This window comes from Scyliorhinus torazame, chromosome 14 (assembly GCF_047496885.1).
Source record: "Scyliorhinus torazame isolate Kashiwa2021f chromosome 14, sScyTor2.1, whole genome shotgun sequence".
NCBI classification, from domain to species: Eukaryota; Metazoa; Chordata; class Chondrichthyes; order Carcharhiniformes; family Scyliorhinidae; genus Scyliorhinus; species Scyliorhinus torazame.
The window spans coordinates 155752314-155896492 of NC_092720.1; the positions used below are offsets into that span (position 1 = coordinate 155752314).

Sequence of the window (144179 nt, forward strand, 5' to 3'; positions counted from 1 at the left end):
CCACTTCCGGGGGCTAGGCCGGCGCTGGAGTGGTTGGCGCCGCGCCAATCAGCACCGAAGGGCCTCCGCCGCTGCCGTGATCCCTGCGCATGCACAGGGGGTTTCTTCACCGCTTTACACAGGCCGGCGCAGAGGGAAAGAGTGCCCCCATGGCACAGGCCCGTCCTGATTGTGGATCGGTGGGGCCCGATGGCGGGCCGGGCCACCGTGGGGGCGCCATCCGGGGCCGGATCCCCCCGCGCCCCCCAGAGGACTCCTCAGGCCACCCTCAGAGTCAGGTACCGTCGGTATGGACCTTGTCCATTTCACGCCAGCGGGACCGGCCGAAAACGAGCGGCCGTTCAGCCCATCGGGGCCCAGAGAATCACCGGGGGGCGCCGACCAGTGCGCCGCGATTCCCGCCCCCACCAAAACCCCGGAGCCAAAGAATTCGGCAGCCGGCGGGGGCGGGATTCACGCCGTCCCCGGCGATTCTCCGGTCCGGCGGGGGGTCAGAGAATCACGCCCAAGAAATCTCCAGTTTAATAATAAGGGGCGGGATTCTCTGATCCTGAGGCTAAGTGTTGACGCCAGTGGAAACAACCTCCCCGCACCTATCCGATCTATTCACTTCACAATTTTATATATTTCTACAAGATTCCCACGCATCCTTCTAAATTCCAACAAGTACAGTCCCAGTCTACTCAACCTCTCCTCGTAATCCAACCCCCTTAACTCTGGGATTGTCATCCAACTGTAAAATGTTTTCTCAATCAGGGCTGGAAGTTGCCAGAACAATGTCAGATTATTCTTATCTATTGGGGGGGAAAGAAACAATTACTCAACAACAGCAACAGAAACTGATACGAAAGTAATTAAAGACTTTATTTGAATACAGGAAGGTTACCCTAAACAACACTGCCAGTTATGGGCTAAAGTTCAGTGTACAGATTGATCAGCTCTCTGTTCTGAGGGAGGCATCAAAGCCCAAGAAATACCTCCTTACATTTTAAACTCTCACTTTGATGCTTTGTGCTGCAATCTTCTGAAATCATCATTATATTGTTCTTTTTTGCAAAGTCACAACCTTTCCTGTTATTTGTTTGCTCTCTGGGGCTTTTCAGAGCATTCGACAGTCTGTGGTTTGTTGCTATTGCAACGTTCACTTTGTTGCTGCAGTTTCCAAAGTCATAATCACTCTTTCGTTTTCTGTTTTGTGACCTTTTTCTTCACAGGGCCACAGTCTGTGGTCTGTGGTTAATGGGCAGCTGAACATTCATTAACGGAAAATTACATTTGACATTTAAATCACCCCAAATACTGCCCCCCCCCTCCCGCCCCGAGCTTGTGGCATTGATTATCCCCAGCACCCACCCAACACATCCTCACCCACACAACACACCCTCACCCACACCCACCCTCACCCACACCCAACACACCCTCACCCACAGCCACACCCACACCCAACACACCGTTACGCACACCCACCCTCACTGTGGGAGGGAAATGAATGAGTTACCAATTTAGAAGCATGCTGGGAATATTGACTATATTTTAACACTGCTTTTGAGCGAAAATAAGTAGGTCAAGTAATGTAAACTAAATACTGCTCAGTATGTTGTACTCGGCCTTATTGTGATAATAAGTTGTTCTTCCGAAAGACAACAAAATGCGTACTCGAAGTGTTTTTCAACTATGGGGCAAAACATTCATATTTCCTCTTGCGTATGTTCCCGAGCTTTATCTCTTCAAAGTTGTTTATTTCACACTATAAATATAATGCTTTTCGACTGTATAACTCAGAGTGCAGTGCACTGGCTTTTGCAGCTGGAACACTCTCTCTCCGCAAATATATTTGTGTCAATAAATTTCCTTAAATCAAACCTCGTGGAATTTGTCTTCATTATGATTTCCACGTCACTCACCCACCCTCATCCACAGCCAATACACTCTCACCCACACCCACCCTCAACCCAGCACACACTCTCACCCTCGGCCCCAGCACCCACACCCACCCTCCAGCACCCACATCCACCCTTACCCCCAACATCCAAACCCACCCTCATCCCAGTAACCACCCACCCTCACCCCCAGAACCCACCAGCAGCACCCACATCCACCTTACCCCAGCATCCACACCCCCACCCTCACCACCAGCACTCACAACCACCCAATCCCAGCACTCAAACCCACCTCCAGCACTTACACCAACCCTCACCCCAGCACCCATCCTCAACCCAGCACACACACCCACCCCAGCCCCACACCCACCCCAGCACCAACACCCGACTTCACCCCCAACCCCACACCCACTACACAGGCTGTAGCCATTGGGAATATAAAGTTTGTTCTGGAAAAAGAAAGGTCTGCAAAAAATGGTTTGGGATTGGGGGAAGTCTTTACCAATTACCACGCAGTGATCATCTTGAAGAAGAGAGGATCTAACTATTGCCCTTCGACATTCAATGGCATTACCATCACTGAATCCCCCACGATCAACATCCTGGGGGTTACCATTGATCAGAAACTGAATTGGCCAGAAACTGAATTGGCTACCAGGGCGGGTCAGAGAGTGGGAATCCTGCACTGGGCCTTCATCTTCTTCGTTAACAAGTGTGATTGTCCACCTAAGAAACTCCGTGTTACTGGTCATGGTTTCTGTTGTTTCTGCGTGGCTGTTGGGTCCGATCCTGGAGCGACATCTTTGACCGTGCACTGTGACAGGTGTTCCCAGAAGGTGGGATCAGTCCTTGGACTCGAGATCACTGGTATTCCTTTCTCAGGCTCCTTTTTCAGACCTCCTCTTACCATCCAGTGTCCTCAAAAAATTGTGTCCCTTTAATCAGGATGTTCCTCCAAGTAGGTCTCTTCTGAGCAGGGTATTCCCGGGCATTGACGCGTCCATGTTGCATTTCTTGACGTCATCCTTCAGGGCGGTTTTGAAGAGCTTCCTTTGTCCTCCTTTTGTTCGGACACCTTCCATGAGCTGGGCAAAGAAGATTTGTTTTGGCAGTCGGGTCTCTGGCATCCTAAGAACATAGCCTGCCCAGCATAACTCACCTCCTGGCTCCCCAAAAAAGCTGTCCACCATCTATAAGGCATAAGTCAGGAGTGTTATGGAACACTCTCCACTTGCCTGGATGAGTGCAGCTCCAACAACACTGAAGATGTTCAACACTATCCAGGACAAAGCAGCCCACTAGATTGCTCCCCCTTCCTCAAACATTCATTAACTGGCATCCATTATCATGAAGTGCTTTGACAGGGTTAGCCATGGCACAAATCAACTCCAGCCTCCCTGATTGCCTTGATCCACTACAGTTCGCCTACCGCTGCAACAGGTCCACAGCAGACGCCATCTCCATGGCCCTGCACTCTCCCCTGGAACACCTAGATAACAAAGACACCTATGTGAGACTTCTACTTATCGACTACAGCTCAGCCTTCAACACCATCATTCCTACGAAATTCACCTCCAAACTCCGTGGCCTTGGCATCGGCTCTTCCCTCTGCGACTGGATCCTGAACTTTCTAACCCACAGACCACAATCTGTAAAGATAGGCAACAACACCTCCTCCACGATCATCCTCAACACCGGTGCCCCACAAGGCTGTGTCCTCAGCGCCCTACTATACTCCTTGTACACCTATGACTGTGTGGCCAAATTCTCCTCCAAATCGATTTTCAAATTTGCTGATGACACCAGCGTAGTGGGTCGGATTTGAAACAATGACGAGACAGAGTACAGGAATGAGATAGAGAATCTGGTGAACTGGTGCGACGACAATAATCTCTCCCTCAATGTCAACAAAACGAAGGAGATTATCATCGACCTCAGGAAGCGTAGTGAAGAACATGCCCCTGTCTGCATCAATGGGAACGAAGTAAAAAGGGTCGAGAGCTTCAAATGTTTAGGTGTCCAGATCACCAACAGCCTGTCTTGGACCCCCCATGCCGACACTATAGTTAGGAAAGCCCACCAATGACTCCACTTTCTCAGAAGTCTGAGGAAATTTGGCATGTCAGCTACGACTCTCACCAACTTCTACAGATGCACCATAGAAAGCATTCTTTCTGGTTGTATCACAGCTTGCTATGGATCCTGCTCTGCCCAAGACCGCAGAAACTATAAAAGGTTGTGAATGTAGCCCAGTCCATCACGCAAACCAGCCTCCCATCCATTGACTCGATCTATAATTCCCGCTGCCTCGGAAAGGTAGCCAGCATAATTAAGGACCCCACGCACCCCGGACATACTCTCTTCCACCTCCTTCCGTCAGGAAAAAGATTCCAAAGTTTGAGGTCACGTACCAACCGACTCAAGAACAGCTTCTTCCCGACTGCCATCAGACTTTTGAATGGACCTATCTCGTATTAAGTTGATCTTTTCTCTACACCTTACTATAACTGTAACATTATATTCTGCAGTCTCTCCTTCCTTCCCTAGGTACGGTATGCATTGTTTGTACAGCATGCAAGAAACAATACTTTTCACTGTTTACTAATACATGTGACAATAATAAATCAAATCAAAAATTCAAACCCTCCTCCACCGATGCACAGTGTTAGCCGTGTGTATGATCTACAGGATGCACTGCAGGAACTCACCATGGCACCTTGCTGACTTGCAACCTGTGTCATCTAGAAGGGCAGCAGGAACCTAGGAACATTACCTGGAGGTTCCCCTTTAAGCCACACAACATCCTGACTTGGAAATATATCGCCGTTCCTTCACTGTCGCTGAGTCCAATTCCTGGAACCCGCTCCCTAACAGCAGTGTGGGTGTACCTACACCTCAGGGACTGCAGCGGTTCAAGCAGGCAACTCACCACCACCTTCTCAAGGACAATTAGGGATGGACAATACACACTGGCTTGGTCAGGAATGCTGGATATCACATAAACGAATGAAAAAAACTATTTTTGTGAACTTACCAAGGTTATGATGAACAAGGTGATTGTTGGGATACTGGGCAAGATACTGGAATGGCAGGCAGTGTTTAAAGTGGGGACAGTAAGAAGTCTTACAACACCAGGTTAAAGTCCAACAGGTTTGTTTCGATGTCACTAGCTTTCGGAGCGCTGCTCCTTCCTCAGGGGGTGGGGGGAAGGTGGGCTGCCTGCCCAGTGGTTGACTGAGCAATTGGTGGAATTCTTGAACAACAAGTTCCTGCACAAGAGGAAAGAGGCCTGGGGAAACCTGGCCCAGGTGATGGAACCGCTGAGATCTGGGATCGAGTGGGTTGAGCAGGGGCTGGAGTCCCAGGGCCTGCCGATCAGAACGTGGAGTAGGCGATGGGGGAGCACGAGAGGCAGTTACCTCGTTGGAACGAGGGTGATGTGGGAAAGCCAGAAAGGCTGAGGGAGAAGGTGGAGGGTCTGGAGAATCATTCCAGGAGGCAAAATGTAAGGATTGTCGGGATTTCTGAAGGCATTGAAGGTGCGAGGCCGTTGTGTATGTGGCGAGGATGCTGGAGAAATTGATGGGGGAGGGGGCCTTCGATCAGCCTTGGAGGTGGACCGAGCGCACATGGAGCTGAGCAGAAGGCCGCAGGCAGGCGAGCCGCCGAGAGTGATGGTGGGGCCGTGCACCGCTTTCTGGACAAGGAGAAGATCCTTCGATGGGCGAGGCAGACCAGGAAATGTACCTGGGAAGGGAACGAGCTGCGGGTGTAGCAGGACCTGGGTGTGGAGTTGGCAAAGAGGAGGGTCGGGTTGAACCTGATTAAGGCCGCCCTGTTTGAAAAGAGGGTGAAGTTTGGGGTATTATACTTGGCCCACCTGTGGTTGCCTTTCCAGAAATGGGAGCTTTATTTCGACACCCCAGAGGAGACGATAGAATTTATGAGGGACAATGGAATTGGTGGCCGTTTTGTGCCAGTTTTTCTGGCGTAAAACGCCACCGTTCCCATGCCGGCGTGGGGGACATAGCCCCAGAATCGGAGAATCCAGCCCCTGGGTTGAATTCCCACCTTGAGTGACTGTGTGGAGTTTGCACTTTGTCCCCGTGACTGCGTGGGTTTCTCCGGGTGCTCTGGTTTCTTCTCACAGTCCAAAAATGTGCAGGTGAGGTGGATTGGCCACACTAAATTGCCCCTTGGTGTCCAAAAGATTTCCAGGTTAGGTTACGGGGATAAAGAGCAGAAGTGGGCCTAGATAGGGTACTCTTTTGGAGGGTCGGTGCAGACTCGATGGGCCGAATGGCCTCCTTCTGCACTGTAGGGAATTCCATGATCTGTGATAGTCTGAAATCTGATTATTTTCAGACCTAAACTTCAAACTAATTGTAAACAATTAGCAAAATTAAACTTTCCTCCATTAACTAACTTGCTGGAGTTTTTTGAGGAGGTAACAGAGAGGGTCGATGAGGGTAATACTGTTGATGTGGTATATGTGGACCTTCAGAAGGTATTTGATACTGTGCCATACAACAGACTTGTGAGAAAAGTTCTAGCTCATGGAATTAAAGCGACAACAGTAACGTGGATACAAAATTAACTAATAGGAAACCTAGAGTAATAGTCAAGGGATATTTTTCAGGCAGGATGAAGGTTTGTAGTGATGTTCCCCAGGGATCGGTATTGGAATCCTTGCTTTTCCTAATAGATGTGAATCATCTAGATCTTGGTGTGCAGGAGACAATTTCAAAGTTTTCAGATGACACAAAATATGGAAGTATTGTAAACTGTGAGGAGGACAGTGTAGAACCTCAAAAGGACTTAGACAAGTTGGTGAAGTGGGCAGATAAGTTCAATGTGGAGAAGTGTGAGATGATGTATTTTGGTAAGAAGAACAGGGAGAGACAATATAAAATAAGGGATAAAATTCTTAAAGGGGGTGCAGGAGCAGAGGGGCCTGTGTGTATATCATTGAAGGCGGCTGGACTATGGAGAGAGCAGTTAGTACGTTTCAAAGAATACAGCACAGGAACTGGCCGTTGGGTCCTCGATGCCTGTACCAATCATATTGACCTTGGCCAAAACCCTCAGCACTTCCTTGTGTCGTATCCTTCTATACTCATCCTATTTGTTACGATATCTGGTTCATTGTTTGCAGCAAACTACCCAGTCTTCAGAACAGTGACCACGACACCACACAACCCTGTCATGGCAATCTCTGCAAGACGTGCCAGATCATCGACATGGATACCACTATTACACGTGAGAACACCACCCACCAGGTACGCGGTACATACTCGTGCGACTCGGCCAACGTTGTCTACCTCATACGCTGCAGGAAAGGATGTCCCGAAGCATGGTACATTGGCGAGACCATGCAGACGCTGCGACAACGAGTGAACGGACATCGCGCAACAATCACCAGGCAGGAATGTTCCCTTCCAGTCGGGGAACACTTCAGCAGTCAAGGGCATTCAGCCTCTGATCTCCGGGTAAGCGTTCTCCAAGGCGGCCTTCAGGACCCGCGACAACGCAGAATCGCCGAGCAGAAACTTATAGCCAAGTTCCGCACACATGAGTGCGGCCTCAACCAGGACCTGGGATTCATGTCACATTACATTCATCCCCCACCATCTGGCCTGCGAAATCCTACCAACTGTCCTGGCTTGGTACAATTCACACCTCTTTAACCTGGGGTTACCCCATCTCTGGATCTGTAAAGATTTAATCACCTGCTAATGCTCGCATTCCAAGCATTGTTTGGCATCTTTGAATTTGTCTCTATCTGTGTTTCTGGAACATACCTCTTCATTCACCTGAGGAAGTAGCAGCGCTCCGAAAGCTAGTGACATCGAAACAAACCTGTTGGACTTTAACCTGGTGTTGTAAGACTTCTTACTGTGCTCACCCCTGTCCAACGCCGGCATCACAACATCATTCTTAAAGATGAGATTGCAAAGTACTTGGAAGTGCATGGTAAAATAAGACTGAGTCAGCACGGCTTCGTCAAGGGGAGGTCATGTCTGACAAATATGTTAGAGTTCTTTGAGGAGGTAACAAGGCAGTTAGAGAAAGGAGAACCAGTGGGCGTGATCTACTTAGGTTTCCAGAAGACGTTTGACAAAGAGCCGTATAGGAGGCTGTTAAATAAGTTCAGAGCCCATGGTGTTAAGGGTAGGATACTGGCATGGATAGAGGATTGGTCGACTGGCAGAAGACAGAGAGTGGGGTTAAAGGGGTCTTTTTCAGGATGGCAGCCGGTGACTAGTGGTGTACCTCAAGGGTCGGTGTTGGGCCAACAACTTTCCACAATATACATTAATGATCTGGAAGAAGGAACTGAAGGCACTGTTGCTACGTTTACAGATGATACAAAAATATGCAGAGGGCCAGGTAGTATTGAGGAAGCAGGGGGCTGCAGAAGGATTTGGACAGGCTAGGAGAGTGGACAAAGAAGTGGCAAATGGAATACATTGTGGAAAAGTGTGAGGTTATGCACTTTAGTAGGAAGAATGGAGGCGCATGGACTATTTTCTAAATGGGAAAAGGCTTCGGACATCAGAAGCACAAAGGGACTTAGGAGTCCTAGTTCAAGATTCTCTTAAGGTTAACGTGCAGGTTTAGTTGGCAGTTAGGAAGATAAATGCACTATCAGCATTCATGTAAAGAGGTCTAGATTACAAGAGCATGGAGGCTGTATAATACTCTGGTCAGACCCCATTTGGAGTATTGTGAGCAGTTTTCAGTCTCATATCTAAGGAAGGATGTGCTGGCCTTGGAAAGGGTAGACAAGGTTCACAAGAATGATCTACAGAAGGGGGTGTTCAATGAGTAAATGGGGAGGGTACACGCCCAACATGCTCCCTCTAGGGTAATAGGAAAGAGTAACAAGCCCAGAGAACCATGGATGACCAGAGATATTCAGGATACAATGAGAAGGGAGAGAAAGGCTTTTAATAAATACAAGGGGAGCAAATCAACAGCGGCATTAGTGGAATACAGAAAGTGCAGGATGGCGCTTAAGAAAGCAATTAGGAGAGCAAAAGGGGAATATAGCTGATAAAAGTAGGGAAAATTCCAAGATATTTGCCAAGAATATCAATGGGATACTGTGGGAGGCCTGGATAGAGTGGAGGGGGAGAGGATGTTTCCACTTGTTGGAAAAACTAGAACTCGAGGCCACAACCTCAGGCTAAAGGGACGATCCTTTAAAACTGAGATGAGGAGGAACTTCTTCAGCCAGAGGGTGGTGAATCTGTGGAACACTTTGCCGCAGAAGGCTGTGGAGGCCAAATCACTGAGTGTCTTTAAGACAGAGACAGATAGGTTCTTGATTAATAAGGGGAACAGGGGTTATGGGGAGAAGGCAGGAGAATGGGGATGAGAAATATATCAGCCTTAATTGAACTGCGGAGCAGACTCGATGGGCCGAGTGGCCTAATTCTGCTCCTATGTCTTACGGCCTTATGTTCTCAATAAAGTAAATAGTATTCTGGGTTTATTAATAAGGGCATAGAGTACAAGACCATAAGACCATGAGACATAGGAGCGGAAGTAAGGCCATTCGGCCCATCGAGTCCACTCCACCATTCAATCATGGCTGATTTCAACTCCATTTACCCTCTCTCTCTCCATAGCCCTTAATTCCTCGAGAAATCAAGAATTTAGCAACTTCTGTCTTAAAGACACTCAACGTCCCGGCCTCCACCGCCCTCTGTGGCAATGAATTCCACAGACCCACCACTCTCTGGCTGAAGAAATTTCTCCTCATCTCTGTTCTAAAGTGACTCCCTTTTATTCTAAGGCTGTGCCCCCGGGTCCTAGTCTCCCCTGCTAATGGAAACAACTTCCCTACGTCCACCCTATCTAAGCCATTCATTATCTTGTAAGTTTCTATTAGATCTCCCCTCAACCTCCTAAACTCCAATGAATATAATCCCAAGATCCTCAGACGTTCATCGTATGTTAGGCCTACCATTCCTGGGATCATCCGTGTGTATCTCCGCTGGACCCGCTCCAGTGCCAGTATGTCCTTCCTGAGGTGTGGGGCCCAAAATTGCTCACAGTATTCTAAATGGGGCCTAACTAATGCTTTATAAAGCTTCAGAAGTACATCCCTGCTTTTATATTCCAAGCCTCTTGAGATAAATGACAACATTGCATTTGCTTTCTTAATTACGGACTCAACCTGCAATTTTACCTTTAGAGAATCCTGGACTAGGACTCCCAAGTCCCTTTGCACTTCAGCATTATGAATTTTGTCACCGTTTAGAAAATAGTCCATGCCTCTATTCTTTTTTCCAAAGTGCAAGACCTCGCACTTGCCCACGTTGAATTTCATCAGCCATTTCTTGGACCACTCTCCTAAACTGTCTAAATCTTTCTGCAGCCTCCCCACCTCCTCCAAACTACCTGCCCCTCCACCTATCTTTGTATCATCGGCAAACTTAGCCAGAATGCCCCCAGTCCCATCATCTAGATCATTAGTGTATAAAGAGAACAGCTGTGGCCCCAAAACTGAACCCTGCGGGACACCACTCGTCACCGGTTGCCATTCCGAAAAAGAACCTTTTATCCCAACTCTCTGCCTTCTGCCTGACAGCCAATCGTCAATCCATGTTAGTACCTTGCCTCGAATACCATGGGCCCTTATTTTACTCAGCAGTCTCCCATGAGGCACCTTATCAAAGGCCTTTTGGAAGTCAAGATAGATAACATCCATTGGCTCTCCTTGGTCTAACCTATTTGTTATCTCTTCAAAGAACTCTAACAGGTTTGTCAGGCACAACCTCCCCTTACCTAAATCCATGCTGACTTGTCCTAATCCGACCCTGCACTTCCAAGAATTTAGAAATCTCATCCTTAACAATGGATTCTAGAATCTTGCCAACAACCAAGGTTAGGCTAATTGGCCTATAATTTTCCATCTTTTTCCTTGTTCCCTTCTTGAACAAGGGGGTTACAACAGTGATTTTCCAATCCTCTGGGACTTTCCCTGACTCCAGTGACATTTGAAAGATCATAACTAACACCTCCACTATTTCTTCAGCTATCTCCTTTAGAACTCTAGGATGTAGCCCATCTGGGCCTGGAGATTTATCAATTTTTAGGCCTCTTAGTTTCTCTAGCACTTTCTCCTTTGTGATGGCTACCATATTCAACTCTGCCCCCTGACTCTCCTGAATTGTTGGGATATTACTCATGTCTTCTGCTGTGAAGACTGACGCAAAGTACTTATTTAGTTCCTCAGCTATTTCCTTGTCTCCCATTACTAGATTACCAGCGTCATTTTGGAACGGCCCAATGTCTACTTTTGCCTCCCGTTCATTTTTAATGTATTTAAAGAAACATTTACTATCATTCCTAATGTTACTGGCTAGCCTACCTTCATATTTGATCCTCTCTTTCTTATTTCTCTCTTTGTTATCCTCTGTTTGTTTTTGTAGCCTTCCCAATCTTCTGACTTCCCACTACTCTTTGCCACATTATAGGCTTTCTCTTTTGCTTTGATGCATTCCCTGACTTCCTTTGTCAGCCATGGCTGCCTAATCCCCCCTCTGATAACCTTTCTTTTCTTTGGGATGAACCTCTGTACTGTGTCCTCAATTACTCCCAGAAACTCCTGCCATTGCTGTTCTACTGTCTTTCCCACTAGGCTCTGCTCCCAGTCAATTTTCGTCAGTTCCTCCCTCATGCCCCTGTAGTTACCTTCATTTAACTGTAACACCTTTACATCTGATTCTACCTTCTTTCTTTCAAATTGGAGATTGAATTCGACCATATTATGATCACTGCCTCCTAAGTGTTCCCTTACTTTAAGATCTTTAATCAAGTCTGGCTCATTACATAACACTAAGTCCAGAATGGCCTGTTCCCTCGTGGGCTCCATCACAAGCTGTTCCAAAAAGCCCTCCTGTAAACATTCAATGAATTCCCTTTCCTTGGGTCCACTGGCAGCATTATTTACCCAGTCCATCTGCATATTGAAGTCCCCCATGATCACTGTGACCTTGCCTTTCTGACATGCACTTTCTATTTCGTGGTGCATTTTGTGCCCCCGGTCCTGACCAGTGTTAGGAGGCCTGTACATAACTCCCATTATGGTTTTTTTGCCTTTGTGGTTCCTCAACTCTACCCACACAGACTCCACATCATCTGACCCGAGGTCATTTAGTGCTATTGATTTAATTTCATTCCTAATTAACAAGGCAACCCCGCCCCCTCTGCCCACCTCTCTGTCTTTTCGATAGGTTGTGACTCCCTGGATGTTTAAATGCCAGTCCTGAACCCCCTGCAACCATGTCGCTGTGATGCCTATCACATCATACCTGCCAGTCACAATCTGGGTCACAAGCTCATCGACCTTGTTCCGTACACTGCGCGCATTTAAATATAGCACCTTTAATTCTCTATTGACCGTCCCTTTTTGTTTTCTTAGTGTGGTGGACCTTGGTTTACTGAGCCTTTCCATACACTGTGTCATATTTTGTGGGATGGGGACTGTCGTAACCTCTCCTGAGTTGTCTTTTCGTGCTTTTTTGTATTCCTAAGCAGCTACGCTTCCCACTGATTACTTCACCTCTTGGTTCCCTGACTTTCCCTTCCCCCCCAATCTCTAGTTTAAAGTTCTATTGACCACCCTATTTATTCTTTTCGCCACAACACTGGTCCCAGCTCGGTTCAAGTGGAGACCATCCCAACGGTATAGGTCCCCCCTGTCCCAAAACTGATGCCAGTGTCCCATGAAAAGGAGCCCCTCTGTCCCACACCACTCTTTCAGCCACGTGTTAACTTCCCTTATTCTTGCCTCCCTATGCCAATTTGCACGTGGCTCAGGCAGTAATCCGGAGATTATGACCCTTGAGGACCTGTTTTTTAATTTGAATCCTAGCTCTTTATAATCTCTAAACAGGTCCTCTTTTCTAGACTTGCCTATGTTGTTGGTACCGACATGGACCACAACAACTGGATCCTCCCACTCCCTCTCCAGTATCCTTTCAAGCCGGTCAGAGATGTCCCGCACCTTAGCACCGGGCAGGCAACATACCATGCGGGACTCTTTATCCTGCTCACAAAGGATAGTATCTATCCCCCTGATAATAGAATCCCCTACAACTACAACTTGCCTATTTACTCCCTCCCCTTGAATGGCCTGCTGAACCATGGTGCCTTGGTCAGCTGACTCATCCTTCCTGCAGCCCTGTTCGCCATCCACACAGGGAGCAAGTACCTCATACCTGTTGGACAGGGTCAAGGGCTGAGGCTCGTGAGTTCCTGACTGCTGGTTCCCTTTACCTGCCTGACTTGCAGTCACACCCTGCTGTCCCTGGCCACTGGCAGGATTTAAACTACTTACTCTGACAGGTGTGACTGTCTCCTGAAACACAGTGTCCAGGTAAGTCTCCCCCTCCTGGATGTGCCTCAGTGTTTGAAGCTCAGACTCCAGCTCATCAACTCTGAGCCGGAGCTCTTCGAGCAGCCAAGAGCAAGGAGATTATGTTGAACTTAACAAGACACTAGTTAGACCTCAGCTGTGTACAGTTCTGGGTGCCACAATGCACATTGGAGAGAGTGCAGGAGAGGTTCACAAAAATGATTCCAGAGATGAGCAATTTCAGTTATAAGGATTGGAGAGGTTTGGACTCTTCTCCTTGGAGAGAAGAAGACTGAGAGGAGATGTGATAGAAATGCTCAAAACTATGAGGGGTCTGGATAGAGTAGATAGGGAGAAACTGTTCCCGCTCGTAATAGGATCAAGAACGAAAGGGCACAGATTTAATGTGATTTGCAAAAGAAGCAAATGTGATGTGAGGATCAGTGTGAACCAGAGTGAGGGAGTGAGAATTTGATATTGAACAGGACGTTTTCTGGAGTGTTCACTTTCCTGAAGGTTTTCTCTTCATGGGATGTGTTTAATTATACAAATACTTTCAGAAATAATCTTTATTGAACAGTATCTACATGAATTACATCAGAAACATCAAATATGGAACAATAAATCATTGAACAAACTGTTTACAAAGCGCACTATTCAATTTGAAAGACTTGTACAATTCTCCGTTTGATCCATTTCTTCCTGTGTCAACATCTTCCCAAAGCCCTGGAAGTATTTGCGGAGCAGCCTCTGGTAACAGCCGCCGTTTTCTCGTAGCTGCTGGTGAGTTCCCTGCTCCACCACCATCCCATGCTCCAGCACCACGATCCGGTCAGCTCTCTCGATGGTACTGAGGCGGTGTGCTATCACCAGCACCGCACGCTCCTTATCTCCATTGTAAACAGACTGCAGGACCTGCAGGGGACATAAACAGTGACCCAGGAGTTAGACAAAGGGGAGCATGAGAGAGGAGGGGGAGTGTGTGTGCGTATGTGTGTATGAGAGAGAGAGAGAGAGAGCGAGAGACTCAGAGAGAGAGTGTGAGAAACAGACTGAGCGACTATGGCTGGGATTCTCCGAGAGTGTGAAAGAGATGGATTGAGAGACAGATATAGAACATAGAACATAGAACGATACAGCGCAGTACAGGCCCTTCGGCCCACGATGTTGCACCGAAACAAAAGCCATCTAACCTACACTATGCCATTATCATCCATATGTTTATCCAATACACTTTTAAATGCCCTCAATGTTGGCGAGTCCACTACTGTTGCAGGTAGGGCATTCCACGGCCTCACCACTCTTTGCGTAAAGAACCTACCTCTGACCTCTGTCCTATATCTATTACCCCTCAGTTTAAAGTTATGTCCCCTCGTGCCAGCCATATCCATCCGTGGGAGAAGGCTCTCACTGTCCACCCTATCTAACCCCCTGATCATTTTGTATGCCTCTATTACGTCTCCTCTTAACCTTCTTCTCTACAATGAAAACAACCTCAAGTCCATCAGCCTTTCCTCATAAGATTTTCCCTCCATACCAGGCAACATCCTGGTAAATCTCCTCTGCACCCGCTCCAAAGCCTCCACGTCCTTCCTATAATGCAGTGACCAGAACTGTACGCAATACTCCAAATGCGGCCGTACCAGAGTTTTGTACAGCTGCAACATGACCTCCTGACTCCGGAACTCAATCCCTCTACCAATAAAGGCCAACACTCCATAGGCCTTCTTCACAACCCTATCAACCTGGGTGGCAACTTTCAGGGATCTATGTCATGGACACCTAGATCCCTCTGCTCATCCACACTTCCAAGAACTTTACCATTAGCCAAATACCAGCCGTTCAACTGGTAGATGCCTTTTCCGGGATTTACCCGGCTCACATGGCTTGCATAATCTAACGGGATGTTACGAGACTTCGCAAATCTGTATCCCACCCATTGTGGGCGGAATTAGTATTTGGCAAATATGCATTTAAAGTGAGTAGCTTGTCTAATCTCACCCTTTTGCCTCAGAGGCTGTAGGCGAGCGCCGATCCAGGCGGAACAGCACTTCAGGGGTCTCCCGGGGATCGGAGGTCCCTGAGTGGCTGTCCTCTGGGCAGGATGGCATGCTGGCACTACCCAAGTACCTTGGCACTTCCAGCCTGGCATCCTGGCAGTGCCACCAGGTGGCATGACCAGGCTGGCAGAGACACTGCCAACATGCCAGGCTGACAGTGCGAGGCTGGCATTTTGCCCATGCCGGGTGCCATGGTGGGGTTGGGGGGGGGGGGGGGGGGGGAGGTTGGCCAAGGACTCCCTTATAGGTGATTTGGGGCTTTGGGGAGCGGGGGATCACGTCGGGAGGGCGGTGGTGGTGGTGGGGGTGAGGGGGTCGAGACATCGGAAACACCGGGCTAAATGCCCTCGACAAGGTTACATCGTGCCCAGAGTGTATGAGAGTCTGAGAGACTGAGAGAGAGACTGATTGTGAGAGAGACTGAGAGAGAGTGTGAGAGAAAATATGAGAGTGTAAGAGAGCAAGAGTGTAAGAGCAATACTGAGAGTGAGTGAGTTTGACAGAAAGTGTGAGTAGACAGTGTGTGAGAGAGCGTGTGTGAGAGAGAGAGAAAGAGAGAGAGACAGTATGAGATAATGTATGTGAGACAGAGGGTGAGATCTGCCGGCCACACTGCTCCTGAAAAGCAGCATGCCGCAGCGCAACATGAATGAAATTAAAATGAAAATCGCTTATTGTCACAAGTAGGCTTCAAATGAAGTTACTGTGAAAAGCCCCTAGTCGCCACATTCCGGCGCCTGTTCGGGGAGGCTGGTATGGGAATTGAACCGTGCTACTGGCCTGTCTTGGTCTACTTTCAAAGCCAGTGATTTAGCCCTGTGCTAAACCAGCCCCTCATGGTCAGCCAACATGGTCGGTATCCCCGCTCCCTGGATTTACTTGGCTCGCCACGTTTTGCGACATCTAACGTGATCTCGTGAGACTTTGCGATGTGAAGCCTGCACATTTGCAATTTTGGGAAAATCTGCATATTAGAGTGAGACAGCTAGTTTCACTCTAATGTGCATTTCCGAGATCTAACCAAGTCATTGGGATCTATTCCCTTTGCCTTGGAGACCTTGGGTGAATGCCATTCAGTGTGGGTCTCCACTAATGGGGACCAGATGGAACAGCACTTGTGGGGGTCTCCCAGGGGATCAGAAACCCCAGGTGTTTGCCCTCTGGGCATGGTTGTACCCTGGAACTGGCAACCTGGCTGTCCCAGCTGAGCATCTTGGCAGTTCCATCTGGGTGCCAGCATGGCACTGCCAAGGTGCCTCAGTGGCATTGGCAGGGTCAAAGGACGACCCCCTGAAAATAGTGTCCCTTCTTTCAAAAGACTGCCAGCCCATCAACTGTATGATGGTGTGGCCGATGTAATATTGTGGTTAACATCCCACCAAAGAAAAGCCTGGTGAGGACATTGATAATGCAGCCCCAGCCCCAGACAGGGACAGAGAGAAACAGAGACATACAGGGAGAGAGAAAAAGATGGAAAGTGAGAGAGAGAGGGTGCGTGTGGAAAGGAACAGAGAAAGTAATAGAGAGAGAGCAATAGAGAGAGAGCGAGGGAAAGCAATAGACCAGAGAGAGGGAGAACAATAGAGAGAAAGCAATAGAGCGAGAGAGAGGGAGAACAATAGAGAAAGCAATAGAGCGAGAGAGAGAGGGAGAACAATAGAGAGAGCAATAGAGAGAGAGCAATATAGAAAGAGAACAATAGAGAACGTAATAGAGAGAGAGAGAGCAATAGAGAGAGAGAGAAAAAGAAGGAAACAGATATAGAGAGGCACAGAGTGTATGAAAGACAGGAAGTGAGAGATGGGATTGAGAAGAGGTAGAAAGAGGTAAAGGAAAATTGTGAAAGTGATTGGGGAGTTGTTAATTTTATTGTGTAACTTTAATCCTTGAATTCGATCAATCTTGCTGTTCCATTATTATTATTGCTGGATAGCCCAGTACGCACCGTGTGTTCACTGTCTCCATCCAAGCAGCTGGTAGCATCATCGAGGATGAGTACCCGGGGGTCTCGGATCAGGGCTCGGGCTATAGCCACTCGCTGTTTCTGTCCCCCAGATAGCTGGCCCCCCTTCTCACCGGCATCTGTGATTCAGAGAGAGAGAGGTCAGAACACACAAGGGCAAGAGAAACCTTCCCAAAAACATGATGTGGAGATGCCGGCGTTGGACTGGGGTGAGCACAGTACGAAGTCTTACAACACCAGGTTAAAGTCCAACAGGTTTGTTTCGATGTCACTAGCTTTCGGAGCGCTGCTCCTTCCTCAGGTGAATGAAGAGGTCTGTTCCAGAAACACATATATAGACAAATTCAAAGATGCCAAACAATGCTTGGAATGCGAGCATTAGCAGGTGATTAAATCTTTACAGATCCAGAGATGGGGTAACCCCAGGTTAAAGAGGTGTGAATTGTGTCAAGCCAGGACAGTTGGTAGGATTTTGCAGGCCAGGTGGTGGGGGATGAATGTAATGCGACATGAACCCCAGGTCCCGGTTGAGGCCGCACTCATGTGTACGGAACTTGGCTATAAGTTTCTGCTCGGCGATTCTGCGTTGTCGCGCGTCCTGAAGGCCGCCTTGGAGAACGCTTACCCGGAGATCAGAGGCTGAATGCCCTTGACTGCAGAAATGTTCCCCGACTGGAAGGGAACATTCCTGCCTGGTGATTGTTGCGCGATGTCAGTTCATTCGTTGTCGCAGCGTCTGCATGGTCTCGCCAATGTACCACGCTTCGGGACATCCTTTCCTGCAGCGTATGAGGTCGACAACGTTGGCCGAGTCGCACGAGTATGTACCGCGTACCTGGTGGGTGGTGTTCTCATGTGTAATGGTGGTATCCATGTCGATGATCTGGCACGTCTTGCAGAGATTGCCATGGCAGGGTTGTGTGGTGTCGTGGTCACTGTTCTGAAAACTGGGTAGTTTGCTGCACACAATGGTTCGTTTGAGGTTGCGTGGTTGTTTGAAGGCAAGTAGTGGGGGTGTGGGGATGACCTTGGCAAGATGTTCATCGTCATCAATGACGTGTTGAAGGCTGTGAAGAAGATGACGTAGTTTCTCCGCTCCGGGGAAGTACTGGACGACGAAGGGTATTCTGTGTGACATCGAAACAAACCTGTTGGACTTTAACCTGGTGTTGTAAGACTTTGTACTGTTCCCAAAAACAGACTGCAGACAACAGCAGGGAGCACGGACACCACAACCCAGACACTCAGAACGGCAGACCAAGGGGAACGTTCACAATCATGGAAAAGATTCATCAACAACCTCACTCACTGTGTTTAATCCTCACTCACTGCGTTTAATCCTCACTCACCCTGTGTTTAATCCTCACTCACTGTGTTTAATCCTCACTCACTGCGTTTAATCCTCACTCACTGCGTTTAATCCTCACTCGCTCTGTGTTTAATCCTCACTCACTGTGTTTAATCCTCACTCACTGTGTTTAATCCTCACTCACTGTGTTTAATCCTCACTCACTGCGTTTAATCCTCACTCACTGCGTTTAATCCTCACTCACTGTGTTTAATCCTCACTCACTGTGTTTAATCCTCACTCACTGTGTTTAATCCTCACTCACTGTGTTTAATCCTCACTCACCCTGTGTTTAATCCTCACTCACTGTGTTTAATCCTCACTCACTGTGTTTAATCCCCACTCACTGCGTTTAATCCTCACTCACTGTGTTTAATCCTCACTCACTGTGTTTAATCCTCACTCACTGTGTTTAATCCTCACTCACTGCGTTTAATCCTCACTCACTGTGTTTAATCCTCACTCACTGCGTTTAATCCTCACTCACTGTGTTTAATCCTCACTCATTGTGTTTAATCCTCACTCACCCTGTGTTGCATCCTCATTCACTGTGTTTAATCCTCACTCACCCTGTGTTTAATCCTCACTCATTGTGTTTAATCCTCACTCACCCTGTGTTTAATCCTCACTCATTGTGTTTAATCCTCACTCACCCTGTGTTTAATCCTCATTCACCCTGTGTTTAATCCTCACTCATTGTGTTTAATCCTTACTCACCCTGTGTTTAATCCTCACTCACCCTGTGTTTAATCCTCACTCACCCTGTGTTTAATCCTCACTCATTGTGTTTAATCCTCACTCACCCTGTGTTTAATCCTCACTCATTGTGTTTAATCCTCACTCACCCTGTGTTTAATCCTCACTCATTGTGTTTAATCCTCACTCATTGTGTTTAATCCTCACTCATTGTGTTTAATCCTCACTCATTGTGTTTAATCCTCACTCACCCTGTGTTTAATCCTCACTCACCCTGTGTTTAATCCTCACTCATTGTGTTTAATCCTCACTCACCCTGTGTTTAATCCTCACTCATTGTGTTTAATCCTCACTCATTGTGTTTAATCCTCACTCACCCTGTGTTTAATCCTCACTCATTGTGTTTAATCCTCACTCACCCTGTGTTTAATCCTCACTCATTGTGTTTAATCCTCACTCATTGTGTTTAATCCTCACTCACCCTGTGTTGAATCCTCACTCACTCAGTGCTTAATCCTCACTCACTGTGTTTAATCCTTACTCACTGTCTAATCCTCACTCGCTCTGTGTTTAATCCTCACTCGCTCTGTGTTTAATCTTCACTCGCTCTGCGTTTAATCCTCACTCACTGTGTTTAATCCTCACTTGCTCTGTGTTTAATCCTCACTCACTCTGTGTTTAATCCTCACTCACTATGTTTAATCCTCACTCGCTCTGTGTTTAATCTTCACTCGCTCTGTGTTTAATCTTCACTCGCTCTGTGTTTAATCCTCACTCACTATGTTTAATCCTCATTCGCTCTGTGTTTAATCTTCACTCGCTCTGTGTTTAATCCTCACTCGCTCTGTGTTTAATCTTCACTCGCTCTGCGTTTAATCCTCACTCACTGTGTTTAATCCTCACTCACTCTGTGTTTAATCCTCACTCACTATGTTTAATCTTCACTCACTCTGTGTTTAATCTTCACTGGCTCTGTGTTTACTCCTCACTTACTCTGGGCATGTGTACTGGCCATGTCACGCCTGGCGTGGATAGGGGCAAACCGATTAGATTGCGGGAGAGCCCAAATTGGGATCCACGGCAGGCACCAATCGTTTTCCAATTTATCCAGCCTGCTCCCGTTGGCGTGATCCAGATCCCACCCTAGCGTGGTGAGAAACCAATCATCACCAATTAAGGCCAATCCCTATATCGTTATTGGGAAGGACCCCCAATCTAATGGCCTCCTCTGGGAATCCCCAGCTGGGCGCTATTTAGTACTGGCCCAAACTAATGGGGATCAGGCTGAACAGCACCTGGGGGGGTCTCCCAGACCATTGGAGGGCCCTGGGTGGTTACAGACAGTGCAGGACTGTGCCGGATATCCCCCTGAAATGTGGGCACTTTGGCATTGCCACCCTGGTACTTCCACCCTGGCATTGCGAAGGAATCTGCCAGGGTGCAAGTGCCAGGGTGCACGAGTGCCAGGGTGGCATGGCCAAGGGTCTGGGCCTGAGGAGGCCATGCCCATGTAAGGAGGGTGGTGGAAGGGTATGAATGGTGGGTGGCGCAGGGCGGGTATGAAGGGGCCTCTGGAAGGTTTGGGGGTGGAAAGGGCCCTGGGAAGGGGGCATGGGAAGGGGGCATGGGAAGGCCTGAAAAGGAGGGGCCTTCAGAGACCCCATAGCGGGTGTCATGAATTGGGAGGTATGTGGGGTAATGACCATGTGTGCGGGAGGTGACATTGCCCATGAGTGGGGGGCATGGGGGACCAATAAGCTTACTTAGAGAGATTGGGGCATCCTTTCAAAATGGCGACCTGATCTCTGAGGAGCCGGTCTGGTCAGCGAGTTCAGCTCCCCAGTGATGAAAATAATTCTGGGGGTGGGATGTATCGGCCGTGTCGTGCCAGGTTCGAAGACGAGCAGGCCGGTTAGATCGTGGGTGAGGCCGAAATCGCGAACTGCGTCGAGCGCCAATCGGTTTCCGATCTAACCAGCCTGCTCCTGTTGGCAAGATGTGAACGTGGCGAGAAACCAATAATCACTAATTAAGGCCAATCTCCATCTCATTAACGGGAAGGACCCCCTATTGAAGGCTACGCGCCTCCCCAGCGAGTGCTTAGTATACCCATTTAAAAACATCAATCTGGTGGTAATCCGAGGAGGTAAATAGTCATCTTTGAAGTCATTCCAGCAGCCTGGAGGCACTAGGGGCAGCTCCCTCCTAGACCCTCGGGGGAAGAGGACATCGCTCCTGGCATCCAGCAGTCTGCCCAGGTCGTTTGTCCGGATTGGGGTGCTGGTCTCCTCAGTGCCATGGTTGCGAGCGGTTCAAGTGCTGCTGTCACTTGTTAGCTGGAGTCCGCAAGCGCGGTCCCAGCGAATCAGCCAGTGAAGCATGATCTGCAGCATGAAGCCCGTGGGGCCTTGTTAAGTGGGCCAATTAATGTTCGATAGCGGTGACGGCCTCGCCGGGCCGAGGGTCAGGAAGTTGGTGGCAGTTCCCGTTCCCTGCCAAACTTTTTCATTAAATCGCGCTCTATGTGTTTAATCCTCACTCATTCGGTGTTAAAACCTGTCTCACTCTGTGTTTAATTCTGACTCACTCTATCTTTAACCCTCACTCGTTCTGTGTTTATCCCTCACTAGTTCTGTGTTTAATCGCACCCCCTCCCCCATCCCCGCCTGCCCCCTCTCCTCCCCGTGCAGCTCATACTCACCAGTTTTGTATTCGTCCTTCAATTTTCGGATGAACCGGTCCGCATCTGCTCGCTCCGCCGCTTGTTTGACTGTGGCGATGGGCTTCCCGTGAAGTCCATAGGCGATATTCGCCTCCACCGAACGAGCGAAGAGCACCGGCTCCTGGCTCACCAGGACCACCTGAGAAACATGAGAGAGCTGCTCAGAAAATGGCACTGTGGCCCAAGAGAAACTCCGTAAGGTCAACATTAATTTGGTATTGGAAAGGCTCTGATCAAAGTTCCACATGAAAGTATTTTGCCCAGGGTCAGGCTACAGGGATTAGAAGAGATCATAGATCATAGAATTTACAGTGCAGAAGGAGGCCATTCAGCCCATTGAGTCTGCACCGGCTCTTTGAAAGAGCACCCTACCCAAGCCCACACCTCCACCCTATCCCCATAACCCAGTAACCCCACCCAACACTAAGGGCAATTTTGGACACTAAGGGCAATTTAGCATGGCCAATCCACCTAACCTGCACATCTTTGGACTGTGGGAGGAAACCGGAGCACCCGGAGGAAACTCACGCACACACGGGGAGAACGTGCAGACTCCGCACAGACAGTGACCCAAGCCAGGAATCGAACCTGGGACCCTGGAGCTGTGAAGCAATTGTGCTAACCACTATGCTACCGTGCTGGGCAAAGGGTGAGATATATTTGTGGTATGTGAGTTGTCTGGATCAGAGAGGTGGATGGGATATTGTAGTATCCTGCTCCAGCTGGAATCCCACTTCCATATAATAAAAACAAAATACTGTGGATTCTGGAATCAGAAACATGAAGAGAGGATGTTGGAAAAACTCAGCAGAGCTGGCAAAAGCTGTCAGGAGAGATAACCGAGTTAACTATTCAAGTCCGTGTGGACCACCTGCGGAATAAAAGAGAGGGAAAATAAGTTGGATATCATACTGTGGGAGCTGGGGAGATGGCAGCAAAGATGTTAGAAACCTCAGAACAAGTAAGAGAAGGCCCAATAGGGAGAGGGTGCGAGGACTTCCGCATGGGAACAAAAGATTTTTGGGACAAAGAAAGGTTAAAATGAAGGAGAAAGTTCACAATCTAAAGTTATTGAACTCAGTGTTCAGTCCAGAAGGCTGTGACATGCCTAATTGGAAGATGTCTGTGTATGTTGCACCCTGTGTATATTACACTCTGTCTCTGTGTTTATTACACTCTGTCTCTGTCCTTGTGTATGTTACACTCTGTCTCTGTCCCTGTGTTTATTACACTCTGTCTCTGTCCCTGTGTTTATTACACTCTGTCTCTGTCCTTGTGTATGTTACACTCTGTCTCTGTCCCTGTGTTTATTACACTCTGTCTCTGTCCCTGTGTTTATTACACTCTGTCTCTGTCCCTGTGTTTATTACACTCTGTCTCTGTCCCTGTATATATTACACTCTGTCTCTGTGTTTATTATATTCTGTCTCTGTCCCTGTATACAATACACTCTGTCTCTGTCTCTGTGTAAATTACACTGTCATAGTCCCTGTGTGTATATTACACTCTGTCGCTACATATATTACACTCTGTCACAGTCCCTGTGTGTATATTACCCTCTGTCACTGTCTCTCTGTATATTACACTCTGTCACAGTCCATGTGTGCATATTACACTCTGTCGCTACGTATATTACACTCTGTCACAGTCCCTGTGTGTACATTACACTCTGTCTCTGTCCCTGTGTATATGACACTCTGTCACTGTCTCTGTGTAAATAACACTGTCATAGTCTCTGTGTGTATATTACAGTCTGTCACTGTCTCTGTGTTTATTACACTCTGTCTCTGTCCCTGTGTTTATTACACTCTGTCTCTGTCCTTGTATATGTTACACTCTGTCTCTGTCCCTGTGTTTATTACACTCTGTCTCTGTCCCTGTGTTTATTACACTCTGTCTCTGTCCCTGTGTTTATTACACTCTGTCTCTGTCCCTGTATATATTACACTCTGTCTCTGTGTTTATTATATTCTGTCTCTGTCCCTGTATACAATACACTCTGTCTCTGTCTCTGTGTAAATTACACTGTCATAATCCCTGTGTGTATATTACACTCTGTCGCTACATATATTACACTCTGTCACAGTCCCTGTGTGTATATTACCCTCTGTCACTGTCTCTCTGTATATTACACTGTGTCACAGTCCATGTGTGCATATTACACTCTGTCGCTACGTATATTACACTCTGTCACAGTCCCTGTGTGTACATTACACTCTGTCTCTGTCCCTGTGTATATGACACTCTGTCACTGTCTCTGTGTAAATAACACTGTCATAGCGTCTGTGTGTATATTACAGTCTGTCACTGTCTCTGTGTTTATTACACTCTGGGCACAATTCTCCCATCGGGAGACTAAGTCCCGACGCCGGAGTGAAAACCGGAGTGTTTCACTCCGGCGTCGCAGGCCACTCCCAGCCCCCTATTCTCCCGTCCCTGGGGGGCGCCACATCATTTACACGCGCCGGGCCTTGGCACCTCGCAAGAAGATGTCGGATGAATCTTTCGGGGCAGCAGAGGAAAGGAGGTCCTCCTCCACGCGCCTGCCGATTGGTGGGCACCGATCGCGGGCCAGATCCTTTTAGAGTTACAAACGGCAAGCGGCGATTCTCCGAGCGGGCAGCTGTGATTCTCGCCGCGCCGGTTTGGGGGGGGGAGAATCGCGTGCGGGTGCCGGGGTGGCGTGGTGGGACTCGTGCGGCACCCCGGCGATTCTCCCACCCGGCGTGGGGATGGAGAATTCCTGGACTTCCGGTGGTGGCCATGGAGTGAGTGGTTGCAAATTTGGCAGCTCCCGCTCAAAAGCGTTTTCTCCGGTCCTTATCCCGGTTGCTGGGCGGATGTTTTGGAGGAAAAAGGTGCAGAGGTGGTGGAGGAAAGTTATGCTCCACTGGTGAGGTCAGTGGATGGATTCGTGGACCAGAAGAGGGTTTAGAAAAAAAGAACTGCAAGAGGAAGAAATTCATCGTGACAGGGAAAGGTGGCGGAGAGCAAGCGGGCGGCCCGACCAGCCCAATTGTTGACGGAGCAGTTGGTGGACTTTCTGAATGAAAAGTTCAGTCAGCAGAGGAGGGAGGTTCAGGCGAGCCTGGCGAAGGTGGGCGAGCTGCTGAAAATGGGGATCGACCATGTGGAGCTGAGGCTGGAGACCCAGAGCCAGGTGATCCAGAAGGTGGAGGAGCCGGTGGGGGAGCACGAGGAGCAGCTTACCGCGCTGGTGGCCGGGATTGGGATGATGCGGGAGACCCAGAAGCGGCTCAAGGAGAAAGTGGAGGATTTGGAGAACTGCTCCCGAAGGCAAAATTTGAGAATTGTAGGGATACCAGAGGGCATCGAGGGGGCGAACGCTGGATCTTATGTAGCCAAAATGCTGGAGCAGCTAATGGGGGATGGGGCCTTCGACCAGCCCCTGGAGGTCGATCGGGCGCATAAGGCGCTGATGAGATAGTCGCTGAGGGTGGTGGTGATGAGGCTACATCGGTTCTTAGACAAAGAGGAAATCTTGCGGTGGGCCAGGCAGACAAGGAGATGTACCTAGGAGGGTAACGAACTTTGGGTATACCAGGACCTGGATGCAGAACTGGCTAAGAGGGGAACAAGATTTAACCGGGTATTTAAGAAGGGGGTGAAGTTCGGGATGTGTACCCAGCCCGTCTTTGGGTGACCCACAGCGGCCACGAGTATTATTTTGGAACACCGGAGGAGGCAACGGAGATTGCGAGAGACAATGGACTGGCAGGAGAGGGAGGACACTGAACTTCGGAGGTGGTGCGAAGAGATGTTGGCTCTCTCTGCCCCTTTTTGTTTTTTCGTTGCTTTGTTTCTTTTTGGATGGTGGTTAGGGGAGAACCCTTCTTCTTTGAAGGGTCGTTTTTCTTTTCTGTGGGGCTATTTGATAAGCTTGTATTTGGTAAGAGGATCGTGGAGGGTAAGTGCACCTTTTTTTCTCATTGTTATTGTTTGCACCATGGAAGTGTGCGACCGGTGGGGGGAGGGGAATCAGTGGGGGGTAGGATGCTTGGCAGTGGGGGGGGGTGAGCAAGTGATTAGAATGCTGGAGGGGGATGGGATTGTTGTTTTGTTTAGGGAGGGGGGGCTGCTGACAGGGGTGGGACTGTTGAAGTGCGAGAAGGAGGGGGTTGGTGACAGTGGATGTCAGAGAGCAGGCCTGGAGGGTCGCATGACAGGGGCTGGCCCAAGGAGGGCTATGGTTGATCGTCAGGGGAGGGGGGGTGGAGTGTCCCTCGACCAGTCTGGTTACATGGAATACGAGAGGGCTGAATGGGCCGGCCAAACGGTCGCACGTGTTCGCGCACTTGAGCAGCTCAAAGGCGGATGTTTCATTTTTACAGGAAATGCATTTGAAGATTGGGGACAGACTAGGTTAAGGAAAGGGTGGGTCGGGCAAGTCTTTCACTTTGAGGTGGGGAATGTAGTAGCAGATTCGGGCGGTTAGGTTCGTAATGGTGAGTGGGAAATTGGAGGGACTGCCAGTGGTCTTGTTGAACTTATATGCCCAAATTGGGACGATGTCGAATTCAGGAGGCGGGTGTTGGGAAAGATCCCGGACCTGGACTTGCACCAGCTGATTATGGGGGGAGGGGGAGGGATTTTAATGTGGTTATCGAGCCAAGATTGGGCCGGTGGAGTCCCCAATCGGGGAGGGTGTCGGCGGTGGCGAAGGAGCTGAAGGGGTTCATGGAGCACATGGGGAGGTGACATTTGGGAGGCCAATACTTCTCCAATGTGCACAGGGTGTACTGGTGGATCGATTACATTGTGGTGGATAAGGCTCTGCTGGCAGGGGTGGTTGACTCAGGGTATTAGGCGATTGTGGTCTCTGGCCACGTGTCACATTGGGTGGACTTGCAAGTGGACTGGGGAGGTGGAGGGGGGGACAGCGCCCGCAGTGGAGATTAGACATGGGGTTGCTAGCTGAAGAGATTGTGCAGGCATTGGTGGTGATCTTTCAGGAATCAATGGAGGCAGGAAGGGTCCCAGGGGACTGAAAAGTGGCTAATGTAACACCACTGTTTAAGAAGGGAGGAGGCAGAAGATGGGAAATTATAGGCCAGTTAGCCTGACTTCAGTCATTGGTAAGATTTTAGAGTCTGTTATTAAAGATATGATCACGGAGTACTTGGAAGTGCGTGATAAAATAGGACTGAGTCAGCATGGCTTTGTCAAGGGGAGGTCATGTCTGCCAAATCTGTTCGAGTTCTTTGAGGAGGTAACAAGGAAGTTAGATAAAGGAGAACCAGTGGAGTGATTTATTTACATTCCCAGAAGGCCTTTGACAAGGTGTTGCATAGGAGACTATGAAGTAAGTTAAGAGCCCATGGTGTTAAGGGTAAGATCCTGGCATGGATAGAGGATTGACTGACTGGCAGAAGGCAGAAAGTTGGAATAAAGGGGTCTTTTTCAGGATGGCAGCTGATGACGAGTGGTGTGCCTCAGGGGTGGGACTTTTCACAATATACATTAATCATCTGGAAGAAGGAACTGAAGGCACTGTTGCTAAGTTTGCAGATGATACAAAGGTCTGTAGAAGGGCAGGTAGTACTGAGGAAGCAGTCCAGTCAGTCCAGGAGAGTGGGCAAGGAAGTGGCAGATGAAATACAATGTGGAAAAGTGTGAGGTTATGCACTTTGGAAGGAGGAATCGAGGCATAAACTATTTTATAAATGGGGAAATGCTTAGGAAATCAGAAGCACAAAGGGACTTGGGAGTCCTTGTTCACGATTCTCTTAAGGTTAATGAGCAGGGGCAGTCGGCAGTTAGGAAGGTAAATGCAATGTAATGTACATTACACTCATACTCTATCACTGTACCTATTACATTCTGTCCTTCTGCATATTACACATTGTTAATGTCACTGTGTACATTACTCTCTGTCCCTGTGTATATTACACTCTGTCACTGTGTGTATTACAATCTGTCACCGTCTCTGTGTATATTACACTCATTCCCTGTGCATATTACATGTTGTTTCTCACCTTGTTGTGATAATATTTGTGTTCGTATTCCTCGATGGGTTTCCCGTCCAGCAGAATCTCCCCCGACTGGGGTTGATAAAATCTCTCCAGCAGGGCCACACAGGTCGTCTTCCCCCCGCCTGAGGGACCCACCAGGGCCGTGATCTCCCCACACTTCAGCTCAAAGGACACATTCTGAAAATAAGAAGCCTCAGTTCATGTTCCAAGCTGATGTCACTCTTGCATGTGTAATATGGGAACAGGAGGCCACCATTCAGCCTATCACATCTGTTTTATTGGTCCAGTAGGTGACAGCTGATCTTTAACTTCATTGCTGCACCTTTGCCTCACCCTGTTCTTCCCCTCGCCTCCGGGAAATCCGTGCATTCCAATTTTACATGTTTGATTAGACTCCTAGCGTTAATGCTTTTGCTGGTGGACTTCACCAGGGGGTGGGTGAGGGTAAGAGAGGACAACTTCTCCATTCGCCTTGGTGCGATTATACCATGAACCATTGAGCTCTACACTTAACATTCTGCCCCCTTGTTCCGAACAATCTGCCCACCAGAGGAAACATTTTCTCTCTATTGACCCTTCATTTTTGAAAATCCCTGCTCAGCATCTACATTTATACACAGTCTGTGCAACCAGTCCTTGAAATTTAACCCTTTTAGTCCCAGAAACATTCGCTGCACTCCGACCAAGATAATATATCCTTCCTGAGGTATGGTGCCCAGAACTGACCAGAGTTCTCCAGTTGGGATCTAAACAGAGCTCTGTACAGCTGGAACAGAACTTCAAGACCTCAGCGTTAGGAACATAGGAACAGGAGTCGGCCATTTAGCCCTTCGAACTTCAATGAGTTCATGGCTGATCTGTTTCTGAACTCCACATGTTTTTACCTGCCTTTGGCCCATATCTCTTCATATTCTTGCTCAACAAAAATCTATCTATGTCAGACTTAAAATTAACAACTGATCCAGCTTCAACTGCTGTTTGTGGGAGAGAGTTCCAAACTTCCTCTGGAGCTCGAGCCCTAATGTTTATACTATGCCCCCTAGGTTTAGAATCTCCAACCAGTGGAAATAGTTTATCTGCATCTGCATCTAAAAGAACACAGTCCTCTGATGAAGGATTCTACTCTTGTTGGTTGAGCGAGCCTCTTTCCCTGTCAATATCTTGAAGACTTAGATCAGATCACCCCTTAACCGTCTAAATTCCAGCGAAAACAGGTCCAATTTGAGTAATCTCTCCTCGTAACTCAATTCCTGTAGTCCAGGTATCATTTGTGTAAACCAATGTTGCACTCCCTCCAAGGCCAAAATATCCTTCCTAAGGTGTGGTGTCCAGAACTGCTCCCAGTACTCCAGTGGTGTCATAGAATCATAGAATCCATACAGTGCAGAAGGAGGCCATTCGCCCATCGAGTCTGCACCGCCCCTTTAAAGAGCAACCTCCTTAAGCCCACGTCTCCACCCTATCACCATAACCCAGTAAACCTACCTAACCCTTTGGACACTGAGGGCAATTTAGCATGGCCAATCCACCTAACCTGCAGATCTTTGGACTGTGGGAGGAAACCGGAGAACCCGGAGGAAACCCACGCAGACAGGAGGAGAAAGTGCAAACTCCACACGGTCACCCAAGGCCGGAATTGAACCCGGGTCCCTGGAGCTGTGAGGCAGCAGTGCTAACCACTGTGCCACCATGCTGTTCACCATGGTTTTGCATACCTGTAGCATAACTCCTGTGTCTTTAGATTCCAATCCTCTAGATATAAAAACTATCATTCCATTAGCCTTTTTTGATTATTTTCTGCACTTGTTCCTGGCATTTTAAGGATCAATGCACCTACACCCTCAAGTTTCTTTGGACATCCACTGTACCTAACCTCTTTCCATTTAGAAAGTAATCTGTAACCTCATACTTGCTTACATTGAATTTCATCGGCTACGATTTTGCCCATTCACCTAGTTTGTCAATATTTCCTTGCTTTCATCTTGGTTCTCTACAATGCCACCTAACTTTGTATCATCAGAAAATTTGGATATATGTCTTTCTATATCCAGGGGTAAGCCATGGGGTACAGGTCTCTGGCACAGAGTCTGTCCCTATTGCTCAGAAGGGCAGGGGGGAGAGGGGCAGAGCTTTAGTCATTGGAGACTCCATAGTTAGGGGGATAGATAGGAGATTCTGTGGGAACGAGAGAGACTCGCGGTTGGTGTGTTGCCTCCCAGGTGCCAGTGTCCGTGATGTCTCGGATCGTGTTTTCGGGATCCTTAAGGGGGAGGGGGAGCAGCCCCAAGTCGTGGTCCACATAGGTACCAACGACATAGGTAGGAAAAGGGATAGGGATGTAAGGCAGGAATTCAGGGAGCTAGGGTGGAAACTTAGATTAGGACAAACAGAGTTATTATCTCTGGGTTGTTACCCGTGCCATGTGCTAGCGAGACGAAGAATAGGGAGAGAGAGGAGTTGAACACGTGGCTACAGGGATGGTGCAGGAGGGAGGGTTTCAGATTTCTGGATAATTGGGGCTCATTCTGGGGTCGGTGGGACCTCTACAAACGTGATGGTTTACACCTGGACCAGAGGGGTACCAATATCCTGGGGGGGGGGGGGGGGGGGGAATTTGCTAATGCTCTTCGGGAGGATTTAAACTAGTTCAGCAGGGGCTTGGGAACCTGAATTGTAACTCCAGTATACAGGAGGTTGAGAGTAGTGAGGTCATGAGTAAGGTTTCAAAGTTGCAGGAGTGTACCGGCAGGCAGGAAGGTGGTTTAAAGTGTGTCTTCTTCAATGCCAGGAGCATCCGGAATAAGGTGGGTGAACTTGTGGCATGGGTTGGTACATGGGACTTCGATGTTGTGGCCATTTCGGAGACATGGATAGAGCAGGGACAGGAATGGTTGTTGCAGATGCCGGGGTTTAGATTTTTCAGTAAGCTCAGGGAAGGTGGTAAAAGAGGGGGAGGGGTAGCATTGTTAGTCAAGGACAGTATTACGGTGGCAGAAAGGACGTTTGATGAGGACTCGTCTACTGAGGTAGTATGGGCTAAGGTTAAAAACAGGAAAGGAGAGGTCGCCCTGTTAGGGGTTTTCTATAGGCCTCCGAAAAGTTCCAGAGATGTAGAGGAAAGGACTGCAAAGATGCTTCTGGATAGGAGCGAAACCAACAGGGTAGTTTTTATGGGGAACTTTAACTTTCCAAATATTAACTGGAAATGCTATAGTTCGAGTACTTTAGATGGGTCCGTTTTTGTCCAATGTGTGCAGGAGGATTTCCTGACACATATGTAGATAGGCCAACGAGAGGCGAGGCCATTTTGGATTTGGTACTGTGTAATGAACCAGGACAGGTGTTAGATTTGGAGGTAGGTGAGCACTTTGGTGATAGTGACCACAATTCGATTACGTTTACTTCAGTGATGGAAAGGAATAGGTATATACCGCAGGGCAAGAGTTATATCTGGGGGAAAGGCAATTATGATGCGATGAGGCAAGACTTGGGATGCATCGGATGGAGAGGAAAACTGCAGCGGATGGGCACAATGGAAATGTGGATCTTGTTCAAGGAACAGCTACTGCGTGTCCTTGATAAGTATGTATATGTAAGGCAGGTAGGAAGTGGTCGAGCAAGGGAACCGTGGTTTACTAAAGCAGTCGAAACGAAGAAGGAGGCTTATGTAAAGATGAGACATGAAGGTTCAGTTAGGGCGCTCGAGAGTTACAAGTTAGCTAGGAAGGACCTAAAGAGAGAGCTAAGAAGAGCCAGGAGGGGACATGAGAAGTCTTTGGCAGGTAGGATCAAGGATAACCCTGAAGCTTTCTATAGATATGTCAGGAATAAAAGAATGATTAGGGTAAGAGTAGGGCCAGTCAAGGACAGTAGCGGGAAGTTGTGCGTGGAGTCCGAGGAGATAGGAGAGGTGCTAAATGAATATTTTACGTCAGTATTCACATAGGAAAAAGATAATATTGTCAAGGAGAATACTGAGATTCAGGTCACTAGACTAGAAGGGCTTGAGGTTCATAAGGAAGAGGTGTTAGCAATTCTGGAAAGTGTGAAAATAGATAAATCCCCTGGGCCGGGTGGGATTTATCCTAGGATTCTCTGGGGAGCTAGGGAGGAGATTGCTGAGCCTTTGGCTTTGATCTTTAAGTCATCTTTGTCTACAGGAATAGTGCCAGAAGACTGGAGGATAGCAAATGTTGTCCCCTTGTTCAAGAAGGGAAGTAGAGACAACCCCGGTAACTATAGACCAGTGAGCCTTACTTCTGCTGTGGGCAAAATCTTGGAAAGGTTTACAAGAGATAGGATGTATAATCATCTGGAAAGGAATAATTTGATTAGACATAGTCAACACGGTTTTGTGAAGGGCAGGTCGTGCCTCACAAACATTATTGAGTTCTTTGAGAAGGTGACCAAACAGGTGGATGAGGGTAAAACAGTTGATGTGGTGTATACGGATTTCAGTAAAGCGTTTGATAAGGTTCCCCAAGGTAGGCTACTGCAGAAAATACAGAGGCATGGGATTCAGGGTGATTTAGCAGTTTGGATCAGAAATTGGCTAGCTGGAAGAAGACAAAGTGTGGTGGTTGATGGGAAATTTTCAGACTGGAGTCCAGTTACTAGTGGTGTACCACAAGGATCTGTTTTGGGGCCACTGCTGTGTGTCATTTTTATAAATGACCTGAAGGATGGGTGAGTAAATTTGCAGATGACACTAAAGTCGGTGGAGTTGTGGACAGTGCGGAAGGATGTTACAAGTTACAGAGGGACATAGATAAGCTGCAGCGCTGGGCTGAGAGGTGGCAAATGGAATTTAATGCAGAAAAGTTTGAGGTGATTCATTTTGGAAGGAATAACTGGAAGACAGAGTACTGGGCTAATGGTAAGATTCTTGGTAGTGTGGATGAGCAGAGAGATCTCAGTGTCCATGTACATGGATCCCTGAAAGTTGCCACCTAGTCTGAGAGGGTTGTTAAGAAGGCGTACAGTGTGTTAGCTTTTATTGGTAGAGGGATTGAGTTTCGGAGCCATGAGGTCATGTTGCAGCTGTACAAAACTCTGGTGCGGCCGCATTTAGAGTATTGCGTGCAATTCCTGTCGCCGCATTATAGGAAGGATGTGGAAGCATTGGAAAGGGTGCAGAGGAGATTTACCAGAATGTTGCCTGGTATGGAGGGGAGATCTTATGAGGAAAGGCTGAGGGACTTGAGGCTGTTTTCGTTAGAGAGAAGGTTAAGCGGTGACTTAATTGAGGCATACAAGATGATCAGAGGATTGGATATGGTGGACAGTGAGAGCCTTTTTCCTCGGATGGTGATGTCTAGCACGAGGGGACATAGCTTTAAATTGAGGGGAGATAGATATAAGACAGACGTCAGAGGTAGGTTCTTTACTCAGAGAGTAGTAAGGGCGTGGAATGCCCTGCCTGCAACAGTAGTGGACTCGCCAACACTAAGGGCATTCAAATGGTCATTGGAAAGACATATGGATGATAAGGGAATAGTGTAGATGGGCTTGAGTGGTTTCACAGGTCTGCGCAACATCGAGGGCCGAAGGGCCTGTACTGCGCTGTAATGTTCTATGTTCTATATCATCATCTAAGTCATTCATGAATAGTGTGAATAATTGAGGCCCCAACACAAGTCTCTGTGGTACACCACTAGTCACCTCCTGCCAATTTGAGTATTTACCCATTATCCCCACTCTCTGTCGCCTGCCACTCAACCAATTTCCAAACTATGTCAATAATTTGCCATCAACTCCATGGGCTTCCACCTTAGTTAACAGTCTCTTGTGTGGGACTTTATCAAATGCCTCTGGAAGTCCATATAAGTGACATCCATAGACGTTCTCTTGTCCACTACCTTAGTCACCTCTTCCAAAAGGCCAATAAGATTGGTGAGGCATGACCTTCCCTTCACGGATCCACGCTGCCTTTCCCTGATCAATTGGGATGTTTCCAGTGTTCCGTTATCCCACCTTCCAAAGAACAAAGAACAAAGAAATGTACAGCACAGGAACAGGCCCTTCGGCCCTCCAAGCCCATGCCGACCATGCTGCCCGACTAAACTACAATCTTCTACACTTCCTGGGTCCGTATCCCTCTATTTCCATCCTATTCATGTATTTGTCAAGATTCCCCTTAAATGTCACTATTGTCCCTGCTTCCACCAGCTCCTCCGGTAGCGAGTTCCAGGCACCCACTACCCTCTGCGTAAAAAACTTGCCTCGTACATCTACTCTAAACCTTGCCCCTCTCACCTTAAACCTATGCCCCCTAGTAATTGACCCCTCTACCCCGGGGAAAAGCCTCTGACTATCCACTCTGTCTATGCCCCTCATAATTTTGTAGACCTCTATCAGGTCACCCCTCAACCTCCTTCGTTCCAGTGAGAACAAACCGAGTTTATTCAACCGCTCCTCACAGTTAATGCCCTCCATACCAGGCAACATTCTGGTAAATCTCCTGCACCCTCTCTAAAGCCTCCACGTCCTTCTGGTAGTGTGGCGACCAGATTTGAACACTATACTCCAAGTGTGGCCTAACCAAGGTTCTATACAGCTGCAACATGACTTGCCAATTCTTATACTCAATGCCCCGGCCAATGAAGGCAAGCATGCCGTATGCCTTCTTGACTACCTTCTCCACCTGTGTTGCCCCTTTCAGTGACCTGTGGACCTGTACTCCTAGATCTCTTTGACTTTCAATACTCTTGAGGGTTCTACCATTCACTGTATATTCCTTACCTGCATTAGACCTTCCAAAATGCATTACCTCACATTTGTTCGGATTAAACTCCATCTGCCATCTCTCCGCCCAAGTCTCCAAACAATCTAAATCCTGCTGTATCCTCTGACAGTCCTCATCGCTATCTGCAATTCCACCAACCTTTGTGTCGTCTGCAAACTTACTAATCAGACCAGTTACATTTTCCTCCAAATCATTTATATATACTACAAACAGCAAAGGTCCCAGCACTGATCCCTGTGGAACACCACTGGTCACAGCCCTCCAATTAGAAAAGCATCCTTCCATTGCTACTCTCTGCCTTCTATGACCTAGCCAGTTCTGTATCCACCTTGCCAGCTCACCCCTGATCCCGTGTGACTTCACCTTTTGTACTACTACCATGAGGGACCTTGTCAAAGGCCTTACTGAAGTCCATATAGACAACATCCACTGCCCTACCTGCATCAATCATCTTAGTGACCTCCTCGAAAACTCTATCAAGTTAGTGAGACACGACCTCCCCTTCACAAAACCATGCTGCCTCTCACTAATTCGTCCATTTGCTTCCAAATGGGAGTAGATCCTGTCTCGAAGAATTCTCTCCAGTAATTTCCCTACCACTGAAGTAAGGCTCACCGGCCTGTAGTTCTCTGGATTATCCTTGCTACCCTTCTTAAACAGAGGAACAACATTGGCTATTCTCCAGCCCTCCGGGACATCACCTGAAGACAGTGAGGATCCAAAGATTTCTGTCAAGGCCTCAGCAATTTCCTCTCCAGCCTCCTTCAGAATTCTGGGGTAGATCCCATCAGGCCCTGGGAACTTATCTACCTTGATATTTTTTAAGACACCCAACACCTCGTCTTTTTGGATCTCAATGTGACCCAGGCTGTCTACACACCCTTCTCCAGACTCAACATCTACCAATTTCTTCTCTTTGATGAATACTGATGCAAAGTATTCATTTAGTACCTCACCCATTTCCTCTGGGTCCACACATAGATCCCCTTGCCTATCCTTCAGTGGGCCAACCCTTTCCCTGGCTACCCTCTTGCTTTTTATGTACGTGTAAAAAGCCTTGGGATTTTCCTTAACCATTTTTGCCAATGACTTTTCGTGACTCCTTCTAGCCCTCCTGACTCTTTGCTTAAGTTCCTTCCTACTTTCCTTATATTCCACACAGGCTTCGTCTGTTCCCAGCCTTTTAGCCCTGACAAATGCCACCTTTTTCTTTTTGACAAGGCCTACTCTTGTTACCTAAGGTTCCCGAAAATTGCCGTATTTATCCTTCTTCCTCAGAGGAACATGCCGGTCCTGAATTCCTTTCAACTGACACTTGAAAGCCTCTCACATGTCAGATGTTGATTTGCCCTCAAACATCCGCCCCCAATCTATGTTCTTCAGTTCCCGCCTAATATTGTTATAATTAGCCTTCCCCCAATTTAGCACATTCATCCTAGAACCACTCTTATCCTTGTCCACCAGTACTTTAAAACTTACTGAATTGTGGTCACTGTTCCCGAAATGTTCCCCTACTGAAACATCTACCACCTGGCCGAGCTCATTCCCCAATACCAGGTCCAGTACCGCTCCTTCCCTAGTTGGACTGTCTACATATTGTTTTAAGAAGCCCTCCTGGATGCTCCTTACAAACTCCGCCCCGTCTAAGCCCCTGGCACTAAATGAATCCCAGTCAATATTGGGGAAGTTGAAGTCTCCCATCACCACAACCCTGTTGTTTTTACTCTTTTCCAAAATCTGTCTACGTATCTGCTCCTCTATCTCCCGCTGGCTGTTGGGAGGCCTGTAGTAAACCCCCAACATTGTGACTGCACCCTTCTTATTCCTGATCTCTACCCATATAGCCTCGCTGCCCTCTGAGGTGTCCTCCCGTAGTACAGCTGTGATATTCTCCCGAACCAGTAGCGCAACTCCGCCTCCCCTTTTACATCCCCCTCTATCCCGCCTGAAACATCTAAATCCTGGAACGTTTAGCTGCCAATCCTGCCCTTCCCTCAACCAGGTCTCTGTAATGGCAACAACATCATAGTTCCAAGTACTAATCCAAGCTAAGTTCTAAGTTCTAAGTTTGCTTATAGACTCCAGCCATTTCCCCACCGTGGGTGTTAGGCTCTTCCGTATGTGCTACCCTGGTTTCCCCCTTCTTAACATACACGCGTCAGGTGTTTGTTCTGGGTAATCTATCTATCTATCTATCTATCTATCTATGTATCTATCTATCTGTCTATCTATCTATGTATCTACGTATCTATCTATCTATCTCTCTCTGTATCTATATATCTACCTATGTATCTATCTGTCTGTCTATCTATCTATCTATGTATCTATGTATCTATATATCTACCTATGTATCTATCTCTCTATGTATCTATCTATCTATCTATATTTATCCATATCTATCTATTTTTCTATCTATCTATCTATCTATCTATCTATCTATCTATCTCTCTTTAACAAAGTACAGAGAGTCATGAACATAGCCCTAGGAAACTACAGAGAGTCGCTAATGCCCAGTCCATCATACACACCCACCTTATATCCATTGACTCCGTCTCCATCTCCCGCTGCCTTGGGAAAGTGGGCAGCACAATCAAAGACCCCTCCCACCCGGCTTATTCTCTCTTCCAACCTCTTCCATTGGGCAGGACATACAAAAGTCTGAGAACATCCGCTAACAGATTCAAAAACAGCTTCTTCCCCGCTGTTACCAGACTCGTGACCGACCCTCTTATTGACTGATCTGTTCACACATCTTCTCTGCTGAGTAGTACTGCACTCCTGTCTGCTCCACCCGATGCCTGTGTCTATGTCTTTACATTGTGTAGTTTATATTTCCCCAATGTATTTTCTTCATGTATGGAATGATCTGTCTGAACTATACGCAGAACAATACTTTTCACTGTACCTCGGTCCACGTGACAATAAACAAATCCAAATCCAAATTGCTCTCTCTATTTGTCTCTATCTGTCTATCAATCACTCTCTCTTTCTTACTCTCTTGTTCTCTCTCTCTCGATCATTCTCTGCCACTATTGCCTTCTCGACATCTCTCTCTCTATCTATCTATCTATCTGTCTATCTATCTCTCACACACTCTTTCTTTTATCTTTACCATTTCCTCTCTGTCAGTCTATCTATCTCTGCCATTCTCTGTCGCTACCTTCCACTCTACCTCTCTCTCTATCTGTTGTATTTCTGAATATATCAATCTATAGGGCTTTTCTCTTTGCAGCGGAGGAGGATGAGAGACGACTTAATAGAGGTTTATAAGATAATGAGGGGGATAGATAGAGTGGACGTTCAGAGACTATTTCCTCAGGTGGATGTAGCTGTTACAAGGGGGCATAACTATAAGATTCAGGGTGGGAGATATAGGAGGGATCTCCGAGGTAGGATCTTTACTCAGAGAGTGGTTAGGGTGTGGAATGGACTGCCTGCTGTGATAGTGGAGTCGGACACTTTAGGAACTTTCAAGCGGTTATTGGATAGGCACATGGAGCACACCAGAATGACAGGGAGTGGGATAGCTTGATCTTGGTTTCGGACAATGCTCGGCACAACATTGAGGGCCGAAGGGCCTGTTCTGTGCTGTACTGCTCTATGTTCTATCTCTCTCACACACTCTGACCGGATACTCCGAGCCCACGCTGGTCGGGGTTCGCTGAAATAGGCCCCCTCGGCGATTTTCCGCGGATGACCGGCCGAACTCGTCCCGGTGGGAGCTCGGATCCGCGGCCGCGGTGACGGTCCTGGTGGGGGGCGGGGGAAATCTAACTCCGGGGGGAGGGGCGGCCAGGCCCGCGATCGGGGGCCACCGATCGGCGGGCCATCGTGATCTGGGGGGGACCTACCTTCCTCCACGCGGGCCCGCTGTGTGGCTCCGCCATGTCGACGGCGCCTGCACCGAAGTGGGCCACCGCGCACATGCGCAGACCCGATGGGCATGCACGGCCGCAAGGTCTGGACAGCAGGGCCCCGCTGGCAGCCAGAGCTGCGGGAAACACGCCGGGCCCTACTAGCCCCCTGGAAAATGGAGGAAAAAGTCCGGAGTGATTTTCACCCGTTTTCTGGCGGGCTTGGGGACTTAGTCCCCAAAAGGGAGACTCCCGGCCTCTCTCTTTCACCCTCTACCTCTCATTCTCTGTCTGCCTATCTCTCTCACTCTCTCTCTCTCTCAATCTCCTTCTCTCTCCCTATAGCTCTCACACTTTTTCTCCATCCTCCTCCCAACCTCTCTCTATCTATCTGTCCCTCTCTATCTTACTGTCAATCTATCTCTTTCTGTCTCTCTAACTTTCATTCTCTCTGTTTCCCTCTATCTGTCTCAGCAGTGACCCCCTGCTTGGTGCAGCCTCTCACATTTCCTTACCGATCTGTGACATTCCCAGAAAATGATGGACAGTGAAGAGCCTCCCTACCTTCAACACCTTGGTGTCTGGTCGCTTGGGGTAGGCGAATGTCACATTCCTGAACTCTACTTGACCTCTCAGTGTGGCTGGGACGAGGGTCCCCATGGTGGAAATTGCCGATTTACGATCCATGTACTCGAAAACCTTCTCCGAGGCCCCGACAGCCTTCTTCACATTGGGGTAGACGTTCATCAGGACCTGACAGCGGTCACAACAGAGAGAGGGAAACTTGTTAGGTCACCTCACGTTACTGCAGATACCTTCACTTCAGACAAAGAACAAGAACGAAGAAAAGTACAGCATGGGAACAGGCCCTTCGGCCCTCCAAGCCGGTGGCAACACCTCACAGCAACATCCCTTCAGTTAAAACAGGAAGTCAGGATCAAACGGTTGCGCAGTGGTTAGCATTTCTGCCTCAGGGCGCCAAGGACCCAGGTTCATCCCAGCCACAGGTCACTGTCCCTGTGGAGTTTGCACATTCTCCCTGTGTCTGCGTGGGTCTCACGCCCACAACCCAAAAAGGTGTGCAGGGTAGGTCAATTGGCCACATTAAATTGCCTGTTAATTGGAAATAAAGAATTGGGTACTCTAAATTTTTCAAGAAAAATAGAAAGTCAGGAGGCTCAGGCTAAAAAGTGGGATTCCCTCTTGGCCTCCTGAACATAGGCTTCCGTTTTCCTCTACCTTCCCCTGTCCTGCAAAACACACCGCCAAATATGAGCTACCCTCTGCCCCCCACACGGGAGCATAGGAGAAGGAGGGCCAGCGAGTTTCAAGCAAGAAATGCATATGTTAGCACTGCTGTCTCACAGCGCCAGGGACTGGGTTCAATTTCGGCCTTGGGAGACTGTCTGTGTGGAGTTTGCATGTTCACCCCCTGTCTGCGTGGGATTCCTCCGGGTGCTCCGGTTTCCTCCCATAGTCCAAACATGTGCAGGCTCGGTGAATTGGCCAGGCTTCATTGCCCCTTAGTGTCTAGTGATGTGCAGGTTTGGTGTGGTAATGATGATATGATAGGGCGCTGAGATGGGCTGAGATACAGCGCTCTTTCAGAGGGACGATGCAGACTCAATGGGCCAAATGGCCTCCTTCTGCACTGTAGGGATATTATGTTTCTATCTCAACTAAGGAAAGGGAGTAATAATGAGTGATCATGCTCAGGTATCCAGTCCATGTACACAGTGTGACCAGTCAGTGCGATGTCCATGTATACTGTGTGATCATTCAGTGTGATGTCCAGATACACAGTGTGCCCAATCAGAGTGATGTCCATGTACACAGTGTGGCCAGTCAGTGTGATGTCGATGTGCACACTGTGACCAGTCAGTGTGATGTGCATGTACACAGTGTGACCAGTCAGTGTGATGTCCGTGTGCACAGTGTGACCAGTCAGTGTGATGTGCATGTACACAGTGTGACCAGTCAGTGTGATGTCCATGTACACAGTGTGACCATTCAGTGTGATGTCCATGTGCACAGTGTGACCAGTCAGTGTGATGTCCATGTACACAGTGTGACCAGTCAGTGTGATGTCGATGTGCACACTGTGACCAGTCAGTGTGATGTCCAAGTACACAGTGTGACCAGTCAGTGTGATGTCCAAGTACACAGTGTGACCAGTCAGTGTGATGTCGATGTGCACAGTGTGACCAGTCAGTGTGATGTCGATGTGCACACTGTGACCAGTCAGTGTGATGTCCAAGTACACAGTGTGACCATTCAGTGTGATGTCCATGTGCACAGTGTGACCAGTCAGTGTGATGTCGATGTGCACACTGTGACCAGTCAGTGTGATGTCCAAGTACACAGTGTGACCATTCAGTGTGATGTCCAAGTGCACACTGTGACCAGTCAGTGTGATGTCGATGTGCACACTGTGACCAGTCAGTGTGATGTCCAAGTACACAGTGTGACCAGTCAGTGTGATGTCCATGTGCACAGTGTGACCAGTCAGTGTGATGTCCATGTGCACAGTGTGACCAGTCAGTGTGATGTCCATGTGCACAGTGTGACCAGTCAGTGTGATGTCGATGTGCACACTGTGACCAGTCAGTGTGATGTCCATGTGCACAGTGTGACCAGTCAGTGTGATGTCGAAGTGCACACTCTGACCAGTCAGTGTGATGTCCATGTGCACAGTGTGACCAGTCAGTGTGATGTCGATGTGCACAGTGTGACCAGTCAGTGTGATGTCGATGTGCACAGTGTGACCAGTCAGTGTGATGTCCAAGTACACAGTGTGACCAGTCAGTGTGATGTCCATGTGCACAGTGTGACCAGTCAGTGTGATGTCCATGTGCACAGTATGACCAGTCAGTGTGATGTCCATGTGCACAGTGTGACCAGTCAGTCTGATGTCCATGTGCACACTGTGACCAGTCAGTGTGATGTCCATGTGCACAGTGTGACCAGTCAGTCTGATGTCCAAGTACACAGTGTGACCAGTCAGTGTGATGTCCAAGTACACAGTGTGACCAGTCAGTGTGATGTCCATGTACACAGTGTGACCAGTCAGTGTGATGTCCAAGTACACAGTGTGACCAGTCAGTGTGATGTTCATGTGCACAGTGTGACCAGTCAGTGTGATGTCCATGTACACAGTGTGACCAGTCAGTGTGATGTCCATGTGCACAGTGTGACCAGTCAGTGTGATGTCCATGTGCACAGTGTGACCAGTCAGTGTGATGTCCATGTGCACAGTGTGACCAGTCAGTGTGAAATCCATGTACACAGTATGACCTGTCAGTGTGAAATCCATGTACACAGTGTGACCAGTCAGTGTGATGTCCATGTACACAGTGTGACCAGTCAATGTGAAATCCATGTACACAGTGTGACCAGTCAGTGTGATGTCCATGTGCACAGTGTGACCAGTCAGTGTGATGTCCATGTGCACACTGTGACCAGTCAGTGTGATGTCCATGTGCACAGTGTGACCAGTCAGTGTGATCTCCATGTGCATAGTGTGACCAGTCAGTGTGATGTCGATGTGCACAGTGTGACCAGTCAGTGTGATGTCGATGTGCACAGTGTGACCAGTCAGTGTGATGTCCAAGTACACAGTGTGACCAGTCAGTGTGATGTCCATGTGCACAGTGTGACCAGTCAGTGTGATGTCCATGTGCACAGTGTGACCAGTCAGTGTGATGTTGATGTGCACACTGTGACCAGTCAGTGTGATGTCCATGTGCACAGTGTGACCAGTCAGTGTGATGTCGAAGTGCACACTGTGACCAGTCAGTGTGATGTCCATGTGCACAGTGTGACCAGTCAGTGTGATGTCCATGTACACAGTGTGACCAGTCAGTGTGTTGTCCAAGTACACAGTGTGACCAGTCAGTGTGATGTCCATGTGCACAGTATGACCAGTCAGTGTGATGTCCATGTGCACAGTGTGACCAGTCAGTGTGATGTCCATGTGCACAGTATGACCAGTCAGTGTGATGTCCATGTGCACAGTATGACCAGTCAGTGTGATGTCCATGTGCACAGTGTGACCAGTCAGTGTGATGTCCATGTGCACAGTATGACCAGTCAGTGTGATGTCCATGTACACACTGTGACCAGTCAGTGTGATGTCCATGTGCACAGTGTGACCAGTCAGTGTGATGTCCATGTACACAGTGTGACCAGTCAGTGTGATGTCCATGTGCACAGTGTGACCAGTCAGTGTGATGTCCATGTGCACAGTATGACCAGTCAGTGTGATGTCCATGTGCACAGTATGACCAGTCAGTGTGATGTCCATGTGCACAGTGTGACCAGTCAGTGTGATGTCCATGTGCACAGTATGACCAGTCAGTGTGATGTCCAAGTACACAGTGTGACCATTCAGTGTGATGTCCAAGTACACAGTGTGACCAGTCAGTGTGATGTCCATGTGCACAGTGTGACCAGTCAGTGTGATGTCCATGTACACAGTGTGACCAGTCAGTGTGATGTCCATGTGCACAGTGTGACCAGTCAGTGTGATGTCCATGTGCACAGTGTGACCAGTCAGTGTGAAATCCATGTACACAGTATGACCTGTCAGTGTGAAATCCATGTACACAGTGTGACCAGTCAGTGTGATGTCCATGTGCACAGTGTGACCAGTCAGTGTGAAGTCCATGTACACAGTGTGACCAGTCAATGTGAAATCCATGTACACAGTGTCACCAGTCAGTGTGATGTCCAAGTACACAGTGTGACCAGTCAGTGTGATGTCGATGTGCACACTGTGACCAGTCAGTGTGATGTCCAAGTACACAGTGTGACCAGTCAGTGTGATGTCCATGTGCACAGTGTGACCAGTCAGTGTGATGTCCATGTGCACAGTGTGACCAGTCAGTGTGATGTCGAAGTGCACACTGTGACCAGTCAGTGTGATGTCCATGTGCACAGTGTGACCAGTCAGTGTGATGTCCAAGTACACAGTGTGACCAGTCAGTGTGATGTCGATGTGCACAGTGTGACCAGTCAGTGTGATGTCGATGTGCACACTGTGACCAGTCAGTGTGATGTCCTTGTGCACAGTGTGACCAGTCAGTGTGATGTCCATGTACAGTGTGACCAGTCAGTGTGATGTCGATGTGCACACTGTGACCAGTCAGTGTGATGTCCAAGTACACAGTGTGACCAGTCAGTGTGATGTCCATGTGCACAGTGTGACCAGTCAGTGTGATGTCGATGTGCACACTGTGACCAGTCAGTGTGATGTCAAAGTACACAGTGTGACCAGTCAGTGTGATGTCGAAGTGCACACTGTGACCAGTCAGTGTGATGTCCATGTGCACAGTGTGACCAGTCAGTGTGATGTCGATGTGCACAGTGTGACCAGTCAGTGTGATGTCGAAGTGCACACTGTGACCAGTCAGTGTGATGTCCATGTGCACACTGTGACCAGTCAGTGTGATGTCCATGTGCACAGTGTGACCAGTCAGTGTGTTGTCCAAGTACACAGTGTGACCAGTCAGTGTGATGTCCATGTGCAAAGTGTGACCAGTCAGTCTGATGTCCAAGTACACAGTGTGACCATTCAGTGTGATGTCCAAGTACACAGTGTGACCAGTCAGTGTGATGTCCATGTGCACAGTGTGACCAGTCAGTGTGATGTCCATGTACACAGTGTGACCAGTCAGTGTGATGTCCATGTGCACAGTGTGACCAGTCAGTGTGATGTCCATGTGCACAGTGTGACCAGGCAGTGTGAAATCCATGTACACAGTATGACCTGTCAGTGTGAAATCCATGTACACAGTGTGACCAGTCAGTGTGATGTCCATGTACACAGTGTGACCAGTCAATGTGAAATCCATGTACACAGTGTGACCAGTCAGTGTGATGTCCATGTGCACAGTGTGACCAGTCAGTGTGATGTCCATGTGCACACTGTGACCAGTCAGTGTGATGTCCATGTGCACAGTGTGACCAGTCAGTGTGATCTCCATGTGCATAGTGTGACCAGTCAGTGTGATGTCCATGTGCACAGTGTGACCAGTCAGTGTGATGTCCATGTACACAGTGTGACCAGTCAGTGTGATGTCGATGTGCACACTGTGACCAGTCAGTGTGATGTCCAAGTACACAGTGTGACCAGTCAGTGTGATGTCCATGTGCACAGTGTGACCAGTCAGTGTGATGTCCATGTGCACAGTGTGACCAGTCAGTGTGATGTCGATGTGCACACTGTGACCAGACAGTCTGATGTTCATGTGCACAGTGTGACCAGTCAGTGTGATGTCGAAGTGCACACTGTGACCAGTCAGTGTGATGTCCATGTGCACAGTGTGACCAGTCAGTGTGATGTCGATGTGCACAGTGTGACCAGTCAGTGTGATGTCGATGTGCACAGTGTGACCAGTCAGTGTGATGTCCAAGTACACAGTGTGACCAGTCAGTGTGATGTCCATGTGCACAGTGTGACCAGTCAGTGTGATGTCCATGTGCACAGTGTGACCAGTCAGTGTGATGTCGATGTGCACACTGTGACCAGTTAGTGTGATGTCCATGTGCACAGTGTGACCAGTCAGTGTGATGTCGAAGTGCACACTGTGACCAGTCAGTGTGATGTCCATGTGCACACTGTGACCAGTCAGTGTGATGTCCATGTGCACAGTGTGACCAGTCAGTGTGTTGTCCAAGTACACAGTGTGACCAGTCAGTGTGATGTCCATGTGCACAGTATGACCAGTCAGTGTGATGTCCATGTGCACAGTGTGACCAGTCAGTGTGATGTCCATGTGCACAGTGTGACCAGTCAGTCTGATGTCCAAGTACACAGTGTGACCATTCAGTGTGATGACCAAGTACACAGTGTGACCAGTCAGTGTGATGTCCATGTGCACAGTGTGACCAGTCAGTGTGATGTCCATGTACACAGTGTGACCAGTCAGTGTGATGTCCATGTGCACAGTGTGACCAGTCAGTGTGATGTCCATGTGCACAGTGTGACCAGTCAGTGTGAAATCCATGTACACAGTATGACCTGTCAGTGTGAAATCCATGTACACAGTGTGACCAGTCAGTGTGATGTCCATGTACACAGTGTGACCAGTCAATGTGAAATCCATGTACACAGTGTGACCAGTCAGTGTGATGTCCATGTGCACAGTGTGACCAGTCAGTGTGATGTCCATGTGCACACTGTGACCAGTCAGTGTGATGTCCATGTGCACAGTGTGACCAGTCAGTGTGATCTCCATGTGCATAGTGTGACCAGTCAGTGTGTTGTCCAAGTACACAGTGTGACCAGTCAGTGTGATGACCATGTGCACAATATGACCAGTCAGTGTGATGTCCATGTGCACAGTGTGACCAGTCAGTGTGATGTCCATGTGCACAGTATGACCAGTCAGTGTGATGTCCATGTGCACAGTATGACCAGTCAGTGTGATGTCCATGTGCACAGTGTGACCAGTCAGTGTGATGTCCATGTGCACAGTATGACCAGTCAGTGTGATGTCCATGTGCACACTGTGACCAGTCAGTGTGATGTCCATGTGCACAGTATGACCAGTCAGTGTGATGTCCAAGTACACAGTGTGACCATTCAGTGTGATGTCCAAGTACACAGTGTGACCAGTCAGTGTGATGTCCATGTGCACAGTGTGACCAGTCAGTGTGATGTCCATGTACACAGTGTGACCAGTCAGTGTGATGTCCATGTGCACAGTGTGACCAGTCAGTGTGATGTCCATGTGCACAGTGTGACCAGTCAGTGTGAAATCCATGTACACAGTATGACCTGTCAGTGTGAAATCCATGTACACAGTGTGACCAGTCAGTGTGATGTCCATGTGCACAGTGTGACCAGTCAGTGTGAAGTCCATGTACACAGTGTGACCAGTCAATGTGAAATCCATGTACACAGTGTGACCAGTCAGTGTGATGTCCATGTGCACAGTGTGACCAGTCAGTGTGATGTCCATGTGCACACTGTGACCAGTCAGTGTGATGTCCATGTGCACAGTGTGACCAGTCAGTGTGATCTCCATGTGCATAGTGTGACCAGTCAGTATGATGGCCATGTGCACAGTGTGACCAGTCAGTGTGATCTCCATGTGCACAGTGTGACCAGTCAGTATGATGTCCATGTGCACAGTGTAACCAGTCAGTGTGATGTCCATGTGCACAATGTGACAAGTCAGTGTGATGTCCATGTGCACAGTGTGACCAGTCAGTGTGATGTCCATGTGCACAGTGTGACCATTCAGTGTGATCTCCATGTGCACAGTGTGACCAGTCAGTATGATGTCCATGTGCACAGTGAAACCAGTCAGTGTGATGACCATGTGCACAGTGTGACCAGTCAGTGTGATGTCCAAGTGCACAGTGTGACCAGTCAGTGTGATGTCCATGTGCACAGTGTGACTAGTCAGTGTGATGTCCTTGTCCACAGTGTGACCAGTCAGTGTAATGCCCATGTGCACAGTGTGACCAGTCAGTGTGATGTCCATGTGCACAGTGTGGTGAGTCAGTGTAATGATGACCATGTAACTGTGTGCCCAGTCAGTGTGATGTCCATGTACACACTGTAACCAGTCAGTGTGATGTCGATGTGCACACTGTGCCCAGTCAGTGTGATGTCCTTGTGCACAGTGTGACCAGTCAGTGTGATGACCATGTACTCAGTGTGACCATTCAGTGTGATGTCCATGTGCACACTGTAACCAGTCAGTGTGATGTCCATGTACACAGTGTGACCAGTCAGTGTGATGTCCATGTACACAGTGTGACCAGTCAATGTGATGTGACCAGTCAGTGTGATGTCCATGTACACTGTGTGACCAGTCAGTGTGATGTCCATGTACACAGTGTGACCAGTCAGTGTGATGTCCATGTACACAGTGTGAACAGTCAATGTGATGTCCATGTGCACACTGTGACCAGTCAGTGTGATGTCGAAGTGCACACTGTGACCAGTCAGTGTGATGACCATGTACACAGTGTGACGAGTCAGTGTGATGTCCATGTGCACAGTGTGACCAGTCAGTGTTATGTCCATGTGCACACTGTGACCAGTCAGTGTGATGTCCATGTACACAGTGTGACCAGTCAGTGTGATGTCCATGTGCACACTGTGACCAGTCAGTGTGATGTCCATGTACACAGTGTGACCAGTCAGTGTGATGACGATGTAACTGTGTGCCCAGTCATGGGTGATGTCCATGTGCACAGTGTGACCAGTCAGTGTGATCTCAATGTACACAGTGTGACCAGTCAGTGTTATGTCCATGTGCACAGTGTAACCAGTCAGTGTGATGTCCATGTGCACAGTGTGACTAGTCAGTGTGATGTCCATGTGCACAGTGTGACCAGTCAGTGTGATGTCCATGTGCACAGTGTAACCAGTCAGTGTGATGTCCATGTGCACAGTGTGACCAGTCAGTGTGATGTCCATGTACACAGTGTGACCAGTCAGTGTGATGTCCATGTACACAGTGTGACCAGTCAGTGTGATCTCAATGTACACAGTGTGACCAGTCAGTGTGATGTCCATGTGCACAGTATGACCAGTCAGTGTTATGTCCATGTGCACAGTGTGATCAGTCAGTGTGATGTCCATGTACACAGTGTGACCAGTCAGTGTGATGTCTATGTGCACAGTGTGACCAGTCAGTGTGATGTAAATGTACACAGTGTGACCAGTCAGTGTGATGTCCGTGTGCACAGTGTGACCAGTCAGTGTGATCTCAATGTGCACAGTGTGACCAGTCAGTGTTATGTCCATGTACACAGTGTGACCAGTCAGTGTGATCTCAATGTGCACAGTGTGACCAGTCAGTGTTATGTCCATGTACACAGTGTGACCAGTCAGTGTGATGTCCGTGTGCACAGCGCGACCAGTCAGTGTGATGTCCAAGTACACAGTGTGACCAGTCAGTGTGATGTCCATGTTCACAGTGTGACCAGTCAGTGTTATGTCCATGTTCACAGTGTGACCAGTCAGTGTTATGTCCATGTACACAGTGTGACTAGTCAGTGTTATGTCCATGTACACAGTGTGACCAGTCAGTGTGATGTCCGTGTGCACAGTGCGACCAGTCAGTGTGATGTCCAAGTACACAGTGTGACCAGTCAGCGTGATGTCCATGAGCACAGTGTGGCCAGTCAGTGTGATGGCCATGTACACACTCTGACCAGTCAGTGTGATGTCTATGTGCACAGTGTGACCAGTTAGTGTGATGTCCATTTGCACAGTGTGACCAGTCAGTGTGATGTCCTTGTGCACAGTGTGACCATTCAGTGTGATGTCCAAGTACACAGTGTGACCAGTCAGTGTGATGTCCAAGTACACAGTGGGACCAGTCTGTGTGATGTCCATGGGCACAGTGTGACCAGTCAGTGTGATGTCCATTTGCACAGTGTGCCCAGTCAGTGTGATGTCCAAGTGCACACTGTGACCAGTCAGTGTGATGTCCATGTGCACACTGTGACCAGTCAGTGTGATGTCCATGTGCACACTGTGACCAGTCAGTGTGATGTCCATGTGCACACTGTGACCAGTCAGTGTGATGTCCATGTGCACAGTGTGACCAGTCAGTGTGATGTCGATGTGCACACTGTGATCAGTCAGTGTGATGTCCATGTGCACAGTGTGACCAGTTAGTGTGATCTCCATGTGCATAGTGTGACCAGTCAGTATGATGGCCATGTGCACAGTGTGACCAGTCAGTGTGATCTCCATGTGCACAGTGTGACCAGTCAGTATGATGTCCATGTACACTGTGTGACCAGTCAGTGTGATGTCCATGTACACAGTATGACCAGTCAGTGTGATGACCATGTACACAGTGTGACCATTCAGTGTGATGTCCATGTGCACACTGTGACCAGTCAGTGTGATGTCCATGTACACAGTGTGACCAGTCAGTGTGATGTCCTTGTGCACAGTGTGACCAGTCAGTGTGATGTCCATGTACACAGTGTGACCAGTCAGTGTGATGTCCATGTACACAGTGTGACCAGTCAAAGTGATGTCCATGTACACAGTGTGACCAGTCAGTGTGATGTCCATGTACACAGTGTGACCAGTCAGTGTGATGTCCATGTACACAGTGTGACCAGTCAGTGTGATGTCCATGTACACAGTGTGAACAGTCAGTGTTATGTCCATGTACACAGTGTGACCAGTCAGTGTGATGTCCATGTGCACAGTGTGACCATTCAGTGTGATCTCCATGTGCACAGTGTGACCAGTCAGTATGATGTCCATGTGCACAGTGAAACCAGTCAGTGTGATGACCATGTGCACAGTGTGGCCAGTCAGTGTGATGTCCATGTGCACAGTGTGACCAGTCAGTGTGATGTCCATGTGCACAGTGTGCCCAGTCAGTGTGATGTCCATGTGCACAGTGTGGCCAGTCAGTGTGATGTCCATGTGCACAGTGTGACCAGTCAGTGTGATGTCCATGTACACAGTGTGACCAGTCAGTGTGATGTCCTTGTCCACAGTGTGACCAGTCAGTGTGATGACCATGTGCACAGTGTGGCCAGTCAGTGTGATGTCCATGTGCACAGTGTGACCAGTCAGTGTGATGTCCATGTGCACACTGTGACCAGTCAGTGTGATGTCGATGTGCACACTGTGACCAGTCAGTGTGATGTCCATGTACACACTGTGCCCAGTCAGTGTGATGTCCATGTGCACAGTGTGACCAGTCAGTGTGATGTCCTTGTGCACGGTGTGACCAGTCAGTGTGATGTCCATGTACACTGTGTGACCAGTCAGTGTGATGTCCATGTACACAGTATGACCAGTCAGTGTGATGACCATGTACACAGTGTGACCATTCAGTGTGATGTCCATGTGCACACTGTGACCAGTCAGTGTGATGTCCATGTACACAGTGTGACCAGTCAGTGTGATGTCCTTGTGCACAGTGTGACCAGTCAGTGTGATGTCCATGTACACAGTGTGACCAGTCAGTGTGATGTCCATGTACACAGTGTGACCAGTCAATGTGATGTGACCAGTCAGTGTGATGTCCATGTACACTGTGTGACCAGTCAGTGTGATGTCCATGTACACAGTGTGACCAGTCAGTGTGATGTCCATGTACACAGTGTGACCAGTCAGTGTGATGACCATGTGCACAGTGTGGCCAGTCAGTGTGATGTCCATGTGCACAGTGTGACCAGTCAGTGTGATGTCGATGTGCACACTGTGACCAGTCAGTGTGATGTCCATGTACACACTGTGCCCAGTCAGTGTGATGTCCATGTGCACAGTGTGACCAGTCAGTGTGATGTCCTTGTGCACGGTGTGACCAGCCAGTGTGATGTCCATGTACACTGTGTGACCAGTCAGTGTGATGTCCATGTACACAGTATGACCAGTCAGTGTGATGACCATGTACACAGTGTGACCATTCAGTGTGATGTCCATGTGCACACTGTGACCAGTCAGTGTGATGTCCATGTACACAGTGTGACCAGTCAGTGTGATGTCCTTGTGCACAGTGTGACCAGTCAGTGTGATGTCCATGTACACAGTGTGACCAGTCAGTGTGATGTCCTTGTGCACAGTGTGACCAGTCAATGTGATGTGACCAGTCAGTGTGATGTCCATGTACACTGTGTGACCAGTCAGTGTGATGTCCATGTACACAGTGTGACCAGTCAGTGTGATGTCCTTGTGCACAGTGTGACCAGTCAGTGTGATGTCCATGTACACAGTGTGACCAGTCAATGTGATGTGACCAGTCAGTGTGATGTCCATGTACACTGTGTGACCAGTCAGTGTGATGACCATGTGCACAGTGTGACCAGTCAGTGTGATGTCCATGTACACAGTGTGACCAGTCAGTGTGATGTCCTTGTGCACAGTGTGACCAGTCAGTGTGATGTCCATGTACACAGTGTGACCAGTCAATGTGATGTGACCAGTCAGTGTGATGTCCATGTACACTGTGTGACCAGTCAGTGTGATGTCCATGTACACAGTGTGACCAGTCAGTGTGATGTCCTTGTGCACAGTGTGACCAGTCAGTGTGATGTCCATGTACACAGTGTGACCAGTCAATGTGATGTGACCAGTCAGTGTGATGTCCATGTACACTGTGTGACCAGTCAGTGTGATGACCATGTGCACAGTGTGACCAGTCAGTGTGATGTCCGTGTGCACAGTGTGACCAGTCAGTGTGATGTCCATGTACACAGTGTGACCAGTCAGTGTGATGTCCATGTGCACACTGTGACCAGTCAGTGTGATGTCCATGTACACAGTGTGACCAGTCAGTGTGATGTCCATGTACACAGTGTGACCAGTCAGTGTGATGTCCGTGTGCACAGTGTGACCAGTCAGTGTGATGTCCATGTGCACAGTGTGACCAGTCAGTGTGATGTCCATGTACACAGTGTGACCAGTCAGTGTGATGTCCATGTGCACACTGTGACCAGTCAGTGTGATGTCCATGTACACAGTGTGACCAGTCAGTGTGATCTCAATGTACACAGTGTGACCAGTCAGTGTTATGTCCATGTACACAGTGTGACCAGTCAGTGTGATGTCCATGTGCACAGTGTGACCAGTCAGTGTTATGTCCATGTACACAGTGTGACCAGTCAGTGTGATGTCCTTGTACACAGTGTGACCAGTCAGTGTGATGTCCATGTGCACACTGTGACCAGTCAGTGTGATGTCCATGTACACAGTGTGACCAGTCAGTGTGATCTCAATGTACACAGTGTGACCAGTCAGTGTTATGTCCATGTACACAGTGTGACCAGTCAGTGTGATGTCCATGTGCACACTGTGACCAGTCAGTGTGATGTCCATGTACACAGTGTGACCAGTCAGTGTGATCTCAATGTACACAGTGTGACCAGTCAGTGTTATGTCCATGTACACAGTGTGACCAGTCAGTGTGATGTCCATGTGCACAGTGTGACCAGTCAGTGTTATGTCCATGTACACAGTGTGACCAGTCAGTGTGTTGTCCATGTACACAGTGTGACCAGTCAGTGTGATGTCCAGGTACACAGTGTGACCAGTCAGTGTTATGTCCATGTACACAGTATGTCCAGTCAGTGTGATGTCCATGTGCACAGTGCGACCAGTCAGTGTGATGTCCATGTTCACAGTGTGACCAGTCAGTGTGATGTCCATGTACACAGTGTGACCAGTCAGTGTGATGTCCATGTGCACAGTGTGACCAGTCAGTGTTATGTCCATGTACACAGTGTGACCAGTCAGTGTGATGTCCGTGTGCACAGTGCGACCAGTCAGTGTGATGTCCAAGTACACAGTGTGACCAGTCAGCGTGATGTCCATGAGCACAGTGTGGCCAGTCAGTGTGATGTCCATGTACACACTCTGACCAGTCAGTGTGATGTCTATGTGCACAGTGTGACCAGTTAGTGTGATGTCCATTTGCACAGTGTGACCAGTCAGTGTGATGTCCTTGTGCACAGTGTGACCATTCAGTGTGATGTCCAAGTACACAGTGTGACCAGTCAGTGTGATGTCCAAGTACACAGTGTGACCAGTCTGTGTGATGTCCATGTGCACAGTGTGACCAGTTAGTGTGATGTCCATTTGCACAGTGTGACCAGTCAGTGTGATGTCCTTGTGCACAGTGTGACCATTCAGTGTGATGTCCAAGTACACAGTGTGACCAGTCAGTGTGATGTCCATGTGCACAGTGTGCCCAGTCAGTGTGATGTCCAAGTGCACACTGTGACCAGTCAGTGTGATGTCCATGTGCACACTGTGACCAGTCAGTGTGATGTCCATGTGCACACTGTGACCAGTCAGTGTGATGTCCATGTGCACAGTGTGACCAGTCAGTGTGATGTCCATGTGCACAGTGTGACCAGTCAGTGTGATGTCGATGTGCACACTGTGACCAGTCAGTGTGATGTCCATGTGCACAGTGTGACCAGTCAGTGCGATGTCGAAGTGCACACTGTGACCAGTCAGTGTGATGTCCATGTGCACACTGTGACCAGTCAATGTGCTGCAGACGTTCAGCGTCTGGGTATCAGGTTTCTTGATGTCAGCTGTCGATACGATGAGTATTCTCTCCTGAACAAGGCTGCATCACTCACCTCGATGGCCGTGGTAAACTGCAGCGTGTAAAATATGATGGAGACGAGATTCCCACTGGTGACGTTTCCTGCTTCCACCAGACATCCACCACAGTAAAGCAGAGTGAGCTTCAAAACCAAGTCTGACAGCTGAGACAGAGAAGAGGCAACACAGAGACAGAGTGAGGACAAGGTCCCGCTTTCCCCAGTCTCTCACTGCCCTGCACCCATTACTGCAGGGTCCCTGAGAGAAACTATACTCAAACTGACCGCACTGACACTCCTCAATCCCACCCTCAATCCTGAATCACACCCTCACTCCCCAGTCACACTGACACTCCTCAATTGCACCCTCACCTGCCAATCACACCCTCATTCTCCGATCACACCCTCATTCTGTAATCACACTGACACTCCTCAATCGAACCCTCACTCCCCAATCACACACTCATTCCCCAATCACACCCTCACTCCCCAATCACACCCTCACTCCCCAATCACACCCTCGTTCCCCAATCACACCCTCACGCACCAATCACACCCTCATTCCACAATCACACCCTCATTTCCCAATCACACCCTCTCTCACCAATCACATCCTCATTCCCCCAAAACACCCTCATTCCTCAATCACACCCTCACTCTCCAATCACACTCTTATTCCCCAATCACACCATCAGTCCCCAATCACATCCTCATTCCCCAAACACACCCCAATCACACCCACACACCCCAATCACACGCTCACTCCCCAATAACACCCTCACACCCCAATCACACCCTCATTCCCCAAACACACTCTGACACCCCAATCACACCCTCATTACCCAATCACAACCTCAAACCCCAATCACACCCTCACTCACCAATCACAAACTCACGCCTCAATCACACCCTCACTCCCCAATCACACTCTCACTCCCAAATCACACCCTCATTCTCCAATCACACCCTCACACCCCAATCACACCCTCACTCCTCAATCACACCTTCACTCCTCAATCACACCCTCACTCCTCAATCACACTCTCTCTCCTCAATCACACCCTCACTCCTCAATCACACCCTCACTCCTCAATAACACCCTCACTCCTCAATCACACTCTCACTCCTCAATCACACCCTCACTCCTCGATCACACCCTCACTCCGCAAACACACCCTCACTCCCCAATCACACCCTCAATCCCCAGTCAAACCCTCACTCCCCAGTCACACCCTCACTCCTCAATCACACCCTCACTCCTCAATCACACCCTCACTCCTCAATAACAACCTCACTCCTCAATCACACACTCACTCCCCAATCACACCCTCACTCCTCAATCACACCCTCACTCCCCAATCACACCCTCACTCCCCAATCACACCCTCACTCCTCCATCACACCCTCACTCCTCAATAACACCCTCACTCCTCAATCACACCCTCACTCCGCAATCACACACTCACTCCTCAATCACAATCTCACTCCTCAATCACACACTCACTCCTCAATCACAGCGTCATTCCTCAATACCACCCTCACTCCTCAATCACACCCTCACTCCGCAATCGCACCCGCACTCCCCAATAACACCCACACTCAATCGCACAACACTCCTCAATCACACCCTCACTCCTCAATAACACCCTCACTCCTCAATCACACTCTCACTCCTCAATCACACCCTCAATCCTCAATCACACCCTCACTCCTCAATTACAATCCCACTCCTCAATCACAGCCTCACTCCTCAATCACACCCTCACTCCTCAGTAACACAATCACTCCTCAATCACAATCTCACTCCTCAATCACACTCTCACTCCTCAATAACATCCTCACTCCTCAATCACACTCTCACTCCTCAATCACACCCTCACTCCTCAATCACACTCTCACTCCTCAATCACAATCTCACTCCTCAATAACACCCTCACTCCTCAATCACATCCTCACTCCGCAATCACACCCTCACTCCTCAATCACAATCTCACTCCTCAATCACACTCCTCAATCACAGCGTCATCCCTCAATAACACCCTCACTCCGCAATCACACCCTCACTCCTCAATCACACTCTGACTCCTCAATCACACTCTCACTCCTCAATCACGCTCTCACTCCTCAATCACACACTCACTCCTCAATCACACCCTCACTCCTCAACCACACCCTCACTTTTCAATCACACCCTCACTCCGCAATCACACTCCCACTCCTCATCACACTCTCACTCCTCAATCACACTCTCACTCCTCAATCACACCCTCACTCCTCAACCACACCCTCACTCCTCAATCACACTCTCACTCCACAATCACACCCTCACTCCTCAATCACACCCTCACTCCCCAAACACACCCTCACTCCCCAGTCACACCCTCACTCCTCAATCACACCCTCACTCCCCAATCACACCCTCACTCCCCAATCACAACCTCACTCCCCAATCACACCCTCACTCCCCAATCACACCCTCACTCCCCAATCACACCCTCATTCCCCAATCACACCCTCACTCCCCAATCACACCCTCACTCCCTAATCACACACTCACTCTCCAATCACACGCACATTCCCCAATCACACCCTCACTCCTCAATCAAACCCTCACTCCTCAATCACACCCTCACACCCCAAACACGCCCTCACTCCCCAACCACACCGTCACTCCTCAATCACACCTTCACTCCTCAATAACACCCTCACTCCGCAATAACACCCTCACTCCTCAATCAGACCCTCACTCCTCAATCACACCCTCACTCCTCAATCACACCATCACTCCTCAATCACACCCTCACTCCCCAATCACACCCTCACTCCCCAATCACACCCTCACTCTTCAATCACACCCTCACTCCTCAATCACACCATCACTCCTCAATCACACCCTCACTCCGCAATCACACCCTCACTGCCCAATCACACCCTCACTCCTCAATCCCACCGTCACTCCTCAATCACACCCTCACTTCTCAATCACACCCTCACTCCGCAATCACACCTTCACTCCTCAATCACACCCTCACTCCTCAATCACTCTCACTCCTCAATAACACCCTCACTCCTCAATCACACCCTCACTCCGCAATCACACCCTCACTCCTCAATCACACCCTCACTCCGCAATCACACCCTCACGCCTCAATCACACCCTCACTCCTCAACCACACCCTCACTCCTCAATCACACTCTCACTCCTCAATCACACCCTCACTCCTCAACCACACCCTCACTCCTCAATCACACTCTCACTCCACAATCACACCCTCACTCCTCAATCACACCCTCACTCCCCAAACACACCCTCACTCCCCAGTCACACCCTCACTCCTCAATCACACCCTCACTCCCCAATCACACCCTCACTCCCCAATCGCAACCTCACTCCCCAATCACACCCTCACTCCCCAATCACACCCTCATTCCCCAGTCACACCCTCACTTCCCAATCACACCCTCACTCCCCAATCACACCCTCATTCCCCAATCACACCCTCACTCCCCAATCACACCCTCACTCCCCAATCACACCCTCACTCTCCAATCACACCCACATTACCCAATCACACCCTCACTCCTCAATCACACCCTCACTCCTCAATCACACCCTCACACCCCAAACACGCCCTCACTCCCCAACCACACCGTCACTCCTCAATCACACCCTCACTCCTCAATAACACCCTCACTCCGCAATAACACCCTCACTCCTCAATCACACCCTCATTCCTCAATCACACCCTCACTCCTCAATCACACCATCACTCCTCAATCACACCCTCACTCCTCAATCACACCCTCACTCCACAATCACACCCTCACTCCCCAATCACACCCTCACTCTTCAATCACACCCTCACTCTTCAATCACACCCTCACTCCTCAATCACACCATCACTCCTCAATCACACCCTCACTCCGCAATCACACCCTCACTCCCCAATCACACCCTCACTCCTCAATCCCACCCTCACTCCTCAATCACACCCTCACTCCTCAATCACACCCTCACTCCGCAATGACACCCTCACTCCTCAATCACACCCTCACTCCTCAATCACACCCTCACTCCTCAATCACACTCTCACTGCTCAATCACACACTCACTCCTCAATCACACCCTCACTCCGCAATCACACCCTCACCCCTCAATCACTCTCACTCCTCAATAACACCCTCACTCCTCAATCACACCCTCACTCCGCAATCACGCCCTCACTCCTCAATCACACACTCACTCCACAATCACATCCTCACTCCCCAATCACACCCTCACTCCTCAATCACACCCTCACTCCGCAATCACACCCTCACTCCGCAATCACACCCTCACTCCTCAATAACACCATCACTCCGCAATCACATCCTCACTCCTCAATCACAATCTCACTCCTCAATCACACCCTAACTCCTCAATAACACCCTCACTCCTCAATCACACCCTCACTCCCCAATCACACCCTCACTCCTCATTAACACCCTCACTCCTCAATCACACTCTCACTCCTCAATCACACCCTCACTCCTCAATCACACCCTCACTCCGCAATCGCACCCTCGCTCCCCAATAACACCCACACTCAATCGCACCACACTCCTCAATCACACCCTCACTCCTCAATAACACCCTCACTCCTGAATCACACTCTCACTCCTCAATCACACCCTCACTCCTCAATCACACCCTCATTCCTCAATAACACCCTCACTCCTCAATCACACCCTCACTTCCCAATCACACCCTCACTGCCCAATCACACCCTCATTCTCAAATCATACCCTCACTCCTCAATCACACCCACACTCGTCAATCACACCCTCACTCCTCAAGCACACACTCACTCCTCAATCACACTCTCACTCCTCAGCCACACCCTCACTTCTCAATCACACCCACACTCCTCATTCACACCCTCACTCCTCAATCCTACAAACTCCCCAATCACACCCTCACTCCCCAATCACACTCTCACTCCTCAATCACACCCTCACTCCTCAATCACACTCTCACTCCTCCACCACACCCTCACTCCTCAATCACACCCACACTCCTCATTCACACCCTCACTCCTCAATCACACCCTCACTCCTCAATCACACCCTCACTCCTCAATCGCGCTCTCACTCCTCAATCACACCCTCACTCCTCAATCACACTCTCACTTCTCATTCACACCCTCACTCCTCAATCATACAAACTCCCCAATCACACCCTCACTCCCCAATCACACCCTCACTCCTCAATCACACCCACACACCTCAATCACACCCTCACTCCTCAATCACACTCTCACTCCTCAACCACACCCTCACTCCTCAATCACATGCTCATTCCTCAATCACACTCTCACTCCTAAATCACACCCTCACTCCTCAATCACACCCTCACTCCGCAATCACACCCTCACTCCTCAATCATACCCTCACTCCTCAATCACACCCTCACTCCGCAATCACACCCTCACTCCTCAATCACAATCTCACTCCTCAATCACACCCTCACTCCTCAATCACACCCTCACTCCCCAATCACACCCTCAATGCCCAATCACACCCTCACTCTCAAATCATACCCGCACTCCTCAATCACATGCTCACTCCTCAATCACAACTTCACTCTTCAATCACACCCTCACTCCCCAATCACACCCTCACACCTCAATCACACCCTCACTCCTCAATCACAACGTAATTCCTGAATCACACCTCACTCCCCAATCACACTCCACTCACTAATCTCACACTCACTCCCCAATCCACGATCACTCCCTCATCACACCCTCACCCCAATCACACCCTCACACCCCAATCACCCGCTCACTCCCCAATCACACCATCACTCCTCAATCACATCCTCACTCCTCAATCACACCCACACTCTTCACTCACACCCTCACTCTCAAATCATACCCTCACTCCTTAATCACACACTCACTGCCCAATCACACCCTCACTCTCAAATCATACCCTCACTCCTCAATCACATGCTCACTCCTCAATCACACCCTCACTCCTCCATCACACTCCACTCACTAATCTCACCCTCACTCCTCAATGACACCCTCACTTCTCAATCACAATCTCACTCCTCGACCACACCCTCACTTTTCAATCACACCCTCAATCCCCAATCTCACCCTCACTCCCCAATCCACGACCACTCCCTCGTCACACCCTCACCCCAATCACACCCTCACACCCCAATAACACCCTCACTCTGCAATCACATCATCACTCCTCAATCACACCCTCACTTCCCAATCACAACCTCACCCCAATCACACCCTCACACCCCAATAACACCCTCACTCTGCAATCACACCCTCATTCCTCAATCACACCCTCACTCCCCAATCACAGTCCATTCCCCAACCACACCCTCACTCCTCAGTCACACCCTCACTCCCCAATCACACCCTCACTCCTGAATCACAACCTCACCCTCGAATCACATCCTCACTCCCCAATCACACCCTCACTCTCCAATCACACCCTCACGCCTCAATTACATCCTCACTCCTCAATCCCACCCTCACTCTCCAATCACACCCTCATACCTCAATTACATCCTCACTCCTCAATCACACCCTCACTCCTCAATCACACCCTCACTCCTCAATCACACCCTCACTCCTCAAACACACCCTCACTCCTCAATCACACCCTCACTCCTCAATCACACCCTCACTCCTCAAACACACCCTCACTCCTCAATCACACTCTCATTCCCCAATCACACTCTCACTCCCCAATCACACCCTCACTCCCCAATCACACCCTCACTCCTCAATCACACCCTCACTCCTCAATCACACCCTCACTCTCCAATCACACCCTCACGCCTCAATCACACCCTCACGCCTCAATCACACCCTCACTCTCCAATCACACTCTCACTCCTCAATCACACCCTCACTCCTCAATCACACCCTCGCTCTCCAATCACACCCTAATACCTCAATTACATCCTCACTCCTCAATCACACCTCACTCCTCAATCACACCCTCACTCTCCAGTCACATCCTCACTCCCCAATCACACCCTCACTCTCCAATCACACCCTCACTCCTGAATCACAACCTCACCCTCGAATCACATCCTCACTCCCCAATCACACCCTCACTCTCCAATCACACCCTCACGCCTCAATTACATCCTCAATCCTCAATCCCACCCTCACTCTCCAATCACACCCTCATACCTCAATTACATCCTCACTCCTCAATCACACCCTCACTCCTCAATCACACCCTCACTCCTCAATCACACCCTCACTCCTCAAACACACCCTCACTCCTCAATCACACCCTCACTCCTCAATCACACCCTCACTCCTCAAACACACCCTCACTCCTCAATCACACTCTCATTCCCCAATCACACTCTCACTCCCCAATCACACCCTCACTCCTCAATCACACCCTCACTCCTCAATCACACCCTCACTCCTCAATCACACCCTCACTCTCCAATCACACCCTCACTCCTCAATCACACCCTCACTCTCCAATCACACCCTCACTCCTCAATCACACCCTCACTCCTCAATCACACCCTCACTCTCCAATCACACCCTGACTCTTCAATCACACCCTCATACCTCAATTACATCCTCACTCCTCAATCACACCCTCACTCCTCAATCACACCCTCACTCTCCAATCACACCCTCACTCCTCAATCACACCCTCACTCTCCAATCACACCCTCACTCCCCAATCACACCCTCACTCCCCAATCCCACCCTCACTCCTCAATCACACCCTCACTCCCCAATCACACCTCACTCCTCAATCACACCCTCACTCTCCAATCACACCCTCACTCCCCAATCACACCCTCACTCCCCAATCCCACCCTCACTCCTCAATCACACCCTCACTCCCCAATCACACCTCACTCCTCAATCACACCCTCACTCTCCAATCACACCCTCACTCCTCAATCACACCCTCACTCCTCAATCACACCCTCACTCTCCAATCACACCCTCATACCTCAATTACATCCTCACTCCTCAATCACACCTCACTCCTCAATTACACCATCACTCCCCAATCCCAACCTCACTCCTCAATCACACCCTCACTCTCCAATCACATCCTCACTCTCCAATCACACCCTCACTCCCCAATCACACCCTCACTCCCCAATCCCACCCTCACTCCTCAATCACACCCTCACTCCCCAATCACACCTCACTCCTCAATCACACCCTCACTCTCCAATCACACCCTCACTCCTCAATCACACCCTCACTCCTCAATCACACCCTCACTCTCCAATCACACCCTCATACCTCAATTACATCCTCACTCCTCAATCACACCTCACTCCTCAATAACACCATCACTCCCCAATCCCACCCTCACTCCTCAATCACTCTCACTCCTCAATAACACCCTCACTCCTCAATCACACCCTCACTCCGCAATCACACCCTCACTCCTCAATCACACCCTCACTCCGCAATCACACCCTCACGCCTCAATCACACCCTCACTCCTCAACCACACCCTCACTCCTCAATCACACTCTCACTCCTCAATCACACCCTCACTCCTCAACCACACCCTCACTCCTCAATCACACTCTCACTCCACAATCACACCCTCACTCCTCAATCACACCCTCACTCCCCAAACACACCCTCACTCCCCAGTCACACCCTCACTCCTCAATCACACCCTCACTCCCCAATCACACCCTCACTCCCCAATCGCAACCTCACTCCCCAATCACACCCTCACTCCCCAATCACACCCTCATTCCCCAGTCACACCCTCACTTCCCAATCACACCCTCACTCCCCAATCACACCCTCATTCTCCAATCACACCCTCACTCCCCAATCACACCCTCACTCCCCAATCACACCCTCACTCTCCAATCACACCCACATTACCCAATCACACCCTCACTCCTCAATCACACCCTCACTCCTCAATCACACCCTCACACCCCAAACACGCCCTCACTCCCCAACCACACCGTCACTCCTCAATCACACCCTCACTCCTCAATAACACCCTCACTCCGCAATAACACCCTCACTCCTCAATCACACCCTCACTCCTCAATCACACCCTCACTCCTCAATCACACCATCACTCCTCAATCACACCCTCACTCCACAATCACACCCTCACTCCCCAATCACACCCTCACTCTTCAATCACACCCTCACTCTTCAATCACACCCTCACTCCTCAATCACACCATCACTCCTCAATCACACCCTCACTCCGCAATCACACCCTCACTCCCCAATCACACCCTCACTCCTCAATCCCACCCTCACTCCTCAATCACACCCTCACTCCTCAATCACACCCTCACTCCGCAATGACACCCTCACTCCTCAATCACACCCTCACTCCTCAATCACACCCTCACTCCTCAATCACACTCTCACTGCTCAATCACACACTCACTCCTCAATCACACCCTCACTCCGCAATCACACCCTCACTCCTCAATCACTCTCACTCCTCAATAACACCCTCACTCCTCAATCACACCCTCACTCCGCAATCACGCCCTCACTCCTCAATCACACACTCACTCCTCAATCACATCCTCACTCCCCAATCACACCCTCACTCCTCAATCACACCCTCACTCCGCAATCACACCCTCACTCCGCAATCACACCCTCACTCCTCAATAACACCCTCACTCCGCAATCACACCCTCACTCCTCAATCACAATCTCACTCCTCAATCACACCCTAACTCCTCAATAACACCCTCACTCCTCAATCACACCCTCACTCCCCAATCACACCCTCACTCCTCATTAACACCCTCACTCCTCAATCACACTCTCACTCCTCAATCACACCCTCACTCCTCAATCACACCCTCACTCCGCAATCGCACCCTCGCTCCCCAATAATACCCACACTCAATCGCACCACACTCCTCAATCACACCCTCACTCCTCAATAACACCCTCACTCCTGAATCACACTCTCACTCCTCAATCACACCCTCACTCCTCAATCACACCCTCATTCCTCAATAACACCCTCACTCCTCAATCACACCCTCACTCCCCAATCACACCCTCACTGCCCAATCACACCCTCATTCTCAAATCATACCCTCACTCCTCAATCACACCCACACTCGTCAATCACACCCTCACTCCTCAAGCACACACTCACTCCTCAATCACACTCTCACTCCTCAGCCACACCCTCACTTCTCAATCACACCCACACTCCTCATTCACACCCTCACTCCTCAATCCTACAAACTCCCCAATCACACCCTCACTCCCCAATCACACTCTCACTCCTCAATCACACCCTCAATCCTCAATCACACTCTCACTCCTCAACCACACCCTCACTCCTCAATCACACCCACACTCCTCATTCACACCCTCACTCCTCAATCACACCCTCACTCCTCAATCACACCCTCACTCCTCAATCGCGCTCTCACTCCTCAATCACACCCTCACTCCTCAATCACACTCTCACTTCTCATTCACACCCTCACTCCTCAATCATACAAACTCCCCAATCACACCCTCACTCGCCAATCACACCCTCACTCCTCAATCACACCCACACACCTCAATCACACCCTCACTCCTCAATCACACTCTCACTCCTCAACCACACCCTCACTCCTCAATCACATGCTCATTCCTCAATCACACTCTCACTCCTAAATCACACCCTCACTCCTCAATCACACCCTCACTCCGCAATCACACCCTCACTCCTCAATCATACCCTCACTCCTCAATCACACCCTCACTCCGCAATCACACCCTCACTCCTCAATCACAATCTCACTCCTCAATCACACCCTCACTCCTCAATCACACCCTCACTCCCCAATCACACCCTCAATGCCCAATCACACCCTCACTCTCAAATCATACCCGCACTCCTCAATCACATGCTCACTCCTCAATCACAACTTCACTCTTCAATCACACCCTCACTCCCCAATCACACCCTCACACCTCAATCACACCCTCACTCCTCAATCACAACGTCATTCCTGAATCACACCTCACTCCCCAATCACACTCCACTCACTAATCTCACACTCACTCCCCAATCCACGATCACTCCCTCATCACACCCTCACCCCAATCACACCCTCACACCCCAATCACCCGCTCACTCCCCAATCACACCATCACTCCTGAATCACACCCTCACTCCTCAATCACACCTACACTCTTCACTCACACCCTCACTCTCAAATCATACCCTCACTCCTTAATCACACCCTCACTGCCCAATCACACCCTCACTCTCAAATCATACCCTCACTCCTCAATCACATGCTCACTCCTCAATCACACCCTCACTCCTCCATCACACTCCACTCACTAATCTCACCCTCACTCCTCAATGACACCCTCACTTCTCAATCACAATCTCACTCCTCGACCACACCCTCACTTTTCAATCACACCCTCACTCCCCAATCTCACCCTCACTCCCCAATCCACGACCACTCCCTCGTCACACCCTCACCCCAATCACACCCTCACACCCCAATAACAACCTCACTCTGCAATCACACCCTCATTCCTCAATCACACCCTCACTCCCCAATCACAGTCCATTCCCCAACCACACCCTCACTCCTCAGTCACACCCTCACTCCCCAATCACACCCTCACTCCTGAATCACAACCTCACCCTCGAATCACATCCTCACTCCCCAATCACACCCTCACTCTCCAATCACACCCTCACGCCTCAATTACATCCTCACTCCTCAATCCCACCCTCACTCTCCAATCACACCCTCATACCTCAATTACATCCTCACTCCTCAATCACACCCTCACTCCTCAATCACACCCTCACTCCTCAATCACACCCTCACTCCTCAAACACACCCTCACTCCTCAATCACACCCTCACTCCTCAATCACACCCTCACTCCTCAAACACACCCTCACTCCTCAATCACACTCTCATTCCCCAATCACACTCTCACTCCCCAATCACACCCTCACTCCCCAATCACACCCTCACTCCTCAATCACACCCTCACTCCTCAATCACACCCTCACTCTCCATCACACCCTCACGCCTCAATCACACCCTCACGCCTCAATCACACCCTCACTCTCCAATCACACTCTCACTCCTCAATCACACCCTCACTCCTCAATCACACCCTCGCTCTCCAATCACACCCTAATACCTCAATTACATCCTCACTCCTCAATCACACCTCACTCCTCAATCACACCCTCACTCTCCAGTCACATCCTCACTCCCCAATCACACCCTCACTCTCCAATCACACCCTCACTCCTGAATCACAACCTCACCCTCGAATCACATCCTCACTCCCCAATCACACCCTCACTCTCCAATCACACCCTCACGCCTCAATTACATCCTCACTCCTCAATCCCACCCTCACTCTCCAATCACACCCTCATACCTCAATTACATCCTCACTCCTCAATCACACCCTCACTCCTCAATCACACCCTCACTCCTCAATCACACCCTCACTCCTCAATCACACCCTCACTCCTCAATCACACCCTCACTCCTCAATCACACCCTCACTCCTCAATCACACCCTCACTCCTCAATCACACCCTCACTCCTCAATCACACCCTCACTCCTCAATCACACCCTCACTCCTCAATCACAGCCTCACTCCTCAATCACACCCTCACTCCTCAATCACACACTCACTCCTCAATCACACACTCACTCCTCAATCACACACTCACTCTCCAATCACACCCTCACTGCCCAATCACACTCTAATTCCCCAATCACACTCTCACTCCCCTATCACACCCTCACTCCCCAATCACACACTCACTCCTCAATCACACCCTCACTCCTCAATCACACACTCACTCCTCAATCACACCCTCACTCCTCAATCACACCCTCACTCCTCAATCACACCCTCACTCTCCAATCACACTCTCACTCCTCAATCACACCCTCACTCTCCAATCACACCCTCACTCCTCAATCACACCCTCACTCTCCAATCACACCCTCACTCCTCAATCACACCCTCACTCCTCAATCACACCCTCACTCTCCAATCACACCCTCATACCTCAATTACATCCTCACTCCTCAATCACACCTCACTCCTCAATCACACCCTCACTCTCCAATCACACCCTCACTCTTCAATCACACCCTCATACCTCAATTACATCCTCACTCCTCAATCACACCCTCACTCCTCAATCACACCCTCACTCTCCAATCACACCCTCACTCCTCAATCACACCCTCACTCTCCAATCACACCCTCACTCCCCAATCACACCCTCACTCCCCAATCCCACCCTCACTCCTCAATCACACCCTCACTCCCCAATCACACCTCACTCCTCAATCACACCCTCACTCTCCAATCACACCCTCACTCCCCAATCACACCCTCACTCCCCAATCCCACCCTCACTCCTCAATCACACCCTCACTCCCCAATCACACCTTACTCCTCAATCACACCCTCACTCTCCAATCACACCCTCACTCCTCAATCACACCCTCACTCCTCAATCACACCCTCACTCTCCAATCACACCCTCATACCTCAATTACATCCTCACTCCTCAATCACACCTCACTCCTCAATAACACCATCACTCCCCAATCCCAACCTCACTCCTCAATCACACCCTCACTCTCCAATCACATCCTCACTCTCCAATCACACCCTCACTCCCCAATCACACCCTCACTCCCCAATCCCACCCTCACTCCTCAATCACACCCTCACTCCCGAATCACACCTCACTCCTCAATCACACCCTCACTCTCCAATCACACCCTCACTCCTCAATCACACCCTCACTCCTCAATCACACCCTCACTCTCCAATCACACCCTCACTCTCCAATCACACCCTCATACCTCAATTACATCCTCACTCCTCAATCACACCTCACTCCTCAATAACACCATCACTCCCCAATCCCACCCTCACTCCTCAAACACACTCACTCCTCAATCATACCCTCACTCCTCAATTACACATCACTCATAATCACACCCTCTCTCCTCAATCACCCCTAACTCCCCAATCACACCCTCGCTCAGCAATCACAACATCACTCCTCAATCACCCCCTCACCCCCCAATCACACCCTCACTCCCCAATCACACTCTCACTCCTCAATCACACCCTCACTCCTCAATCACACCCACACACTTCACTCACACCCTCACTCTCCAATCACAGCCTCACTCCTCAATCACACCCTCACTCCCCAATCACACCCTCACTCCTCAATGACACCCTCACTCCTCAATCACACCCTCACTCCTCAATCACACCCTCACTCCCCAATCTCACCCTCACTGCTCAATCACAAACTCACTCCTCAATCACACCCTCACTCCCCAATCATACCCTCACTCCTCAATCACACCCTCACTCCTCAATCACACCCACACTCTTCACTCACACCCTCACTCTCCAATCATAGCCTCACTCCTCAATCACACACTCACTCCCCAATCACACTCTCACTCCTCATTCACAAACTCACACCTCAATCACACCTTCAGTCATCAATCACACCCTCACTTCCCAATCCCACCCTCACTCCCCACGCCCTCACTCCCCACACCCTCACTACTCAATCACACCCTCAATCCCCAATCACAGCCTCACTTCTCAATCACACCCTCAATCCCCAATCACCCCCTCACTTCTCAATCACACCCTCACTCCTCAATCGCACCCTCACTCCTCAATCACATTCTCACTCACTAATTACACCCTCAATCCTCAAACACATCCTCACTCCCTAATCACACCCTCACCCCTCAATCACACCCTCACTCCTCAATCACACCCTCATTCCTCAATCGCACCCTCACTCCTCAATGACATCCTCACTCCCTAATCACACCCTCACTCCCGAATAACACCCTCACTCCCCATCACACCCTCACTCCCCATCACACCCTCACTCCCCACTCACACCCACACTCATAACGGGTTTGTCAAAGGCCCACATCACCCTTGTGATTGAACCACCCTCATCCTCCCAGCCTCGCAGTGAGCTCCACAACCCACCCAAGATGGAGGAGCGTGGTCACTTACACTGTTCGTCCACATGAAACCAGCGTAGGCTGCAGCCTCCTTCTTATTGAGTCGGTAGGTATCCTCCAGACGATCTCCATAGCGACGAGACTCCCCATCCTCATTCGCAAAGCTCCGCACTGTCTTCATGGAAGAGAAGGTTTCCACAGCAACATCGTTAGCCTTCGCGAGAGACTCCTGAACCTTGGCGGAGAGTTTCTGTCAAACAAAATACAAAGGAAGGTCAGAGACCCTCACACAGTGACAGATACCATCACACAGGAACAGGGACCCTCACACAGGGACAGAGACCCTCACACAGGGACAGAGGCCTCCACACAGGGACAGATACCCTCACACAGGGACAGGGACCATCACACAGGGACAGGGACCCTCACACAGAGACAGGGACCCTCACACAGTGACAGATACCCTCACACAGGGACAGGGACCCTCACACAGTGACAGATACCCTCACACAGGGACAGGGATGCTCACACAGGGGCAGAGACCCTCACACAAGGACAGAGACCCTCAGACAGGGACGGTGACCCTCACACAGGGACAGATACCCTCACACAGAGACAGAGACCCTCACACAGGGACAGAGGCTTCCACACAGGGACAGTGACTCTCACACAGGGACAGAGACACTCACATAGGGATAGAGTCCCTCACACAGGGACAGAAATCCTCAAACAGCGACAGAGACCCTCAAACAAGGACAGAGATCCTCAAACAGAGACAGAGACCTTCAAACAGGGACAGAGACCCTCAAACAGGGACAGAGACCCTCAAACAGGGACAGAGACCCTCAAACAGGGATAGGGACCAGTCTAAAAGTTAATGAGCCTCTTACAGTAAGAAGTCTCACAAGACCAGATTAAGTCCAAAAGGTTTATTTGAAATCACAAGCTTTCGGAGCGCTGCTCCTTCATCATAATATATGTGGGAGAGACACAATTGCAAGATAATTACAGATTGGAATGTAAGAATGGTTGGAACGTGAGTCTTTACAGGTAAACAATCTTTACAAGAACAGATAGTGGCTGGGATTCTCCGACCCTGCGACTGGTCGGAGAATCCTCAGGGAGAGGCGCGAATCCCGCCCCGATGCGAGCTTCCCTATTCTCCGCCGCCGTTTTCGGGCGCCCGCGGGATTCCCGCCACTCCGGTCGGGGGCCTACCAAACTCGGCGCCGGGCCCGTGTAGGGCTCCGCAATATTGCCCGGGCCCAGTGCGGAGAAGGGAACCCCCGCGCATGCACGGAAATACGGGGCCGTTCTGCGCATGCGCTAACTCACTTCGGCACCGGCTGGAGCTGCGGGAACCACTCCGGCATCAAGCTATCCCCCTAGAATGGGGAGAATTCCTCACTTTCGGGGGCCATTGGTGCCGGAGTGGTTGGCGTCGGTTTTCACGCCAGCCTGGGGACATAGCCCCATTATTAGAGAATCCGGCCCAGTGTGAGGGATAATCACAAGTGATTGAGGTGTGAATTGTCTCAAGTCAGCATAATGAGTTGGATTCTGCAAACTCAGACAGCATGGTGGGAGTTACATGTAATGTGACATGAACCCGAGATCCCGTCCTCATGCGTGTGGAACTTGGCTACCAGTTTCTGCTCAGCGATTCTGTGTTGCCGTGTGTCTTGAAGGCTACCTTGGAGAATGTTTACCCGAAGATCGGAGGCTGAATGTCCTTGACTGCTGAAGTGTTCCCTGACTGGAAAGCAACACTCCTTTTTTAAAAAATAATAATTTATTGAGGTATTTGAAAATTTTTATAACAGTAACATAAACAATGACATCAACATGGTAAAATAAACATTTCCCCCCCCAGCCCAATCTTTACACACCTCAACCACATAACAACAATGCTCCCCCCCGATCTTTGGAATACTGTATGCTGACATTTTAATTTTCCCCGAGAAAGTCGACGAACGGCTGCCGCCTCCGGGTGAACCCGAACATTGACCCTCTTAAGGCGAACTTTATTTTCTCGAGACTGAGAAACCCAGCCATGTCACTAACCCAGGTCTCTACACTCGGGGGCTTCGTGTCCCTCCACATTAACAGGATCGTCTCCGGGCTACCAGGGGGGCAAAGGCCAGGATGTCGGCCTCTTTTGCCCCCGAATTTCCGGATCTTCCGACACTCCAAAAATCGCTACCTCCGGACTCGGCACCAACAGTGTTTTTAGCACCGTGGACATTGCCTCAGCAAAATCCTGCCAAAACCCTCTAAGCTTCGGGCATGCCCAAAACATGTGGACATGATTTGCTGGGCTTCCCGTGCACCTCACACACCTATCCTCAACCCCGAAAAACCTGCTCATCCTAGCCGCTGTCATGTGTGCCCGGTAGACTACCTTAAATTGTATCAGGCTAAGCCTCGTGCACGATGAGGAGGTATTAACCCTGCTTAGGGCATCCGCCCATAGTCCCGCCTCGATCTCTCCTCCTACCTCGTCCTCCCACTTGCCCTTAAGCTCCTCCACCGGAGTTTCCTCTCCCTCCGAAAGCACCTGGTAAATATCCGATACCTTCCCCTCCCCCACCCAGGTACTGGAAACTACTCTGTCCTGTATCCCCGTGGCAGCAGCAGTGGAAAGGCCGGCACTTCTCAGGAAGTCACACACCTGCAAATACCTAAAACCATTCTCTGCCGGCAATTTAAATTTATCCTCCAAAGCTTTCAAGCTGGGAAAGCTCCCGTCTATAAATCCTTCCAATTCCTGCCCTCTGCCAACTCCGGAACCCGCCATCTAGCCTACCTGGTACAAACCTGTGGTTGTTATAAATCGGGGTCCAAACCGATGCTCCCTCCACTGTCTTATATCTCCTCCATTGCTCCCAGATTCTCAGAGCCGCCACTACCACCGGACTTGTGGAGTATCGGGCCGGCGAGAACGGCAGCGGTGCCGTTACCAATGCTCCCAGACTGGTGTCTTCACATGACGCCGCCTCCATCCGCTCCCCTGCCAACCCCTCCTCCACTACCCACTCCCTAATCATGGCTATATTAGCCGCCCAGTAGTAATTGCAGAAGTTCAGCAGCGCCAACCCACCCTCCCCCCGACTGCGCTCCAGCAACACTTTCTTCACTCGCGGGGTTTTACTCGCCCACATTAAGCCCAAAATAATCATATTCACCCGCTTGAAAAAGGCCTTAGGAATTAATATGGGGAGCCACTGAAAGACAAACAGAAAGCTGGGGAGGACCATCATTTTCACGGTCTGTACCCTCCCCGCCAGTGATAACGGGAGCATGTCCCATCTCTTAAAGTCCCCTTCCATTTGCTCTACCAACCGGGATAGGTTTAACTTGTGCAGTGCCTCCCATTCCCGGGCCACCTGGATTCCCAGATATCGAAAGCTCTTCCCTACCATTCTAAGCAGCAGCTCTCCCAGTTTCTTCTCCTGTCCTCTTGCCTGGATTGCGAACATCTCGCTTTTCCCCATGTTTCAACTTATACCCCGAAAAATTGCCAAATTCCCCCAGGATTTGCATTACTTCCCCCATCCCCTCCAACGGGTCCAAAATGTACAAGAGCAGTTCATCTGCGTAAAGCGAGACCCGGTGCTCCACCCCCCCCCCTCCCCCGAAGCAGCCCTTTCCAGTTCCTAGAAGCTCTTAACGCCATGGCCAATGGCTCTATGGCCAGAGCAAACAGTAACGGGGAGAGTGGGCACTCTTGCCTCGTCCCTCGGTGTAGTTTAAAATACCCCAACCTCAGCTGGTTTGTACACTCACTACTGGTGCCTGATAGAGCAACCGCACCCAGTCAATAAAGCCCTCAGCAAACCCAAACCTTCCAGCGCCTCCCACAGGTAATTCCACTCCACCTGATCAAAAGCCTTCTCCACATCCATCGCTACCACCACCTCCGCCTCCTCTCCTTCTGAGGGCATCATAATAACATTTAGAAGCCTTCGAACATTGGCTTTGAGTTACCTGCCCTTAACAAATCCCGTCTGGTCTTTCCCTATCACCCCGGGACACAGTCCTCTATCCTTGTGGTCAGTATCTTAGCCATCAGTTTGGCATCCACATTCAGTAGAGAAATCGGCCTGTATGACCCGCATTGCTCCGGATCCTTCTCCTGTTTCAGGATCAATTAAATCGAGGTCTGCAACATTGATGGGGGGAGGACTCCCTTCTCTCTTGCTTCGCTAAATGTCCTCACCAACAATGGGCTCAATATCTCTGAAAACTTCTTATAGAATTCCATCGGGTAGCCATCAGGCCCCGAGGCCTTGTCCGACTGCAAGCCCTCCAGCCCCTTGATTATTTCCTCAATCTCAATTGGGGCACCCAGCCCCTCCACCAGGTCCTCCTCCACCCTCGGGAACCTCAACTGATCCAGAAACTGCCTCATCCCCTCCACCCCAACTGGGGATTCCGACTCATATAATTTACTACAAAAGTCCTTAAACACCTTGTTCACCCCCGCTGGGTCCAGGACAGTATTACCGTCTCTACTCTTTACTTTACCTATCTCCCTGGCCACCTCTCTTTTTCCAAGAAGGTGCGCCAACATTCTCATAGATCACCCCCTTGCCTTCCTCAACTGTTCCACTGCTTTCCCTGTGGTCAACAGCCCAAACTCCACCTGTAACCTCCGCCGCTCCCTCAGTAGCCCCGTATCCGGGGCCTCCGAGTATCTCCTGTCCATCTGGAGTATCTCTTCCACTAACCTATCCCTCTCAGCACGTTCCACCTTTTCTCTGTGGGCCCATATCGAGATTAATTCCCCTCTGACCACTGCCTTCAAAGATTCCATAACCGTCGCTGCAGAGACCTCTGCCGTATCATTTGTTTCCAGGTAGTTCTGGATGGACGTGTTAACCCGCCCACAGATCGCTTCATCCGCTAGCAACCCCACATCCAGTCTCCACAGTGGGTGTTGCCCTCTCTCCACACTAACCCGTAGATCCACCCAATGCAGGGCATGGGCCGACACTGCGATTGCCAAAACTCAGTATCCACCACCCCTGGTATTCGCGCCCTGCTCAGAACAAAAAAGTCGATGCGAGAGTATAACTTGTGGACATGTGAAAAAAAGGAAGACTCCTTCGTCCTCGGCCATGCAAACCTCCATTGGTCTACTCCCCCCATCTGTTCCATAAAACCCTTCAATTCCTTTGCCGCAGCCGGCCTCCTCCCTGACCTGGATTTTGACCGGTCCAATTCCAGATCAATGACTACTGAAGTCCCCTCCCATGATCAGGTTATGTGACTTTAAGTCTGGGATCTTACCTAACATCCGCCTCATAAATTCCACGTCGTCCCAATTCGGAGCATATATGTTCACAAGTACCACTCGCACCCCCTCCAGCTTCCCACCCACCATTATGAGAATTGTCTGACACGATTCTCCCTGCCTCGAGTGCCACTCGTTTGTTGATCAAGATCGCTACCCCCTGATCTTTGAGCCCAGCCCTGAGTGGAATACTTGGCTGACCCACCCCTTTCTCAATCTTGTCTGGTCTATAACCTTTAGGTGTGTCTCTTGGTGCATTGCCACATCTGCCTTCAGCCTCCTCAAATGCGCAAACACGCGAGCCCTCTTGAGTGGCCCATTCAGTCTTCTAACGTTCCATGTGATCAGCCTGGACGGGGGGCTTCCAGCCTCCCCCCCCCACCCCCCCCCCCCCCACCCACCCCCCTGCCGACTAGCCATCACACTTTTTAGGCCAGCCTCTAGCTTGCGCCCTCCGCTTCCTCGAGTCCCCACTCGGGCAGTCGCTGTTCCCGACCTCCCATTTCTCTCCTAGAAACAGTTCCTCCTCTGTCAGCAAAGCAGCTCCCTCCCTTACCCCTCAGCAACAACTCTAGAAACCCAACCCCCCAAGTCAAGCTACAGCTTAACATCTGCTCACCCTCCACTGCACTTCCGAGAGCCAGCTGACCCATGCTGACTCGGTAGCTCCCGCCCCTGGCACCAAGCAGCCTGTCTCCCTATTGTTTTCTCTTCTCTCCCCCCCACATGAATAAACATTCCAAAAGCATCACATTCCCCAGTAAACAAATATCAGAAAAAACCGAGAAGAAACAGTCACTTTAGAAAAATAGTCACCCAAAAAGCAGAACCTAATTCAAAGCCCATCCTCCCTCTAACAAGGTCACTGCAAGATAAAGCGACCTTTAACCATCCATACAGCCCATTATTTTACATAGAACTACTTAAATTTATACAATCCAGCACCACAAATCGCCGCCACAGTACTTCTCCAAGGCTTAAGTGTCTTTTAATTCACCTCCAGCGTCATTTCGTTAATAAAGGTCCATACTTCGTCTGCCGTTTCAAAGTAGAAGTCCCGTTCCTCATGTGTGACCCACAGACATGCTGGGTACAACATCACAAACTTCACCCCCTTCTTAAAGAGGGTCGTTTTTGCCCGATTCTTGGCCAAATCTGCTCCCAGGTCCTGATAGATGCGCATCTCACAGTTCTCCCACTTGCTGCTCCGTTCTTTCTTGGCCCACCGCAAAACGTGTTCCTTGTCCATGAAACGGTGAAAACGTACCACCATGGCCCTCGGTGGCTCGTTCGCTCTGGGCTTCCTCGCGAGGGCTCTGTGCGCTCTGTCCAATTCCAGGGGCCGAGGAAACGCCCCAGCCCCCATCAACCTCTCCAACATGTCCGTCACATAGGCCCTCGCATCCGATCCCTCCCTGCCTTCAGGGAGGCCGACAATTCAGAGATTCTGCCTCCTGGACCTATTCTCTAGGTCCTCCAGCTTCACCTGCATTCTTTTCTGCCGGTCGTTCATCATCCACACCTTGCTTTCCAGCACGGTTATATACTCCTCGTGCTCGGACAACTAATTTTCCACCTCCTGGATCGCTCTCCCGTGGGTTTCCTGATTCTGAACCACTTGATCAATCGAAGCCTTAATCGGGTCCAGCGTGTCCTTCTTCAGCTTGGCGAAGCAATCCTCGAAAAACTTCACCAGCTGCTCCGTCGACCACTGTGCCGTCTCCCCGCACCCTTGCCCTCCGCCATGCTGTCCCGTGTTACCAGCTCTGCTCGCGTCTCCCTTATAGGACTTTGTCGTCTCACACGGCCGCGTCTGGTCCAATTCTCCAGACACCGGAGGGGGGTTGCCCCTTACTGTCGCACTCTTCGCCGATTTATCTCATACACTGGAGGGGGGTTGCCCCTTACTGTCGCACTCTTCGCCGATTTATCTCATAAAATCAAAAAAAAACGGGGGAAAAAATTCCAAAAGTCCATTACAGGCGGGAGCTATCAAATGTGCGACCTACTTTTCCATGGCCGCCACCGGAAGACCCGAAAGGTACACTCCTGCCTGGTGATTGTTACACTGTTTGTACCTGTAAAGGCTTGTTTACATGTAAAGACTCACATTAATCTGCAATTATCTTGCAATTGTGTCTCTCCTATATTTTCTGTGATTGTGAATCTAGCTCCACTTCACCTGATGAAGGGACAGCACTCTGAAAGTTTGTCATTTCAAATAAACCTGTTGGACTTTAACCTGGCGTTGTAAGACTTCTTACTGTGCTCACCCCAGTCCAACGGTAGCATCTCCACATTGAGCTTATTACAGACACTAATGGATATCATATAGTGATCACTCGGTGCTGAGTCTGATGCTATACACAATTGTAGAGAGTAGTTATTTGGGGATGAGAGAGAGTGAACAGTAAGATAACGAATGTACCTGATAATACTTTCCGGTGTACTTGGGGATGATGCTGATGACGAACATGCCGATGAGGGTCAACAAGGTGAGTTTGAAGGACAGGTTGACCATGAACGCCAGCAGGAAGACAGCCCTCATCAGATACCACATCAGCAGACTCAACCTCTCTGTCAATGATTCACTCATCGTGTTCGTATCCGTGGTAATACGGGATGTGATGTCACCTAGGCAACACACGGAGAGGTATCGTTACCAGAGAACCAATTTGTAGACCTTTTCTACCATTCCTAAAGTAAGAATTATTATCTACGCCCATTGCAAATTGTGCACCAATCCCTGAACTGAACCTGATCGACTGTCCTTTCAAAATTACCAATAATCTCCACGGTTGATTCTGTACTGAGTTGCTGTGGCTCACAGTTATGCTACCATTACTATCTACCTCTTACTCACTCTCTCTCTCTGATCATGGGGCGGCACGGTGGCACAGTGCTTAGCACTGCTGCTTCACAGATCGAGGGAGTTGGGTTCAATTCCAGCCTTGGAGACTGTCTGTGTGGAAATTGCATGTTCTCCCCGTGTCTGCGTGGGTTTCCTCCGGGTGCTCCGGTTTCCTCCCACAGTCCAAAGAAGTGCAGGTTAGGTTGTTTGGCCGTGTTGAATTGCCCTTAGTGTTCAATAGGTTAGGTGGGTTACTGGGTTACGCAGATGGGGTGGAGGTGTGGGGTTAAGTAGGGTGCTCTTTCCAAGGGCCCATGCAGACTCGATGGGCCAAATGCCCTCCTTCTGCACTGCAAATTCTATGATTCTATGATCATTGTCTCCCCCACTCCTCTCTCCCTTTCATCACTCTCCATGGCTTCATCTATCCATCTCTCTGGTCAGTGTCTCTTTCAGTGTCTCTCTCTATCCATCTCTCTGGTCAGTGTCTCACGTGGTATCTCTCTCCATCCGTCTCTCTGGTCAGTGTCTCTTTCAGTGTCTCTCTCTATCCATCTCTCTGGTCAGTGTCTCATGTGGTATCTCTCTCCATTCATCTCTCTGGTCAGGGTCTCTCTCAGTATCTCTCTCTCTATCCATTTCTGTCTGGTCAGTGTCGCTCTCTCTCTCTATCCATCTCTCTCTGGTCAGGTTCTCTATCAATTTCTCTCTCTCTATCCATTTCTGTCTGGTCAGTGTCTCTCTTGTTATCTCTCTCTCTCTATCCATCTTTCTCTGGTCAGTGTCTTTCGTGGTATCTCTCTCTCTATTCACCTCTCTGGTCAGGGTCTCTATCAGTATCTCTCTATCTATCTATCCATCTCTCTCTGGTCAGGGTCTCTCTCAGTGTCTCTCTCTCTCGATTCATCTCTTTCTGGTCAGTGTCTTTCTTGGTATCTCTCTCTCTCTATCAATCTCTCTCTGGTCAGTCGCTCTCTCAGTATCTCTCTCTTGCTCTATCCATCTCTTTCTGGTCAGTCTCTCTCTCAGTATCTCTCTCTCTCTCTCTCTATCCATCTCTCCTGGCCAGTCTCTCTCTCAGTATCTCTCTCTCTTGCTCTATCCATCTCTCTCTGGTCAGTGTCTCTCTCTCAGTATCTCTCTCTTGCTCTATCCATCTCTCTCTGGTCAGTCTCTCTCTCAGTATCTCTGTCTTGCTCTATCCATCTCTTTCTGGTCAGTCTCTCTCTCAGTATCTCTGTCTTGCTCTATCCATCTCTCTCTGGTCAGTCTCTCTCTCAGTATCTCTCTCTTGTTCTATCCATCTCTCTCTGGTCAGTGTCTCTCACTGGATTTCTCTCTCTATCCATCTCTCTCTAGTCAGTGTCTCTCTTGGTATCTCTCTCTCTTGCTATCTCTTTCTGGTTACTATCTCTCTGTACCTCTCTTCTCTCCCTATGTATCTCTCTCTAGTCACTGCATCTCTCTATCACTCTTTCTCTCTCTATATATACCTATATATATATTGCTCTTGTCATCACCCCTTAAAGGGGAGAACCCTTTATCTTTCTCTCCCTATCCCTCTCTTTCGTCACTGTCTCTTCATCCCTGTCTCTGGTCATGATCTGTCTCTCATCATTCTCACTGTCTATCTGCTTCTCTCTCCTTCCCTCACTCTCCCTGCTCACTCTCTGTTTATGCCTGTCATTAACTGTGTCTCCATCTCTACCTGACTCTCACTCCCCCAGTCTCTGTGGCGAAGACACTCCCCTTACCGGTATGTACAGTGTCGAAGAAGGCAATGTCCTGCCGTACCACAGACCGAAACACAGATGTCTGAATACGAGTGTGGATCCCGGTCATTGTAACATTGTAGACACAGTCACATATAAACTCCGTCAAAGCACTGTGTGACACACAGAAACAGGAATCGCCAGGTTAATACACACTGCAATGTATGAGAAACATGAATCACTGGAGATACAATCACTGCACTATGTAAGAAACAGGAATCACTGGAGATACAATCAATGCACTGTGTGAGAAACAGGGAACTCTGGAGATACAATCACTGCACTGTGTGAGAAACAGGGATTACTGGAGATACAATCAATGCACTGTGTGAGAAACAGGGATCACTGGAGATACAATCAATGCACTGTGTGAGAAACAGGGATCACTGGAGATACAATCAATGCACTGTTTAAGAAACAGGCATCACGGGAGACATTATCACTGCCCTGTTTAAGAAACATGAATCACTGGAGATACAATCATTGCACTGTGTGAGAAACAGGGATCACTGGAGATACAATCACAGCACTGTGTGAGAAACAGGGATCACTGGAGATACAATCAATGCACTGTGTGCGAAACAGGGATCACTGGAGATACAATCAATGCACTGTGTGAGAAACAGGAATCAGTGGAGATACAATCAATGCACTGTGTGAGAAACAGGAATCACGGGAGATACAATCACTGCACTGTTTAAGAAACAGGCATCACGGGAGACATTATCACTGCCCTGTTTAAGAAACATGAATCACTGGAGATACAATCATTGCACTGTGTGAGAAACAGGGATCACTGGAGATACAATCACAGCACTGTGTGAGAAACAGGGATCACTGGAGATACAATCAATGCACTGTGTGAGAAACAGGGATCACTGGAGATACAATCAATGCACTGTGTGAGAAACAGGAATCAGTGGAGATACAATCAATGCACTGTGTGAGAAACAGGAATCACGGGAGATACAATCACTGCACTGTTTAAGAAACAGGAATCACGGGAGACACAATCACTGCCCTGTTTAAGAAACATGAATCACTGGAGATACAATCATTGCACTGTGTGAGAAACAGGAATCACTGGAGATACAGTCATTGCACTGTGTGAGAAACAGGAATCACTGGAGATACAATCAATGCACTGTGTGAGAAACAGGGAACTCTGGAGATACAATCACTGCACTGTGTGAGAAACAGGGATCACTGGAGATACAATCACAGCACTGTGTGAGAAACAGGGATCACTGGAGATACAATCACAGCACTGTGTGAGAAACAGGGATCACTGGAGATACAATCAATGCACTGTGTGAGAAACAGGAATCACGGGAGACACAATCACTGCCCTGTTTAAGAAACATGAATCACTGGAGATACAATCATTGCACTGTGTAAAAAACAGGAATAAGTGATACAATCACTGCACTGTTTAAGAAACAGAAATCACTGTGGGACAATCATTATACTGTGTAAAAACAGAAATCATTGTCGATACAATCACTGCATTGTGTGAAAACAGAAGTCACCAGAGATATAATCACTGCACTGTGTGAAAAACAGGAATCACTGGAGATACAATCACTGCACTGTCTGAGAAGCGGAAAACGTTGGAGATACATTCACTGCGCTGTGTCAGAAACAGGACTCACTGGAGATACAATCACTGCACTGTGTGAGAAACAGAAGTCACTGGAGATACAATCACTGCAATGTTTGAGAAACAGGAATCACTGGAGATACAATGACTGTACTGTTTGAGAAACAGAAGTCACCGGAGATACAATCACTGCACTGTGTGAGAAACAGAAGTCACTGGAGATACAATCACTGCACTGTGTGAGAAACAGAAGCCACTGGAGATACAATCACTGCACTGTTTGAGAAACAGAAGTCACCGGAGATACAATCACTGCACTGTGTGAGAAATAGGAATCACTGGAGATACAATCACTGCACTGTTTGAGAAACAGAAGTCACCGGAGATACAATCACTGCACTGTGTGAGAAATAGGAATCACTGGAGATACAATCACTGCACTGTGTGAAAAACAGGAATCACTGGAGTTACAATCATTACAGGGAAGAGTATCTGTTTCTATCCCTGTATCCCACTGCAGTGAGTTGACCGTTGCTGCAACGTTAACCATGTTAAGCTGCACAGTAGCATTCTGCGTACCTGCCACTGGTGATGAGGGACATGATGATGATGGATCTGGTGAATGCTGATGGATTCTCTTTATTCATCACCCAATCTGTCATCCGTCCGGTGTAATAGGGTATCGCCATCTCCCCTGCGAACATGTGAAGCAAAAGCCTCATCAATCATCAGCAATTAGTGACAATTCAAAGAGCCTCCATTATCAGTGGCATTTATCATCCATCCCAAATTGCCCCTTGAGAAGGTGGTGGTGAGTTGCCTTCTTGAACTGCTGCAGTCCTTGAGGTGTAGGTACACCCACTGTGCTGTTAGGGAGAGAGTTCCAGGATTTGACTCAGTGCCAGTGAAGGAACAGCGATACATTTCCAAGTCAGGGTGGTGAGTGACTTGGAGGGGAACCTCCAGGTGGTGGGGTTCCCAGGTATCTGCTGCTCTTGTCCTATATGGTAGTGGCCATGGGTTTGGAAGGTGCTGCCCTAAGGAACCTTGGTGAGTTACTGCAGTGCATCTTGTAGATGGTACACAGCTGCCACTGTTCATTGATGGTGAAAGAAGTGAATGTGGAAAGAGTAACAATCAAGTGAGTTCTTTTGTCCTGGATGGTGTGGTTGTAAGCTTTTCTTGGGGTCAACTGTGACAGTGAGGATGTCAACAGTCCATTACAGCTTCAGAGAACTGCCTACCAGAGGGATAGAGTCAATGGTTGAAGGGATGTTAACTTGCCATCCCAGTTCCCCTGCCTCCCTCGAGCCACCTCCTCATCACTTGACCCTTGACCCCTACATCATCCTTTGATCATCTTCCAAACCCCCACCCACCCCGTCCATTGCCCACACTTCACCTCCTGACCCAGCATCTTCCTTCTCCTAAACCCCTCCAGCGCTGTCCACCTCAAAATCCCCAGCCTCCACCTAACGCTCCCTAAACCCATATCCACCGTCGCCCGATGCCCAGTCAGCGATGCCAGTGTCGGCCTTACCCAGTGATGACAGGACCACAAAGACGGCCACCAGGAGGAACCGACCAATGTCCGGTTTCATGTAGGACAGCAGCCTGCCCAGGGTGGCCCCTGATCCTGCCTCGTCCGCTGTGTCCCGGTCCGGGAGGACGTGCCGGCACAGGAGGAAGACCAGGCCTGTGGTGGCATAGTTGAGGGCCAGCGTGCTCCAGTTATGTGGCCCGTACAGGAGTTCGCCCGACGGAAGCTGAACGACCGTCGCCAGGCTGACGTATACTGGAGTGAGCAGACAGGAGATAGCCAGCATCCAGTACAAGTCCCTCCACTGCAGCCAGCTCGGGAGCCTAGATGCGCACTGCGGCAAGGCTTGAAGTGAGGCATGTAGCAGGCACAACCGTAGCAGAGATATGAACCAGAGAGCAAGCACAGGCTCACACAGGCACCAGTGGTGTAGGCCTAGGCTCAGGATCCAGGTAGCAGTAACATCCAGCAGTGGTAAATAGATCAGAGGATTGGATTCTGTCATCTTTACTCCAGCAGTTTGACCCTGGGAATCTGAAATACGAAGCAAAACCCAGGTTAATTATTGTGCCTGAAAGTAAGACTGAGATTAAATACTGTCACTGAGGATTTAACCCGGGTTAAATACTGTCACTAGGGATGTAACCGGGGTTAAATACTGTCACTGAGGATTTAACCCGGGTTAAATACTGTCACTGAGGATTTAACCCGGGTTAAATACTGTCACTAGGGATGTAACCGGGGTTAAATACTGTCACTGAGGATTTAACCCGGGTTAAATACTGTCACTGAGGATTTAACCCGGGTTAAATACTGTCACTAGGGATGTAACCGGGGTTAAATACTGTCACTGAGGATTTAACCTGGGTTAAATCCTGTCACTAGGGATGTAACCCGGGTTAAATACTGTCACTGAGGATTTAACCCGGGTTAAATACTGTCACTAGGGATGTAAACTGGGTTAAATACTGTCACTGAGGATGTAACCCGGGTTAAATACTGTCACTGAGGATTTAACCCGGGTTAAATACTGTCACTAGGGATCTAAACTGGGTTAAATACTGTCACTAGGGATGTAACCGGGGTTAAATACTGTCACTAGGGATGTAACCGGGGTTAAATACTGTCACTAGAGATCTAAACTGGGTTAAATACTGTCACTAGGGATGTAACCCGGGTTAAATACTGTCACTAGGGATGTAACCGGGGTTAAATACTGTCACTGAGGATTTAACCTGGGTTAAATACTGTCACTAGGGATGTAACCGGGGTTAAATACTGTCACTGAGGATTTAACCCGGGTTAAATACTGTCACTGGGATGTAACCGGGGTTAAATACTGTCACTGAGGATTTAACCCGGGTTAAATACTGTCACTAGGGATGTAACCTGTGTTAAATACTGTCACTGAGGATTTAACCCCGGTTAAATACTGTCACTAGGGATCTAAACTGGGTTAAATACTGTCACTGAGAATTTAAGCCGTTTAGATACCGTCACTTTGGATTTAACCTGGGTTAAATAATGTTGCTGAGGATTTAACCTGGGTTAGATACTGTTACTGAGGATTTAACACAGGTTAAATACTGGTCCTGAGGATTTGACCCTAGTTAAATCCTGGTTATAAGCTTTTAACCTGGGTTTAATACTGTCACCGAGGATTAAATACCGTGACTGAGGATTTAACCCAGGTTCCATCTGTCACTGGGGTTCATCCCAGGTAAAATAATGGTACTGAGGATTTAACCTGGATTTAATACCATTACTGTGGATTTAACCTGGATTTAATGTCGTTACTGAGGATTTAAACCAGGTTTAATAATAATCTGTAATAGTTTCACAAGTAGACTTACATTAACACTGCAATGACGTTTCTGTAAATATCCCCTAGTTGCCATTCTGGCACCTGTTTGGGTACACAGAGGGAGAATTCAGAATGTCCAATTCACCTAACAAGCACGTCTTTGGGGACTTGTGGGAGGAAACCAGAGCGTCCGGAGGAAACCCACGCAGACACTTGGAAAACGTGCAGGTTCCACACAGACAGTGACCCAAGCCGGGAATTGAACCTGGGACTCTGGAGCTGTGAAGCAACAGTGCTTACAGTGCTACTGTGCTGCCCAAACTGTTACTGAGGATTTAACCCGGGTTAAATACTGTCACTGAGAATTTAACGTGGATTAAATATTGTTACTCAGAATTTAACTTGGGTTAAATTCAGTCACTGAGGATTTAACGCAAGTTAAATACTGTTACTGAGAATTTAACATGGGTTCAATTCTGTCACTAAGGATTTAATCCGGGTTAAATACCGTTACTGAGGATTTAACCTGGGTTATGTCTAGAATATGCCACTGGTTTAACTTGGGTTATGTCTGGAACTTTGCTGTAAAATTCAAAATCAATTAAAAACCCAGAAACTGTCAACATGTGGCAGAATCGGTGTCACCTCAATGAACCATCTTCACAACTGAGGAAACTTTGTGCTGTTGTAAACTAGCGAAAGTGGGGAGGCAGCAGGGAGGACAAATAGGAAAGTTGGTTATAGGGACTGAGGCAGAGAGATTAATGATGAAAGATTCTCAGTACAAAAACCAGAAGGATTGGAAATGAGTGTGGTAAAGAAAAGCACACAATATGTGCAGATGAGGTATGAATTTTTTTAATTGTTTTTTTTGAAAAATTTAGATTACCCAATTCATTTTTTTCCAATTAAGGGGCAATTTAGCGTGGCCAATCCACCTAGCCTGCACATCTTTGGGTTGTGGGGGCAAAACCCACGCAAACATGGGGAGAATGTGCAAACCCCACACGGACAGTGACCCAGAGCCGGGATCAAACCTGGGATCTCGGCGCCGTGAGGCAGCAGTGCTACTCACTGCGCCACTGTGCTGCCCGAGATGAGGTATGAATATCTGGATAGCTGCGGCTGAATATAAAGAGGAAGGAATAAATAAACAACCAAAAATACAGACCAATGTGGGGGCAAAGATTATGATCTAAAATTATAAACATGTGAATTAGGAGCAGGAATAGGCCCCTCGGCCCCTCGAGCATGCTCCACCATTCAATAAGATCATGGCTGATCTGATTGTAACCTCAACCCCACATTCCTGCTGACCCCCCCGATAACCTTTCACCCCATTGTTAATAAAGAATCTATCTCGCTCTGACTTAAAAATATTCAAAGATTCTGCTTCCACTGCCTTTTGAGGAAGCGAGTACCAGAGACTAAAGACACTCAGAGAGAAAAATTCTCCTCAGCTCTGTCTTGTATGGACAACCCCTTATTTCTAAACAGATTCTCCCACAAGAGGAAACAACCTCTCCACATCCACCCTGTCAATATCCCTCAGGATGTTAAAGGTTTCGATCAAGTTGCCTCTTGCTCTTCTAAGCTCCAGTAGATACAAACCAACCATTCCTCACAAAAACTCCAAGTCCCCTGGGCCAGATGGGATATATCCTAGGATTCTTTGGGAGACAAGAGATGAGATTGCAGAGCCTTTGGCTTTGATCTTTGGGTCCACATTGTCCACGGGGATAGTGCCAGAGGACTGGAGAGTGGCGAATGTTGTTCCTCTGTTCAAGAAAGGGAATAGGAATGACCCTGGTAATTATAGGCTGGTTAGTCTTACTTCGGTGGTCGGCAAGTTAATGGAAAAGGTCCTGAGGGATAGGATTAATGACCATTTGGAAAGATGCAGCTTAATCCGGGATAGTCAACACGGATTCGTGAAGGGTAAGTCTTGCCTCACAAATTTGATTGAATTCTTTGAGGAGGTAACTAAGTGTGTAGATGAAGGGAGAGCAGTTGATGTTGTATACATGGATTTCAGTAAGGCGTTTGATAATGTTCCCCATGGTCGGCTCATGAAGAAAATAAGGAGGTGTGGGATCGAGAGAAATTTGGCCAATTGGATAAGTAACTGGCTATCTCATAGAAGACAGAGGGTGGTGATGGATGGAAAATTTTCAGACTGGAGACCAGTTACCAGTGGTGTACCACAGGGATCAGTGCTGGGTCCTCTGCTATTTGTGATTTTTATCAATGACTTGGAGGAGGGGCTGAAGGATGGGTCAGTAAATTTGCTGATGTCACCAAGATTGGTAGAGTAGTAGATGAGGTGGAGGGCTGTTGTAGGCTGCAAAGAGACATTGATAGGATGCAGAGCTGGGCCGAAAAATGGCAGATGGAGTTTAACCCTGATAAGTGCGAGGTGATTCATTTTGGTAGGACAAATTTGAATGCGGATTACAGGGTCAACGGCAGGGTTCTGAGGAATGTGGAGGAACAGAGATCTTGGGGTTCATGTCCACAGATCTCTGAAGGTTGCCACTCAAGTGGATAGAGCCGTGAAGAAAGCCTATAGTGTGTTAGCGTTTATTAACAGGGGGCTTGAGTTTAAGAGTCGTGGGGTTATGCTGCAACTATACATAACCCTGGTGAGACCACATTTGGAGTATTGTGTGCAGTTCGGGTCACCTCACTATAGGAAGCATTGGAAAGGGTGCAAAGGATATTTACCAGGATGCTGCCTGGTTTGGAGGGTAGGTCTTATGAGGAAAGGTTGAGGGAGCTAGGGCTTTTCTCTTTGGAGCGGAGGAGGATGAGAGGTGACTTAATAGTGGTTTATAAGATGATGAGGGGGATAGATAGAGTGGACGTTCAGAGACTATTACCTCGGGTGGATGTAGCTGTTACAAGGGGGCATAACTATAAGGTTCAGGGTGGGAGATATAGGAGGGATGTCCGAGGTAGGATCTTTACTCAGAGAGTGGTTAGGGTGTGGAATGGACTGCCTGCTATGATAGTGGAGTCGGACACTTTCGGAACTTTTAAGCGGTTATTGGATAGGCACATAGAGCACACCAGAATGACAGGGAGTGGGATAGCTTGATCTTGGTTTCGGACAAAGCTCGGCACAACATCGAGGGCCGAAGGGCCTGTTCTGTGCTGTACTGTTCTATGTTCTAAATCGGATGAAAATGATTTAAAAAACCATGTTAATTCTGCCCGATTGCCTTGAATTTCATGAGCGATAATGTCTCTAACATTCTCACATTTCTTCCAACATTTTCCCTAAAAATGAGGTTAAGCTCACTGACCTGTAGTTTCCTGCTTTCTGTTTCCCTCCTTTCTTGAACAAAGGAGTTACATTTGCTACCATCTAATCTAATGGAAACTTCCCTGAAAGGAGAGGCACTGCTCTTTGAGCATGTGTCGATCTTTACTGGAACACTATAGCAGAGCAAGGACAGAGATTAGAGTGAAGAAAATGGAGAATTGAACTGGCCGAGGACAGAGAGGTCAGAGTTGAAGTGAGGTGAAAACGGAGGGGGTAACAGGGAAGATATTCGGCTGGATTCTCTGCTGGCGGGAATCTCCATTTTGCCGACAGCACACTCACGCCCATGGATTTCCTGACGGCATGGGGGTGTCCACAATGGGAAACTCCATTGGCCGGCTGCGGCAGGATGGAGAATCCTGCCCATTATATCTCCTGTGTTTACACAGAAACATGGCGCAGGGAAGGGATTGTGTGTTGGGAGTGACTGAGGAATGGACAAGGGTATCACAGAGCAAACCACTCCTTTGCAAAGCTGAACAGGAAGGGGAGGGGGAAATGTGTTTGGTGGTGGCATCAAGCTGGAGGTGGAGGTTAATCTAGGTTAGATATAGCAGCACAGAGTGCATCTGGGTTAAATATAGCACCAGAGTTTAGCCAGGGCTAAATATAGCGCCTTGTGCTTTAACCTGTGTGGACTAGCGCAGTTGGCTTGACAGCTGGTTTGTGATGCAAAACAAGGCCAACAGCGCAGGTTCAATTCCCGTACCGGCTGAGGTTATTCATGAAGACCCCTCCTTCTCAACCTTGGCCATCGCATGAGGTGTGGTGATTCTCAGGTTAAATCTCCACCAGTCAGATCTCCCTCTCAAAGGGGAAAGCAGCCTGTGGCCATCGGGGACTATAGCAACTTTACTATTACACCATGGGTTACAGGACACTCTCGCCTAGGGTAAAAGCAGTAATCATTGAAAGATACAGAGCTATATCCGTACCCAACGCTTTACAGTCAGGAGGAAAGCTACAGCTAGCTCCTTCTGAACTGAATTGAACCATTTGTTTATCTTGGAGTTCTGCCCTGTATGATAATGATTCCACCTTGCAAAGCTTTGTCGAGAAGTCAAAAGCCCTGGGTGGGCAAATAAACATCTCTTGTTCAATAATCCCCATAAATATCATCCCTGATGTACACATTGCTTCAGGATGTGTATATTATAACAGGATATGTACATTATCCCACAGTATATATCTTATAACTGGATGTGTACATTGTCCAACAATATGTATCTAATACCAAAACGTACATGGTTGTGATATATGTATGCTATTCCTGGATGTGTGCATGATCCAAAGCTACGATATTATCCCTGGATATATACATGGTCCTGGGTTATGTATATTATACCCGGATGTGCACGTGGCCCTGGGTTATGTATATTATCCCTGGATGTGTACATGTCCCTGGATTATGTGTTTTATACTCCGACGTGTACATGGGCCTGGGCTATGTGTATTATCCTGGATGTATACATGGTTCTGGGTTATGTATATAGTCCCCAGATATGTACAGGGTCCAGGGTTATGTACATTATCCTGGTTGTGTACATGGTTCTGGATTATATAATTATCCCAGATGTGTACATGGTCCAGATTTATGTACATTATCCCAAATGTGCATGGTCCAGGGTTATGTAAATTATCCCAGGTGTGTACATGGACAGGGTTATGTGGATTATCCCAGGATGTGTACATGGTCCAGGGTTATTATATTATCACGGATGTGCACATGGTCCAGGATTATGTAGATTATCCCTGGACGTGTACATGGTCCAGGGTTATTATATTATCACGGATGTATACATGGACAGGGTTATGTACATTATCCCAGGTGTGTACATGGTCCAGGGTTATGTGGATTATCCCAGGATGTGTACATGGTCCAGGGTTATATTATCATGGATGTGTACATGGTCCTGGATTATGTACATTATCCCAGATGTGTATATGGCCCAGAGTTATGTACATTATCCTAGATGGGTACATGGTTAGGGTTATGTACATTATCCCAGATGTGTACATGGTCCAGGGTTATGTACATTATCCCAGGTGTGTACATGGTCCAGGGTTATGCGGACTATCCCTGGACCTGTACATGGTCCAGCGTTCACAGATGTGTACATGGACAGGGTTATGTACATTATCCCTGGATGTGTACATGTTCCAGGGTTATGTACATTATCCCTAGAACTAATGCAGCAGGGGCATGGGAACCTGGATTATAGTTTTAGAGTACGGGAGAATGAGAGTATAGAGGTCAGGAGCACAGATTTGACGTCGCAGGAGGGGGCCAGTGTGCAGGTAGGTGGTTTGAAGTGTGTCTACTTCAATGCCAGGAGTATACAAAATAAGGTAGGGGAACTGGCAGCATGGGTTGGTACCTGGGACTTCGATGTTGTGGCCATTTTGGAGACATGGATAGAGCAGGGACAGGAATGGATGTTGCAGGTTCCGGGGTTTAGGTGTTTTAGTAAGCTCAGAGAAGGAGGCAAAAGAGGGGGAGGTGTGGCGCTGCTAGTCAAGAGCAGTATTACGGTGGCGGAGAGGATGCTAGATGGGGACTCATCTTCAGAGGTAGTATGGGCTGAGGTTAGAAACAGGAAAGGAGAGGTCACCCTGTTGGGAGTTTTCTATAGGCCTCCAAATAGTTCTAGGGATGTAGAGGAAAGGATGGCGAGGATGATCCTGGATAAGAGCGAAAGTAACAGGGTAGATATTATGGGAGACTTTAACTTTCCAAATATTGACTGGAAAATATATAGTTCGAGTACATTAGATGGGTCGTTTTTTGTACAGTGTGTGCAGGAGGGTTTCCTGACACAATATGTTGGCAGGCCAACAAGAGGCGAGGCGACGTTGGATTTGGTTTTGGGTAATGAACCTGGCCAGGTGTTGGATTTGGAGGTAGGAGAGCACTTTAGGGACAGTGACCACAATTCGGTGACGTTTACGCTAGTGATGGAAAGGGATAAGTATACACCGCAGGGCAAAAGTTATAGCTGGGGGAAGGGCAATTATGATGCCATTGGACGTGACTTGGGGGGATAGGTTGGAGAAGTAGACTGCAAGTGTTGGGCACACTGGATAAGTGGAGCTTGTTCAAGGATCAGCTACTGCGTGTTCTTGATAAGTACGTACCGGTCAGGCAGGGAGGAAGGCTTTGAGCGAGGGAACCGTGGTTTACCAAAGAAGTGGAATCTCTTGTTAAGAGGAAGAAGGAGGCCTATGTGAAGATGAGGTGTGAAGTTTCAGTTGGGGCGATGGATAGTTACAAGGTAGCGAGGAAGGATCTAAAGAGAGAGCTAAGACGAGCAAAGAGGGGACATGAGAAGTATTTGGCAGGTAGGATCAAGGAAAACCCAAAAGCTTTCTATAGGTATGTCAGGAATAAGCGAATGACTAGGGTAAGAGTAGGACCAGTCAAGGACAGGGATGGGAAGTTGTGTGTGGAGTCTTAAGAGATAGGCGAGATACTAAATGAATATTTTTCGTCAGTATTCACTCAGGAAAAAGATAATGTTGTGGAGGAGAATGCTGAGACCCAGGCTATTAGAAATGATGGCATTGAGGTACGTAGGGAAGAGGTGTTGGCAATTCTGGAAAGGCTGAAAATAGATAAGTCCCCGGGGCCTGATGGGATTTATCCTATGATTCTCTGGGAGGCCAGGGAAGAGATTGCTGGACCTTTGGCTTTGATTTTTATGTCACCATTGGCTACAGGAATAGTGCCAGAGGACTGGATAGCAAATGTGGTCCCTTTGTTCAAAAAGGGGAGCAGAGACAACCCCGGCAACTATAGACCGGTGAGCCTCAAGTCTGTAGTGGGTAAAGTCTTGGAGGGGATTATAAGAGACAAGATTTATAATCATCTAGATAGGAATAATATGATCAGGGATAGTCAGCATGGCTTTGTAAAGGGTAGGTCATGCCTCACAAACCTTATCGAGTTCTTTGAGAAGGTAGACGAGGGTAGAGCAGTTGATGTGGTGTATATGGATTTCAATAAAGCATTTGATAAGGTTCCCCACGGTAGGCTATTGCAGAAAATACGGAGGCTGGGGATTGAGGGTGATTTAGAGATGTGGATCAGAAATTGGCGAGCTGAAAGCAGACAGAGGGTGGTGGTTGATGGGAAATGTTCAGAATGGAGTTCATTTACAAGTGGCGTACCACAAGGATCTGTTCTGGGGCCGTTGCTGTTTGTCATTTTTATCAATGACCTAGAGGAAGGCGCAGAAGGGTGGGTGAGTAAATTTGCAGACGACACTAAAGTCGGTCGTGTTGTCGACAGTGAGGAAGGATGTAGCAGGTTACAGAGGGACATAGATAAGCTGCAGAGCTGGGCTGAGAGGTGGCAAATGGAGTTTAATGTAGAGAAGTGTGAGGTGATTCACTTTGGTTGGACGGAATAACAGGAATGCAGAATATTTGGCTAATGGTAAAGTTCTTGGAAGTGTGGATGAGCAGAGGGATCTAGGTGTCCATGTACATAGATCCCTGAAAGTTGCCACCCAGGTTGATAGGGTTGTGAAGAAGGCCTATGGAGTGTTGGCCTTTATTGGTAGAGGGATTGAGTTCCGGAGTCATGAGGTCATGTTGCAGCTGTACAAAACTCTGGTACAGCCGCATTTGGAGTATTGCGTACAGTTCTGGTCACTGCATTATAGGAAGGACGTGGAGGCTTTGGAGCAGGTGCAGAGGAGATTTACCAGGATGTTGCCTGGTATGGAGGGAAAATCTTATGAGGAAAGGCTGATGGACTTGAGGTTGTTTTCGTTGGAGAGAAGAAGGTTAAGAGGAGACTTAATAGAGGCATACAAAATGATGAGGGGGTTAGATAGGATGGACAGTGAGAGCCTTCTCCCGCGGATGGAAATGGCTGGCATGAGGGGACATAGCTTTAAACTGAGGGGTAATAGATATAGGACAGAGGTCAGAGGTAGGTTCTTTATGCAAAGAGTGGTGAGGCCATGGTATGCCCTACCGGCAACAGTAGTGAACTCGCCATCATTGAGGGCATTTAAAAGTTTATTGGATAAGCATATGGATGATAATGGCATAGTGTAGGTTAGATGGCTTTTGTTTCGGTGCAACATTGTGGGCCGAAGGGCCTGTACTGCGCTGTATCGTTCTATGTTCTATGTTTACATAGTTCAGGGTTATGTACATTATCCCTGGGCATGCATATGGGTTATGTACATTATCCATGGATGGAGACATGGTTCAGGGCTTTGTACATTATCCCAGATGTGTACATGGTTCAGGGTTGTGTACATTATTCCTGGATGTGTACATGGTCCAGGGTTATGTGGATTATTCCTGGATGTGTACATCGTCCAGGGTTATGTATATTATAACCTTAATTGTGCACAAAGTAAAATTGAAATCTGTGGGATTAGAGGGGCTGTGTCATCCTGGAAACTAAATTGGCTACAGGACAGAAAGAAAAGAGCAACGGTGAATAGTTCATCAGACTGGACACAAGTATTCAAGTAGAGATAAACAGATGTTTTGCAGACAAATGGGGTCAGGGTTTATGGGGTGCTTCAGGGTAAGGGAGAGGTGCAGGCAGGAGAGGAGGCCACCACCACATCAGCCATGATGTTACTGAATGGTGCAGAGGGCTGAAGGGCCTACTCCTGCTCCTCAGTCAGGATGCAGTGGTGTCTCCCCCCCCTCCCCCCGGGTCAGGTCGAGGACCACTGCCCGGTTTATTATAAATGAGTGGAGTGGACTTGGGGCTGGGGAGTACAGTTGGAAAGTGAGTAACAGCAGACAACTCCAAACTACAGTGCGGAGGCTATAGTGACAGGCTCTAGGAGGTGAGGGAATAGACAGGCAGAGGAGATTTTAAACAGGAGTGTGAGGGGAGCGACAAGATTGTGGTGGGGAAAATTCGGAGAGGTTAATACAAAGCAGATGATACAGCAACACAGGCACTGGGAATGTCTTCACAGATATTCGGAGCAGAGAAGTAGGGAACAGTGCTATTTGAAGGCACACATAGACCTTGGTCCACACACACACAGAAAGTACAGTGCAGCACTGTGCCCACTAAGCTGTATCTGTGCCACTACCCATTTCCCGGAAAGAGGAGATCTCCTGTTCACTGACCTGGTTACTGGTTCGGCAGAGGCGCTCCTCGCTATTTCTGTTTTGACTGGATTGGTGTGTGTGTGTGTGAGAGAGAGACTCCGGGACCACACAGCGGGGCTCCGGGAGCCGGCTCCAGGAATGCAGGCTGCCGGCTCGGGGCTGGCGGTGCTCGGTTATCGGTGATCCCTCTCCCTCTCTGTCTGTCTGTGGATCGGGAATACCCCGGCTCAGAGCGGTTCCGCCTCTGATAAGTGTCAAAGCGAAAATGAAACCGATTTCAAACCGACTCCCCGCACAAAAATACTCTTTATCAGAGTGCTCAGCACAGTGTTTAATATATAAACAGTGTGTCCAATCCAGATAATGTTTCATCTATATACAAGATGCAGGGATGCACAATAGTGTGCGGGGCAAAATAATATACACGCATTATAGTCGTCAATATAATGTACACAGTCTGTACATTATGGCGATTTGTCATTATAATGTACATACAGTCTACATTATGGGGGATTTGTCAATATAATAAGAACAAAGAAAAGTACAGCACAGGAACAGGCCCTTCAGCCCTCCAAGCCCGTGCCGACCATGCTGCCTGACTAAACTCCAATCTTCTACACTTCCTGGGTCCGTATCCCTCTATTCCCATCCTATTCATGTATTTGTCAAGATGCCCCTTAAATGTGACTATCGTCCCTGCTTCCTCCACCTCCTCCGGCAGCGAGTTCCAGGCACCCACTACCCTCTGTGTAAAAAACTTGCCTCGTACATCTACTCTAAACCTTGCCCCTCGCACCTTAAACCTATGCCCCCTAGTAATTGACCCTCTACCCTGGGGAAAAGCCTCTGACTATCCACTCTGTCTATGCCCCTCATAATTTTGTAGACTTCTATCAGCTCGCCCCTCAACCTCCGTTGTTCCAGTGAGAACAAACCGAGTTTCTTCAACCGCTCCTCATATCTAATGCCCTCCATACCAGGCAACATTCTGGTAAATCTCCTGCACCCTCTCTAAAGCCTCCACATCGTTCTGGTAGTGTGGCGAAAAGAATTGAACACTATACCCCAAGTGTGGCCTAACTAAGGTTCTATACAGCTACAACATGACTTGCCAATTCTTATACTCAATGCCCTGGCCAATGAAGGCAAGCATGCCGTATGCCTTCTTGACTACCTTCTCCACCTGTGTTGCCCCTTTCAGTGACCTGTGGACCTGTACACCTAGATCTCTCTGACTTTCAATACTCTTGAGGGTTCTACCATTCACTGTATATTCCCTACCTGCATTAGACCTTCCAAAATGCATTACCTCACATTTGTCCGGATTAAACACCATCTGCCATCTCTCCGCCCAAGTCTCCAAACAATCTAAATCCTGCTGTATCCTCTGACAGTCCTCATCGCTATCCGCAATTCCACCAACCTTTGTGTCGTCTGCAAACTTACTAATCAGACCAGTTACATTTTCCTCCAAATCATTTATATATACTACAAACAGCAAAGGTCCCAGCACTGATCCCTGCGGAACACCACTAGTCACAGCCCTCCAATTAGAAAAGCATCCTTCCATTGCTACTCTCTGCCTTCTATGACCTAGCCAGTTCTGTATCTACCTTGCCAGCTCACCCCTGATCCCGTGTGACTTCACCTTTTGTACCAGTCTACCATGAGGGACCTTGTCAAAGGCCTTACTGAAGTCCATATCGACAACATCGACTGCCCTACCTGCATCAATCATCTTTGTGACCTCTTCGAAAAACTCTATCAAGTTAGTGAGACACGACCTCCCCTTCACAAAACCGTGCTGCCTCTCACTAATACGTCCATTTGCTTCCAAATAGGAGTAGATCCTGTCTCGAAGAATTCTCTCCAGTAATTTCCCTACCACTGACGTAAGGCTCACTGGCCTGCAGTTCCCGGGATTACCCTTGCTACCCTTCTTAAACAGAGGAACAACATTGGCTATTCTCCAGTCCTCCGGGACATCACCTGAAGACAGTGAGGATCCAACGATTTCTGTCAAGGACTCAGCAATTTCCTCTCTAGCCTCCTTCAGTATTCTGGGGTAGATCCCATCAGGCCCGGGGGACTTATCTACCTTAAAAAAATTTCAAGGCGCCCAACACCTCGTCTTTTTGGATCTCAATGTGACCCAGGCTATCTACACACCCTTTCCAGGCTCAACATCCACCAATTCCTTCTCTTTGGTGAATACTGATGCAAAGTAGTCATTTAGTACCTCACCCATTTCCTCTGGCTCCACACATAGATTCCCTTGCCTATCCTTCAGTGGGCCAACCCTTTCCCTGGCTACCCTCTTGCTTTTTATGTACGTGTAAAAAGCCTTGGGATTTTCCTGAACCATTTTTGCCAATGACTTTTCGTGACTCCTTCTAGCCCTCCTGACTCCTTGCTTAAGTTACTTCCTACTTTCCGTATATTCCACACAGGCTTCGCCTGTTCCCAGCCTTTTAGACCTGACAAATGCCTCCTTTTTCTTTTTGACGAGGTCTACAAATCTCTTGTTATCCAAGGTTCCCGAAAATTGCCATATTTGTCCTTCTTCCTCATGGTAACATGCCGGTCCTGAATTCCTTTCAACTGACACTTGAAAGCCTCCCACATGTAAGATAGTGATTTACCCTCAAACATCCACCCCCAATCTAGGTTCTTCAGTTCCCGCCTAATATTGTTATAATTAGCCTTCCCCTAATTTAGCACATTCACCCTAGGACCACTCTTATCCTTGTCCACCAGCACTTTAAAACTTACTGAATTGTGGTCACTGTTCCCGAAATGCTCCCCTACTGAAACTTCTACCACCTGGCCGGGCTCATTCCCCAATACCAGGTCCAGTACAGCCCCTTCCCTAGTTGGACTGTCTGCATATTGTTTTAAGAAGCCCTCCTGGATGCTCCTTACAAACTTTGCCCCATCTAAGCCCGTGGCACTAAGTGAGTCCCAGTCAATATTGGGGAAGTTGAAGTCTCCCATCACAACAGCCCTGTTGTTTTTACTCTTTTCCAAAATCTGTCAACGTATCTGCTCCTCTATCTCCCGCTGGCTGTTGGGAGGCCTGTAGTAAACCCCCAACATTGTGACTGCCCTCTCCTTATTCCTGATCTCTACCCATATAGCCTCACTGCCCTCTGAGGTGTCCTCCCGTAGTCCAGCTGTGATATTCTCCCTAACCAGTAGCGCAACTCCGCCACCCCTTTTACATCCCCCTCTATCCTGCCTGAAACATCTAAATCCTGGAACGTTTAGCTGCCAATCCTGCCCTTCCCTCAACTAGGTCTCTGTAATGGCAACAACATCATAATTCCAAGTACTAATCCAAGCTCTAAGTTCATCTGCCTTACCCGTAATACTTCTTGCATTAAAACATATGCACTTCAGGCCACCAGACCTACTGTGTTCAGCAACTTCTCCCTGTCTGCTCTGCCTCAGAGCCATACTGGCCCTATTCCCTAATTCTACCTCAATGCTCTCACCTTTTGACCTATTCCTCCCGTGCCCACCCCCCTGGCATACTAGTTTAAAGACTCCCGTGTGACACTAGCAAACCTCGCGACCAGGATATTTATGCCTCTCCAGTTTAGATGCAACCTGTCCTTCTTATATAGGTCACACCTGCCCCGGAAGAGCTCCCAGTGGTACAGACAATGGAAACCCACCGTCCTACACCAGCTGTTTAGCCATGAGTTTAGCTGCTCTATCTTCCTATTTCTAGCCTCACTGGCGCGTGGCACAGGGAGTAATCCCGTGATTACAACCCTAGAGGTCCTGTCTTTTAACTTTCTGCCTAGCTCCCTAACTCCTGCTGCAGGACCTCATGCCCCTTCCTGCCTATGTCATTAGTACCAATATGTACATTGACCTCTGCCTGTTTGACCTTCCCCTTCAGGATGCCCTCTACCCATTCAGAGACATCCTGGACCCTGGCGCCAGAGAGGCAACATACCATCCTGGAGTCTCTTTCACATCCACAGAAGCGCCTATCTGTGCCCCTGACTATAGAGTCCCCTATGACTATTGCTCTTCTGCGCTTTGACCCTCCCTTCTGAACATCAGAGCCAACCGTGGTGCCACTGCTCTGGCTGCTGCTGTTTTTCCCTGATAGGCTATCCCCCCCCCCCCGACAGTATCCAAAGGGGTATACCTGTTCGAGAGGGGGACAACCACAGGGGATTCCTGCACTAACTGCCTGCCCTTTCTGGTGGTCACCCATTTCTTTGCCTGCACCTTGGGTGTGACCACATTTATATAACTGCTATCTATGACACTTTCCGCCACCTGCATGCTCCTAAGTGCATCCAACTGCTGCTCCAACTGAACGATGCAATCTGTAAGGAGCTCCAGTTGGGTGCACTTTCTGCAGATGAAGCCACCCGGGATGCTGGAAGCCTCCCGGACCTGCCACATCTCACAGTCAGAGCACAGCACCCCTCTAATTGACATTCCGTCAATTAATTAGTGAATTAAATTTAAAAGTTAAAAAACATTACTGTTAACTATATGTTTCCTAGCACTAGATTTCTACTATAAATGTGAAAGCTAAATACAGTACTCTCTGATCTCTGGCTTAGATACCCCTCTAAATTATAATTAAGTAATTAGTTTACCAATGCTTAATTTTTTTAATTTAGCGTAGATTCCCAACCAGCCAATTAGGTCACAGCTTTTCTGTGATGCCACTTCAGTTTCTCCCCCCTCCCCCACACACACAATTTGAAAAGGTAATAAAAGTAAAAATGAGTAAAAATCACTTACTTACCTTCCGAGGGTCTCAGATGCTCTCTGGTTCTCTCCCTGCAGATTAAAAGTTACAGGCCAGAAGAAAGAAAGAGAACAAAGTGGTAGGGAAAAAGCACCTTCTCCAACTCTGCACCGAATTACCTCACTGCACCAAATTACCAAATTCCAAATTCCCACTCTGGATGTGTCTCACTCAGGCTGTGTCTCTTTGACCTGCGCAAATTTGTTTCATATAATGTACACAGTCTGTGCATTATTGGAGGATTGGTCAATATAATGTACACAGTCTATGCATTATGGGTGATTTGTCAATATAATGTACACGGTCTGGACAGTATGGGCGATTTGTCAATACGATGTACACACGGTCTGTGCATTATGGGTGATTTGTCATTATAATGTACACGCAGTCTGTACATTATGGGGGTTTTGACAATATAATGTACACACAATCTGCGCATTATGGGGGTTTTGACAATATAATGTACACACAGTCTGTACATTATGAGAGGTTTGTCAATATAATATGCACACAGTCTTTACATTTTGGGGGAATTTGACAATATAATGTCCACACAATCTGTGCATTATGGGGGAATTTGACAATATCATGTACACACAGTCTCTACATTATGAGAGGTTTGTCAATATAATGTACATATAGTCTGTACATTATGGGGTACACAGTCTACATTATGGGGATTTGTCAATATAATGTACACAGTCTGTACATCATGGGGATTTGTCAATATAATGTACACAGTCTGTACATTATGGGGATTTGTCGATATAATGTACACACCGCCTGTACCTAATTGGATATTCGTCAATGTACTGTACACACTGTCTGTATATTATGAGGGACTTGACAATCTAAAAGTATCACGGTAGCACAGTGGTTAGCAGTGTGGCTTCACAGCGGCTGGGTCCCAGGCTCAATTCCCGGATGGGTCACTTTCTGTGCATTGTCTGCACGTTCTCCCCTGTCTGCGTGGGTTTCCTCCCACTTGTTCTCAGAGAGGGTGTCATCAAAATTTCCTTCTTGGGCAGCAGGGCAGCACAAGTGGCTAGCACTGTTGCTTCACAGCGCCAGTGTCCCAGGTTCGATTCCCCGCTGGGTTACTGTCTGTGCGGAATCTGCACATTCTCCCCGTGTCTGCGTGGGTTTCCTCCGCGTGCTCTGGTTTCCTCCCAGAGTCCAAAGACTTGCAGGTTAGGTGGATTGGCCATGATAAATTGCCCTCAGTGTCCAAAAAAGGTTAGGAGGGGTTATTGGGTTACGGGGATAGGGTGGAAGTGAGGGCTTAAATGGGTTGGTGCAGACTCGATGGGCTGAATGGCCTCCTTCTGCATTGTATGTTCTATGTATAATATGCACACAATCTGTACATTATGGGTGATTTACATATAGATACATAGAAGATAGGAGCAGGAAGAGGCCTTTTGGCCCTTCGAGCCTGCTCCGCCATTTATCACGATCATGCTGATCATTCAACTCAATAGCCTAATCCTGCTTTCTCCCCATAACCTTTAATCCGATTTGCCCCAAGTGCTATATCTAGCCGCCTCTTGAATATTTTCAATGTTTTAGCATCAACTACTTCCTGTGGTAATGAATTCCACAGGCTCAACACTCTTTGGGTGAAAGAATGTCTCCTCATCTCTGCGACCCCTGGTTCTGTACACACTCATAATTGGTAACATCTTCCCTGCATCTACCCTGTCTAGTCCTGTTAAAATTTTATAAATCTCTATGAGATCCCCCCTCATTCTTCTAACTCCAGCGACAACAATCTTAACCTAATCAATCTCTCCTCATATGACAGTCCTGCCATCCCTGAAATCAGTCTGGTAAACCTTCGCTGCACTCCCTCGAGAGCAAGAACATCCTTCCTCAGAAAAGGAGACCAAAACTGCACACAATATTCTAGGTGTGGCCTCACCGAGGACCTGTATAATTGCAGCAATGCAATCCTGTTTCTATACTCGAAACCTCTTGCAATGAAGGCCAACATACCATTAACCTTCTTTACCGCTTTCTGCACCTGCATGCTTACCTTCAGCGACTGGTGCACAAGGACACCCAGGTCCCACTGCACACTCCCCTCTCCCAATTTACAACCATTCAGGTAGTAATCTGCCTTCCTGTTTTTGCTTCCAAAGTGAATAACCTCACACTTATCCAACTTATACTGCATCTGCCATTGATTTGCGCACTCGCCCAACCTGTCCAGATCATGCATCCTCGTCACAGTTCACTCTCCCACCATACTTGGTATCATCTGCAAACTTTGAGATGTTACATTTTGTTCCCTCATCCAAATCATTAACATATATTAATGATTTGTCAATATAATGTACATATGGTCTGTACATTATGGGGTACACACAATGTACATTATGGGCGATTTGTCAATATAATGTGAACACAGTCTGTACATTATGGTGATTCGACAATATGATGTGTACAGTCTATTATGGGGGATTTGAGAATATAATGTAAACCGGAAAAAATCTCTTCAATGCTGCACATCAGTTCTGAGATATATAATAACAAATCATCCGCATATAGCTCGCCAGCCCTGCTCAATCCCTTTCCAATATCTCGACGCCCTAAGCGCCATTGCAACGGTTCTATCACCAAGTTAAAAAGCGATGGGGAGAGCGGGCACCCCTGTCTCGTGCCACGATGCAACCCAATGTACCCCAAACTCATCCGATTCATCAGGACACTCGCCATCGGTGCTCTGTACAACAGCCAAACTGAATCCACAAACCCTTGCCCAAACCCAAACCACCCCACAACCTCCATCAATATGCCCACTCCACCCCATCAAAGAGCTCTGCATTCATTGCCACTACTGCTTCTATCTGCCCCTCTGAGGGTATCATAATTACATTAAGCAGCCTACGTGTATTCGCTGAAAACTGCCTTCCCTTCACAAATCCCGTCTGGTCCTCTCCTATCACCCCAGCACACTGTCCTCAATTCGTGATGCTAGCACCTTCGCCAACAACTTCACATCAATGTTCAACAGTGATATTGGGCGGTACGACCCACACTGCTCCGGGTCCTTATGTTTCTTTAAGATCGGGGAGATGGACGCCTGTGATAATGTGGACGGGAGCTCCCAACTGTCCCTCGCCTCATTGTACGTCCTCACCAACAATGGTCCCAGCTCCAGCTCTGCACCAAACTTCTTATCGGTGGACCCATCCGGCCCCAGGGCCTTCCCTGCCTGCATCGCACACATCCACCGTTCATCACCTCCCTTAACCCAATTGGGGTCCTCAGACCCTGCACACTCTCCCCTTAAGGAAACTCCAACCCATCCAGGAACCGTCGCATCCCCTCCTAGGTTTGCTAGTGTCACACGGGAGGGTTTAAACTAGTATGGCAGGGGAGTGGGCACGGGAGCAATAGGTCAGAAGGTGAGAGCATTGAGGGAGAACTAGGGAATAGGGACAGTGTGGCTCTGAGGCAGAGCAGACGGGGAGAAGTTGCTGAACACAGCGGGTCTGGTGGCCTGAAGTGCATATGTTTTAATGCAAGGAGCATTACGGGTAAGCCAGATGAACTTAGAGCTTGGATTAGTACTTGGAACTATGATGTTGTTGCCATTACAGAGACCTGGTTGAAGGAAGGGCAGGATTGGCAGCTAAACATTCCAGGATTTAGATGTTTCAGGCGGGATAGAGTGGGATGTAAAAGGGGAGGTGGAGTTGCGCTACTTGTTCGGGAGAATATCACAGCTGTACTGCGAGAGGACACCTCAGAGGGCAGTGAGGCTATATGGGTAGAGATCAGGAATAAGAAGGGTGCAGTCACAATGTTGGGGGTATACTACAGGCCTCCCAACAGCCAGCGGGAGATAGAGGAGCAGATAGGTAGACAGATTTTGGAAAAGAGTAAAAACAACAGGGTTGTGGTGATGGGAGACTTCAACTTCCCCAATATTGACTGGGACTCACTTAGTGCCAGGGGCTTAGACGGGGCGGAGTTTGTAAGGAGCATCCAGGAGGGCTTCTTAAAACACTATGTAGACAGTCCAACTAGGGAAGGGGCGGTACTGGACCTGGTATTGGGGAATGAGCCCGGCCAGGTGGTAGATGTTTCAGTAGGGGAGCATTTCGGTAACAGTGACCACAATTCAGTAAGTTTTAAAGTACTGGTGGACAAGGATAAGAGTGGTCCGAGGATGAATGTGTTAAATTGGGGGAAGGCTAATTATAACAATATTAGGCGGGAACTGAAGAACATAGATTGGGGGCGGATGTTTGAGGGCAAATCAACATCTGACATGTGGGAGGCTTTCAAGTGGCAGTTGAAAGGAATACAGGACCGGCATGTTCCTGTGAGGAAGAAAGATAAATACGGCAATTTTCGGGAACCTTGGATGACGAGTGATATTGTAGGCCTCGTCAAAAAGAAAAAGGAGGCATTTGTCAGGGCTAAAAGGCTGGGAACAGACGAAGCCTGCGTGGAATATAAGGAAAGTAGGAAGGAACTTAAGCAAGGAGTCAGGAGGGCTAGAAGGGGTCACGAAAAGTCATTGGCAAATAGGGTTAAGGAAAATCCCAAGGCTTTTTACACGTACATAAAAAGCAAGAGGGTAGCCAGGGAAAGGTTTGGCCCACTGAAGGATAGGCAAGGGAATCTATGTGTGGAGCCAGAGGAAATGGGCGAGGTACTAAATGAATACTTTGCATCAGTATTCACCAAAGAGAAGGAATTGGTAGATGTTGAGTCTGGAGAAGGGGGTGTAGATAGCCTGGGTCACATTGTGATCCAAAAAGACGAGGTGTTGGGTGTCTTAAAAAAATATTAAGGTAGATAAGTCCCCAGGGCCTGATGGGATCTACCCCAGAATACTGACGGAGGCTGGAGAGGAAATTGCTGAGGTCTTGACAGAAATCTTTGGATCCTCGCTGTCTTCAGGGGATGTCCCGGAGGACTGGAGAATAGCCAATGTTGTTCCTCTGTTTAAGAAGGGTCGCAAGGATAATCCCGGGAACTACAGGCCGGTGAGCCTTACTTCAGTGGTAGGGAAATTACTGGAGAGAATTCTTCGAGACAGGATCTACTCCCATTTGGAAGCAAATGGACGTATTAGTGAGAGGCAGCACGGTTTTGTGAAGGGGAGGTCGTGTCTCACTAACTTGATCGAGGTTTTCGAGGAGGTCACTAAGATGATGGATGCAGGTAGGGCAGTGGATGTTGTCTATATGGACTTCAGTAAGGCCTTTGACAAGGTCCCTCATGGTAGACTAGTACAAAAGGTGAAGTCACACGGGATCAGGGGGGAGCTGGCAAGGTGGATACAGAACTGGCTAGGTCATAGAAGGCATGGAGTAGCAATGGAAGGATGCTTTTCTAATTGGAGGGCTGTGACTAGTGGTGTTCCACAGGGATCAGTGCTGGGACCTTTGCTCTTTGTAGTATATATAAATGATTTGGAGGAAAATGTAACTGGTCTGATTAATAAGTTTGCAGACGACACAAAGGTTGGTGGAATTGCGGATAGCGATGAGGACTGTCGGAGGATACAGCAGGATTTAGATTGTCTGGAGACTTGGGCGGAGAGATGGCAGATGGTGTTTAATCCGGACAAATGTGAGGTAATGCATTTTGGAAGGTCTAATGCAGGTAGGGAATATACAGTGAATGGTAGAACCCTCAAGAGTATTGAAAGTCAAAGAGATCTAGGAGTACAGGTCCACAGGTCACTGAAAGGGGCAACACAGGTGGAGAAAGTAGTCAAGAAGGCATACGGCATGCTTGCCTTTATTGGCCAGGGCATTGAGTATAAGAATTGGCAAGTCATGTTGTAGCTGTATAGAACCTTAGTTAGGCCACACTTGGAGTATAGTGTTCAATTCTGGTCGCCACACTACCAGAAGGATGTGGAGGCTTTAGAGAGGGTGCAGAAGAGATTTACCAGAATGTTGCCTGGTATGGAGGGCATTAGCTATGAGGAGCGATTGAATAAACTCGGTTTGTTTTCACTGGAACGAAGGAGGTTGAGGGGAGACCTCATAGAGGTATACAAAATTATGAGGGGCATTGACAGAGTGGATAGTCAGAGGCTTTTCCCCAGGGTAGAGGGGTCAATTACTAGGGGGCATAGGTTTAAGGTGAGAGGGGCAAGGTTTAGAGTAGATGTACGAGGCAAGTTTTTTACGCAGAGGGTAGTGGGGGCCTGGAACTCGCTGCCGGAGGAGGTGGTGGAAGCAGGGACGATAGTGACATTTAAGGGGCATCTTGACAAATACATGAATATGATGGGAATAGAGGGATACGGACCCAGGAAGTGTAGAAGATTGTAGTTTAGTCGGGCAGCATGGTCGGCACGAGCTTGGAGGGCCGAAGGGCCTGTTCCTGTGCTGTACATTTCTTTGTTCTTTGTTCCTCCCCGGTCATGGGCTCCGACTCGTATAGCCTTCTATAGAAGGCCTCAAATGCCCCATTCACCCTGTCCAGATCCTTCACCACCTTACCCCCTTGCTTCACCTTCTCCCTGTGCACCCGAATCAAAACAAATTCCCCCCTAACTACTGCCTAAAGTGTCTCCCAGAGCATGGTGGCTGTGATTGCCCCTGTATCGTTCAACTCCACATAGCCCCGGATAGCAGCCCTCACCCCTCACACACCCCCTCACCCGCTCACACACCCCCTCACCCACTCACACACCCCCTCACCCACTCACCCCCCCCCTCACCCCTCACACACCCCACTCACACACACCCTCACCCACTCACGCACCCCCTCACCCGCTCACACACACCGTCCTCTGCCAACAGCCCCACACCCAACCTTCACTGCGGCCATTGGGCCTCCCCTTGCACCACCCATAGCCACCCCCACCAGCAGCGCCTTGCCCATAACAAAAAAGCCGATCCAAGAATACACCCACCGCACGGGGAATAATGAAAACTCCTTTACCCTTGGTCTCCCAAACCTCCACGGGTCTCCCCCCTCCGGCCATGCGCTCTATGAACACCCTCAACTCACTCACCATCGCCAACACCCTTGACGACTTGGCCCAATCCCGGACCCACCTCATAAAGTCCACATTGTCCCAATTCAGGGTTTAAACATTCACCAGGGCCACGGGCATCCCCTCCAGCTTCCCACTAACCATCACATACCTACCTCCCGGATAGGCCACAATTCACCCCACCTCAGAAGCTACTCTCTTACCAACCCCCTTGTCTTCATGTCGAGCCCTGAGGTGAATATCTGCCCCACCTATCCCTTCCTCAGCCTCGTCTGATTCCCCAACTTCAGGTGCATCTCCTGCAAGAACACAATGTCCACCTCAAAGCTCCTCAGATGCATGAAAACAGGCCACCATTTAACCGGCCCATTCAACCCTCGCATGTTCCAATGTGAGCAGTCTGATCAGGGTGCTCCCCACACCCACTCCCCTGACGATCAGCCTTACCTTTTTAAGGCAGAGCCTGGGCCACATCATGCGTCCCACCAGCCCGCCCTCAGATGTAAGCCGCCATCTCTCCCTCCCCAACAGCGCCACATCTACCACACCCATGTCAGCAACCCCCCACCCTCATACAGCCAAACAAGGAACCAACCCAATTCTCCCCTCCCCCACACATTCCCCCTGGCACCCCCCCACTTCACTCCCATTAACTATCCGCCCAGCTAGCATGGTGTCCCGGTCCAAGGCCTCTGACTTCCCCTCACCCTTCCAGTCCACCACCACCCTCCCAATTCTCCCAACCACCAACAAACAAAGAGAAACAAATGCACACTCACCATCTCTGTTCCCCGTCAAAACCCATCCCAATTAACCCACCCAATGTGCCCATCCTTACACAGAACTCCTCTCCAAAGTTCAATGTCCTCATACTCTCCCAGCCCACAGTCTCTCATAAAGTTCCTGCTTTTGATGCGTCAGCCACAAGCGGGCAAGGTATAAAATCCGGAACTTCACCCCCTTCTTGTAGTGGGCGGTCTATATTCGGCTGTACCTAGCCCTCTGCCTGCACCCAGATCCTGGTAAACCCGCAGCTCACACCCCTCCCAGGCACACTTCCTGGTCTGCCTCGCCCACCTCAGGACCTTCTCCTTATCCAAGAACTGATGCAGCCTCACCACCATCGCCCTCGGCGGCTCCCCAACATGCGGTCCCCTCCTCAGTGCCCTGTGCGCTCGATTCACCACGAGGGGCCGGTCAAAAGCCCCCTCCCCCATCAGCTTATCCAACATGCTTGCCACAAACCTGGCGGCTTCCACAGCTTCAATGCCTTCAGGTATCCCAACAATACTCAGATTCTGCCTCCTGGAGTCGTTATCGAGATCCCCCAATTTCTTCTCAACCTCTTCTGGCTGCTCATCACCATCCCCACCTCCACCTCCAGCGAGGTCAACCGATCCCCACGCTCCACCACCGACTCCTCCACCTTCTGGATCGACAGGCCCTGAGCCTCTGCTCCACCCGCTCAGTCGCCACTGGAATTTACCATTTAAAAACTCCACCAGCTGCTCCATCGATCACTGGGTGGGCAGCACTGCCCGCTTGCCCTCTGCCATCTTCACCTGTAGCGCACCACAAAACCATCCTGCTCTAATTGCTCTCTCTTTTTCATGGTACATCTCATCCACCTATCCATACACCAACCTCACCAGAGGAGTATTACTTTCCCTGGGCACTCACACACCTTTTGCCCTCAAATACCACACCATTTGGATGGGGAAGGACTGAAAAAATTCACCTTGAGTGGGAGCCACCAAATGTGCGACCACTCACTCCATGGCCACCACTGGACGTCTTGTATGTTCACCTGGAACACAAAATCAGTGTCTTGAATCATAGAATTTACAATGCAGAAGGAGGCCATTCAGCCAAAGAGCACCCTACCCAAGCTCACATCTCAACCCTATCCCCATAACCCCATAACCCAGTAACCCCACCCAACACTAAGGGCAATTTTGGACACGAAGGGCAATTTAGCATGGCCAATCCTCCTAACCTGCACGTCGTTTGACTGTGGGAGGAAACCGGAGCACCCGGAGGAAACCCACGCACACACAGGGAGAACATGCAGACTCCGCACAGGCAGTGACCCAAGCCGGGAATCGAACCTGGGACCTGTGAGTTGTGAAGCAATTGTGCTAACCACTGTGCTACCGTGCTGCCCAGTACTGTATTTTCTTAATGACATTTACAATCACAGTTAACATTTTTACAATATTCATTGCCCATCACGCTTACATCCCCAGGGATCCAGTTTCCAACCCCTCAGCTGACAGACAGAGACATCTTCCCATTCCGCCCTCAGTTCACTCAGGGTGAAAGGTTTTAGACAGTGACCTTCCCCCATTGCGCCTCTGTGGAGCCTGCCCCAAGCTCCAGTGCATCCCTCAGCACGTAACCCTGGACTTTGGAATCTGTCAATCTGCACCACTTGGTCGGGGACAACTCTGCGCTGGAAGACCAACAGGTTTTGCGCAGAACAAAGAACTTTTTTCACCGAATTGATGATTCTCCAGCAACAGTTGATGTTTGTCCCAGTGTGTCCCTGGGAACAACCCATAGAACACAGAGTGCTAAGTCACAGAGCTACTCGGGATGAACCTCGACAAAAACACCTCGTCTAAGGGCAGCACGGTGGCACAGTGGGTTAGCCCTGCTGCCTCATGGCGCCGAGGTCCCAGGTTTGATCCCGGCTCTGGGTCACTGTCCGTGTGGAGTTTGCACATTCTCCCCATGTTTGTGTGGGTTTCACCCCCACAACCCAAAGATGTGCAGGCTAGGTGGATTGGCCACGTTAAATTGCACCTTACTTGGAAAAAATGAATTGGGTACTCTGAATTTATTTTAAAAACAAACACAAAAAAACATCTCATCTCTCTCCAGACTTTCTTTGCTGAGGAACAGTCCACAAGGAGTTGGACAACGGTCTCTTCCCCACCACAGTCACCGTGAAGGCTCCACGCGGATGGGGTGAGACTCCGGGTGTGTAGGAAGGATAAGAAAGGGAGGGCCTTGCTCACCACCAGGCACGCTAGGCCTTGGTGCTTGTTTGAAAGTTCTGGTAATGAGGCATTCTGTAAATGGCCTTGTCAGTCAGCTCAGGGAACCATCCAACAGGATCCGCCATCTCCTTTTCCCCAAGGTCCTTTCAGATGTTACACGCAAACCACTGCCTGATGGACTTGTGATCAAAGACTTTATTTCTGGGAACATTGATCCTTCCCTTGTCCCCACAGTGTGAACAGTTCACACCCACCCTGACACAGTCAGCGTGTTCGTGCAGCTCAATCCAGCTCTGAGAGAGAGACAGGCCAATCAGAATAAAGAGCTGATTTGAATCATCTGTTGCCGGGCAGAGTCTGAGAATTCAGGTTGGTTCCAGTCAGTGGAGCAGAGGAACAGCCTCTACCGCCTCCTGTGGAGAAATGAGGATCTGCAGTGGCTACTTCATTGCTGGAGAATGGAGAGGCTGGGAAGTCTGGGGTCAATGTCCTCATGGGGTGGGGGTGAGATGAAGTGACGAGTACTGGGGGGTGGGGGTTAAATTAATTTATTCGAGGGAGGGGTATCCAGAATGAAGTACCTGAGAGGGGAGACAAGATTCCCAGAGAGACCAGGAGAGACAGAGTGTGAGAATAAAGAGAAGTTCAGAAAGAGGAGCAGAGAGAGGGGGAAAATCCCAGACAGATTTTTTAAATATGGAAATAGACAGTGTGGTAAATAGGGTGGGTGCTGGTGTGGTGGTATTTTCACTCCAGCTGTAATCCAGAGAGCCGGGGAATTGGTCTGGGGAGCCAGGTTGAAACGTCACCACAACAGATGGTGAAATGTGAGTTCACTGAATTGTTACGGTGCAGAGGAGGCAATTCAGCTCGTCATGTCTGAATTCAATAAAAATCTCACCTTAAAACCTAATGAACATAAAACAATTGTCGTAAAAACTCATCTGGTTCATTCCTGTCCTTTAGCGAAAGAAATGGGCTTTCCTTACCCGCTCTGTGACACATCCTGTCATTCCAGCTCTGTATCCAGACAAACACTGACATTCCATCTCTTTATCAGAGACTATCCCTGACATTCCATCTCAGTGACCCTGGACTCATCCTGACATTCCATCTTAGTATCCGGACAAACCCTGACATTCCATCTCTTATCCGGACAAACACTGATATTCCATCTCTTTATCAGAGACTATCCCTGACATCCCATCTCAGTGACCCTGGACTCATCCTGACATTCCATCTTAGTATCCGGACAAACCCTGACATTCCATCTCTTATCCGGACAAACACTGATATTCCATCTCTTTATCAGAGACTATCCCTGACATTCCATCTCAGTGACCCTGGACTCATCCTGACATTCCATCTTAGTATCCGGACAAACCCTGACATTCCATCTCTTTATCAGAGACTATCCCTGACATTCCATCTTAGTGACCCTGGACTCATCCTGACATTCCATCTTTGTATCCGGACAAACCCTGACATTCCATCTCTTTATCCTGACAAACCCTGACATTCCATCTCTTTATCCTGACAAACACTGACATTCCATCTCTTTATCCGGACAAACACTGACATTCCATCTTTGTATCCCGGCACAACCTGACATGCAATCTCTGTGTCTGGGCACATCCTGACATTCCAGTTCTGTATCCAGACAATCCCTGCCATTCTATCTTTATATCCCGGCAAATCCTGACATTCCAGATCTGTATCCGGACACATCCTAACATTCCAGCTCTATATCTGGACAATCCTGGAAGTTAAACCTCTTTATCTGGATTCAGCCTCAGATTCCTTCTCCCTGTCTGGATCCTGCCCGATTTTCCAACTCAGACATCACAGGGCAGAACACTGTTCAACATCCAGAGAGAGAGTGAAATCTGTGCAGTGAGTGTCTAATAATAGATTTTATTAGAATATACAATACAACGGGAATACAGAGTGTACACTGTGTGTGTATACAGAGGGTGGTAATGTTTTCTGCACACTAACAATGTGTACGTTATTCAGGTTGATCTGTAACACACATCGTTCAGAACGAGTGTTTGACAAAACCTTTCCTAATCCCAGGATTCCCAAAGCTTTGTACAGTCAAACACTTGTGGAGCATACGTAACCATATAATGTACACATAGTCTGTACATTATGGGGATTTTCCAATATAATGTACATTCTGGGGGATTTGGGAATATAATGTACACACCTTCTGTACATTATGGGGGATTTGGGAATATAATGTATGTGGTAGTCGGTATTAGGGGTATTACGGTACCCTGTAATGCTGTAAGACCATTGGTGTAGGAGGTACTGTTTTCATTGGTTAAGCCTGCCTGCTGGTTCCGCCCAGTAAAGCGGAGTATAAGAGCCCGTGTCTCCCCGGCAGCTGCCTTCTGTACCTGCGCTGCTGGGGGAAACATCTAGTGTAATAAAGTCTTCAATTGTCTCCAATCTCGCTTCTGGAGTTACTGATCGAGCATCAATTTATTACACTAGATTTTAAAGAATGGAGCTCCGAATCAAGCCGGAGTGTCTGCAACTCAGCCCCCATGCAGCAAACTCAACGGCAACCTTCAAGCACTGGCTGCCGTGTTTCAATGGATATCTCAGGACGGCCACAATTACACCCATGGAGGACCAGAAAATGCAAGTTCTGCACTCAAGTGTGAGCACATAGATCTACACTCTCATTGAGGCTGCGGACGATTTCGAGACCGCAATGAGTCTGCTGAAAGGACACTATATTCGCCCTGTAAACCAGGTCTACGCCCGACATCTACTAGCGACGAGGCGACAAATCCCTGGGGAATCGCTGGAGGAGTTCTGCCGTGCACGCCTGGTGTTAGGGAGGAACTGTAATTGCCCGCAAGTTTCGGCCAGCGACCACACAGAGCTTTTGATCCGGGACGCATTTGTTGCAGGTATGCTATCCTCCCAAATCCGCCAGCGATTGCTGGAGAAAGAGACACTAGGCCTCAAGGAGGCACGGGCCCTTGCTAGCTCCCTGGATGTGGCCTCCCAAAACGCCCGCGCTTACGTCGCCGACCGCGCTGCAGCCCCTTGGGCAGCATGGAACCCCCCGCGACCGACTCCAATGCATCCCCCACCCCATCACAAGCTTGTGCTGCGAGACTGCCAGGCAACCCCGGGGTGCCCCGCTGCTATTTTTGCGGGCAAGCCAAGCACCCCCGACAGTGCTGCCCGGCCCGCTCATCCCTGTGCAAAGGATGCGGCAAAAAAGGGCCACTTCGTGGCGGTATGCCAGGCCCGGCGGTCGCTGCGGTCTCCAGAGGCGAATCGGGACCGCCACCACAACCCTCTCCACGGGCCACCTGCGGCCAGCGGGCGCCGCTATCTTCCTCCTTTAGGGCCACGTGTGGCCTCCGGGCGTCGCCATCTTGTCTCTTGGACATCACGTGTGATGGATGGGCGCCGCCATCTTGTTCACCCCCAGCCACGTGCGACCAGTGGGCGCAGCCAACTTGGCTGGACTCTCAGGACCCCGACTTGGATGACCACACACTGCCCGAGGAGAACATCCAACTTCTGCCATGACTAGCCTTGATGACCCTGGACCTGTCTCGGCCCCGAAGACTCTCGACTGTAACGACGACCGTGCTCATGAATGGGCATAAAACATCCTGTCTGATCGACTCTGGGAGCACGGAGACCTTCATATACCCCAACATGGTAAGGAGCTGTTCTCTCCCCGTTCACCCAGCTAACCAAAAAATCTCCCTGGCCTCCGGGTCTCATTCAGTGGAGATCAAGGGGTTCTGCATAGCGAACCTTTACGGTCCAGGGAAGGGAGTTTAAAAATAACCGGCTCTACGTCCTTCCCCACCTCTGCGCTGCCACACTCCTAGGGCTAGATTTTCAATCCAACCTCCAAAGCTTAACCTTTAAATTCGGCGGCCCTATATCCTCCCTCACTGTCTGCAGCCTTTTGACCCTCAAGGTCGATTCACCTTCCCTGTTTGCGAACCTCGCCCCGGATTGCAAACCCATCGCCACCAGAACCAAACATTTATTAGGTCGGAGGTCCAGCGATTACTGAGGGGAGGTGTCATTGAGGCGAGCAACAGTCCCTGGAGAGCTCAAGTAGTGGTTGTAAAGACCGGGGAGAAGCATAGGATGGTCATCGATTATAGCCAGACCATCAACCAGACCATTGAGGCATACAAAATGATCAGGGGGTTGGATAGGGTGGACAGTGAGAGCCTTCTCCCGCGGATGGAAATGGCTGGCACGAGGGGACATAACTTTAAACTGAGGGGTAATAGATATAGGACAGAGGTCAGCGGTAGGTTCTTTACGCAAAGAGTAGTGAGGCCGTGGAATGCCCTACCTGCAACAGTAGTGAACTCGCCAACATTGAGGGCATTTAAAAGTTTATTGGATAAGCATATGGATGATAATGGCATAGTGTAGGTTAGATGGCTTTTGTTTCGGTGCAACATCGTGGGCCGAAGGGCCTGTACTGCGCTGTATTGTTCTGTGTTCTATGTTCTATCAACAGGTATACGCAGCTTGACACGTACCCTCTCCCCCGCATATCCGATCTGGTCAACAGGATCGCACAATACAAAGTCTTTTCCATGGTGGATCGCAAGACCGCCTACCACCAGCTCCCCATCCGCCATAGCAACTGCAAATACACTGCTTTCGAAGCAGATGGGCGGCTCTACCACTTCCTAAGGGTTCCCTTCAGTGTCACTAATGGAGTCTCGGTCTTCCAACGATATATGGACCTAATGGTTGACCGGTACGGTTTGCGGGCCACGTTTCCGTACCTCGATAATGTCCAGTGGGTCCCCAACTATGTGGACAAGGTCCGCCCGCTAATCCAATCCACGTTTTTTCCCTTGACAACAGAGGCCCGCCAGGCCTTCAGCCGCATCAAAACGGATATCGCAAAGGCCACGATGCGCGCCATCGGCGAGTCACTCCCCTTCCAAGTCGATTGCGACGCGTCTGACGTAGCTCTGGCGGCCACCCTCAACCAAGCGGGCAGACCCGTGGCCTTCTTCTCACGCACCCTCCACGCTTCAGAAATCCGCCATTCCTCAGTTGAAAAGGAGGCCCAGGCCATAGTAGAAGCTGTGCGACATTGGAGGCACTACCTGACCGGCAGGAGATTCACACTCCTCACTGACCAACGGTCGGTGGCCTTCATGTTCGATAATGCACAACGGGGCAAGATAAAGAATGACAAGATCTTACGGTGGAGGATCGAACTCTCCACCTACAACTATCAGATCGTATATCGTCCCGGGAAGCTAAACGAGCCTCCTGATGCCCTATCCCGCGGCACATGTGCCAACACACAAGTGGACCGCGTCCGAGCCCTCCACAAGGACCTCTGCCACCCGGGGGTCACTCGATTCTTCCATTTCATTAAAGCCTGCAACCTGCCCTACTCCATCGTGGAGGCCAGGACAGCCACCAGGAACTGCCAAATCTGTGAGAAGTGCAAGCCGTACTTCTACAGGCCAGAGAAAGTGCACCTGATAAAGGCTTCCGGTCCCTTTGAATGCCTCAGTATGGACTTCAAAGGGCCCCTCCCCTCCATCGACCGCAACACGTACTTCCTGAACGTGATTGACGAGTACTCCCGGTTCCCATTCGCCATTCCCTGCCCCGACATGACCGCAGTCACCGTCATAAAAGCCCTCCATGGTATCTTTACGCTGTTCGGTTTCCCCGTCTACATACACAGCAATAGGGGGTCCTACTTTATGAACGATGAACTGCATCAATTCCTGCTCAGCAAGGGCATTGCCTCGAGCAGGACGACCAGTTACAACCCCCGGGGAAACGGACAGGTAGAGTGGGAGAATGGAATGGTCTGGAAGACCGTCCTACTGGCCCTACAGTCCAGGGCTCTCCCAGTCTCCCGCTGGCAGAAGGTCCTCCCAGATGCCCTCAACTCCATCCGGCCAATGCTGTGTACCACGACCAACCAAACACCTCATGAATGTCTCCTTGTCTTCCCTAGGAAGTCCTCGCTCCCAACCTGGCTGGCAGCTCCTGGACCCATACTGCTCCACAAACACGTGCGGGCACACAGGTCGGACCCATTGGTCAAGAGGGTCCATCTCTTCCACGCTAACCCTCAGTAGGCCTGGCGCCTGCTGTACACCCCCACCACCAATCCCACCCTCCCTCCAACCGGCGCACCCCACAGCCGCCCCCTTTCCAGGTGGATCGGTCCTCCCAACGGTCCCGTCTAGGGGTGATGAAGCTGCTGAAGAAGCCAAAGCCATGCTCCCAGGGCCACAGATGCCCGAGCCAGCGCCTGAATCACCACCGAAGCTACGACGATCGCAGAGGACGACCAGGGCCCCCGATCGACTAATTGCTTCATTCTGAACTGTAAATAAATTTTGTAAATAGTTGCGATGTAACGAGGCAAAACCACTGTACTAATGTATACCGGTACCTCCATAACCTTAACCTCTACCACTGTGTAATGCGAGGCCACCACTCCCGCCGGACTCTTTTTTTAACAGGGGGTGAATGTGGTAGTCGGTATTAGAGGTATTACGGTACCCTGTAATGCTGTAAGACCATTGGTGTAGGAGGTACTGTTTTCATTGGTTAAGCCTGCCTGCTGGTTCCGCCCAGTAAGGCGGAGTATAAGAGCCCGTGTCTCACCGGCAGCTGCCTTCTGTACCTGCGCTGCTGGGGGAAACATCTAGTGTAATAAAGCCTTCAGTTGTCTCCAATCTCGCTTCTGGAGTTATTGATCGAGCATCAATGTATATCCAGTCTATCCATTGTGGGGATCATGGCGTGGGATGGTTTGGTGCTCAGTCAGGTAATAAAATAAGAGACCCAATGGAGTCCCATTCCTGTCCAAATGGGTGTCCACCTCAGTGTGTTGGCTGACTGAACCCTTACAGGAGCTTTGTCTTTACTGGGGACATTTCAATTGCCCCCACTGAGAGCGGTCTCAGACAATATCCTTTACAATGTATGGGGACTGCTGAACCTGCCGGTACAGCCATGTCCTGTCGAGTGGTGAGTACAACACCGGGTACTGAATAAAGAGTGAATGCAAAAACACAACATTGTTCCTTCACAGAAAAGGAAATATTCCTAATTTCCCGGTAACCATCAGTGTGTGGGAGCCAAGAGGTGTGCCAGTACATGTCGCTCTATGACTAAGCCAGTCTGAACAAATAACAATTATGTTTTCAGGGACAAAGTGAAACCGATTTGATGTGAAATATGTGCAAGGGAAACTTTGTTTTGAAATCCCCCCCGTGCCACTTTAGTGTGCTCAGTGAGTCTAATGTCAATGGGATAGGGCAGGTAATATGTGACCGGGTTGAGGGTTTGTCCCTGTTTGATTGGGGGAATTTCTTCACTGCGGACACGTATTTTCCTCCATTTTGTGACCACACCTATCCCTGTGCACATCACCGGAACTTTACATTTTAATGGTAGTCGCCGGGGAACGGAGAAAGAGCCAGTGAGTGGAAGTGACGCTCAAATCCGGTTACGCCAACGGGAATGGTAACTTGTTGTCAAAGTCCCCCTCACGTTACAGTTTGCTTATTAATTCTTCGATGTGGGTATCACTGGTTAGGCCAGCATTTATTGCCCATCCCTAATTACCCTCAAGGGGCAAGGTTAATGTGTAATGTTTAGAGGGTCTATACAGAGTATACCTCAATACATAGTGTGTACAGACAAGATCTATGTGTACACAGTTGCGAATATGATTGTAAGCGCTACAAATATACTGTGTCTTTCTAATCGTTTCGCTAGTATTTGGAATATGTACAGGTCTGTGAGTCGTGTCCATCTCCCTCTTTCTACCCTGGTCTCTTCTTCCTCTCTTCAGCTTATACAACACTCTGTGAGTGACTTCGCCCGGACTAATGCCAAGTCCTGTTCACCCATCAGTCCTGTGCTTGCTGCTCTCCATTAGTCCCCAGTTAACCGGCTCGATTCTGAAATTCTCATTGATGTTTTGGCACCCCTCCGGAGCCTCGCCCTCCCTCCCTATCTCTGTAACCCCCCCTCTATCCCCACAACCCTTCAGGAGCTCAGCTCTCCTCTCAGTCTGTCCTCACGCACAGCCCTGACTGGAATCTCTCCTTCCTTCAGCCTCCTGAGTTCCTGAATCACTCTGCCTCTCTATTTACCTCCTTTGATCACCTTTCCTGATATCTCCTATTGTGTCCTGACATGGACTTTCCTCTCCTCATGCTAACGGGAAGCATCTTGGGAACTTTCTCTGTACAAAGATGCTGCCTAGATGGCAGTTGTTCTTCATTTTTTTCTATTAACCTCTCTGAGCTCTATCTCTCCTCACACTCACTCCGTCCATAAGACCATAAAGTACAGGAGCAGAATTAGGCCATTCGGCCCATCAAGTCTGCACCGTCAGTGGATCGTGGCTGATATGTTTTTCATCTCCATTCTCCTGCCTTCTCCCCATAACCACTGATTGACTTGTTAATCAGGAAAACAGTTTGTTCTTGAGGTGTTGTTACCTACAGGGCTACAGATCGGCTGGTCTCAAGCCCCTTTCTCACTGTGTCTCCATCTCTCACTGCTAATGTCTCTCTCTCTCTCCCTCCCTCTCTCTCACACTCTTTCATCCTCAATCCCTCTCTCTCTGTCTCTCACACAGTCTCTCTTTCGCTCAGTGTCTCATTCATATTGCCTCAGACTCTTTCTCTCTGTGTCTCTCACACTCTCTCGTTCTCAGTCCCTCTCTCAGTCTCTCAATCTCTCTCTCTCTCAGAATCTCTCTGACTTTTTGCCTCTGTCACATTGCTTTAGTCTCTTCCTCTCTCACACTCTCCTGCTCCCCCTCTCCCTGCTTGGTAACCTCCTCCCTGTCAATCAGTACAGATACTGTTTCCCCATTTTCTTTCCAATGATAAAAATTCATCATTACATTTATAGAAGTTCATTCTATGACCTTCAAAGTTGACATTACACACGGTCAGTGAATAATTTGAAAGTAGAGGTAGACAGATGCATGTAGACGGGGGGAATCAAAGTTTGTTGGGGTTAGATGGGGAATCTGGAACTCTGAGCACAATCAGATCAGCTGTGATTTTATTGATCAGTGGAGCAGACTCGAAGGGCCGAATGTCCTCCTGATCCTAAATCGTATGTTCACCTGTGACACACAATCAGCTTCTCCCAATCTGTATTTTCCTCATTTACAATCACAGTTAACATTTTTACAATATCCATTGCCCATCACACTTACATCCCCAGGGATCCAGTTTCCAGCCCCTCAGCTGACAGACAGAGACATCTTCCCATTCCACCCTCAGTTCACTCAGGGTGAAAGGTTTTAGACAGTGACCTTCCCCCATTGCGCCTCTGTGGAGTCTGCCCCAAGCTTTACTGCACCCCTCAGCACATAGTCCTGGACTTTAGAATCTGTCAGTCTGAACCACTTGGTCAGGTACAACTTTTGCACAGACCAAAGGGTGCGTTTGACCTAATTGACGATCTTCCGGCATAGGTTGATGTTTTCTCCGGCGCGTGGGAACAATCAATAGAACACTGAGTGCTGTGTCACGGATCTGATCGGGATGAACCTTGACAAAAACCACCTCATCTCTCCCCAGAACCTCTTTGCAAAAGCACGTTCCACAAGGAGTTGGACAACGGTCTCTTCCCCTCCATAGTCACCGTGAAGGCTCCACGCGGATGGGGTGAGACTCCGGGTGTGTAGGAAGGATCAGAAAGGGAGGGCCTTGCTCACCACCAGGCACACTAGGCCTTGGTGCTTGTTTGAAAGTTCTGGTAATGACCTTGTCAGTCAGCTCGGGAACCATCCGACAGGATCCGCCCTCTCCTTTTCCCCAAGGTCCTTTCAGATGTTACACGCAGACCACTGCCTGATAGACTTGTGATCAAAGGGTTCATTTCTGGGAACATTGACCCTTCTCTTGTCCCCACAGTGTGAACAGTTCACACCCATCGTGACACATGCAGCTCAATCCAGCCCTGAGAGACAGACAGGCCAATCAGAATAAAGAGTAAGTGAATTACCTGTTGCCGGGCAGAGTCTGAGAATTCAGGTTGGTTTCAGTCAGCCGAGCAGAGGAACAGCCTCTGCCTCCCCGTGTGGACAAATGAGGATCTGCAGTGGCTCCTTTCTTCGACTGGAGACAGGGAAGTCTGGGGTCAATGTCCTCATGGGGAGAGGGTGATGAGGGGGGGATTAAATTAATTTATCTGAGGGAGGGGTATCCAGAATGAAATATCTGAGAGGAGAGACAAGATTCCCAGAGGGAATGGGAGAGACAGAGTGTGAGAATAAAGAGAAGTTCAGAAATAGGAGGGAGCAGAGAGAGGGGGAAATTCCCAGACAGATTTTTTATTTATGGAAATAGACAGTGTGGTAAATAGGGTGGGTGCTGGTGTGATGGTATTTTCACTCCAGCTGTAATCCAGAGAGCCGGGGGATTGGTCTGCGGAGCCAGGTTCAAACCTCACCACAACAGATGGTGAAATGTGAGTTCACAGAATTGTTAAGGTGCAGAGGCAATTCAGCTCGTCATGTCTAAATTCAATAAAAATCTCACCTTAAAACCTAATAAACATGAAACAATTATATAAAAACTCATCTGGTTCATTCATGTCCTTTAGCGAAAGAAATGGGCTTTCCTTCCCCACTCTGTGACACATCCTGTCATTACAGCTCTGTATCTGGATTTATCCTGACATTCCATCTCTGTATCTGGACACATCCTGACATTCCAGCCGTGTATCCAGACAATCCTGACATTCCATCTTTATATCCGGATAATCCTGACATTCAATCTCTGTGACCCCAGATACATCCTGACATTTCATCTTTGTATCCAGACACATCCTGACATTCATAGAACATAGAACATAGAACATAGAAAATACAGCACAGAACAGGCCCTTCGGCCCACGATGTTGTGCCGAACCTTTGTCCTAGATTAATCATAGATTATCATTGAATTTACAGTGCAGAAGGAGGCCATTCGGCCCTTTGAGTCTGCACCGGCTCTTGGAAAGAGCACCCTACCCAAACTCAACACCTCCACCCAACACCAAGGGCAATTTGGACATTAAGGGCAATTTATCATTGGCCAATTCACCTAACCCGCACATCTTTGGACTGTGGGAGGAAACCGGAGCACCTGGAGGAAACCCATGCAGACACGGGGAGGACGTGCAGACTCCGCACAGACAATGACCCAAGCCGGAATCGAACCTGGGAACATGGAGCTGTGAAGCAATTGTGCTATCCACAATGCTACCGTGCTGCCCTTAAGAACAAATAAATCTACACTATATCATTTTACCATAATCCATGTACCTATCCAATAGCTGCTTGAAGGTCCCTAATGTTTCCGACTCAACTACTTCCACAGGCAGTGCATTCCATGCCCCCACTACTCTCTGGGTAAAGAACCTACCTCTGATATCCCTCCTATATCTTCCACCTTTCACCTTAAATTTATGTCCCCTTGGAATGGTTTATTCCACACGGGGAAAAAGTCTCTGACTGTCTACTCTATCTATTCCCCTGATCATCTTATAAACCTCTATCAAGTCGCCCCTCATCCTTCTCCGCTCTAATGAGAAAAGGCCTAGCACCCTCAACCTTTGCTCGTAAGACCTACTCTCCATTCCAGGCAACATCCTGGTAAATCTTCTTTGCACCTTTTCCAGAGCTTCCACGTCCTTCCTAAAATGAGGCGACCAGAACTGTACAAATGTGGCCTTACCAAAGTTTTGTACAGCTGCATCATCACCTCATGGCTCTGAAATTCAATCCCTCTGTTAATGAACGCGAGCACACCATAGGCCTTCTTCACAGCTCTATCCACTTGAGTGGCAACTTTCAAAGATGTATGAACATAGACCCCAAGATCTCTCTGCTCCTCCACATTGCCAAGAACTCTACCGTTAACCCTGTATTCCGCATTCATATTTGTCCTTCCAAAATGGACAACCTCACACTTTTCAGGGTTAAACTCCATCTGCCACTTCTCAGCCCAGCTCTGCATCCTATCTATGTCTCTTTGCAGCCGACAACAGCCCTCCTCACTATCCACAACTCCACCAATCTTCGTATCGTCTGCAAATTTACTGACCCACCCTTCAACTCCCTCATCCAAGTCATTAATGAAAATCACAAACAGCAGAGGACCCAGAACTGATCCAAAGAACAAAGAACAAAGAACAAAGAAATGTACAGCACAGGAACAGGCCCTTCGGCCCTCCAAGCCCGTGCCGACCATACTGCCCGACTAAACTACAATCTTCTACACTTCCTGGGTCCGTATCCTTCTATTCCCATCCTATTCATATATTTGTCAAGATGCCCCTTAAATGTCCCTATCGTCCCTGCCTCCACTACCTCCTCCGGTAGTGAGTTCCAGGCACCCACTACCCTCTGCGTAAAAAACTTGCCTCGTACATCTACTCTAAACTTTGCCCCTCTCACCTTAAACCTATGCCCCCTAGTAATTGACCCCTCTACCCTGGGGAAAAGCCTCTGACTATCCACTCTGTCTATGCCCCTCATAATTTTGTATACCTCTATCAGGTCGCCCCTCAACCTCCTTCGTTCCAGTGAGAACAAACCGAGTTTATTCAATCGCTCCTCATAGCTTATGCCCTCCATACCAGGCAACATTCTGGTAAATCTCTTCTGCACCCTCTCTAAAGCCTCCACATCCTTCTGGTAGTGTGGCGACCAGAATTGAACACTATACTCCAAGTGTGGCCTAACTAAGGTTCTATACAGCTGCAACATGACTTGCCAATTCTTATACTCAATGCCCCGGCCAATGAAGGCAAGCATGCCGTATGCCTTCTTGACTACCTTCTCCACCTGTGTAGCCCCTTTCAGTGATCTGTGGACCTGTACTCCTAGATCTCTTTGACTTTCAATACTCTTGAGGGTTCTACCATTCACTGTATATTCCCTACCTGCATTAGCCCTTCCAAAATGCATTACCTCACATTTGTCCAGGTTAAACTCCATCTGCCATCTCTCCGCCCAAGTCTCCAGACAATCTAAATCCTGCTGTATCCTCAGACAGTCCTCATCGCTATCCGCAATTCCACCAACCTTTGTGTCGTCTGCAAACTTACTAATCAGACCAGTTACATTTTCCTCCAAATCATTTATATATACGACAAAGAGCAAAGGTCCCAGCACTGATCCCTGTGGAACACCACTGGTCACAGCCCTCCAATTAGAAAAGCATCCCTCCATTGCTACCCTCTGCCTTCTATGGCCTAGCCAGTTCTGTATCCACCTTGCCAGTTCACCCCTGATCCCGTGTGACTTCACCTTTTGTACTAGTCTACCATGAGGGACCTTGTCAAAGGCCTTACTGAAGTCCATATAGACAACATCTACTGCCCTACCTGCATCAATCATCTTAGTGACCTCCTCGAAAAACTCTATCAAGTTAGTGAGACACGACCTCCCCTTCACAAAACCGTGCTGCCTCTCACTAATACGTCCATTTGCTTCCAAATGGGAGTAGATCCTGTCTCGAAGAATTCTCTCCAGTAATTTCCCTACCACTGAAGTAAGGCTCACCGGCCTGTAGTTCCCGGGATTATCCCTGCCACCCTTCTTAAACAGAGGAACAACATTGGCTATTCTCCAGTCCTCCGGGACATCCCCTGAAGACAGCGAGGATCCAAAGATTTCTGTCAAGGCCTCAGCAATTTCCTCTCCAGCCTCCTTCAGTATTCTGGGGTAGATCCCATCCGGCCCTGGGGACTTATCTACCTTAATATTTTTTAAGACACCCAACACCTCGTCTTTTTGGATCACAATGTGACCCAGGCTATTTACACCCCCTTCTCCAGACTCAACATCTACCAATTCCTTCTCTTTGGTGAATACTGATGCAAAGTATTCATTTAGTACCTCGCCCATTTCCTCTGGCTCCACACATAGATTCCCTTGCCTATCCTTCAGTGGGCCAACCCTTTCCCTGGCTACCCTCTTGCTTTTTATGTAAGTGTAAAAAGCCTTGGGATTTTCCTTAACCCTATTTGCCAATGACTTTTCATGACCCCTTCTAGCCCTCCTGACTCCCTGCTTAAGTTCCTTCCTACTTTCCTTATATGCCACACAGGCTTCGTCTGTTCCCAGCCTTTTAGCCCTGACAAATGCCTCCTTTTTCTTTTTGACGAGGCCTACAATATCATTCGTCATCCAAGGTTCCCGAAAATTGCCGTATTTATCTTTCTTCCTCACAGGAACATGCCTGTCCTGTATTCCTATCAACTGACACTTGAAAGCCTCCCACATGTCAGATGTTGATTTGCCCTCAAACATCCGCCCCCAATCTATGTTCTTCAGTTCCCGCCTAATATTGTTATAATTAGCCTTCCCCCAATTTAGCACATTCATCCTCGGACCACTCTTATCCTTGTCCACCAGTACTTTAAAACTTACTGAATTGTGGTCACTGTTACCGAAATGCTCCCCTACTGAAACATCTACCACCTGGCCGGGCTCATTCCCCAATACCAGGTCCAGTACCGCCTCTTCCCTAGTTGGACTGTTTACATATTGTTTTAAGAAGCCCTCCTGGATGCTCCTTACAAACTCTGCCCCGTCTAAGCCCCTGGCACTAAGTGAGTCCCAGTCAATATTGGGGAAGTTGAAGTCTCCCATCACCACAAACCCTGTTGTTTTTACTCATTTCCAAAATCTGTCTACCTATCTGCTCCTCTATCTCCCGCTGGCTGTTGGGAGGCCTGTAGTATACCCCCAACATTGTGACTGCACCCTTCTTATTCCTGATCTCTACTCATATAGCCTCACTGCCCTCTGAGGTGTCCTCTCGCTGTATAGCTGTGATACTCTCCTGAACAAGTAGCGCAACTCCGCCTCCCCTTTTGCATCCCCCTCTATCCCGCCTGAAACATCTAAATCCTGGAACGTTTAGCTGCCAATCCTGCCCTTCCCTCAACCAGGTCTCTGTAATGGCAACAACATCATAGTTCCAAGTAGTAATCCAAGCTCTAAGTTCATCTGCCTTACCCGTAATGCTCCTTGCATTAAAACATATGCACTTCAGGCCACCAGACCCGCTGTGTTCAGCAACTTCTCCCCGTCTGCTCTGCCTCAGAGCCACACTGTCCCTATTCCCTAGTTCTCCCTCAACGCTCTCACCTTCTGACCTATTGCTCCCGTGCCCACCCCCCTGCCATACTAGTTTAAACCCTCCCGTGTGACACTAGCAAATCTCGCGGCCAGGATATTTATGCCTCTCCGGTTTAGATGCAACCCGTCCATCTTATACAGGTCACACCTGCCCCGGAAGAGCTCCCAGTGGTCCAGATAACAGAATCCCTGTGGTACGCCACTGGTAACTGGGATCCAGGCTGAATATTTGCCATCCACCACCACTCTCTGACTTCTATCGGTTAGCCAGTTCATTATCCAACTGGCCAAATGTCCCACTATCCCATGCCTCCTTACTTTCTGCATAAGCCTCCCATGGGGAACTTTATCAAATTCCTTACTAAAATCCATGTACACTACATCCACTGCTTTACCTTCATCCACATGCTTGGTCACCTCCTCAAAGAATTCAATAAGACTTGTAAGGTAAGGCCTACCCCTCACAAATCCGTGCTGACTATCCCTAATCAAGCAGTGTCTTTCCAGATGCTCAGAAATCCTATCCTTCAGTACCCTTTCCATTACTTTGCCTACCACCGAAGTAAGACTAACTGGCCTGTAATTCCCAGGGTTATCCCTAGTTCCTTTTTTGAACAGGGGCTCGACATTCGCCACTCTCCAATCCCCTGGTACCACCCCTGTTGACAGTGAGGACGAAAAGATAATTGCCAACGGCTCTGCAATTTCATCTCTTGCTTCCCATAGAATCCTTGGATATATCCCGTCAGGCCCGGGGTACTTGTCTATCCTCAAGTTTTTCAAAATGCCCAACACATCTTCCTTCCTAACAAGTATTTCCTCGAGCTTACCAATCTGTTTCACACTGTCCTCTCCAACAATATCGCCCCTCTCATTTGTAAATACAGAAGAAAAGTACTCGTTCAAGACCTCTCCTATCCCTTCAGACTCAATACACAATCTCCCGCTACTGTCCTTGATCGGACCTACCCTCGCTCTAGTCATTCTCATATTTCTCACATATGTGTAAAAGGCCTTGGGGTTTTCCTTGCTCCTACCCGCCAAAGATTGTTCATGCCCTCTCTTAGCTCTCCTAATCCCTTTCTTCAGTTCCCTCCTGGCTATCTTGTATCCCTCCAATGCCCTGTCTGAACCTTGTTTCCTCAGCCTTACATAATTCACCTTTTTCCTCTTGACAAGACATTCAACCTCTCTTGTCAACCATGGTTCCCTCACTCGACCATCTCTTCCCTGCCTGACAGTGACATACATATCAAGGACACGTAGCACCTGTTCCTTGAACAAGTTCCACATTTCACTTGTGTCCTTCCCTGCCAGCCTATGTTCCCAACTTATGCACTTCAATTCTTGTCTGACAACATCGTATTTACCCTTCCCCCAATTGTAAACCTTGCCCTGTTGCACGTACCTATCCCTCTCCATTACTAAAGTGAAAGTCACAGAATTGTGGTCACTATCTCCAAAATGCTCCCCCACTAACAAATCTATCACTTGCCCTGGTTCATTACCCAGTACTAAATCCAATATTGCCCCTCCTCTGTCGGACAATCTACATACTGTGTTAGAAAAGCTTCCTGGACATACTGCACAAACACCACCCCATCCAAACTATTTGATCTAAAGAGTTTCCACTCAATATTTGGGAAGTTAAAGTCGCCCATGACTACTACCCTATGACTTCTGCACCTTTCCAAAATCTGTTTCCCAATCTGTTCCTCCACATCTCTGTTACTATTGGGGGGCCTATAGAAAACTCCTAACAAGTGACTGCTCCTTTCCTATTTCTGACTTCAACCCATACTACCTCAATAGGGTGATACTCCTCGAACTGCCTTTCTGCAGCTGTTATACTATCTCTAATTAATAATGCCACCCCCCCACCTCTTTTATCACCCTCCCTAATCTTATTGAAACATCTATAACCAGGGACCTCCAACAACCATTTCTGCCCCTCTTCTATCCAAGTTTCCGTGATGGCCACCACATCGTAGTCCCAAGTACCGATCCATGCCTTAAGTTCACCCACCTTATTCCTGATGCTTCTTGCGTTGAAGTATACACACTTCAACCCCTCTCCGTGCCTGCAAGTGCTCTCCTTTGTCAGTGTTCCCTTCCCCACTGCCTCATTACATGCTTTGGCGTCCTGAATATCGGAATATTCCATCTCTGTATCCGGACACATCTTGACATTCCATCTTTATATCCGGATAATCCTGACATTCAATCTCTGTGACCCCGGATACATCCTGACATTCCACCTCTGTGTCCGGGCACATCCTGACATTGCGTCTCTATATCTGGACAATCCCTGAAGTTGAACCTCTTTATCTGGATTCAGCCTCAGATTCCTTCTCCCTGTCTGGATCCTGCCCGATTTTCCAACTCAGACATCATAGGGCAGGACACTGTTCAACATCCAGAGAGAGATACAATACAACGGGAATAGAGTGTACACTGTGTGTGTACAGAGGGTGGAAATGTTTTCTGCACACTAACAGTGTACGCTATTCAGGTTGATCTGTCACACACATCGTTCAGAACGAGCGTTTGACAAACCCTTTCCTAACCCCAGGATTCCCAAAGCATTGTACAGCCAATCAAACACTTGTGGAGTATACGTGTACATATAATGTACACATAGTCTGTACATTATGGGGGATTGGGGAATATAACGTATATCCAGTCTATACATTGTGGGGATCATGAGCGTGGGATGGCTTTGTACTCTGTCAAGGTCATAAAATAAGGAACCCAATGGACAGTCCCATTCCTGTCCAAATGGGTGTCCACCTCAGGGTGTTGGCTGACTGAGCCCTTACAGGGGCTTTGCGTTTACTGGGGACATTTCAATTACCCCCACTGAGAGCGGTCTCAGACAATATCCTTTACAATGTATGGGGACAGCTGAACCTGCCAGTACAGCCATGTCCTGTCGAGTGGTGAGTACAACACCGGGTACTGAATAAAGAGTGAATGCAAAAACACAACATTGTTCCTTCCACAGTAAAGGAAATATTCCTAATTTCCCGGTAACTATCAGTGTGTGGCAACCATGAGGTGTGCCAGTACATGTTGCTCTCTGATGAAGCCAGTCTGGGCAAATAACAATGATGCACAGAGACAAAGTGAAACTGATTTGATGTGACATATGTACAAGGGAAACTTTGTTTTGAAAAACCCCCGTGCCACTTTAATGCCCTTAGTGAGTCTAATGTCAATGTCAATGGGAAAGGGCAGGAAGCATGCAACCGTGTTGAGGGTTGCCCCTGTTTTATTGGGGGAATTTTTTCACTGCGGATCCAGAGCCATCGAGTGGAAGTGACGGCCACATCCAGTTCCGCCATTGGGAGTGGTAAGCTGTTGTCAAAATCCCCTCACGTTACAGTTTGTTTATTCAATCTTGGGATGTCGACGTCAATGGTTAGGACAGCATTTATTGCCCATCCCTAATTGCCCTCGAGAGGCAAGGTTAATGTGTCATTTTTAGAGGGTCTATACAGAGCATACCTCATTATACAGTGTGTACAGATGAGACTATGCCGTACACTGAGTGTACACAGTTGCGAATATGATTGTAAGGGCTACAAATATACTGTGTATTTCTAATCTATTTGATAGTATTTGGAATATGAACAGGTCTGTATGTCTCTGTCAATGTCGCTCTTTCTATCCTGGTTTCTTCTCCCTCTCTTCAGCTTATACAACACTCTGTGAGTGACTTCGCCCGGACTAATGCCAAGCCCAGTTCACATCAGTCCTGTGCTTGCTGCTCTACATTAGTCCCCAGCTAATCGGCTCGATTTTGAAATTATCATCCATGTTTTGGAACTCCTCCGGACTCACCCCTCTCCCTCCCTCCGTAACCCCCCCCTCCAGCCCCATTACCCTTCAGGAGCTCAGCTCTCCTCTCAGTCTGTCCTCACGCACAGCCATGACTGGAATCACTCTGTCTTTCAGCCTCCTGAGATCCTGAGTCACTCTGCCTCTCAATTTATCTCCTTTGATCACCTTTCCTGATATCTCCTATTGTGTCCTGACATGGACTTTCCTCCCCTCATGCTAACGTATAGCATCTTGGGAGGTTTCTCTGTATAACGGTGCTGCCTAGATGGCAGTTGTCATTGTAACCTCCATTCCTTCCATTAATCTCTCTGAGCTCTATCTCTCCTCACATTCACTCCGTCCATGAGACAAGACATTTTAGGAGCACAATTAGGCCATTTGGCCCATCGAATCTGCTCCGTCATTCGATCGTAGCTGATATGATCCTCAACTCCATTCTCCTTCCTTCTCCCCATAACCCCTGACCCCCGATTTAAAAAATATATATTTTTATTCTCCTCCTTTTTCATATTTTCATCAAATAACAGCAACAACAGATAAACAACAATAGCAAAGACAATGGCAATCCCCTGACCATCAACCCCTGTATCCTACAATCCCCCAAACAACCCGCAACATCTTAAATATAGAACAAGAAAGAAAAACAAATCCACAGACATCCCATACATAATCACCAATAGCCTATGCAATCCAACCCCCCCCCCCCCCCACCCCCAACGCACCCTCCTAATGTTCGATGTCATACAGTTCTTGAAAGCACATGATAAACAAAGCTCATAAAGTTTTCAAACCCTTCCATCCTTCCCCTCAGCTCAAACTTTGGGTAATCAGCGAGGCAAAGGCAAAGACATCAGCCCCCGCACCCACCTCCAACCCCGGTTGGTCCGACACCCCGAATATGGCTTTGAAGGGCCCTGGTTTGAGCCTTACGAGCACCACCCTCGAGATAACCCTGAAGACCTCCCTCCAATACCACTCCAGTTCTGGGCACGACCAAAACATATGAACGTGATTTGAGGGGCTCACAAACATCCTCCGTCCACTTAAAGAGTCGGTTCATCCTCGTGAGGTGCGCCCTACACACGATCTTCAACTGCATCAGCCCCAACCTCGCACGTGTGGTGAGGCATTCATCCTCCGGAGCACCTCACACCACAACCCTTGCTCCATGTACTCCCCCAACATTTCCTCCCACTTCATTTTAATCCCCTCAAATGATACCTTGTCCTCCCCCAGAATTACCCGACACCACCCCCCTTCTCCATTCCCCCGCCATCAATACCTCCTCCAACAATGTGGGGGCCGGCGCTATCAGAAAGCTCTGGGCCTCCTTCCTAGCAAAATCTCAGACCTGCATATGTCTAAATATCTCCCCCTGCCCCAACCCATATTTCGCCCACAGCTCCTCCCAGAAACAAGTCCTTTAATACCCTAACTCCCCTCTCCTCCCATCTCTTAAAACTCCCATCCCACCTCCCTGGCTCAAACCTATGATTCACCTGAATCGGCATCTCCCTTGGCCCACAACTTAAGCTGCCTCAACTGTCTCCAGATCTTCAAAGTCGCCACTACTGGACTCCCTGAATATTTTCCTGTGGCCATCGGGAGTGGCGCTGTTGCCAATGCACTCAGCCCCGACCCCCTCAGAGACTCTCCTGGCCCACTGGGAGTCCCCCCTCTTACCCAGCTCCTCACCTTTTCAGCATTCGCCGCCCAGTAATAATATAGTAAATTCGGAAGAATCCCCCCCCCCCACCTGCCGTCCTCTGCAGCGGCACCTTCCTCATCCTAGCCACCTCCCCCATTCCCCCCCGCCCCCCACAGATAAACGAGGTAATCATCCTCTCCACGTCCTTAAAAAACACTTTTGGCAAAAAGATCGTCAGGCACTGAAAAATAAACAAAAACTGCGGCAACACCTTCATTTTAACGGCCTGCAACCGATCCGCCAGTGGCAGAGGGAGACTATCCCGCCTTGCGAAGTCCACCTTCACCCTCCCCACCAGACTGGTAAGATTATTGATCCCCTTGTTAATCAATAAAACCAGATTTGTTCTTGAGGTGTTTTTATCTTTAGGGCTACAGATCTGCCGGTCTCAGGCCCCTTCTCACTGTGTCTCCATCACTCGTTGCCAATATCTCTCTCTCTCCCCCTCTCTCTGCCTTTCTTTCTCTCTCACATTCTTTCATTCTCAATCCCTCTCTCTATCTGTCTCTTACACAGTCTATCTCTCTCTGCCTTGTTCATATTGCCGCATCCTCTTTCACTCTGTCTCTCACACTCACTCGTTCTCAGTCCCTCTCTCAGTCTCTCTCTGTGACTCTCTCTCAGTCTCTCTCTGTGACTCTCTCTCTCAGTCTCTCTCTGTGACTCTCTCTCTCAGAATCTCTCTGTCTTTTTGCCTCTGTCACATTGCCTTAGTCTCTTCCTCTCTCACACTCTCCTGCTCCCCCTCTCCCTGCTTGGTAACCTCCTCCCTGTCAATCAGTACAGACACTGTTTCCCCATTTTCTTTTCAATAATAAACATTCGTTGTTACATTTATAGAAGTTCATTCTATGGCTTTCAAAGTTGACATTACACATGGTCAGTGAATAATTTGAAAGTAGAGGTAGACAGATGCATGTAGACGGGGGGAATCAAAGTTTGTTGGGGTTAGATGGGGAATATGGAACTCTGAGCACAATCAGATCAGCTGTGATTTTATTGATTAGTGGAGCAGACTCGAGGGGCTGAATGTCCTCCTGATCCTAAATCGTATGTTCACCTGTGACACAAAATCAGCTTCTCCCAATCTGTATTTTCTTCACGACATTTACAATCACAGTTAACATTTTTACAATATCCATTGCCCATCACACATACATCCCCAGGGATCCAGTTTCCAGTCCCTTCAGCTGACAGACAGAGACATCTTCCTATTCCACCCTCAGTTTACTCTGGCTGAAAGGTTTTAGACAGTGACCTTCCCCCATTGCGCCTCTGTGGAGCCTGCCCCAAGCTTTACTGCACCCCTCAGCACATAGTCCTGGACTTTAGAATCTGTCAGTCTGAACCACTTGGTTGGGGACAACTCTGCGCTGGAAGACCAACAGGTTTTGCGCAGACCGAGTTGACGATCTTCCGGTTGGTGTTTCTTCTGGTTGTCCCCCGGAGCACAGAGTGCTGTGTCACAGAGCTGCTCGGGATGAACCTCGACAAAAAAACCTCATCTCTCTCCACACTGAGGAACAGTCCACAAGGAGTTGGACAACGGTCTCTTCCCCACCACACTCACTGTGAAGGCTCCACGCGGATGGGGTGAGACTCCGGGTGTGTAGGAAGGATCAGAAAGGGAGGGCCTTGCTCACCACCAGGCACACTAGGCCTTGGTGCTTGTGTGAAAGTTCTGGTAATGAGGCATTCTGTAAATGGCCTTGTCAGTCAGCTCAGGGAACCATCCGACAGGATCCGCCATCTCCTTTTCCCCAAAGTCCTTTCAGATGTTACACGCAAACCACTGCCTGATGGACTTGTGATCAAAGGGTTCATTTCTGGGAACATTGATCCTTCCCTTGTCCCCACAGTGTGAACAGTTCACACCCACCCTGTCACACTCAGGGGCTTATTACTCGGACATTGATCCTCACCCCCACCCCCACAATGTGAACAGTTCACACCCAGCCTGACACACTCAGTGTGTTAGGGCAGCTCACTGCAGCCCTTAGAGAAATGCAGACCAATCAGAATAAAGAGCTGAAGAGAATCATCTGTTGTCGGGCAGCGTCTGAGAATTCAGGTTAGTTCCAGTCAACTAAGCAGAGGTACAGCCTCTGCCGCCCCCCTGTGGAGAAAGGATGATCTTCAGTGGCTCCTCTCTGCTGGAGAATGGAGAGACTGGGCTGGTGTCAATGGTCTCATGGGGAGGGGTGACTAGTGTTGGGGGGAAGGGATTAAATTAATTTGTCCCGAAGCGTGGTACATTGGCGAGACTATGCAGATGCTGCGACAACGAATGAACGGACATCGTGCGACAATCACCAGGCAGGAATGTTCCCTTCCAGTCAGGGAACACTTCAGCAGTCAAGGGCATTCAGCCTCTGATCTCCGGGTAAGCGTTCTCCAAGGCGGCCTTCAGGACGCGCGACAACGCAGAATCGCCGAGCAGAAACTTATAGCCAAGTTCCGCACACATGAGTGCGGCCTCAACCGGGACCTGGGATCCATGTCGCATTACATTCATCCCCCACCATCTGGCCTGCGAAATCCTACCAACTGTGCTGGCTTGATACAATTCACACCTCTTTAACCTGGGGTTACCCCATCTCTGGATCTGTAAAGATTTAATTACCTGCTGATGCTCGCATTCCAAGCATTGTTTGGCATCTTTGAATTTGTCTATATATATGTTTCTGGAACATGCCTCTTCATTCACCTGAGGAAGGAGCAGTGCTCCGAAAGCTAATGTTTGAAACAAACCTGTTGGACTTTAACCTGGTGTTGTAAGACTTCTTACTGTCTCTGGGTGGGGAGAGGCATCCAGACTGAAGTACCTGAGAAGAGAGACAAGAATGCCAGAGGCACTGGGAGAGACAGTGTGTGTTAGAGTAAAGAGAAGTTCAGAAATAGGAAGGAGCAGAGAGAGGGGGAGATTCCCAGACAGATTTTTTATTTATGGAAATAGACAGTGTGGTAAATAGGGTGGGTGCTGGTGTGGTGGTATTTTAACTCCAGCTGTAATCCAGAGAGCCAGGGCTGGTTTAGCACACTGGGCTAAATAGCTTGCTTTTAAAGCAGACCAAGGCAGGCCAACAGCACGATTCAATTCCCGTACCAGCCTCCCCGAACAGGTGCCGGAATGTGGCGACTAGGGGCTTTTCACAGTAACTTCATTGAAGCCTACTTGTGACAGTAAGCGGTTTTCATTTCATTTCATTGGTCTGCGGAGCCAGGTTCAAACGTCACCACAACAGATGGTGAAATGTGAGTTCACAGAATTGTTAAGGTGCAGAGGAGGCAATTCAGCTCGTCATGTTTGAATTCAATAAAAATGAACATGAAACAACTGTAGTACAAACTCATCTGGTTCATTCATGTCCTTTAGTGAAAGAAATGGGCTTTCCTTACCCACTCTGTGACACATCCTGACATTCCAGCTCTGTATCTGAGACTATTGCGGTCATTCCAGCTCTGTGTCTGGTCACATCCTGACATTTCCAGCTCTGTATCCAGACCATCCCTGACATTCCATCTCTGTATCCGGACACATCCTGACATTCCAACCCTGTATCCGGACACATTGTGACATTCCATCTCTGTATCTGAACACATTCTGATATTCCATCTCTCTGTACGGATACATCCTGACATTCCAGCTCTGTATCTGGGCACATCCTGACATTCCATCTCTTTTTAAAAAAAATTAGAGTACCCAATTCATTTTTCCCAATTAAGGGCAATTTAGCGTGGCCAATCCATCGAGCCTGCTTATCTTTGGGTTGTGGGGGTGAAATCCACGCAAACACGGGGAGAATGTGCAAACTCCTCACGGACAGTGACTCAGGGCCGGGATCGAGCCTGGCACTTCAGCGCCACGAGGCAGCAATGCTAATCTGACATCCCATTTCTGTATAGGATCTTAGTTAGGCCTCATTTGGAATATTGTGTACAATTCTGGTCGCCACACTACCAGAAGGATGTGGATGCTTTGGAGAGGGTACAGAAGCTGTTTACTTGGATGTTGCCTGGTATGGAGGGCATCAGCTCTGAGAAGAGGTTAGATAAACTTGGTCTGTTCTCAGTGGAGCGACGCAGGTTGAGAGGTGACCTGATAGAGGTCTACAAGATTATGAGTGGCATGGACAGAGTGGTTAGTCAGAGGCTCTTTCCTAGGGAGGGGAGTCAAGTACTAGGGGACAGAGGTTTAAAGTGCATGGGGAAAAGTTTAGAACAGATGTACGAGGCAAGTTTTTTACACAGAGGATGGTAAATTAATGGAACGCGCTGCCTGGGGAGGTGGTGGGAGCAGGTACGATAACGGCATTTAAGCGGCATCTCGACAAATATATGAATAGGGTGGAAATGGAAGGATACGGACTCTGTAAGTGCATACGGTCTTAGTTTAGGCAGGTACCATGGTCAGCGCAGGTTTGGAGGGCCAAAGTTCCTGTTCCTGTGCTGTATTGTTCTTTGTTCTTTGTATCTGGATACATCCTGACATTCCAGCTCTGCATCCAGACTATCCCTGATTCCATCTCTGTAACCGGACATATCTTGACATTCCAACCCTGTACCCAGACACATCCTAACATTCCAGCTCTATATCTGGACAATCCCTGAAGTTAAACCTCTTTATCCAGATTCAGCCTCAGATTCCTTCTCCCTGTCTGGATCCTGCCCGATGTTCCAACTCAGACATCACAGGGCAGGACACTGGTCAACATCCAGAGAGAGATACAATACAACGGGAATAGAGTGTACACTGCGTGTGTACAGAGGGTGGTAATGTTTTCTGCACACTAACAGAGTGTACGCTATTCAGGTTGATCTGTCACACACATCGTTCAGAACGAGCGCTTGACAAACCCTTTCCTAACCCCAGGATTCCCAAAGCTTTGTACAGCCAATCAAACACTTGTGGAGTATACGTGTACATATAATGTGCACACAGTCTGTACATTATGGGGGACTTGGTAATCTAATGTATATACAGTCTGTACATTCTGGGGGACTGGGGAATATAATGTATATGCAGTCTGTACATTCTGGGGTATTGGGGAATATAATGTATATCCAGTCTGTACATTCTGGGGGACTGGGGAATATAATGTATATGCAGTCTGTGCATTCTGGGGGACTGGGGAATATAATGTATATCCAGTCTGTACATTCTGGGGGACTGGGGAATATAATGTATATGCAGTCTGTACATTCTGGGGGACTGGGAAATATAATGTACTCACAGTCTGTACATTCTGGGGGACTGAGAAATATAATGTACACACAGTCTGTACATTCTGGGGGACTGGGAAATATAATGTACACACAGTCTGTACATTCTGGGGGACTGGGGAATATAATGTATATCCAGTCTGTACATTCTGGGAGATTGGGGAAGATAATGTATATCCAGTCTGTACATTGTGGGGATCATGGCGTGGGATGGCTTTGTACTCAGTCAAGGTCATAAAATAAGGAACCCAATGGACAGTCACATTCCTGTCCAATTGGGTGTCCACCTCAGGGTGTTGGCTGACTGAGCCCTTACAGGGGCTTTGTGTTTACTGGGGACATTTCAATTACCCCCACTGAGAGCGGTCTCAGACAATATCCTTTACAATGTATGAGGGACAGCTGAACCTCCCGGTACAGCCATGTCCTGTAGAGTGGTGAGTATGATATTGGATACTAAATAAAGACGATACGAAGATAGGACTGGGGAATGGGACGAGCTAGGTTGCTCTTTTGGGAGTGGTGCAGACATAATGGGCCGAATGGCCTCCTTCTGTGCTGTAAATAACAAATAAACGAAAACACAACATTGTTCCTTCAACAATAAAGGAAATGTTCCTAATATTCCGGTAACAACATTGTGCGCCAACAATGAGGTGTGCCAGTACATGTAGGTCTCTGACTAAGCCAGTCTGGACAAATTACAATGATGCACACAGGAACAGATGTGATATATGTACAAGGGAAACTTTGTTTTGAACCCCCCACATCCACCCTGTGCCACTTTAGTGCCCTCAGTGAGTCTAATGTCTGGATTCATTTTTCCTAACCATTTATCAGCATTCTTCATCATCTCCATCAAGATTATCTTCAAGATTAAAGGCTATTAAGACCATAAGACCATAAGACATAGGAGCAGAATTAGGCCACTTGGCCCATCGAGTCTGCTCCGCCATTCAATCATGGCTGATATTTTCTCATCCCCATTCTCCTGCCTTCTCCCCATAACCCATGATCCTCTTATTAATCAAGCACCTATCTATCTCTGTCTTAAAGACACTCAGTGAATTGGCCTCCACAGCCATCTGTGGCAAAGAGTTCCACAGATTCACCACCCTCTGGCTGAAGACATTCCTCCTGATCTCTGTTTTAAAGGATTGTCCCTTTAATCTGAGATGGTGTCCTCTGGTTCTAGTTTTTCCACAATTGGAAACATCCTCTCCATGTCCACTCTATCCAGGCCTCGCAGTATCTTGTAAGTTTCAATAAGATCCCTGACCAGCCTCCCCGAACAGGCTCCGGAATGTGGCGACGAGGGGCTTTTCACAGTCACTTCATTTGAAGCCTACTTGTGCCAATAAGCAATTTTCATTTCATTTCATAAGATCCCCTCTCAGCCTTCTAAACTCCGAGTACAGACCCAGAGTCCTCAAAAGATCCTCATAAAACAAGTTCTTAATTCTGTAGCCATCTGGGATGGCCACTTCCCGATTACAAAATGGACACTTTGCAAAGATTGCAGGGAAAATGGGCAATACTCAGAAAGCAAGCAGGTGCATGGTTTGTCTGTTGATTGGAGCCGTAGCTCCCAGACAAGACCGATACTGCAAAACCATTACCATACTCATGAACCATTCCCGAGGACAAAAAGGTAACATTTAAGTAAACGATACCAAGGCAGACACCCCGGCGCCAGAGGAGACCAGAAGAAAGCAGGCCAACAGCCACCTAGGACACGCCCAGCCATCAGGGCACCCACCCTCTATTGGAGGAAATCGATAGGAACGATTGGGAAACGGCCCAATTAATTGGGGCCAAGTTCAAGGCCCGCCCAAAAGCGCGCGAAGCCCTTTTGAGTATGAGAAGAATCCCCCAAGAATGAATCGCTCTCTTGTGGCAACAGCAACATCAGAACAAGTAAGTCCAAGGTCAATGCACGCTACGAGACAGACGCTCTTAGCTGTTATTCCATACCAATTCGACCCCAGCAGCTTCAGAACTGAACAACGGCCATTGTTCCTCTGACTGAGTGGGCGCCCAAAGCTAAGTATAGGCTTTAGCAGTAGTGATAGTTTAGTTTGTAGAGTTTTATGCATGAGTAGATTTGACTGTGTGTAAATAAATGAGCATTGAGTTTGAACTTACTAACTGGTGTATCGAGTCTTTGATCAGTATTCGGTTTTGAACCTTGTGGCGGCATCGAAAGATACCTGGTGACTCTAGAGCAAACGTAATTAGAATTAAGGAAGGCGACCATATTGGCCGCCATATTCAGAGCCAAATTAAGAGAAACACAATTAGCAACATTTACTGGCGACATCTGACAGGACTCGACTTAGAAGTGGCCTAACCACTCCAAGAGAACCCAAATTTGAATTGGAACCCAATTAGAAACAGAAAAACCACAAGTGTAAGAACAATACTGATCAAACTTCCGAGATTCGGAAGTGTGTTAATGCATGCGTACTAACAGGGATATAAGGTAAACCTGAGAGATTTTGTTGCGTAAAACTGTCGGGAGTCTTGTAGGCCGGAAATTAGCGTAAGCCGTACCCGTATTTACATCACCACTTTATCACCCCCTGTTCCAAATTCCGTAGAGAACCCAGATAGAGAAAATGGCAATGAAGGCAATGGAACGCTTTATGAGCCCCCAGGAATTCGAGGTCGCAGCGGCCAGTAGAGTAGGACAGTGTCCCGTATGGGAAGAAGAAATCAGAAAGTACCTCAGAGAGAAAGGATGGCCCCTTTGGAGCAAATTCTGCACGAATTATGAAACAGGTCCCGGGAGTATAGGACATACTTGGTGGGAGAACCTATCAGAGATCCACCAGAAGAGCTGAGGGAAAGCTCGCAAGCCGATGGCAATCATGTCCTGCTTGGCACTATTGCGAGGCACAGAGGAGGTCGTTAGGACGCTCCATAAAGAGATAGAGGAGAGAGACAGAAATAGTGAGGGAGATGTGAGCGAGTGAGGGAGATGTGAGAAAGAGAATAAAGATTTGAGAGAACAGTTAGCAGCGAGGGACAGAGAGGTGGATGATGCCAAGTGGGCACATCAGTCTTGTCTCGCCCATTTGAGTAGTTTTCAGACCCAATATGATAAGGCCTACCAGGACACGCAACATGCGGTCTTGGTCAGACAAGAAACCGAGCAACAGGTAGAGAAATTGCAGAAACAGTGCAATGATTTGAAAGCAGCCCTACTAGCGCTCCACACTTCCACGATGGAACAAAGGCAGAGCTCCAAAGATCACGCAAAGTGCCGGAAGCAAATTGCAGAATTGCAATCTCTGCTTTCTGTCCAGAATGGGTTTCAAAGTATGTTTTGACCCCAATTAGACCAGGAAAACGGCCCCGATTGGCAGGAGTTAAATGAGGCTGCCCACAGATACGTATATGGGACATGTACGCAAGAAAAACCCCAAACGAGAAAAGCACCCCAACCCCCGACTGAACAGGCAGAACACACCCCCATGAACCCTGTAACCACACACCGCAGGGCCGCAGCAGAAGGAAATGCAGATTTCCTCTGTACAACCCCGGTAACTGTGACCCAATTACGGGACGCGTGTGGAAAGATTACACCGTTCCTTCCCACATCAGACCCCCACCAGTTTTTCGCTAGAGTCAAACAGCAGGTTACCATTTACGGCCTGGATGAAAAGGAGCAAGTGAAGCTCACAGTTTTAAGCCTCGACCCTTCAGTTGTTGCAGCCCTTCCCGATCCACAGAATGTAGGAGGATGCACACTCCAAGAGATGCATACAGCGATCCTAGATGCGATCGGCTATAACAGAGGAGACCCCGTAGAAGGCCTAAACAACTATAGGCAAAAGAAAGCAGAGCACCCCACAGCGTTTGCTGGATGCTTGTGGATACATTTCACAGCAGTTTTCGGAGAGTTAGCCCGTGCCCATTTGTCCGCGGATAATATGGCCAAATGGACTCGAATCCTAGTCTCTCACGCGACAGATGCAGGACAGAGAGCTTGCACAAATTATGACCCCTCAGATGAGGCCCACAATGAAAAATGGGTTTTGAAGAGATTGTCCCGCACTTGGGAACAATCAATCCAAGGCAAAATCACATTTATACAACCAGATGAAAAGGAGGAGGATATGAATCCAGTTAAAGCGCACCAGAACCCTGCATGGGTAAATGAGGACAGGAACAGCCCACATCAGCCAAAATCCCAAGAATGTTACAATTGTGGACAGTTAGGATACTTTGCACGAGACTGCAATGCGCCCCATTGCAGAGAAACCAACAGACAGGCACCCTAAATAAGAATAGGGCAAAGCCGATCCATAGCGTTAGCGCCCGTTCAGAGAACATAGACATGAACGGCACCGACTGACAGTGTTCGGGCTCCCCAACTTGGGTCTGCGACACCCTTTGGGACAAGTCCGGTAGACCGGTCGTAGCAGGCAAAGTCCGGGGACACCCTGTAGAATTTCTTTGGGACACAGGAGGGTCCCGCACCACACTCAATTCCTCCACGATGTTTCAGCGAGACACGTGGCCCACAACAGACACCATCACACTCAACGTGTTTACAGGTCATTTACAACAGGGACACATCACAGCCCCTGTAGCGAAACAAATAGGTAACATCACAGCTAAGCACCCTGTAGTTTTGGTCGATCTACCCCAGACAGCTGAACATATCCTAGGGATCGATTGTATGAGCTCCCACTACCTTTCTTTTGATCCGGTAAACAAGTGTGTTTGGAAAATGGCAAAGGCAGCACGAGCCCCCTGCCACGCCCACAGTAGGAGAATACGTAAATAGGATTAGCTCAGTAGGAGACTTCTGGTTCAACCCTCGAGCCATTAGTCCAGACAAACAGGTTAGGGCAGTCCTGCAGGAACACAAAACAGCATTTGCACAGCACAAGCACGACTGTGGCAAATTAGCTGACTTTGTGAATATTACAGGTCCCGACCCCAGACCCCAGAAGCAGTACGGATTTCCCCAGGAAGCAGAGGGAGAAACCTCAAAGGTAATAGAGAATGTACTTGACCAAGGCGTACTCAGATCACTAGCTTCCACAAACAACGCACCAATTTGGCCCGTCAGGAAACCAGATGGATCATGGCGACTGACCATTGATTACCGGGAACTGAACAAAGTAACCCCAGCAGCAGCCCCCACCGTAGCCACGAGTCCCGAGACCATGCTCAAACAGGGACTTCGTCAAAACTATTTTTGGTTTTGGACATTAGCAACGGCTTCTGGTCCATTCCATTGGATAAAGCGTGCCAGTACAAATTCGCCTTTACATTCCAGGGACAACAATATACGTGGACGTGCCTTCCACAAGGCTTCCACAACTCCCCCTCCATTTTCCACTGACAGCTGGCAAATGGACTCGCAGAATTCTCCCGCCCCAACTATCTTGTCCAGTATGTAGATGACTTGCTACTACAGACATACACAAAGGGAGAGCACATTTTGCTTCTCGCCGAACTCCTAGCACTCCTAAAAGAAATTGGATGAAAAGTCAACCCCAAGAAGGCCCAGATTTTGCAGGAAAAAGTGATTTACTTGGGTACATTAATCACACATGGTAAACGCGAGATCGAGCAAAAGAGAATTGACTCGATCGTCAAATTGCCCCTTCCCCACAATGCCTCAGCCCTCTGGTCATTTCTAGGACTGGTTGGCTACTGCAGAAACCATATCGACGGTTTTGCCACAAAAGCAGCACCCCTATCCGACCTTCTCAAGAAACAAGCACCTTGGGAATGGCTTCCACAGCACACGGATGCCACGGATGCTTTAAAAAGAGCCCTTAGCACAGGTCCCAGATCCACTATCCCTGTACGCAATCGAAGTTGCAAGCACCAACCGAACCCTTTCGGCCGTACTCCTCCAGGAACGCCATGACCAATTACGCCCCGTAGCATGCGCCTCACGCATGTTAGATCCTGTCGAGCAAGGATTTTCTGCCTGCGAAAGGCACCTGCTCGCAGTTTTTGGGCAGTACAATACTTCACCTACATTGCAGGACTCAACCCCACCATTCTCACTGAACACACCCCAACACAGCTATTATTAGACGGTCGACTTAAAGATGGCACAGTCAGCCAAATCCGCGCAGCCCGTTGGACCCTTCTTTTACAGGGACGGGACATTACAGTTAAAAGAACCAAGACCCACACTTTCCTCGCCGATAATTTGCAATATGCAGGAACCCCTCATGAGTGTGAGATCATCACCACAAAACACAACACAGGCCCATTTATACCTAAAACAGCTCCCAGGAAAGCATGTAATACACCCCAGAGACCCCAGCCCACAGACACGTGGATGGCTCCTCCACAGTTTTGACCGAATAGATGTTGCAGCATTTATGTAGAGGACATGCAGGGACGTGCCCTAGATGAGATTTCATTAAAATTGTCAGGACACTTAGGCTCGCAGGCAGCAGAACTGGCAGCAATCGTTTATATTGTAGACCACCCCGACTCGTTCACGACCCCAGCAGACATCTATTCGGACAGCTTGTATGTCTGTAATAGTTTGACGGAATTCCTACCCCTGTGGGAAACTAGAGGATTCGTTTACGCAGATGGAAAGCCCCTACCCTCAGCCCCTCAGACATATCCTAGAGACAGCCAAAAATAGCAAATATGGCATAATTAAGGTTCGCAGTCACCACCGTTCTTCCCCCCCTGGTAACGTAAAGCAGACGCCCTAGCGAAGGCAGGTTCCAGGCATGGTTAATTTTGGAACCCCCCCCCCCACCCCCGTGAGCACCCCAGTACACGCGGTTCAGGTCTCACAGCCCAACATTCAGGATCTAGCAAAGGCACAGAAGGAAGATGAAAAACTCAGGGAAGTTTTAAAAGGAACCTTCCCAGCCCCGTATGATGCAATCACCACTCACGACGGTGTGAGTTTAAAAGAAGGCATTTATGTAGTTCCCAGCCAGGACAGGAACCAGATTATTTGTCAGTTCCATGACAATCATTGACACCAAGGATTGAACCCACCCTAGCCCACCATAGACCGCTCTGCTGGTGGCCTGATTTAAAAACCCATGTTACTCACTGCATTGAAAATTGCGCAATCACGACAGACATGCAAGAAAGGCTCAGCTTAGTCACACCCGCCCCGTTAATGGCCCCTGAACGAATTTGCAGATAGATTACATAGGACCCCTACCCCCCCTGCAGAAATGGCTATAAGTATGTGATGGTGGTCATCGACACCCTCACAAAATGGGTGGAAACTTTTCCATCGCGAACGAATACGGCCAAGACAACAGCTAAAATACTAACATAGCACATTTTTACAAGATGGGGCCTCCCACGCAGTATAGAATCCAATCAAGGCTCCCATTTTACAGGACGAGTAATGAAAGACGTCCTCTCAATTTTCGGAATTGGGCAGAGGTTTCACATAGCATACCACCCCCAGTCAAACGGCATTGTAGAGAGGATGAACAGAACTCTAAAAGCCACCCTCAGGAAAATGGTACAACAGAACAACAGCACATGGGATTCAATTCTCCCATTTGCTTTAATGTTCCTAAGAAACACGGTATCCACGTCCACAGGATACACCCCCCACAACCTCATGACCGGACGCCCCATGAAAGGGACAGAGTATTTATTGGGACTGGATTTAGCCAGCCCCGCATTCACTGCCCTCACGCATAAAAATGCTGCACAGCAGTTAATAAAGAACATAAAGGCAGCCCAACTCGCACAAGCTGTGAGACTTGGGACCAGGAAGAAACAAAGCAAAGCTTGTTTCGACAAAAAGGTACACACCACCGAGTTTGTCGTAGGGCAGCAAGTGATGCTTTCCCTACACAACCCCAGTTCATTCCTTTCCCCCAAATTTTCCAGACCGTACTCCATTTCGGACAAAGTCAGCCCCTCGATATACAAGATCACAGATCCCAACGGCAAGTCTGCGTGGTTATACATAAACCAGATTAAGGCTTATGGCTCGGGAAAAAAAACATTCACACCACATCTTGCTCGCACCAGCAGACGAGCACGCCCTGCCCACAGATGACGTATTCCTACCCGCCCCCAGCCAGTCCAGCCCGTCCTCAGACACATCTTCAGCTCCACCCCCAGAGACACGACTCCGCCTCTCCCTTCCTCAACCAGCAACGACAGCGATAGCGACAGCAATGACGACAACCACAGCACACCACGTTATAATTATACCCCCGCACCAGGCCCCACTCCCAGCGAATCCGAGCATGATTCCAGTGCGCCTTTTGAGATTATGTACAACAAAGTCCCTGACCCAAACCCACCGCCCGACGATTACGGATTAAAACCTAGTAGCTCCAGCCTCGACACATGATTCTGGCACTGAGACAATTCGTTCAGGTTCATCCGGAATGATGAGATGGACCCCAATTCACCCCAAGCAGCTTTAGCCAAGTTACTCCAGTCAAGAGTTTGGCAGCCGGGAGAAGATGATGACATAGAGTCTGACTCCCACCAAACTAATCCCTTTGCGACCCTGTTCGCTACTGAGCAGTGAGGTGTCCAGATGATGGGAAAAAGGAACCGATGGAGAGATACGGTGTCCTTTCTGATGGAACCTGCACCATGTTTGTTGTATGTTTGTTCGTTAGTGTTAATGTTAAGTGTTGGTTGTAAATTTGAAAGGTTTTCACAGCCCCACACCACCACTCCTTTAACGCCCACTGGCAGTTAATGGAACAAGTTTGTCCACAGACAACCGTTCAGAGGAACTAATTTGTCAACAGAAACCCATTTAGAGGTGCTAGTTTGTCGACAGAAGCCCGTTCAGCGGGACAAGTTTGTCTGCAGATGCCAAGACAACCCCCACGACGAACACATTCTTACCCGTTCTTGCCGGTTGCTCAGGTAGTGGAGAAACAGCACTGGTCCCCACCCTGCCTGAGGACCCCTCCTCTGGTCAGCTATGCTCGGTAGAGCACAAATGGCACTGATCATCGTCCGACCTGGGGATCCCACCCATTTCTTACCCGCACCCCATTTTGGCACTTTCAGTTCAAAATTCTTTTGTTTGTATTTGGCGACCCTTAGGTTGCTTCCGTATGCTATTTACATCCTCAAACACTAGGATGGTAGATCGCACAGGCTGCGAGACGGCTCGCACTGTGTCAGTACTTTTCTCGGTTGTCTTGTCCAAATATTCGGTTTGAAAAAAAAAATGAGGGAGTCACAGATGGTGACCAATTATAAAGCGTGATTGGCAATAAAGGACACAGACAGGCATACGAGCTCTTATGCAAGATAATAACAGATATTATGCTTGTGGTCACAGAACTCCAGACACCATATTGGATTTGGTACTTGGTAATGAACCAGGTCAAGTGATAGATTTGCTAGTGGGGGAGCATTTTGGAGATAGTGACCACAATTCTGTGACTTTCACTTTAGTAATGGAGAGGGATAGGTGCGTGCAACAGGGCAAGGTTTACAATTGGGGAAAGGGTAAATATGATGTTATCAGACAAGAATTGAAGTGCATAAGTTAGGAACATAGGCTGTCAGGGAAGGACACAAGTGAAATGTGGAACTTGTTCAAGGAACAGGTACTACGTGTCCTTGATATGTATGTCCCTGTCAGGCAGGGAAGGGATGGTCGAGTGAGGGAACCATGGTTGACAAGAGAAGTTGAATGTCTTGTTAAGAGGAAGAAGGAGACTTATGTAAGGCTGAGGAAACAAGGTTCAGACAGGGCGCTGGAGGGATACAAGATAGCCAGTAGGGGACTGAAGAAAGGGATTAGGAGAGCTAAGAGAGAGCATGAACAATCTTTGGCGGGTAGGATCAAGGAAATCCCTAAGGCCTTTTCACATATATGAGAAATATGAGAATGACTGGAGCGAGGGTAGGTCCGATCAAGGACAGTAGCGGGAGAATGTGTATTGAGTCTGAAGAGATAGGAGAGGTCTTGAACGAGTACTTTTCTTCAGTATTTACAAATGAGAGGGGCCATATTGTTGGAGAGGACAGTGTGAAACAGACTGGTAAGCTCTAGGAAATACTTGTTAGGAAGGAAGATGTGTTGGGCATTTTGAAAAACTTGAGGATAGACAAGTTGGGCCTGACGGGATATATCCAAGGATTCTATGGGAAGCAAGAGATGAAATTGCAGAGCCGTTGGCAATTATCTTTTCGTCCTCACTGTCAACAGGGGTGGTACCAGGGGATTGGAGAATGGTGAATGTCGTGCCCCTGTTCAAAAAAGTGAATAGGGAATTACAGGCCAGTTAGTCTTACTTCGGTGGTAGGCAAAGTAATGGAAAGGGTACTGGGGGATATGATTTCTGAGCATCTAGAAAGACACTGCTTGATTAGCGATAGTCAGCATGGATTTGTGAGGGGTAGGTCTTGCCTTACAAGTCTTATTGAATTAATTGAGGAGATGACCAAGCATGTGGATGAAGATAAAGCAGTGAATGTAGTGTACATGGATTTTAGTAAGGCATTTGATAAG

The 144179-nt window shown here is 48.7% G+C and overlaps 1 protein-coding gene across 1 annotated transcript; it reads right to left on the minus strand.

Annotated features, from left to right (window-relative positions):
* Positions 1–13805: 13805 nt before the first annotated feature.
* On the minus strand, positions 13806–93250 carry LOC140390099 (antigen peptide transporter 1-like). Its single transcript, XM_072475005.1, has 12 exons — positions 93029–93250; positions 81789–82322; positions 80828–80942; positions 78631–78761; positions 76454–76659; positions 68782–68979; positions 53720–53848; positions 39197–39385; positions 28037–28210; positions 22020–22179; positions 17257–17393; positions 13806–14166 (listed from the first exon to the last, which is right to left on the minus strand). The coding sequence occupies exons 2-12, from the start codon at positions 82291–82293 to the stop codon at positions 13909–13911; spliced, it is 2202 nt and encodes a 733-aa protein (XP_072331106.1). The 5' UTR covers positions 82294–82322; positions 93029–93250; the 3' UTR covers positions 13806–13908.
* Between the last annotated feature and the right edge of the window lie 50929 nt (positions 93251–144179).

Excerpts from the sequence above, each read along its gene's own strand:
- LOC140390099 (XM_072475005.1), bottom strand. The coding sequence starts at position 82,293 with ATGACAGAATCCAATCCTCTGATCTATTTACCACTGCTGGATGTTACT. Across the intron at positions 68,980-76,453 it reads ACACCGGAAAGTATTATCAG|AAACTCTCCGCCAAGGTTCA; the intron begins GTACATTCGTTA and ends TTTGTTTGACAG. Across the intron at positions 22,180-28,036 it reads ACAAATATTATCACAACAAG|GTGGTCCTGGTGAGCCAGGA; the intron begins GTGAGAAACAAC and ends CATGTTTCTCAG.